Source organism: Mobula hypostoma, chromosome 8 (assembly GCF_963921235.1).
Source record: "Mobula hypostoma chromosome 8, sMobHyp1.1, whole genome shotgun sequence".
In the NCBI taxonomy this organism is placed as follows: Eukaryota; Metazoa; Chordata; class Chondrichthyes; order Myliobatiformes; family Myliobatidae; genus Mobula; species Mobula hypostoma.
In genome coordinates, this window is record NC_086104.1 from 139,049,458 (window position 1) to 139,193,636 (window position 144,179).

General features: G+C 44.9%; 1 protein-coding gene across 1 annotated transcript; it reads right to left on the reverse strand.

Moving 5' to 3' along the window:
* Positions 1 to 7,016: 7,016 nt before the first annotated feature.
* Positions 7,017 to 105,073, reverse strand: LOC134351004 (zinc metalloproteinase-disintegrin-like crotastatin). Its single transcript, XM_063056961.1, has 24 exons — positions 104,932 to 105,073; positions 83,266 to 83,354; positions 82,312 to 82,388; positions 81,338 to 81,416; positions 75,049 to 75,125; positions 72,768 to 72,951; positions 70,751 to 70,813; positions 65,293 to 65,361; positions 62,020 to 62,189; positions 56,635 to 56,716; positions 54,782 to 54,912; positions 52,992 to 53,169; positions 45,901 to 45,990; positions 44,571 to 44,766; positions 40,416 to 40,515; positions 37,827 to 37,989; positions 35,022 to 35,090; positions 32,389 to 32,461; positions 27,605 to 27,707; positions 26,191 to 26,284; positions 23,852 to 23,923; positions 15,276 to 15,326; positions 15,007 to 15,060; positions 7,017 to 12,210 (listed from the first exon to the last, which is right to left on the reverse strand). The coding sequence occupies exons 1-24, from the start codon at positions 104,990 to 104,992 to the stop codon at positions 12,178 to 12,180; spliced, it is 2,358 nt and encodes a 785-aa protein (XP_062913031.1). The 5' UTR covers positions 104,993 to 105,073; the 3' UTR covers positions 7,017 to 12,177.
* Positions 105,074 to 144,179: the final 39,106 nt, after the last annotated feature.

The following is a 144,179-nucleotide window of genomic DNA, read 5'->3' on the forward strand; positions in this document are numbered from 1 at the left end:
CGGACCCCTTGCTAAATGGCATTGTTCCATGGTTGGTAAACCCTGCCTAAAAGCTATGCTTACACATTTCAATTCCCCTGCCATGGGATAAAGGTTTTGACTTTCTTCCACATCTATTCCTCTCATAAGCTTATGCACTTTTGTCAGGTCGCCCCTCAGCTTCCTTCACTCCGGGGAAAACAACCCCAGCTTTTCCGGTCTCTTCCCATAAGTTCTACAATCCAGGCAAATCCTGGTGAACCCCCTCTGCACTGTCTCCATGGCAACCATATCCTTCTTATCAGGTGGTGACCAGAGCTCCTCACAGTACGAAAGCGTGGCCCAACCAGCGATTATTCATCTCTAACTTTGTCTAAAACTGGGAAACACATGAGAGTGCCGCTGCTGGAAGCTGAAGAAACAACCTGCAGGAGGGTCAGGCAGCATTCTGTACGAGGAAAGGCGTTGTCTAGCTGATTGTTTGGTTCCTTAAAATATTCAATTTGCTCAAATTTTCCCCCTGGTGGGATTCGAACTCCTTCTACTTGGACAGGTCCAGACCTAAGGACTGCTGCAAAGTTACTTCACTGAAGTTTGTGGAATCAAAGATCAACGTTCAAAGTAAATTTATTATCTAAGCACATATATGTCACCTTGTACAACTGTGAGATTTATTTTCTTGCGGGTATACATAGTAATTCACAGAAACACAATCAAATCAATGAAAGACTGCACCCCACAGGGAGGACGAACGACCAATATGCATAGGATAGCAAAATGGGCAGGCACGAAAGAGAAAAAATAACAATAAATATCGAGAACATGAGGTGAAGAGTCCTTGAAAGTGAGTCCATGGGTTGTGGGAACAGTTCAGTGATGGGGCAAATGAAATTGAGTGAAGTTATCCCCACTGGCCCAAGAGCCGCATGGTTGAGGGGTAATAACTGTTCCTGAACCTGGTGGTGTGAGTCCTGAGGCTCCTGCACCTTCTTCCTGTTGGCAGCAGAGAGAAGAGAGATGGCCTGGGTGGTGGGGCTCCTTGATGATGGCTGGTTCTTTCCTGTGACTGTGCTCTGTGCAGATGTGCTCAGTAGGGTGGAGGGCTTTAGCCATGATGGACTGAGCTGTTTCCACTACATTTTGTAGGATTTTCTGTTCAAGGGTAATTGGTGTTTCCATATCAGTCCATGATGCAACCAGTCAATTACCCATCCACCACACATCAATAGAAGTTTGTCAAAGTTTTGTACGTCATGCCAAATCATCGTAAACTTCTAAAGAAGTAGAGGCACTGCCGTGCTTTTTTCATAATTGCACTTATGTGGCTGGGCGCAGGACGAATCCTCTGAAATGATGACGCTGAAGAATTTAAAGTTACTAACCCTCTCCACCTCTGATGCCCCGATGAGGACTGGCTCATGGAGATCCCCCGTTTCCTCCTGCTGAGGTCAATAATCAGGCTCCTTAATCTTTCTGACATTGAATGAGAGGTTATTACTGTGACACCTCTCAGCCAGATATTCAATTTTCCTCCGATATGGTGATTTGTCACCACCTTTTATTCGAATAAGCAAAGAAGTGGCAAATGAAATACAATGTAGGAAAGTGTATGATCATGTACTTTGGTGGAAGAAGTAAACAGGCAGACTATTATTTAGATGGGGAGAGAATTCAAAATGCAGAGATGCAAAGGGACTTGGGAGTCCTTGTGCAGGATACCATAATGGCTAACCTCCAGGTTGAGTCGGTGGTGAAGAAGGCAAATGCAATGTTGGCATTCATTTCTAGAGGAATAGAGTATAAGAGCAGGAATGTGATGTTGAAGCTCTATAAGGCATTCATGAGACCACATTTGGAGCTTTGGGCTCCTTATTTTAGAAAGGATATACTGACATTGGAGAGGGTTCAGAGAAGATTCACGGGGATGATTCCAGGAATGAAAGGGTTACCATATGAGGAACGTCTGGTAGTTCTTGGGCTGTATTCCCTGGAGTTCAGGAGAATGAGCGGTGATCTCATAGAAACATTCCAAATCTTAAAAGGCTTGAACAGAGTAGATATGGCAAAGTTATTTCCCATGGTAGGAGAGTCCAGGACAAGAGGGCACAACTTCAGGATTGAAGGACGTCCATTTAGAACAGAGTTGCAGAGAAATTACTTTAGTCAGAGGGTGGTAAATCTGTGGAATTTGTTGCCACTAGCGGCTGTGGAGGCCAAGTCATTAGGTGCATTTGAGGCAGAGATAGATAGGTTCTTGATTAGCCAGGGCATCAAAGGGTATGGGGAGAAGGCAGGAGAGTGGGGGTGACTGGAAGAATTGGATCAGCCCATGATTGAAAGACGGAGCAGACTCGATGGGCCGAATGGCCTACTTCTGCTCTTATATCTTATGGTCTTATGGGCCAATGACAATAGTGGCATCAGCGAGCTTAAGTATGGCATTGGAGTTGTGCTTAGACTCATCAGCTCGAATCATTACGTTTAAAGGGCACTTAGACAGTTACATGAACAGGCAAGGTATAGATGTCTGCGGCTGTAGCGAGGGCAACTGGGATTAGTGCTGATGAGCGAAGAAAGTGAGCACGGACATAATGGACTGAAGATCCCATTTCTGTGTTGGTACACCTCTGCGTCTCTGACTCAGTGAACGTTATTTTAAATTCATGGATTGTTGTAAAGTTCCAACGGAAACTGCAAAACCTGTCTATGGAAGGGAAGATATTCTTGACTGATTCTCGGCCTGTATGTGACTCCGGCCCCACACAGTGGGTGACACCAGATACCCTACTGAGTGACCTGGTTCTAACTGTAAAGAACTCATCTTTGGCTTTCCCCAAAGTGCAACAATAAATCCAAAAGCAAACTTCTACTGTGGTTATGTGATAACGTGGATACACATGTGCTTTCTGAATATATGCTGTGAATTTCTTTGTCCTGGTAAATCTCCCAGGGATCAAACATGGACAGGAAGGGGGAGGCTACTCAGCCCTTTAATTCTGTTCAAGCTTTGAGATCAGGATTGATCTGCCACCTAACATCCAGTACAACATTGTGGACCAAAGGCCCTTTGTTTGAACTCTGTATCACCCTTACCCGGATCTTAATGCCTTTAGTTAATGAAAGTCTACCAGGATCACCTTTAAAATTAATAACTGGCCAGATATCAGCTGCTGCTTTTGCAAGGGAGTTCAGAATTTTCCCTGCTCTGTCGTAAAATTCATTTCAGCATCTTCCTGAGATCCCCACTGACACAGAAGCCAGTCATTGGCTAATTTAATTCACTTCATACGATATCAAGGAACAGCTGAGAACCTTGGATACAGCAAAGGCTACGGGAATCAGCAACATCCCGACTGTAACACTGAATACCTGTCTCTTTAGCCAAGATGAATATTGGAGTGGAGGTGATTGGTGAGCAAGTACTGAAGGTCTACTGTGCAGTGGTCCTTACCACCCTCCTTTACGCCAGCGAGACCTGGACTGCCTACAGCAGAGACGCCAAACAGCACAACCACTTTCACCTGAGCTGTCTCCGCAGACTCCTCCACATCAGGTGGCAGGACAAAGTCCCCGACACGGAAATCCTGGAACAAGCTGGGCTCTGCAGCGTCTACACCCTCCTGCTGAAAGCCCAAGCCAGGTGGGCTGGACATGTGGTCAGAATGCCAGACAGCCGATTGCCTGAGCAGCTGCTGTACGGAGAACTGTGTCAGGGCAAGCGCTCAGTTGGGGGGCAGAAGAAACGTTACAAAGACTGCCTGAAAGCGTCCCTCAAAGGCCTGGGTGTTGACATCAACACGTGGGAGACACTTGCCCTCGACCGTCCAGCTTTGCACAGCAAGATCACCACAGGAGCCCATGCAGCTGAAGTCAGGCGCATCATTGAGGTGCAACGAAAGCGTGCTGTGCGCAAGGCCCGAACAGCATCCACTGCCACAACAGCACCCACCCACTTGTGTCCCACATGTGGGCGAGCCTTCAGGGCCCGGACTGGCCTCATCAGTCACCTCCGGACCCACAGCCACCAGTCTCCCATTTGACTTTGAAGCCATGGTCATCTTCGACTATGAAGGACGAACAACAACAACTGCTCAATACTAATGCTGATGATGCTGTCTGTCACCATATTGATGATTGAGAGCAGCCTGATTGGATGTTAGTTGGCTTTATCTTTTCTGTGAGCAGGATGTACCTGGACAAGTTTCCACGTTGTCCAGCAGATGCCAGTGTTGTAACTGTACTGGAACAGCTTGGCTCAAGGCACACACGAGGAATTCTGCAGATGCTGGAATTTCAAGCAACACACATAAAAGTTGCTGGTGAATGCAGCAGGCCAGGCAGCATCTCTAGGAAGAGGTACAGTCGACATTTCGGGCCGGGACCCGTCGTCAGAATTAACTGAAGGAAGTGCTAGTAAGAGATTTGAAAGTGGGAGTGGGAGGGGGAGATCCAGAATGATAGGAGAAAACAGGAGGGGGAGGGATGGAGCCAAGAGCTGGACAGGTGATTGGCAAAAGGGATATGAGAGGATCATGGGACGGGAGGCCTAGGGAGAAAGAAAGGGGGAGGGGGGGAAACCCCAGAGGATGGGCAAGGGGTATAGTGAGAGGGACAGAAAGAGAAAAAGGAGAGAGAGAAAAAGAATGTGTGTATATAAATAAATAACAGATAGGGTACGAGGGGGTGGTGGGGCATTAGCGAAAGTTTGAGAAGTCAATGTTCATGCCATCAGGTTGGAGTCTACCTAGACGGAATATAAGGTGTTGTTCCTCCAACCTGAGTGTGGCTTCATCTTGGCAGTAGAGGAGTCCGTGGATAGACATATCAGAATGGGAATGGGATGTGGAATTAAAATGTGTGGCCACTGGGAGATGCTGCTTTCTCTGGCGGACAGAGCGTAGGTGTTCAGCAAAACGATCTCCCAGTCTGCGTCGGGCCTCGCCAATATATAGAAGGCCACATCTCAACAGCTCAAGGCATTGCTGGTTCTGGAGTGCAGATCTTTGGTACTGCAGCTGAAGAGCTTGGATAGAGCAAAGACACAGCCACGTCCCGGCTGTAACCCTGAATACCTACAGAACTACCTGCGTCTCTGTTCAAGATGGTCATTGGTGTGAAGATAAGTACAGCTTGATATTAATGTCGATGATGCTTCTGTAGCCTCTGTGCTTTCCCATACTCTTGGCCACTCCTTAATCTAATGTGGATACAACTGACTGGACCATTAGACCATAAAACATAGGGACAGAATTAGGCCATTCAGCCCATCGAGTCTGCTCGGCCATTCCATCATGGCTGATTTATTATCCCTCTTAACCCAATTCTCCTGCTCTCTGCCTGTAACCTTTACAACACGCTGGAGGAACTCAGCAGGTCGGGCAGCATCCATGGAAACGATCAGTCGATGTTCGGGCCGGAACCCTTCGTCAGGACTGTAGGGGGAAGGGGCAGAGGCCCCATAAAGAAGGTGGGGGGATGGTGCGAAGGAGAAGGCTGGTAGGTTCCAGGTGAAAAACCAGTAAGGGGAAAGATAAAGGGGTGGGGGAGGTGATAGGCAGGAAAGGTGAAGAAGGAATAGGGGAAAACACAATGGACAGTAGAAGGAGGTGGAACCATGAGGGAGGTGAAAAGCAGCTGAGGGAGGGGGCAGAGTGAAATAGGGACAGGGGAAGGGAGGGGGAGGGAAATACCGGAAGCTGGAGAATTCTATGTTCATACCAAGGGGCTGGAGACTACCTAGACGGTATATGAGGTGTTGCTCCTCCAACCTGAGTTTAGCCTCATCATGGCAGTAGGGGAGGCCATGTATGGACATATCCGAATGGGAATGGGAAGCAGAGTTGAAGTGGGTGGCAACCGGGAGATCCTGTCTGTTGTGGCGGATGGAGCGGAGGTGCTCGACGAAGCGATCCCCCAATCTGCGTCGGGTTTCACCGATTTAGAGGAGGCCGCACCGGGAGCACCGGATGCAATAGATGAAGTGTTGCCAGATTTCTTGCATCTACTGTCTCTCTTGTGTATCCATCTGGCTACTGTCTGTTGTTTTTTGCTGCTTAGCACCCATATAGAACAGTGTGGTAGCTAAACTACACTGACCGCTCATCATCTGCACGTCTGCCTCGGAGTCAGAGTCAGAATCAGGTTTATTATCACCAATGTACACTCAATGGCCTCTTTATTAGGTCAACCTGTACACCTGCTCATTATTGCAAATATCTAAACCAGGGGTGGCCAACCTTTTACATTCCATGCATCAATTTTTTCACTCATGAGTTCAGATGCACCATACAACTCTTGTACCCCCATTCAATTCTTGTAAAAATATGTTAATATAGAACTTGTGTGTGAAAAATTTGCATCTGAATTTGTGCATGAAAACATTGACGCATGGAATGTAAAAGATTGGCCATCCCTGGTCTGATCAGTCAATCACGCAGCAGCAACTCAATGTATAAAAGCATGCAGATGTGGTCAAGAGGTTCAGCTGTTGCTCAGACCAAACAACAGAATCAGGAGGAAATGTAAAGCTGCACACGCAACATGCTGGAGGATCCATGGAAAAGAGTAAACAGTTGACGTTTTGGGCCGAGACCCTGCTGTGAAATGTGATCTGCATGACTTAGACTGTGGAATGATTGTTGGTGCCAGACAGGGTGGTTTGAGTATCTTAGAAACTGCTGATCCCCTAAAATTTTCATGCACAACGGTCTGTAGAGTTTACAAAGAATATTGTATTAAACAAGAAGCAGCAGTTCTGTGGATTAACTGGTCACATGGCTGTAATTGGACAGCACAGGCTTGTTGGGCCAGAAGGACCTTTTACTGTGCTGTATCTCCAAAGCAAAAATAAATAAATAATCAATTAAACTTTCCCAGCCTGCCGCAGGGCCTCCTGGAGTGTAGCAGTGTGAGAACTCGGTGGTTCTGTGAATCAATCTGCTTGTATGTCTGCACTTCCAGAGTATCATTCAGAATATAGATCACTGGATATTCCAGCACAACCCAGGCCCTTCAGCCCATGATGCTATGCTGACCTTTTAACCCACTCCAATATCATTCTAACACTACCCTGCCACATTTCCACATTTTCCTTTCATCCATTTTTCTAACAGAGTCTTAAATGTCTCTAATGGATCTGCTTCTACCACCATCCACGCACTCACCACTCTCTGTACACGCAGTACGTCTGAAATCCTGCCTATACTTTCCTCAAATCACCTTACAAATTATGCCCTCTCATATTAGCCATTTCTGTCCTGGGAAAAGTCTCTGGTTGGCCACTCAATCTAAGACTCTCATCATCTGTCAAGTGACCTCTCATTCTCTCTCACTCCAAAAAGATAAGCCCATGCTCGCTCAACCTTTCCTCAGGAGACAAGCCCTGTAATTCAGTGTGGCAGGGGAATAAATGGAAAACCGGGATTTTATGGAATTATTTTTATTTGAGAATAAATGCTCATCACCTCCACCTTTGAATGCAAATTATCTATTGCAGCATTGGGTTGCACATGGGGGAGCACGATCTTGTAGCGATTGGGATGATGCTTTATAGTGCCGGTGATCGGAAGATCGAGCTCCAGCCCCTGCCGCTCTCTGTGAAGAGTCTGTACGCTCTCCCCGTGACTGCGTGGGCTTTCTTCAGCTGCTCTAGCTTCCTCACACATTCCAAAAGATGCAAGGGTTTTGGATTAGGAAGTTGTGAGCATGCCATGTTTGTGCCGGGAGCATGACGGTGCTTGTGGGCTGCCCACAGCGCATCTCGGACTCTGATGGTTATCGACGCAGACAATGCATTTCACTGCATGTTTCAATGTTTCGATGTGCATTAGACAAATAAAGCCAATCTTTAAATTTCTCTTTGAAAATGAGTCAGAAAACTCCTATGTAATTTTGCATCGATCAGAAGCAGAAAATGTTGATACTTCAAACGCTCACATGACCAAGGATAGGCTATCTCGTTTTTATTCGGATATATCTCCCTTTTCTAATAGATGTACTAATGGAGAAGCTTCACTAATTCATATGTTTTAGACATGTCCGAGTCTTAGGAAATACTGGAAGGAAGTATTTCAAACTTTCTCTGTACTTTTCAAAGTAAATTTTAAGCCTAACCCTTTGACTGCTTTATTCGGTATTGTTGGAGAAAAAGTTATTATTCTGGAGACACCTGATTTGCACGTTTTGGCTTTTATCTCTCTTATAACTTGGAGGACGCTCTTGCTTAAATGGAAGGATGTCGTTCTGTCTACTCACACCCAATTGTTACGTGATGTTATGTCATGTTTAAATTTAGAAAAGATCCGTTGTTCAATTTCTGAATCTATCCAAGACTTTCACACATTGTGGGGACCAGTTTTGAACTATTTTCAAAATCTTTGATTTGTTGTTAAAGTACATATGTTGGCTAATAACATATTTCACTATATGATAAGGATTTTTTTCCTTCTTTCTTTCTTTACCAAGCAGCTCCGATCTTGGTAGTGGGTTTAGATTTTTTTTCTGTATAATAATAAAATTATCATAATTCAATATTATGATTTAATTTAATTTACATGAATATAGAGTAATGAGATTGCAAGCGTGATTCAAATATATATTGGTATTATTTTATCTTTTTTTGACTTATGATATATATATTCTGTATTCTTTATGTAGAAATTAATAATAAAAATATTGAAAAAGAAAAAGATACTTCAAACACTCTCCTGCCCTTTCTTCCTCAAGATTGTGATTGAGCAGTTCTGTTGTTTATTACATTTAGTTATGTCAATGGAATAAATAGAGAGTAAACAGGCTTTGGGAGATTCACTTCTTCAATATATAGATAAATTGAGCAAATGATATTTGGGGCAGGTAACTGGGAGATCAGAGATGATAGCTCTCATCTGAGGTAACACAAAAAATGCTGAAGGAATTCAGCAGCAAGTCGGGCGGCATGTACGGAGAGGAATAAAGAGCTGAGGCTTCGGACCAAGACCCTTCTTCAGCACTGGAAGGGGAGGGGGAAGGAGCCAGAATAAGAAGGTGGGAGGTGGGGGTGGGGGAACATTGGAGGAGGGGAATGAGGGCAAGCTTGCAGGTGATAGGTGAGACCAGGTGAGGGGAACGGTGGGTGGGGGTTGGAGTGATGAAGTAAGAAGCCGGGAGTGGGTAGGGGAGAGAATAGGTGAAAGAGGTAAAGGTCTAAAGTGGAAGGAATCTGATAGAAGAGGACAACGGACCATGGAAGAAAGGGGAGGAGAAAGAGGCACCAGAGGGAGGTGATGCCAGGTGAGGAGAAGCAAGGGGTGAGACAGTCACCAGAATGGGAAATAAAAAAGAGAGAAGGGGGAGTGGGGAAAAATTACTGGAAGTCAGAGAAATTGATGTCCATGCCATGTGGTTGGAAGCTACCTGGATGGAATATGAGGTGTTGTTCCTTCAGCTTGAGTGTGGCCTCATCATGGCAGTAGAGGAGGTTACGGACAGACATGTCGGAATGGGAATTCAAATTGAAATGGGTGACCATCATGAAATCCCGCCTTTCATAGCAGAAGGAGAAAAAGTGCTCGATGAAGTGGTCCCCTAATCCATGTCGGGTCTCAATGATGTAGAGAAGATCGTACAGTACCTGGAGCTCCAGACACAGTAGATGACCCCGAAGGACTCACAGGTCTTCTCATATAAAGGACTGTTTGGGGCCCTGAATGGTGGAGAGGGAGGGGTTGTAGGGGCTGGAATGGCACTTAGCATGCTTGTTGGGATAAGTGCCAGAGGGAGATCAGTGGGGAGGAATGAGCGGACAAGATAGTCATGTGGAGACTGATCCCTGTAGAGAGCAGAGAGTGGGGAAGGAGGGGGAAAGATGTGCTTGGTAGCAGGATCCTGTTGTAGATGGCAGAAGTTAATGAAAATGATATGCTAGATACAGAGGTTAATGGGGTGATAGGTAAGGACACGGGGAACAATATCTCCGTAATAGTGGTGGGGGGAGGGGAGAAGAGAAGGATGGTGTGAGGGCAGTCGTGAGGAAAATGGAGAAGATGCAGATGAGAGCAGTATTGATGGCGGTGGAAGGCACCACTTATTGAAAAAGGAGGACATGCTCCAGATCTTCCAAACTGGAAAGCGTCATGCTGAGAACAGATGAGGTGGAGATGGAGGAACTGGGAAAAGGGGATAGCACTTTTACAATTGGCAGGGTCAGGAGAGAGATCGTCAAGATAACTGCGGGAGTCAGTAGGTTTACAAAAGATGTCGGTGGTCAGAAATGGAGACAGCGAGATCGAGAAAGGGGAGGGATGTGTAAGTAAATCTAAAGGCAGGGTGAAGTTTGGAGGCAAAGCTGATGAAATTGATGAACGCAGGATGGGTGCAGGAAGCAGTGCCAATGCAGCCGTCAATGTTGTGCAGAAAGAATTGAGGAGCGTTACCAGTGCAGGCTTGGAACATGGACTGTTCTGCATAGCCAACGAAAGGGCAGGCATAGCTGGGGCTCATGGGGGTGCCTGTGATTGCATTTGGGTTTGGAAAAAGCAGGAGGAGCCGAAAGGGAAATTGTTGAGGAAGAGAGTGGTGGTGGAAGGTAATTGGTTCGGTTTGTTTTCCAGAAAGAAGCAGAGAGCTTTAAGGCTTTCCTGATGGGGAAATACTAGTGTTTAGGGACTGGATGTTCAGAGTGAAATTGAGATTAGGGCCAGGGAACTTAAAGTGATTGAAGTGATCAAGAGCTTGTGAAGTGTCATAGATGTTGGCAGGAAGGGACTGAACCAAGGGGAACAAATCGGGTTGAGGTACGCGGACACGAGCTCAGTAGGGCGGGACCAGGCCTACCTGGGCAGTCAGGTTTGTAGATCTTGGGTAGGAGGTAGAAATGAGCAGGACGGGGTACAGGAACCTTGAGGTTGGTGAAAATGGATAGGAGATCTTCAGAGCTGATGAGATTAGTGATGATGAAGGAGACAGTAGCCTGATGGAAGGAACCTGTTCAAGGGGTAAGTAAGAGGAGGTGTCTGAGAGCTTCCACCTTGCTCAGCAAGGTAGAGGTCAGCCTGCCAGATTATAACTATGCCCCCCTTGTCTGCAGGTTTGGGATTGATGCTAAGAGAGCAGGGCAGTGTGCTCAGCAAAGGTAAGGTTCGAGAAGGAGAAGGAAGTGTTGAAACCAAAACTGTTGACATCTCCTCAATAGTTAGAGGTGAAGAGATCCAGAGCAAGTGGAAGATCAGAGCACTGTGTCCAAGAAGAGGAGGAGGACTGAAGACAGAAGAAGACGTCATTTGTTGGAGTTGGGGAATCCTTGGCAAAGAAGTGGGCTCAGAGATGGTGGTGACGGAGGAAGAACTCAGCATCGTGGAACTCACTGAGGTGTGGGGGACAGCCTCCGAGAGGAGGGGTTGGTGAACACATTGCAGGGATTAGAACTGGGGTCAGCAGAAGGTAGAGAGTTGGAGGGGTCAGAGGGGAAAGGAATGTTGGGAGTTTTGTGGAGATTGAGGAGAAAAGGATATGGCAGCTCAGAGGAATCAAGGGGGGGGGGACAAAGTGTAGAGGGGAGCCTGAGATCAGAGGTTTGAGGGGAGTATTGGCAGAAGACGAGCCATAGAATACAGCGGCAGAGAGACTCTCGGCCTGGACGTGGAGGCAGCCATGGTTGAAGCTGGAGCCAGAGCTGGAGGCTGTCATGGCTGAGGTGGGAGCTGGAGCTGCAGGTGGCAGGGCCCAGGGTCTGCAGGTGGATGATCTTTTGATACTTTCTGGAATCAAGGAAGGTGAAGAACCATCATCTGTAGGCGTGAATCCAGCAGAAGATGAAGCGTTGGAGAGGTCCATGCCAGGCAGTGTAGACTGAGACTCAGAGCTGTGGCAGATAGGGCTCACAGGTTTTTCTGCATGGCGGAGGGGGCTGTGTGTAGAATCCAGAGGGAGAAACGGTGGGAAAAATAGTCAATTGAAAGCAGGTACCCGGCATCTTCACTGCAACTAAGCAGGATGGCCTGGAAATGGAGCTGGAAACCATGTGGCACAAGATGGCAGCAGAGATAAGTTCCCAGGAAGGGACATGTGGTTGTGGTAGTGAGTCTGGGTGAGCACATGGTTGAGGAGTCAGAGAACAAAGATTTAAACTTCTTCAGAGTAGGCATTCTGCAGATGCTGGAGATCTTGAACAAAATACAGAAAAGGCTGGAAAAAATCCATGAGCCAGGCAGCATCTGATGGTTAGTTTCTTGGTTTGCTTGGAGGCATCAAGATCTGGAAAGAAGAAATTAATATTTTCAGTACATTTCTTGAAACAAATGTCTTATTACCTGTTCCTTTACCTATTAGCAGGTTCATGGGCATAGATGCTTCAAAGTTGCCACTTGAGTTGGTAGGATGGTTAAGGGGGTATGTGATCTGTTGGTCTTCATTAGTCGGGGGATTGAATTCAAGAGCCGCGAGGTAATATTGCAGCTCTATAAAACCCTGGTTAGCAAAGACTTGGAATATTCCTATAACGAACTGTTTATTATAGTTGACTGTATTTCCCTCCATAGATGCTGAGCTCTTCCTGCATTTTGTGTGTGTAGCAGGTGAATCATGAAGTGCTTTCCCTTCGTTTAATTTTCATTTACAGAAGCTGCTCTATCTGCTGAAACCTTTCAGCAATTTGGTTTTTGCTCCAGAATCCAGCATCTGCAGTTTGTTGTGTCTTGGTTTATTTCAAGTTTAAGAGGAAGTTAGATAAGGCCCTTGTGGCTAAAGGGATCAGGGGGTATGGGGGGAAGGCTGGTACAGGGTTCTGAGTTGGATGATCAGCCATGACCATACTGAATGGCAGTACAGGTTCGAAGGGCCGAATGGCACCTGCACCTATTTTCTATGTTTCTATGTTAAGTTCAAGTTCAAGTTTATTGTCACTTGACGGTACATATGTACAAACGACACAGCGTTCCTCTGGAACACGATACACCCAAAAAACATACGACACAAACAGCACATAAATCAAAATATTACCATAAATAAGTTAATACAGTGTAATTCAAAATGCATGGAACACAGGCAAACAGTAAACTGGACAGTATACGGTAAACAGCTCGCTGACCGAGTGACAACACCTCAGTGGAGGCAGGGTATTCATTAGTATCAAAGCCTGAGGTAAGATGCCGCTATCCAGTCTGGCGGTCCTAGTCCTGATGGTTCTGCACCTCCTTCCTGATGGTAATAGGTCAAAGAGATTGTGGGATGGGTGGTAGGGAGCCTCACAATGCTTTGGGCCCTTCATCTGCAACATCCCAGTAAGTGTCACAAACCGGGGGAAGGAAGACCACGGTGATCCTCTAGGTGGTGTTTTCTCTCCTCTGTCTTGCAGTCTGCTGCCCTGAAGCTGGCGCACCACATAATGATGCAGCCAGACAGGGCACTCCCAGCGGTGCTCCTGTAGTCAGACGTTAGAATGGGGGCGGGGAGCCTTGCACACCTCAATCTCCTCAGGAAGTGTCAATGCTTCTGTGCCTTCCTGACTAGTGAGGAGGTGTTGTGGGTCCAGGTTAGGGTGTCCTTTATGTGCGCGCCAAGGAACTTCTCTGTTCTTCACTCTCTCTACAGCAGAGCCATTGATGTGCAAAGGAGAGTGGTCGACCTGCACCTTCCTGAAGCCCACAGTCGACTCTTTTGTCTTGTCCACTCTGAGATTCAGGTTGTTGTTCCTGCACCATTTCACAAGCCTCTCAACCTCCTCTCCGTATGCCGATATATTGATAAGGCCAACCACTTGATGATGCGGTTTGAGTTAAATGTGGTAATGCAGTCGTGAGTCAGCAGTGTGAACAGCAGCGAGCTGAGCAGACAGCTCTGCGGTGCACTCGGGGAGCTGCAAACGCCATCTGCAGTGAACTCTCAGCGGGCTCTCACTACCGAGGTGTTCACACAGCAGTTCTCATGGGTGTAGACATGCAGACATCCTCCATGGCATTTGCCAGAAACCGCAACATTTCTGTCCACCCGAAAGGAGATTAGGCCTTCTAGTTGGGTGGCGAAGCCTGAAGTGGTGTCTTGAAGCCACGTTTCTGTCAGGACAAAGGTGCAACAATTCCCCATTTCTCCTTGCCTGGGATGCAGACATAGGCAATCAATCCCGTTTATTTTCTGGCGATCGGATGTTAGCGAGTAGAACCGACAGAGCGCGGGCTGGCTTGGATCCACTTTAAGACTTGCGTTAATACCGGCGAGGTTACTGAGCTTCTGCGTTTGAGCGCTCCGCTTCCCTCGAGTAGCTGTAATAGACCGCAGCACGGAGCGAGAGGCCGCTCCCCACATTGTCCATAACTGCGCGGCACCTTTGTTATTCTGCTCGTTAGTGAGATAGACTGGACAAGAAAGCTCACCGTTGGTTGGAGCCAGAGTGGCTAATGCGTCCATGCGCATCGCCATCTTCTTGACAAGACTAGTGTAATTCAGCTTCCTGCCCTCCTATTCATTTTCACCTACCAACATTGTTTTCTTCTTCAAAACCATCTCGATTCTCCCTGAGCTTCCTATTAAGTATATTCACGCCGTTTTTCTCAGTCACACTTGTGGCTGTGACTTCCACATTCTCAAGTTAAACTAACTTGCCCACTATCAGACATACACAAGAGATTCTGCAGATGCTGGAAATCCAGAGTAACGCACACAAAATGCCGGAGGAAATCAGCAGGTCAGGCAGCATCTATAGAGAAGAACAAAGAGCTGATGTCTCAGGTTGAGACCCTTCATAAGGACGTACCCTGACCACAGCGTCAGAGAATAAACAGTAACTTTATTTGTCACATATATATTGAAACTTTGATGCATATAGTGAAATGCATCTTTTTGCTTCAATGATCAACACAATCCGGGGATGTGATGGGGGCAGCTCACATTAGTGAACAAGAATAGTGAATAAAAGTAAGGGAGGAATAAAACTGAGACCCCAAAGGTGGATGATTATCTCCTACTGAACGATGGCTAACATCGCCACCAAAGTGCTAATCAATTCCGCACTCTTGTTACTACACCAATTTCATTGCTGAGTGTTCGTAACCTTACCTTGGGGGCTGGTGGATGCATTGGCTTGGATAGTGGAACCTGTGAGACAGGAGGCTGCAAGAAAGTCAAAGTCAAAGTAAAATTTATTATCAAAGTGCAGTAGTGAACAAAAGCGAAGGAGGAATAAAACTGAGATGCTGAAGGTATTGGATATCAGCCTGGGATGAATATCGCCCACTGAACTACGGCTAACATTGACACCAAGGTGCTAATCAATTCCGCACTCTTGTTACGACACCGATTTCATTGCTGAGCCTTCGTGACCTTACCTTGGGGGGTGGATGCATTGGCTTGGATGGTGGAACCTGTGGGACAGGATGCTGCAAGAAAGTTAAAGTAAATTTTATTATCAAAGTGCATATACTGTATGTACGATACCCTGCCTTGAAATTCATTTTCTTGAAGGCATTTACAGGAAAATAAATACCATAGACATGACTAAAAACTATATATAAACACAGACTGACAAATAACCAATGTGCCAAAAAAGATAACTTGTGCAAGTACATAAAAAATGTGATGACAAGAGTTGTAAGATTCCTTGAGAGTAAGTCTGCAGGTTGTAGAATTATTCAGGGTTGTGGACCCAGGTCCTTTGTTCATATTCATTCATGGAACTAGAGTTTGTGGTGGGGGGCGGGGTGTAGCATTTATTGCTCATTTCCAACCACCCCTGGGAAAGGGCTGGTGGATTACCTTCCTGACTCTGTGAGATTGAGAGACCAATGTTGCCTCTTCTATATTGTTCTGATGGTTTTCCAATCCCAGGGAATTCTGGCTCCTTGCCCCGAATTTCTGCACGTCTTTCAAATTATGTTGTAGCAGGTGCAAGGATTAATTTGAGAAAGAACAACATGAAAACATTCTGTTGATCTGAAAATAACCATGAAAATTACATTCATTGATCTGAAAGCAAGTCTGCCGGGAGGCTGGAGGAAATATACTCAGTGGCCAATTTATTAGATATACCTGTACTCTAGTTTGTTAATGCTAATATTTAATCAGCTAATCATGTGGCATCAACTCAATGCATAAAAATATGGAGGCATGGTCAAAAAGTTCAGTTGTTGCTCAGATCAAACCTCAGAATGGGGAAGATACGTGATCTAAGTCAGTGGTCCCCGACTTCTGGGCCGCGGACTGATACCGGGCCGCGAAACATGCAGGGGTGCAACGGTAGCCGGAGTGCACCCAGCACATCTTTAAGAAAATAAGCCGAAATAAACAAGCTAATTAATTAGGTGCCGCCCGGCACGTAAATGTCGGCTCAGATCAGAGGCGAACATTGCGTAGAGCAAGTGAAATTAGCATTCGCCTCTGATTTGGGCCGACATTTACGTGCCGGGCGGCACCTAATTAATTAGCTTGTTTATTTTGGCTTTTTTCTTAAAGATGTGCTGGGTGCGTTCCAGCTACCGCTGCACCCCTTTGCATGCTTCGCGGCCCAGAGGTTGGGGACCACTGATCTAGGTGACTTTAACCACGGAATGATTGCTGGTGCCAGACAGGGTGGTTTGAGTATCTCAGAACCTGCTGATCTCCTGGGATTTTAACGCACAACAGTCTTTAGAGTTTGCAGAGAATGGTTCAAAACAAAAATCCAGTGAGCAGCAGTTCTGCAGGTGAAAATGCTTTGTTAATGAGAGAGGTCATGGGGAATGGGCAGACTGGTTCAAGCTGACAGGAAGGTGAATAAACATACTTTACAACAGATGTGTGCAGAAGAGCATCTCTGAATGCACAACATGTTGAATCTTGAAGTGGATGGGTGGAGCAGCAGAAGATCATGATCAGGAGGTGCAGGAAGTACATAATAAATGTCGTCACAAAGTGTATTTTTACAGTATATGAAGAAATATCATGGGATATTCTGCATTAATTCAAGAAGCGAAACTTTGCATGGGTTTAAACTTCACCTCAATGAATGCGGATAGTTAATACTGGAAAATGGGTAATTTCACCATTTTTAACTATGGGGATACTGTAGCTTCCCTTCAGTAGCCTGAATGAGGAGCTTATCGTTTCCCTCACAAGAGAATTGATGAAGTACAGATATCCCAGCGACCACAAAATCTTGATAGCAGGCATTGAGGTCTGGACAGGCAGAAAGTGGAAGGCCCAGGAAGTAGGGGAAATGGGCGAGCCGTGTCTGAGACACAGGGATCTGTTAGAGACAGTGGTGGCTGGTTAGGCGGGCCTGGGCAGCTTCCCTTCAACCCTCTTTGACAGTACCCAAAGAGGGGTCGATGCAGTACGGTCCAGGAAGAGGTTGTGAGCAGCTGTTGCAGAAGTCTGCACCATCAGGATGGGAGGAATGGGGCAGCACGGTGCTCGAACAAAGTGGGAGGGTGCACTGAAGTGGAAGATCTCCTGGTCCAACATCTGGCAGGCAGAACCCCAGCACATCAAGTTTATCATCCAGGTTGCATACAACATCCTGCCCAGTCCGGTGAACTGTTTCACTTGGGGCAAAAGTGAGGCACCATCATGTCGTATCTGCCCTGGCAGAGCGACCCTGGAACAAATCTTCAGCAGCTGCCCAAAAGCCCTGGGAAAAGGCCACCTCTTCTGGCACCATGACCAGATGCTGAAGGCAGTGGCAGGAAGTATCTCCTTGGCCGTTTACAACAGGAAGCACCTCCGCCAACACAGAAAGCTCATAGCTTTTGTCAAAGATGGAGACCAACCACAGCCTCAGCCCAGATCACCAGCAGGGCTGTTTGCCAAGGCAGCTGACTGGCAACTGAAAGTTGATCTCGGCAAGCAATTAAAGTTCCCTGACTTTATTGCATCATCATCCCTGAGGCCTGACATGATCATTCTGTCAGAAACCTTGCTGCAGCTGGACATGGTAGAACTGACAGTGCCTTGGGAAGACTGGATTGAGAAGGCATTTGAGCGCAAGAAGGCCAAACACCAGGAGCTGGTCGAACAGTGCCAGAGACAAGGGTGTAGGGTTTGTTGGGAGCATATAGAAGTGGGGTGTAGAGGTTTCATTGGCAGCTCGCTCTGCAGAACCTACCCTCCTTCAGACGGGCTTAGAGAAAGATTGCGAGACCTTAGTTGAATATTTGAATTTTCAAGCCATTCATTTCGTCTGCACTTTTCTACTCTCTCCTTGCCATTACGGGGGGCTGTAAAGAGAAGAGCCACCTGGACTGTCACAGAGGCTGCTGAGCAAGCCTCCAGGTGACTATGGGTCAAAAGGTGTGACCCGTGGACCAATGCTGCTGGGACACATCAACCCTGGCTGGGTCTCTGGGGCGAAGGTGTTTGAGGTTGAAAGATCCGAAACACCTGATGACTCCAGGTTACATCACTGATGATGAGTCCCAGCTCATCCTAAGCAACCTCAGCATCATAATTTAGGTACTCAGTTTGGGATGGGTTCCTCATTTCATATGCCATTCCTTGCTCATAGTCCCCTCCTGCATCCTATTGACTACTTGGATCATCTCAGTAAATCACTTGGCGTTTCTAGTCGAAGCACCCAGCTCCTCCTGACTTTGCTGCAATGGTGCCTCTACCTCACCCCTCCAGTGATGCCAGTTCAATCCTGACCTCAGGTGCTATCTGCCTGGGGTTGGCACATTGTCCCTGTGACTATGCAGTTTCCTTTGGTTGTCAGAGACAGCCATAGATCCATGCAGCATGAAAATAGGCCAATCGACCCACTGTGTCTATGCTGACCAATTTCCTTCCACATCCCAAAGATATACGAGTTGGATAATTAGTTGCTGTAGATCACCTGTCAGTGTAGATGGGTTATTGAACCACAGAGCACCACAACACAGAAAATACCAGTTTCCTCTTCAGTCCAATCTACTTGCAACCAGACCATAACCCTCCATAGCTTTCTCATCCATGCAACTATCCAAACTTCTCTCAACTGTGACAATTGAATTCACATCTACCACTTCCACTGGCAGCTCATTTCACACTCGCACCATCCTCTAAGTGAAGTTGCTTCCCCCTCAGATGTCACCTTTCACCCTAAATCTATGACCTCTAGTTCTCATCTCAACCATTCTGGGAAGAAAAAGCGTGCGTGCACGCATTCACTCTATCTATACCCCTGATAATTTTGTGTATCTCTATTAAAATCCTCTCATTCTCCTGCGCTCCAGGGAATATCGTCCTGACCTTTTAAACCTTTCCCTGCTGTTCTCCAAGTCTCAGCAATGGCTGTGTAAATGTTCTCTTTCAGTCTTACCGATATTATAAATAATAAAAGCCAAGGATAACAGGTTTAGGGAAACGTGGCTTTTGAGAGATATTGAGGCCCTGGTTAAGGAAAAAAAAGAGGTGCATAACAGGTAAAGGCAAATAGGAACAAAGGAGTTACTTGAGGTGTATAAGAAATGCAAGACAACACTTCAGAAGGCGGGACTAAGTAGTTATGGCACCCAACGGCGACTTCTTTGCTTGCATCTTCGAAAACAGTTCTATTTCCATCTTTAATATCTCTATTTTTCCCTTTCAAGGTTCTTTTGAAGACTACAGTCTGACTACAGTCCTTTGCGGGAATGGGACCCACTCTTGGGGTTCCAGAATCGGCCACTATTCGGCATGCCAAAAGCTTGGCCTAAGATTTCGGCACGGATTCAGAAGCCTGCGATCTCGAGGAATTGGAGACGGGCGGATCAGGGTCGGTGTCAGGCACAGAGCTCGACAAAAGCGACGTAACGGACTTTTAACATCATAAACCAACGAGTTGTTTGTTATGTCTCCCTGCTCATTGGAAAATGGAGACACTTCTTTCTCCCTTATTGGGAGAGAGAGAGAGCCTGCAGCATGATGAGTTACCGGGTGAACAATGTAGTCTTTGAAGTAACTGCAAGTCTGTGTCTTTGCTATTGCTTTGCTCACGCTTGAGTGCTAGTAGGGGGTGTGTTTTATTTTTGCTGGTGGGGGAGGGGAGATTGTTGCTCACTGCTGCTTACACACAGGAGGGGGGAGCTGGGGGGGACTTTGGGGTTCTAACATCTAACTGTCATTCATTTTTCGGATACTCCTCTGTTTTCGTGGATGGTTGCGAAGAAAGAGCGTTTCAGGATGTATCTTGTATACCTTACTCTGACATTAAATTGTACCTTTGAACCTTTGAGGGGGAAATCAGGAGGGCTAAAAGAAGGCACGAGGTGGCTCTAGCAGACATGGTGAAGGGTTTCTGCAGATATGTTAAGAGCAAAAGGATTCCGGGGACAAAATTGGTCCTCTGGAAGATCAGAATGGCAATCTATGCACGGAAACAAAACAAATGAGGGGGATCTTAAATGGATTTTTTTGCATCTGTATTTACTCGGGGGATGGACACAGAGTCTATAGAAGTGAGACAAAGCAGTAGCAAGGTCATGGACCCTATACAGATTATAGAGGAGGAGGTGGTTGCTGTTGGACCAGGAGGTGTTTTACATAGTGGGCGAGGCCTCTGTTGGTCAGGGTCAACCATGGATGTTGTGTCCTAGCTGTCTAGAAACACAAAGCCGGGCAGTACAATATGGAAAGCAAGCTGCTACCTATATAGCAAGTTTCTCCTCTCCACACGTCTGATGAACCCAAATGGATAGCAGGGACCAAAACATTTTGGTACCAGAGGCATCGTAGAAGTTGCCAGTCAGCATTGAACTCAACGTAAGACTGTCTTAGGGACTCCAGCTCCGGATTTTTCCCTTGGGGTTTACTCCTGAACCCTATCCCATGTCTGGGAAATCAGCTGCAAGGCAGCAGAGTTTGAGATCGGAGTTTTCTTTTTCCTAGGTGAATGGCTGACAAGCCCCATCGGCCAAAAGCGACTGGTTTTAAGGCACCAGTGACCCACCTTTGCCCCTTCTCCTGTCAGGAATGGTTCTGCTGGGCTTAGTAGCTAAGCCACACATGAAGGTCAGGAGCTGGACTTGGGTGTCAGAGGCTATCTGAGGCGCACACCATTGGGAGCATTTACTAGGTAGTGGGAGCTTGTCCCCATTACCACTTCGGTTATAATAACCTTAAGGAACATATTTTTGGATATCAAGGGAAATAAGAGATATGGTGTCAATACATGAATTTTGGCTGAGATGAAACATCTGCCATGATCTTATTGAAAGGTCACTCAGGCATGAGGGTTGAATGGGTTAACTCCCGCATCCATTTAAATTCTGATGAGATAAAGCATTGGTCCCATTTTTACCATCTTTCCAGGTGTTCGATAGTTTATGCAATATAACATGAGATGTTGCACTTCAGTCAATTGTGGACCATTACTTCACCCAGAATGCAAACCTTATGAATATATGTCCATCCAACTGCTCCTCTACTCAAAGAACTGGGCAGATGGAGTTCAGATGAGTGTGAAGTGATTCACTTTGGAAGGTCAAATTTGAAAGCAGAATATAGAGTTAATAGCATTATTCTTGACAGGGTGGAGGAACAGAGGATCTTGGGATCCACGTCCATAGATTCCTCAAAGTTGCTGTGCAAGTTCAAGGGGTGGTTAATAAGGCACAGTTGTGTGTTGTGCTTTATTAGTTGGGGGTTGAGTTCAAGAGCCAAGAGGTAATTTTGCACATCTATAAAACTCTATTTGGACCACACTTGGAGTATTGTGTTCCGTTCTAGTTACTTATTATAGGAAGAATGAAGAAGCTTTAGAGAGGGTGTAGAGAAGATCTTACAGGACATTGCCTGGATTAGAGAGCTTGACTTATGCAGATAGGTTGAGTGAGCTAGGGCTTTTCTCTTTGAAGAGAAGGAGGATGAGAGATAACTTGATAGAGATGTACAAGAGGAAAAGAGACACAGATTGAGTTCACATTCTGGTTTTTTTTCCCAAGTGCAGGCATGAATAATATCAGGGGGCATAATTCTAAGGTGATTGGAGGAAAGTATAGGGGAAATTTCTTACACAAAGAATGATGAGTGTGTGAAATGCCCTGCTAGGGGTGGTGGTGGTAGAGGCAGATACATTAGGGGCATTTAAACTCTTAGATAGGCACATAGGGAAGATGATAGAAAAATTGAGGGTTATGTGGGAGGGAAAGGTCAGACTAATCTTAGAGTAGGTCTAAAGGTCGACATAACAGTTGGGGCCCGTACAGTATACTGTGCTGTAGTGTTCTATAGTCATAGTCATACTTTATTGATCCCGAGGGAAATTGGGTTTATTTACAGTTGTACCAACCAATATATTCTATATAACTCACACTCTTGCACTGTTTTCTATGCAAACTATTTTTGTGTAATATGGCTGATGGCAGAGTTAAAATTACTTATCTGCTAGAACTTGTGGAGGAAGTGCAACCGAAATTAAGATGAAAAATGCAAAAACCTGACAGCCCGTACCACAGGCTAAAGGGCTGCTTCTATCTCACTGTTATCAGACACTTTAATGGGCTTCTATACCATAAGATGAACTCTTGGCCTCACAATCTACCCGTTATGATCTTGCACTCGATCGTTTGCTTCCACAGCACTCTTCTGGTAGCTTTCATGCTTCACCTGCATTGTTATTGTCTTACCTTGCTCGAGCTCAGTGCAATGTGTAATGATCTGATCTGTATAAACAGTATACAAGACAAAGCTTTCACTGTATCTTGGACAACACACATCAAAGTTGCTGGTGAACACAGCAGGCCAGGCAGCATCTATAGGAAGAAGTACAGTTGACGTTTTGGGCCGACACCCTTCGTCAGGACTAACTGATAGAAGAGCTAGATTTGAAAGTGGGAGGGGGAGGGGAGATCCAAAATGATAGGAGAAGACAGGAGGGGTTTCCCCCCCTCCCCCTTTTCTTTCTCCCTAGGCCTCCTGTCCCATAATCCTCTCGTATCCTTTTTGCCAATCAACTGTCCAGCTCTTGGCTCCATCCTTCCCCCTCCTGTCTTCTCCTATGATTTTGGATCTCCCCCTCCCCCTCCCACTTTCAAATCTCTTACTAGCTCTTCTTTCAGTTAGTCCTGACGAAGGGTCTCGGCCCGAAAAGTCGACTGCACCTCTTCCTATAGATGCTGCCTGGCCTGCTGCGTTCACCGGCAACTTTTATGTGTGTTGCTTGAAATTCCAGCCTCTGCAGATTTCCTTGTGTTTATTGTATCTTGGTACATGTGAGGACAATAAACCAATTCCAATACCAGCTAACCTTCTAAACTGGCTGGTGCTTTAGTCTAAATTGCGATACGCAATAGCATCCGCGCAAGCAAATGAAACCAGAAGCAGCCTGTTGTGGGATGCCAACTTATCTTGGCATGAGTGTTGGGTGCGACTGACTTGGTATATGGAGGAGCGGGGTGAAACATTGAGATTTGATTAGTTTTACTTGTCACATGTACATTGAAACAGCGAAACATACAGTGAAAGGTGTTGCTTGCGCCAGTGACTAACACAGTCCAAGCAGGTGCAGGAGGGCAGCCTACAAGGGTCGCCGTGCTTCTGGCACCAACATAGCAAGCCCGCAACCTACTATTCCTGATCTGTACATCATTGGAATGTGGGGGGGAACTGGAGCATGTGGAGGAAACACACACTGTCAGGGGGAGAACGTACGAACTCCTTACAGACAGTGGTGGGAATTGAACACCCATCGCTGGTCGCTGGTGCTGTAAAGCACTGCGCTAACCGCTACGCTGCTGTACCGTTTGCTGCTCAGCCTTCATTGGACCCTGGAATATAATGGGAGAATGAGTGAGGCGGTGGTGGAGGAAAAACTGTCTTTGGGAACGGAGATTGGGGTGGAAATGGCTGAAAGTGAAGCAACAGAAATGGTATCAGCCGCCTGCTCAGGATGAGTAGCCGTACACATTGAATTCACAGCGTTCCTGCACGCAAGGGGACCCAGAAGCAGACTGCTGTTGGGATGTCCACTTACCTTGCTCGGAGGTTTGGACGCTGGCGGTGGCTTGGCGTACGGAACAGGAGGTGGAGCCCTCGGCATTGGACCCTGGAACATGATGTAGGGATTAGTGAGGTGAGATAACAGATCAGCAGGACAACCATCTTCCAGCTTCTTTCTCTACCTTCCACCTGGCTCTATCTTTCTCTGCCCAGTTTCAATTTCTTTATCTATTTCCACCAATCACCCACCAGGCCTTCGAATGCAAAGGAGCGACGGCTCTCCAGAGATAACCATCATGTACATGGAGGGCCCCACATCACAGCATAGACTACTTCCTTGGGTATCATCTTTTCTATTCTTTGGCTGTTCATGCAGGGTCAATAGAACCTAGTAGATGTGCACACAGTTGTGTAAGTCCACATGCTTTTTAGTTGAGACAATAAAACTGCTTGTCAGTAAATACAGATTCTCTTTTGTGCCTAACTGATCATTATTACTGAGGGGTAATCCTTGGGTGTCAAAATGGTTGTTGTGACGTGTCTAGTGTGGTTGTGTCGTAGGTAGTGCTTGCCTCTCTCACTTTCAGCTTCCACCGCTGGCGAGCAGTCTTGCGAGAAGGAGAGCTGAATGTGTAAGTCTTTCCCTGCCAGTAACAGCAAGCCTCACGTAGAGACTCCTCACTGGCGACACACGGAAACTGAGCTCCTTTCGGACTCAGGCTGAACTGCAGAGGGCGGGGAGGAGGTCTGGCCCCTGTACACGTAGCACGCAGGCCCACCGGTGTATGGATACGCCCTGGTGCTCGTGAACCAGATCCGCAGCTATGGGTAAATAGCCCCACTGCCTTGCGGGCAGCCTCGGGAGAGACGAAGGCTACGGGAGTAAACCCAGACAGCAAATCAAGAGGCAGCTGGATGTCATTGAACATCCCTCTGGCAGCTCCTGCAGCCAATCTGGTGCCAAACGCATTGCATCATAAGCTTTCCTTTGGACTACGCTGGTGAGTCTGAGAGGGGGATCTTGTCGACTGGGCATCTCAGGATCTCCATACCTTCTGCCCAGGCTTGTGATGAAGATCATCACCACCCATTGTCCTTCGAGACAGACGGATGCCAACCAATCCTTGTCCCACCATGCACATTGCTTCATTCACTCTTTTTTCTTCCCTGTTTTTGCATTACCTATTTAATTTAATTATATATGCTTTTATTTCTTGTTGTAATTTATAGTATTTTTATTATGTATTGCACTGCTGAAAAGCAACACATTTCACAACATATGCCAGTGATATTGAAACCTGATTCTGATTCCAAGTCCTCCAAACCAGAGTTCAGAGCAGAAATATCATGTAACATGTGTCAGAATATGGAATTCCACTGGATTAGAGAGATACATTCAGATTGGAGAGACCAGTTACGGAAACCACTCTTGCCGTTAAGGAAACTGTGAGTCAGAATTTAAAACCAAAGATCAGGTTTGGCTGGAAGGGATTGAGATTATAAACAATTCCCCCGGATACAGTAGAAGAAAGGCAGAATAAAGTAAGCAATTTTGCTTAGTTCTTCTTGGAATGGGGATTTCTCTGAATAAGATGCCCAAACCTGATTTAATGGGAAAGTTACCCATCTTCTCCCAAGTTTCAAATTTTAATCACTTTATAACCAAGTTGGTTGGGGGCTGGAAAGATATAAAATCCAATTGATTGTCGGCAGCTGGAATCCTTCTTGAAGAAGGCCCACTTCCAGGAGGAAGTGGGGTTTGTAGCCAGTGCAAAGAAGCTCCAGTATTCCATATCTAATCATTTAGAATTGCCAGTAGTTCAGAGCCTGGACCACTGGATTCTGTTTCTCAAACTCCATTTGAAATCCCCAAGATCAATTTCCCCACATTCCATTTAAATTCGCAAGGCCCCTATTTCCCGCAGTACTTTAAGTTCTTTAGGACCCTGTTTCCAAACTCCCTTTAAATTCCCCAAACTCTCCACAAATTCTCCAGGACCCTGTGCCCCACACTCTCTTTAAATCATTGCGGCATGTTTCCAATGCTTCATTTAAGCTTTCCAGATTCACCAGAAAATTTATTATATGTACAAAAATGTAAATCAAAAGGGAGTTGGAGTATTATCAGAGTGTGTCCAGAAAATCTGCTATTCTAGCATCATTAAAGTTGCAAGGGTGCTGGATTAAATTACTGGAGTTTTACTGTAATTGTGCAACTTTTAAAACTTTTTTTAGATTTGAAAAAGCTCAAATATAGATATTTGAATTCATTATTCCCACGTTATAATAATTTCCTAGAATATCAATTCATCAATGTGACCACTTCAGTATAAGGAACATTTTACATCAAAATGAAGAAGGGAAAGAACTTGCCTTAGGGTTGTGAATCCTTTGCATTTGTGGGGTTGAGGGGGCACTCTCGGCAAAGATTGGGTTTGTGACTCCAGCTGCCTGAGGTGGCTGGGTTCTAAGAGTGGAAACAAATGGTAACAAGCTACAGTCATCGCTTCACACTTCACATACCATTCTTGTCACAGCTCGCCAAGACGTTATGTATCAACTCTCATTTGCTGATAAAGTAGTGCAAAACAAGCAAGTTCTTGAAGCAAGCACAAGAGTAGCCACATTTCATGGGATTGTGGAAATAGCTGCTTTTCGGGGCAGTTTTCACATGTATCTTGGAAAAGGTGAAAATCAGGGAAGTATCATGAACAGAGGCATTGACACTCACACGGGATGGCTGGGACGGCTCTAAGTTATGCACAGCAACAGAAATCAGGAAGGAACTGGAAATGACTTGATGAAGGGCAGAAGCTTGTGACAGATTAGTGGGCAATTATATCAGTGGAAACAGCAGAGACTGTGGTCATCTTAAGCAGGGTAGAGTGAGTCACTCCTTCCTGGTTTTCCATAAATTATCACCATTCCATGCCATTCTCTTTGAAGTGGGGTGGGACTTGGGATCGGCATTTGATCCCACCAGCTCTCATCTCCAACTCTGCCATGGATGAGAAAGGAGGAGGGTTGAGCACGGAGCTAGCAACCCCATCCTATAAAATCCCAGTGCTACAGAAACACCAGCAGAAGCTTAAAGACCTCATTCCCGAGAGAGGAAGGATCTTCGCCCAGAAGACCTATGAAGTTTTCTGGTGAAAGCAGAAACCCCAGGGCCAATTAGCCTTCTGCTGGCCCAGGACAGAGGACTCCGGCAAGCTTCTGCTGATGGCCTGTGCCCCAGTAGGACTGATGGGCTGAGGAAGAAGATCTCTCATCTCCAACTACCTCAGGGGGCTGTACCCTGCACACTGAGAAGTGGAGAGGTGTAAGTGTGTGGTTAGGGTCCAACGAGGCTGTGGAAGATATAGCACCCCCAATCACGCATCAGATGCAGAATAAATCCTAAAGCTTGTAAAACATTCTGGCAGAGTGCTGAAGGTGTTGTCAGGGTAGGAAATATTGCCACCATGGTCATCCATTTTAGTGACATAGACTGAGGGATAAAAGTGGCCTTGGGTGGGAGAACCTCTCCTTTACATCCACCTGAGAAGGCAGAGGGGCCTCACCTTAAAAACAACTTCTCCAATGGTGTGGGACTCCCTCAATATTGGGGTGTCAGTGTGGATCTGGACCCAAGTCCTGAAGTGACACTTGAACCCATGAGGTCCTGAGTCAGAAGTGAGGAGGGGGCGACACCATGAGCCACAGCTGATTGCCTAAGTTTCCAAGTTCAATATCTGGTTGTGACCAAGGTGGACAAAGGTCATAACCCTTCTCGAATATCACTCACCGTGGTAGGGGTGTGCTCTTTCTTGTGCACTTCTTGTACATGAAGCATCCTACTCCAACTGCGACGAGGATTAACACCACAATCAAAATAATGGCGACTAATGCTGCAGAATTTGAAAGAAAAACAGATTAATTTCATGACACATGGCAGGTTAAAAGACAAGATGAGTTTAGATTGCCACACCAGATTAGATAATCACAGGGTTATTTCCTAGAGGCATGGGTTCATTACAGCTGAGTAATGCAAAGTAAGTCTCCAACAACTGGCTGGAGACTTCCAATGAGATTAGAGTACTAGTGAGCAAATAAAATCAAATAAGATCAATAGAAGAAAATTCAGGAAATGCTCAGCAGATCAGGCAGCACCTTTGGAGAGAAAAACAGAGGCAACGTCTCAGGTTGAAGAATCTTCGTTTGCTTCCCTTCCCACAGATGAAGCCTGCACTGTTGAGCATTTAAAAAGTTCCCGCATAAAACATAAAACACTGCAGCACGGTACAGGTCTTTTGGTCCATAATATTGTGCTGACCTTACAACCTACTCTAAGATTAATCTAACTCCTCCCTCCTACATAATCTTCCATTTTTCTGTTATCGACCATGTGCCTACCTAAGACTTTGTTTTTTTTACCAAAATATACTTTATTCAAAAATAAAATTATGTACAATAAACCATTCAATATCTGTCAATCCTTTACAGATGTTTCCATTATGGTCTATACATATCAACACTTTTGGCCACCCATGTGGCACTCTGTTGGTTCACCTTTCCACACCATTGTTGAGGGGTATACTCCCTGCCACCTGACCCCTCTCGCTCCCGTGGGAGAAGAAACTTAAACTGTGGTCCTTCCCCACCGGGCCCTTGCGGTGGCTGCACCGAGTTTCAGTGTGTCCCTCAGCACGTACTCCTGCAGCCGAGAACGTGCCAGTCGGCAGCATTCTCCCACGGACATCTCCATGTGCTGGTAGATCATCAGGTTTCGGGACGACCAAAGAGCCGCCTTTCACCCGAGTTGATGATCTGCCCGCAGCACCGGATGTTGGTCTCCGTGTGCGTCCCCGGGAACAGCCCGTAGATCAGAGAGTCCTCTGTTACGCAGCTGCTGGGGATGAAACGTGACACCAGCCCGTCCACCCTCCTCCACACCTTCTCTGCGAACTCGCAGTGTGCAAAGAAGTGGGTCACAGACTCCTCCTCACTTTGTTAAAGGTCCTTAGTGCAACTGCCTCTCCTTCCACCCCTGGCAGGGCATTCCATGCACCCACCACTCCTTGTACAAAGAACTTACCTCTGATATCCCCTGCTATACGTCCTCCAATCACCTCAAAATTATGCCCCCTCTTATTAGCTGTTTCTGTCATGGGAACAGCCTCTGGTTATTCTGAGGTCATGCCCAATCGTGATAACCAAAGGGCAATTCAAACAGAATGATGTCACTAAATATCATTACAGTTTGGGATTCAGGATAATTTACATATCGAGGAGATTTAAGTTACAGACAATTCGTTCTATTGGCCACAGTGAATTCCGCCTTGACAAATCACTTTCACTGGTTGTAGTGACCAAACCAAAACGATTTCCGCTTCCGGCGAACCTATGGATTTGTTATACTTGCACGACGTGCCCTCACTCCAATAATTATTGCTCCAAAAGTTGAGGATATGTATTCAATCCTTTACTGACAATTAGCAAACATACAATCTAGCAGCAATGAAACCCAAGTGTAAGCTAAGTGTTATTGAGCGGTCAGTAAAGGATATGACATCCGTCAATCCCCATTTACTATAATCTCTAGAACAAAGCATGAAGGTGTCACTTATTCCCTTCACTTTTACCAGCTACCCACTCATGAGACTAGTTACCATAATAACAGACGACAATGCAGGTAGAGAGCAGATGCATGGCTCCTGCACTGGTTATTCGCAATGTTTTTGACCTCTACTTACCTGAACTTGCTCTTACAGCATCTCAAAAACATGCATTAAATTACACTTCTTTAAACCTGTCAGAAGACTGTTGAACAGCGAATGTTTAAATACTGCTTGTGCTTTCAGAAAGTTCAGAGCAATTAACCTAACACTGCATGAAAGCTTTAGGGAGCGAGCTTCAAAGATTTATCTGGCTGCAAGGTTTTTCTGTTCTCAACATAAATACAAAAGGGCAGGATGTCTGTACTATGTCAGTTCAACGGGGGCTATTTAAATCATTCATACTTGAATGGGGGAATGCAAGCAGGGTGCCTTCCAGCTCTGTACTGAGATAACTGGTATAAGGAGGAGGAGAAGATGGCGGTGTGACGGTAGCGCGCACGACCAATTCGGTGATGATGTCTGTTGTCTGTCAGGTAGGGGACTGTGCACAATTCTAATTTGATGGAGACAGACGTGAGAGCACGGAGGAACATCTGGAAAACTTCTGAAATGCCCACTTCACTGCCGCTGCTACTGCGTAGTAACCAGAATCTCCGGAGCTGAAGGCCCCGAAATCCTCGGCTTTGCGTGTTTCAGCGGCCGGGGCAAGGTCGAAGGCGCTCGGCAGAGGATGGCGCTCGGGAGGCTGTATCGGAGAGGCTGGTCGGAAGCTCGAAGTTTTCGTACGGACAGACTCAGTGTCGGCTGTGGTCGGCTGCTTCCAAGGCCTCGGCAAGTTGACGGTGCCTGGAGGTTTATGGCAGGGAGTTTCTCCCTTTTGTCGCCTGCTATCGGGGACTCAGGAGTCGATCGACTCGGGGACTTTTGAGACGTTATTTACCGTGCCCATGGTTTGTTCTTCATCAAATTATGGTATTGCTTTGCACTGCTGTAACTATATGTTATAATTATGTGGTTCTGTCAGTGTTAGTCTTTGGTTTGTCCTGTTTTCTGTGATATCACTCAGGAGAAACATTGTATCATTTCTTAATGCATGTATGCATTTCTAAATGACAATAAAAAGAGGACTGAGTGTTCTCATAATCTAAATACAGTGGTCTATTGGTATTTCCTGTAATTTTAACATGCCAGACATCAATATTAATGTCACAATAATGCTTTAGACATGACTGCAGGGAAGCACCTTTCAAGCCAACAAGGAACAATCTGCTGGAGGAACTCAGCAGGTCAAGCAGCGTCTGTGAGGAAAGAAGCTGTTGACTTGACCTGCTGAGCTCCTCCAGAACACTGATCATTGCTGCAGGTTCCAGCACTTGCAGCCTATTGAGTCTCCATCTAACGGGTGTATCGGTTATATTGGTTGAGCCATCCTCGACTGCTGATAGAGCTGCAGTACAACCTTCCCACGTGGAACAGAGAGGCAATGCTCGGAGGGTGTGTTCGACAGCTGAATGAGGAACAAAATGTTTCCTGCAGCTGCATATCAAGCAGAACTCAAATCTGCACTGAGCTGTTTTGAGACCTCTTGATACTAACAGAGGATGAGAGTCACAGAGTGTTACAACATAGATATAGACTCCGGCAAATTTCAACAGGTGTACGATGGAGAACCTTCTGAAAGTTTGCATCACCACCTGCTATGGAGACTCCAATGCACAGGACTGAAAGAGGCTGCCTGGGGATGTAGACTCGGCTGGCAAAATCACGGGCACAGCCCTCCCTGTCACCGAGGACATCTCCGAGAGGCAGTGACGCAGGAAGGTGGCATGCATCATTACTGATGCTCACCACCCGGGACTTGCCCTGTACTTACTGCAGCTTCTTCCCGTCCAGCATCATATTCCTGAATCGTCCATGAATCCATGAATGCAACCTCACGAATCCCCCTCTGCACTATTTATTGTTATTGTATGTTAAAGTAATTTTCCATGGCTAGCTCTGTATTGCTGCCACAAAACAACAGATTTCGCAGCATACAGTACTGTGTAAAGGTCTTAGGCATGTACAGTACATCTAGCTAGGGTGCCTAAGACTTTTGCACAGTACTGTAAATAAGTGGTAATAAAACTAATTCTGATTCTAATTCAGCATTGCCAGTTATTGCGAGACTTTGCATCCTTTCGCACTTTATGGGCATTCTGCCACTGTTAACATAGAAGTTTAGCCTCTTTCTCACAGAAGTACCAGGATCTGGCTGGAATTATGGACTGAAGCTTACTAGCTGTGTCCAGGCGCTCCCTGGAGCTAATAAACGAGGAAAAAAGTCCATTGCTACAACCTGCTGTAATGCTGGACCTCGGGTGTCTTGGAATAGTGAATCACGTCAGCAGTAGATTACCTCGACTGCGTGACTGGACCCAGAAATTCATCCATGGCCCTCCTTGCCTGATGGCGCAGGATCCTGATTTTACTCGCGGCCCAACAACAACTTGGATTACCAACCTGCTGGAGGAATTCAGTGGGTCGACCGGCATCTTTTAGGGGGAGGGGCGTGGATGGAAAGGGACCGTCAATGTTGTGGGTTGAAATCCTGCCTCGCAGTCCTGACGCAGGAAACGTCAGCATTCCCTTCCCCCACAGATGCTTCTCGACCCACTAAGTTTCACCAGCAGATTTGTTGCTCCAAGTTTCAGAATCGGTAGTACCTTATGTCTCTAAGATCTATTGCACGTGGCCGGTTGGTAGAGCTCAGCTGTGATCCTACAGTTGAAGAACAACATTTAGAAATCGCTTTCAAAGTGACATTTAGAAAGACCTCTTGACTCCCACCATCTCCCCTCATTATTATCTTGGAAGTCACTGAGCATGCCTGCAGGAAGGGATGTGAATTACGAAACCCAGTGGGGTAACCAACCCTTTTGACCAATGACTGACTGATTCGGGGAGTCTTGTGGTGCTGTTATGGTCTTACCGGTTTTAGGGAAGATGTTATTCTGTGGCGCGTATCCCTCCTCAAACTGGCACTGGTCCAGGTGATTACAGTTCTGAGAGAATGAAGAGAAAGATGCAATGAGCAGTCAAATACTGAGTGACTGTCGAATGTTTCACGTAGAGGGTATTCCCGGAAACGGCGATGTTTCTCTCATCTCCATTTGACCCTTAAGTGCTATAGTGATAAAATGTTAAATTGGTTTATTATATAGTACTGCGCAAAAGTCTTAGGCACACCTTTGCACAGTACTGTGGGAATATTATGCTTTGCATTGTACTGCTTCCCCTCTCCCATCCTTTCCCCAAAGGCGTTCCTCTTGAAATTTCCTTGAGCACGTGTCGGGGGCCACAGCTAGTATTGGGGCTGCCTCAGCGTTGGAGATCTGCGTTCAGTCTTGACCTCTGGTGTTGCCCGTGTGTGGAGTTTGCTCACCCTTCCTGTGACTGCGTGGGCTTCCTCTGTGTGCCTCGAGTTCCCACACGGCAATGTCATGCAGACTGGCAGGCGAAATGGCTGCTGTAAACTTGCTCTCATGTGGGGGAGTGGTAGCATCTGAGGAGTGTTGATGTGGATGTGAGGATTATAAACAAGGGAGTTGAAAGTCAAATGCAAGTTTGTTCTCATGTGCACAAGTTTACAGTAGGCACGGTAATCATGGGTGCAATGCCTTGGTATGGCAACTGCTGTGCACATGAATGCAAAAAATAGCAGGAACCAGCCTCCACTCCATGGACCCTGTTTATACTTTTCTCTGCCTCAGTGAAGCAGCCGGCATAAGCAAAGGTGCAAGAAGAAATGCAGATGCTGGAAATCCAAGGCAACACACACCCATAATGCTGGAGGAAGTCAGCTGATCAGGCAGCATCTTTGGAAATGAATCCGAAGTGTCTCAGAAAGGCAGTGTCCATTATTAAGGACCTCCAGCACCCAGGGCAGCCCTTTTCTCACTGTCACCATCAGGTAGGAGGTACAGAAGCCTGAAGGCACACACTCAGCGATTCAGGAACAGCTTCTTCCCCTTTGCCATCTGATTCCTAAATGGACATTGAAGCTTTGGACACTACCTCACTTTTTTTTAATATACAGTATTTCTGTTTTTTGCACATTTTAAAAATTCTATTCAATACATGTAATTGATTTACTTGTTTATTATTATTGTGTTTTATTTTATTAATTATTATTATTATTATTTTTCTCTTTCTGCTAGATTATGTATTGCATTGAACTGCTGCTGCTAAGTTAACAAATTTCACGTCACATGCCGGTGATAATAAACTTGATTCTGATTCTGAATGAACAGTCAATGCTTCAGACCAACCTCCTTCATCAGGACTCTCTGCCTGAAAACGTTGACTGCTTATTCATTTCCATAGATGCTGCCTGACCTGCTGAGTTTCTCCAGCATTTTGTGAGCATAATTGAAGACTCCAACCAAACTGAACGTTCTCTCTTCTTCCCTCTCCCATTGGACAGAAGTGCAAGAGCCTGAAACCATGGAGCTCCAGGCTCAATCACAGCTTCTACTCCATTCTCATTAAACTATTGAATGATGATACCCATAGTCCAATATGACAAGATGATGGACTCTCGGCCTCATAGTCTACTGTATTATGGTCTTGCACTTTATTATTTAACTGCACTGCACTTTTTCAGTAACTTTTACACTTTGTTCTGCTTTTCTATTGTTTTACCTTGTTCTAGCTCAATGCAATGTGTAATGATTTGACCTGTATGCACCATACGCAAATCAAGTGTTTCACTGTACCTAGGTGTTTGTGACAATAATATCTTACTTGCAGCAGCATCACAGACACGTGGCATCAGGTACACAACAATCACAAGAAAAACATTAATTATACATAAATTATACATAATGATGATGTAAAAAAACCAAAGTACGTTATAGTGCAAAGTGGTTAAGGTGGTCATAAACACAAGAGATCCTGAAGATGCTGGAAGTTTTGAGAGCACACGCAAAGAACCAGAGGAACTCAACGAGTCTGGCTGCATCTATGGAGGGGAATAAAGAGTCGATGTTTCGGGCCGAGACCCTTCAACAGGACTGGAAGAGAAAAGAGAGGAAGCCACAATAAGAAAGTGGGGGCGGGGGGGAAGGTGCATAAGCTGGCAGATGATAGGTGAAATCAGGCAAGGGGTAGATGGGTTGAGGTAAGAAGCTGGGAGGTGATAGATAGAAGGGGTGAAGTATTGATAAGGAGACATTTGATAGGAGAGGACAGTGGATCTGTGGACATAGTCTTGCTAAGCTGAGATAATGATAAGGGATGTGCAAGTTGGTTCAAGAACTGAGTGGTTGAGTGGTGAGGGATGAGTGTAAACAGTTGAATTGTGGACATGACCTTTCTCCACCCTGTGTGACTCTATGATTTATATTTAGTTCCTTGAAACTCATGATCAGTCCTGGGGAGGAAGTGCAGACAAGTCAGAGTAGGGTACCACAGTCAAGTTGAGCTGAGGTGTTTAACACTGTGTTCATTGTTCATTGTTCAAAGGGAAGGTAAACTCTTGCCACTACTCTGAAATGCACAGAGCAAGGAGAACCTTGGAAGAAGGAGAGACGAGAGCAGGCACTGGTGAAGTGGTGACCTTACCGCGTGCGGGGGGCACTTGTTGGAGCAGTTGTTGACTTTGACTTCGACGCATTCTGCATTCAAACACATCTGCGGAGAGGGAGCAGAGTTACAGTCAGCATAAAAGGGCGTGAGCTGGCTCACCAATAACCTGAGTTCAATCGGAGTGAAAGTGGGTATGTGAAGCCTGGTAGAAGTGAACCGGATTGCCTATTTGTGGGTTCGCTCAATTAGTGCACAGAACAACTGGGTAAGTTGCCTAACACTATGCAGGTATTAATGCATATTTTATTCCATATCTGTACATTGAACATTAGATGTTAATGAGATCATAAGATATAGAAGCAGAATTAGACCATTTGGCCCATTGAACCTGCTCTGCCATTCCATCGTGGTTGATTCATATTGCCTCTCAAACCTATTCTCCTCCCTTCTCCTAGTAAACTTTGACACTCACATTAATCAAGAACCTATCAACTTCTGCTTGCAATATACCCAATGACTTGGCCTCCATAGCTGTCTGTCGCAATGAATTCCACAGATTCACCACCCTCTGGCTAAAGAGGTTCCGCCTCATCTCTGTCCTAAAGGGAGGTCCCTCTGTTCTGAGGCTGTTATTTCTTCTAACTGCTGAATGATGCTTTTATTTTGTTGCACATCACGTCATAAACACAACAGCAAATTCCTAACACATATATGTGCATATGGTGAATAAAGTTGATCCCTGACCTTTGTTCCTTAACACCAACAGCTGAGGCAGGAACAATAACAACACTTAAAGGATATTTGGATAGATAACATGAATAGAAATGGCATAGAGGGAAATGGGTCAAATGCCAGCAAATGGGGCGGACACAATGGTCAGCAGGAATGAGCTGGGCCTGACTTTCTTTATTACTCTACAATCATCTCCCCCATATCATGTGACCTGAACATACCTACGACGTGCTTTGTACATTCAAGCCACAAAAGAAAGCTTCTGTCTGGAAGTTATTATTTCTTACTGAACCAATGTCAACAATCAGTTCCAGAAGGCACTGTCCAAATTGTGAAACTTATCAGCTTCAGCTCCAAAGCTGTACAAGGCTCCCTGCTGGAGCAAGGCTCTGTTTCTCAGTCAGCGGATGTTAGGGGCTGGTGGCAATTTCCCTCACAGTCCCGGCCTTAGTGGGCAGTCGCCCCCTGTACAACCAGTACCAGTGCAGCAAATGGGGTGTTGATGGGGAGTGAGTACAGTGATGGGGCGTGGAGTTCTCCTGGACGGTAGGGGAACCAACGCAAGTTCTGACACAGGACATGGTTTCCTTTGGCATGGGTGACAGGAACATACCAGGCAAGGGCGTGAGTGCCCTCTACAAATGACAACGCTTTTGTGGCCTAAGCATAGCGCAGCCGTGCAGCTGGTAGAGCCACTACCCTGCAACACCAGAGACCCAGTTTTGATCCTGACCCTCGGGCGCTGTCTCTGCGGAGTTTGCACGGTCTCCCTGCGACGGGATGGATTTCCTTCAGGTTCTCCCGTTTCCTCCCACACCCCAGGTTGGTGGGTTAAGTGGCCACTGTAGCTGGCCTCCAGCCGAGGTGATGGGGGTGTAGGAAAGCGAGGCTTATGTCAGATTGTTGGAGGCTGAGTGAGCTAGGGCTTCTCTCTTTGCAGTGACAGAGGATGAGAAACAACTTGATAGAGTTCTATAAGATTTTGATTTGCACAAGTAAAAAAGGTGCTGCCTTTGAGACAGCACCTGTTTTTCACCAGGAGAACAATGGCCAATATCAGAGGACATCCATTTAAAGTGAGTGGGGGAAAGGTTCAGTGGGATGTCAGAGGTACGTATTTTACACAGAGAGTGGTGGATGCCTGGAGTGCACTGCTGGGGCTGGCAGTAGAGGTTGATACATTGGGGAAATTTTAAGCAACCCCTAGGTAGGTCCATGGACCCAAGGAAAGTGGAGTGCTATGAGCTGTGTAGGAGGGAAGGGGGAGATTGATTATATAGGTCAGTACAACATCCCGGGCCGTAGGGCCTGTGTTGTTCAGTGTTCTACAGTGTAGATGGGCGATTGATGGTTAGCACCGTGGGACGTTCCATCTTGTATCACTCTGGCATTCTACAGCAACTGATGGCTTTCCCAGCTGTAAAATGATAAATTGCTTTATTCCGACTTTGATGGTAGAGCTTTCCTTGGCTAACGCTGACCTGGCTCAGCCTAGCAGGGACAGTCCACGATGAGCTGAGGTTTCTGAGGAGGAAGTTGACCTGATTTGGTGCATCCATGAGCTTGTGCACGTTCCCAGACAGCATCAGGAAGCATAGCCCATGGGCTGAATGGTCCCTTCTTTGTCCTGCAAAGGTTCTGTGCACAAGAAACAAAAAGTAATAGCACCGCAAGGTAAAGCCACAGACCAGAAACTCAAACACTGTGGCTCCTGAGAAAGGAAAGGATCAAACATTGGGTCTGGATCCAAAATCGTAGCCCATCCTCCCAACCCTGCATTGCAGGTAGGGGGCAGCAATGGTAGTACGGTGGTTAGCACAATACTTTACAGTACCAACGGCCAGGGTTCATTTCGTACCGCTACCTGTAAGCAATTTGTACGTCCTCCCAGTGACCGCGTGGGTTTCCTCTGGGTGCTCTGGTTTCCTCGCACAGTCCAAACACGGGTCCGGTTGGCAGGCTAGTTGGTCTTTGTAAATAGTCCTGTGATTAGGCTCGTTTTAAGTTGGGGGACTACTAGGCAGTGTGGCTTGAAGGGGCTATTCTTCGCTGTATCTCAATAAATAAATAAATAACTCTTTGCAACTTATTTCACATTCATTTTAATACCTTGTTGGTTCCACACTTTATCCCATCTTGCACCAATCCTGGGTTAACTCCACCTCTGTCTATGAAGGAGTTGCAATTTTCTCTTCCTATGGTTTGAGTAATGTAGCCATAAGACAGCGTCATCTTCCCACCGACGCAGTGTAGCTGCCCACACATTATGTCCCTGTGGAAGGAGGAGAATGTGTTAGGTACAGCTGACAGAGATCATCCAACCATTGCCTCGCTTCTTCTCAAGTTCAAGTTTAATTGACATTCAACAAGTATACAGCTAAATGAAACAGTGTTCATTCTGGGCCAAAGCGGAAAACCAAGTACATATAGTCACACACAGCAGACAGACATATTGTTACGACTGCATGTACAGTCACAAAATAATATTAGCACAAGACACAAAATGCTGGAGGAACTCAGCAAGCCAGGCAGCATCTATGGAAAGGAAAAAATAGTCAATGTTTCGGACATAGATCCTGCATCAGGACCAGAAATGAAGGTGGAAGAAGCCAGAATAAGAAGGTGGGGGAAGGGGAAAGAGTACAAACTGGCAGGTGATAGGTGAAGCCAGTAGGGTGGGGGGAGGGGTTAAAGTGAGAAGCTGGGAGGTGATAGGTTGGAAAGATAAAGGGCTGAATAAGAAGGAATCTGATAGGAGAAGGGGTGGACCATGGGAGAAAGGGACACCAGGGGGAGGTGATAGCCAGGTGATGAGAAGAAAAGAGATAAGAGGGGAGCCAGAGTGGGGAATGAAAGAAGAGGGAAGAGAGAGGTGATTAGTGTTTTGACTTGATTCCAAAAGGGGGTATTTTTGGGTTTAAATTAGTAACTATAAAGCAATCTGTGAGGTCTATATTTGAAGGCAGGCGAGTGGGGATGACTGGAAGAATTGGATCAGACCATGATTGAATGGCAGAGCAGACTCGATGGGCTGAATGGCCTAATTCTGCTCCTATGTCCTAAGGTCTTATGGTTATAGAAGCTGGAGGAGGCCAAAGAGAGCCCCATGTCACCTTGAAGCGGTGGTGTCTCAAGAAGGTGGCATCCATCACTAAGAATCCCCACCATCTGGGACATAGCCTCTTCTCGTTACTACCATCAGGGAGAAGGTACAAGAACCTAAAGACTCACACTCAATAACTCAGGAATAGCTTCTACAGTCAGATTTATGAATGGTCCACGAACTCATGTACGCTGCCTTCTTATTTCTTTTGTTTTACATTTTTAAATTTATTGCTGCAAGTTATAGTAATTGTATGCAACAAACTTTACAACTGCTCCCTTGGAGGGTCAGACACCCTGAGCCAATAGGCTGGTCCTGGAGTTATTTCCTGGCATAATTTACATATTATTATTTAATTATTTATGGCTTTATATTGCTATATTTATACTCTATTCTTGGTTGGTGCAACTGTAACGAAACCCAATTTCCCTCGGGATCAGTGAAGTATGACTATGACTATGACTACGTCTTTGCACTGTACTGCTACCATCTTCTTCTTCATGTGCCTTGTGCATTACACGCTTGGACGATCATGGCTCTCCACATTGAACGATCCCTCGCAGTGTCAGTGATATCTCGCACACTTAGATCTGTTAGTTCTTTCACAGTGTCCATATATTTTCTTCTTTGCCTTCTTCTTCCGCGTTTCCCAGGCATACGGACTTGTAATGTAAGGCATTCTATTTCTCCCTTTCTGATGACATGGCCCAGGAATTTAAGTTTCCTCTCATTTAATGTTCTCATTAAAGATCTTTTTGTATGGGCACGTTGGAGTACTGTCTCATTAGTTACCCTATCTCTATATGATATTTTCAGCATTCTTCTAAGAAACCACATTTCTGTTGCTTCTAAGTTTCTTTGGAGTTCTGGTGTTATAGTCCATGTTTCGGAAGCATACAGCAGGATTGACCAGATGTAACATTTTAGTAGCCTAAGCCTCGTTGTCATAGAAATGTGTCTGCTAGCAAAAATGGGTTTCATTTTTTGGAAGTTGGTTTTGGCAATGGCAAGTCTGCTACCATAAAACAGAAACTTTCACTTCATTTCAATAAGTGAAATAAAATCTGATTCTGCATAGAATCAGCTCAACCTCCCTGCCTATCTAACTCCCAGAGACATTCCTCATCTTTGTCACTAAGCATACAAAGGAATTGATGGAAATGTGTAGTTCTCATTATCAATCTTGGATCTAATGCTAGATTGCAGGAAATCTACATACATCCCATAAACACAACAGACTGTTCAGTTCCAAAGCATCAGCCCTGTTTTCCCCACCACAGATCATCAATGGTGGAAAAATCACTGGGAAGTTGATGGACCTGTGGGAGGGACTAGATTACAGGGAAATAAGGGAGGGAAGTAGTATTTCTCCGAGGGATAGCATCAACATAATGGGCTGAAAGGTATCCTCCTATGGTATAATAAAATGTAAAATAATTAACATTTTGTCATCAACAATTCCAGTTCATGCACGTTGGTTATACAAAGGACTGGGGGAATTGTGTGGCATGCAGTATACTGAGCAGCCATCAAGTGTGTGTGGGGAGGGAGGGAGAGGAAATACTATATATGACTGTTTCACTATTAACACTCACTTAGGTTTGCAGCCTTGGTATGTGGTTGTCTTCTTGCAGTAACCGTGCTGATCACCCTGTCTATTTATTTCAAAACATCGACTGGATCCTAGCCGAGCACCTGATAGAAAAGAATAAAATACTTGTGGGAATAACCATGGCACAAAGTACATTGTCAAAATCAAGGTCAAACTTGAGTTTATTGACATGTGCCTGTGTACACACAGGTGAAATGAAAATCTTATTGCAGCAGCATTGATTCAGATATGGAGAATTAACAAGAAAAACATCAGTTATACACAAATTTTACAGGAAAGAACACAATTAGAATAAAAATGGTCCATTTTTATTGCAAAGTGATGTGGTAATAGTATTGCTACATTGTTGATCAAAGTGCAACTTGGACAAGAGTGGGGTTTCCATGTTATTCACCATCAGGATGAAGGTAGTGGTGGAAGAGGTGATTGGTTTAGGAGTCTGATAGTCTTCAAAACTACTAAAACTATTACCCTAGCAACTATTGTAGCACCAGTTACAGGAGCTTTTGCAGACAACTCGGTTGAGGCATCGTCCCTGAGCACACCTGTGACTATCCTGCAAAAGAACTTCACTGGTCACATGTTAATTTCAACAGGCAAACAAGTTTATTTCATCTTTTGCAAGTCCAACTGGATCTATCCATAACACGTAGGTATGTAGTATTCAACTCACCTCGTAAAGGACCTCTCACACCATCAACGTCTTAATTTCATAACACTGGGAACACAAAGAGCCTTGAATTCATTTGACCCTCACCATAGATGAGAAAAAAGAACACTGTAGCACAGTAATGTCTCTCGTTTCATTCAACCAGTATTTCGCTCTCTCAGGTGCGAGGATCATTTGATATGAACCAGAATAAATCAGCTGACTTTAGCAGAGTATTTGTAATATACTGTATATGTATATGCCATAGAGTCATACAACAGCTAAACTGAATCCTTTTGTCTGCAGTTCTCACCAGGGCTCATACACCAACTTGGTTCGTTAGCTGATTCTGCTAATAGCCACAAGACTCAGCAGTGAGCAGGCCACCTTACATAAGCAAGACATGTCTAGAGTCAGTATGATTTGGGGTTCAACCAGTCAGGAATGACGGGCTGTTTCGATTAAAGGAACCTTGATTTGAGCAAACGCTGTATAAATACTGCCCATACACAGATTTCGGTGGCCCAGAAAGGACAGATCGTACACCAGCATAAAATTATAAAAAAGGTATATTTACTAATTTTCAACTTTATCAAACAGTTAACAGAGAAAGATAAAAGGGCCCATTACAGTTAAACCAGTCTGAATGTGCACATAAACATTGGAGCTCATTTCTGTAGTAGCTGGGAGTAGCTTTGCTCATGACGCTGAATTCTCCTCACCAACCACAGGTAGAACTTTCCTTCTTGGAACCTCTGCCTCATGAAACACTCCTTGCAATAGGGTCTCACCTTTGGATGCGATCCTCCAGGTATCTTCCCTGCTCCTCTCCCACCTCCCACCAAAAGACCCCAAACCAGACTACAGTCCTTCAGAAAACTCTTCCCACCCAGCTCTTGAGAATGTGTTACACCATCCCACTCCTGATTCACCAACACAACATTCCTAAGTTGGACAACATGGCTCCTTACCTTTAGCTGAAGCAAAAACATTCTTACCAGCAGGATACACAGCTTTTACAGAAACTGCTGAACTAAAATATACAATAGCATAGCAGTAGAAATCTTAATCAGGGTATTACATGTCCAACTGGTCAATGTCAACCAAGTGTAATGCATTGACTCATATTTTTACTGTTATACTGTAAGTATTTCATTTTGACAGTTCTGTGAGAGCTGCTTGTTTTCTGTTTATATTTGAGTTATTGTTGAAAATAAGAGATGAGGAGAAATGTGTGCCATCCAATTAGGATGGTTGAATTGAAGGGGCTGTTTCTCTGGTGAGGGACACTAAGTTTGGGCTTGGGGATTTTTTTTTGTTTGAGTGGAGATGAAGAGGGAAGACGCCGGAGAGGAATGTTCGTAGGTTTTGACCTGGAGAGGGACCGTGATTCGACAAAGCCCAGGGTGAGATCGATGGAGTATCGGTGACTTGGGGAAACTGTGAGCTCCAACTTGTGCATGTGAGACTGTTTTATTAAAATGGGCCCCTTTTTTTTGTTCTTTTCTTTACTAGTCCTTTAGTCAAATTAAGAATTATAAAGATAAATCTTTTAATTGTATGCGGAGTACTATCTGTTATTTCCTGGCATTAATTTGTAACAGGGTAGCAAATTACATAGCATCCACACAAACAGGGGGTTTGGTGTGAGCTCGCGTCTCAAGCTCACAAGTTTGGCGGGGCCAGAGATGGTCTTCCCTCGACTTACGCAGCCGAGGAAACTAGAGTGTTTCACAAGATTCCCATCCAACCTTGTTCTATTTGCCCATGTTTGTCCCATATCCCTCCAGAGCTTTCCTATCCATGTACCTGACCAAGAATTCTTTAGCTGTTGTTAATGTACCCACTCAACCTTCTCTTCTGGCAGTTTATTACATATACAGCCCACCCTCTGGGTACAGAAGTTGCCCCTCAGGTTCTGATGAAATCAGTCTCTTCTCATCTTAAACCTACGTCCTTTAATTCTTGATTCCCTATCCTGGGAAAAAAGACTTTGTGCATTCACCCTATTCATGTCCTTTATGAATGAAGGATAACTGCTAAAGGTTAGCATGCTTTGCTTCCTTCCTCATTCTACGTTACTTCTTTGCCTGTTTCCTATTTAACATGATTTTTAAAACTACAATGTCTATATCATCATTTTTATGCAATGACTCAATTTTTGGTTAAGATTATTTCATTCCTTTCCCCATGAGCTCACCAGCTGGTGTTATAATGAATATCCTCATTGGAGGAATGAACAGGATTCTTCTGAATTTGGAGTGTGTTGCCTGAAGGGACCGTGGAATCTGATTCAATAGGAATGGCCAAGAAGTTATGGAATAAAAAACAAAGTTAAAACAGACACACACACACAAAACATATATATGTTTGTGTGTGTGTGTATATGAGAGCTTGTAACACACACAAAATAATAGAGGGACTCAGCAGGTCATGCAGCATCTAAGGAAGTAAGAGACAATGTTTCAGGCTGAGACCCTTAAGATATTGCTTCCATATTATGCCTGGACTGTATTGTTTAAGGTAATAGACTGATGTAGAATATACTTAACTACCTTCTAATGTATAGTGGGCCACCTAATGTTGTTTGGGATATCCCTATAAAAATCAAGATTCTAAATTGCAGGATTCACTGGGCAGGTTTCTCCAGTAACATTGAGTTGTACCATTTGCACTGTGGCATACTCTACTGCTTCATTTCAAGTTCGTGCAGCTGTAATCACGCAGAAATTTATTGGTACTGCACTATGAGCAGCACTCTGCCAGCTACAGGAGAGTGCTGCCACATAATGAATTGAAGTTGCAATGAGGTGAGGGTGGGAAGAGGTCAAATTGGCAGGTGATTGTCTTTACCAGCAATGAGTTGAAGATTGTAGAGGAGGTGTGTGATGGATCTCAGTGAGGATAGAGAATGCAGTTCAAGTTTTAGCCTTATATATAGCACCATCTTGGAGGATACAGGGTGAGTGTAACATGGCTGTTCTTTGAGCCAAACAATTAATTTTCATATTAGTGATGTCAAAGTGATAAGAAATACATTCTGAGATATAGTCTGAGATGGAGGAGTGGAGAGGAGGATTTCAGGGTTGGAAAAGTTTATGAAGATGAGAGGACTGGATAGCAAATTTTAAACATTACTTTATTGGGAGTTACTTTAGAGGAGAGAGCACAGGGACTGAGTTGAGAGACAGGCAGTGGAGGTTTGGTAGAGAGTATTTATAGAAGTATATATATGGGCCGGCTGGTGGTGTAGTGGCATCAGCACGGGACTTCAAGGCAGATGGTTCTGAGTTCAAACCCAGCTGGGTCCCAACCTGGGCAGCAGCAGTTTCTGCGCGGAAGAAAGGCCTGGCAATCTTCTTCTGTATCTTTCCATGAAAACCGTATGGACCCTATGGTCTCGAAGAGTCGGATTCGTCTAAGCGACCGAACAACAACATTTACATTTACCGACGTGCTTATTGTTAGAAATGAAGAACATCAACCAACCTGGGCCCCACAGGGACACACACTGGTCCTGGTGGGTAGGGCACTTTCCATTGTAACAGAAGCCCATCCCTCCCTTGCAAGGGGTTCCGTTCTGGCGGAATGCATCTGGCGGGCATTTGTTGGACTTGCCATCGCAATTCTCTGAAAGATCACATTCATGTTTCACACTCCTGCACCGCGAGCCTGCCGCTTTGATCTGAGAACGATAGATAAAGAGCATTTAGTCTCTTCCTGCTTGGCCACCCACGTTTCTGCACAGAGTGTGTTCAGGCAAAGAGGAACATGAGGCACCCCCAAGTGAAAACACGCCTAACAGTGTGTGTAGTAGACAGAGAAAGGAAATGTGTGGGAAGTGAGAAAAAGAGGCACAGAGAGAGAAGGGAGATAAGGGGAGAGTGATGGAGAGGTGGACAGAAATATATAAAGAACCAACATGAGAAAGAGACCGTTACAAAGAAAGAATAGAGTGTGGGAGAGAGAATGAAGAGAGAAAATGAGAGGGGGAGAAAGAGAGGGTTAGAAAATGACGGGGAGAAAGAGCGAGATAGAAAGAGAGCAAAAGAAAGAGAAGGAGAGAAAGTGAGAGGGAAAATAGAGACAGGAAGTGACAGGGAAAGAGGAAGGGAAAGACAGAAACATAGCTAAAGAGATGAGAATGCAGGGAAATGGGTTGGCACAGTGGCGATGTAACAGAGCTCACAGCTCCAGTGACCCATATTCAATCCTGACCGTTGGATGCTGTCTATGTGGAGTTTTCGTGTTCTCCCTGTGACTGTGTGGATTTTCCTGGCCTCTCCACTTTCCTCCCATATTCTAAAGACATGCAGTTGGCCACTGTAAGTTGTCCCTGGCTTGTAGGCGAGCGGTAGAGTCTTGGAGATATGGGCTGCTGCTGCGAATGTGGGGAGAATAGAATGAGTTGGGGAATTTAGTATAAAAATGGGCGCGTGATTGTCAGGGAGGAATCACTGGGTGGAAGGGCCTCTTTTGTGCTGTAGCTATCTACGAGTCTGGGAAAACAGAGGGAGAAAAACCATGAGAGAGGAAAAGAGACAAAAATAATCAAGGTTAAGTGAGAGAGAAAGAGAGGGGTGGGGAGAGGTTGAGAGAGTGGGAGAGAGAAAAAGAGAAAAATACGAGGAGAAAGGGAGAAAGAGATTGGAAAAAGATACACGTGTAGAGAGAGAGACATACACACAGACAGAGGGAGAGAGAATACATGGATTGAGGAGATGCACAGAGATGCAAGGAGATACAGTGAATGGAAGAGCAAGCTTCTAGAGGCACGTTTGCTGAAGAAAGGTAGAGGTGACAGATGTGTTGGAAATACCTTGCAATCTTGGCAGCATTCCCCATCAGCACACTGTGCTTCCTCTTTCATTTTGCATGTCTTGGGCTCGCAGCAGGGGTTTTTACATTCCTGTGGGTAACACGACACAATGAGGGGAGACCACCTTCACACTTATCTATACAGACATAGACAGAAGGAACGTCTCGAGAAAATATACATCCAGTGACCCATATCCAATCCGGACCCTTGATATACTTTCTGACACTTCCGGAGCTGGCTGGAAGAGCAGTGGAAGCCAAACCCCACACCACATTAAAAAACACATAAAAGTGTCCTTGGAGACCTGAGACCTGCACCAAGATTTGGAAATTGGGATTAAATAGTTCTTTGTGGATAAGCATGGAAATGATGGACTAATGATGGAAAGGAGGCTATTTAGTCCATCAAATGTTTCCCAAGGGACAACTCGTATCTCCTCCAGATATTGCAGTTATCTTTTCCAGGGATAGTCCATCATCAACTGGCAGCCCTTTCTGAGGATTGTGGATGATGTACAGGCTGAAAGATCAGGAAAAGAATGCTCTAAAATATTGAAATACGCTCAGTGGTCACCTTATTAGGTACACTGCACACCAGCTCGTTAATGCAAACATCTAGTAAGCCAATCGAGTGGCAGCAACTCAATGAAAAAAAAGCATACAAACATTGTCTAGAGGTTCAGATGTTGTTTAGGTCAAACATCAGAATGAGAAGGAAATATGGTCTAAGTGACTTTGATATGGAAAGATTATTGGTGCCAGATGGGGTGGGATTTTCATGCACAACAGTCTCTGGAGATTACAGAGAACAGTATGAAAAACAAGAAACATCCAGTTAGTGTCAGTTCTGTGGGGTAAAATAAAAAAAAACCTTGTTAATGAGACAGGTCAGAGGAGGATTGTCAGACTGGTTTAAGCTAATAGGAAGGCAAAAGCAACTCAAATAACCACATGTTGCAACAGTGGTGTGCAGAAGAGCATATCTAAGTGCACAACACATCAAATCTTGAAGTGGATGGGCTACAGCAAGAGAAGATTATGAATGGGACACTCAGTGGTCAGTTGATCTGGAATCTAATCTTCAAACACTGCACTGCATCAGGGAGCGGAAAAGTTACCTGAACACTATGTTTAAGAAGGCAGTCTCACCTATAAGAAGGACTACTTCGGATTCAGTCCGTGGCCAGAGACAAGAGGGTATAATTGCAATTAAGGCAGGTAGGGTGCTCCAACAGGTAGTGCTGGAGGAACTCAATTATTTAAGCTTGTCCAAGAATATCGGTGCTCTCTGTGAGGATGAGAATTGGGGCTGTAGGAAGGATGAACAACTGAATTGTGGCACCATGGATCAGGAAGCTTTTCGGTGGGGGGGGGGGAAGAGAAATGTACTTGTAATTGGGGATAGCATAGTCAGGTGAGTAGGCACAATTAGCTGTTATCAGGATCAAGAGTCCCGAAGGCTGTATTCTCTGCCTGGTGCCCAGGTCCAGGACATCTCATTTGAGCTGCAGAATAATTGGAGCAGGAGAGGAAAGATCCAGATTTGATTAGGGAGCTTAAGGTAAAGGAGCTCTTAGGAGACGAATGGTACAGCAGTAATGCCTGGAGTTTCTGAGAGTAATTCAAGAGACGTAGGAGGCACATGATAAAACAGGCCGAAGTTAACATAGTTTCCTTAAGGGGGACTCTTGCCTGATAAATCAATTGAAATTCTTAGAGGAAATAACACAAAGGCTAGTCAATGGAGAGCTGGTAGATGTTGTTTACTTGGATTTTCATAATGTCTTTGATAAGATGCCGCACATGAAGCTCACAAAATAGGTAAGAGCCCATGGTATTACAGGAAGGATACTCGTAACAGTGAAATACAACACCCAACAAGTCACATTAGGCTTGTATGTGGTAAAAACAGGAGAGCCAGCATTGTGGGGTTGTGATTGGCTGAGTCAACTACAACTTGATTGGAGATCCATTAACCATTTGCATGCTACATCCCCTGCAATAGAGTCAAATGAAAAGCAAATTGAGAAAGGTACTGGATGATGCCAAAGCAGTGCTCAAGGATGGCACTGGAAAACTCAAACATATCAAGAGTAAAATGATGTTAAATGGAAATGCCACACACAAGTTTTATAAAGCCCATCTGGTTCCTTATACTATCCGTAATAAAGTAACCAGTGAGCTAGATTGCATGGAGGCTGAGGGAATACTTCTCAAGTTTGAGAGGAGCCTATGGGCAATGTCAGCAGTCCCAGTAGACAAGAAGGATGGGTCTGATGGTTTCTGTGGTGATTTTAAGGTAACCATCAACCCAGTACTAAAAGTAGATCAATGCCCTTTGTGCAGGATAGAGGATATCTTTGCAAATCTTTCCGAAGGGCAACTCTTCGGTAAAGTGGACTTAGCTGAGGCCTACCTACAGATGGAGATGGAAGAAGAGTCCAAAATGTTTCTTCCCACAAACACTCGCAAAGGGCTTTGTCACTACAATAAGCTTATTTTTGGAGTAGCATCTGCACCTGCTCTCCCAGCAGAAAGCTATGGACCAGGTGCTGCAAGGTTCCCCAGGCATCTCAGTCTTACCTGGATGACATCATTGTTACTGGTGAGGATGACAAGGAACATCTCCAAAATCTTAAAACAGTGTTAAAAAGATTAGATGATTATGGTCTCAAAGCAAGATGGAAAAGTGTGAATTCTGTAAACCAACCATCACTACTGTGATAACACCATTGACACACAAGATTTACATAAGGGTGCTGAGAAAATTCATGCAGTGATCAATGCCCAAGGCCAAAAGACGTGTCACAGTTGCAGTCCTTTTTCTGAATTGTCAATTGGTATATCAAGTTCCTGCCAAACCTGGGTACTGTGATCCAACCCTTGAACATATTACTGCAGATTGGGAAGACATGGCAATTGACAAAACAGTGTGAGGTGGCTTTCCAAAAGGCAAAAGAAATGTTGATGTCAGATTCTGTACTCACATATTATGATCCACATCATCCAGTGCAGTTTGCCTGCAATGCCTCACCTTATGGCATAGGGGCAGGCATGTCTCATGTTATGAGTGATGACAGCCATTGCTGCAGAGAAAAATTATGCACAGATTGACAGGGAGGTCTTGAATCTGGTTTGGGGTGTAAAACGTTTCATCCAGTACTTTTATAGGAGAAGGTTTACCCTCATTACTGATCATCAACTACTAGTGTCCATTTTCAATCCACAGAAGGGCATTCCACCATCAGCAGACCCATGAATGCAGAGATGGGCTCTGTTTCTTGGAGGACACAATTACAAGATCGAATTCAGGAGGACGACTAATCTTGGAAATGACGATGGATTGCACTGTTTACCCTTGGAAAAGGAAATACCTGAAAATTTACAAAAGAGTACGCTTCTCTTGATGTATTCTCCCTAATAAAAATCGAGAAAGATGATCCAAAGAGAAACCAGAAAAGACCGCACACTGTCTTAGGTCTACATGGCAAACCAAAATGGCTGGAATGTTTAGCAGAAATTCCAGTTACGCCATTTTTACTAGTGCCGGGATGAACTTCCCCTTGATGGGGGTTGCCTAATATGGCGATTGAGAGTTATTGTTGTTCCTTTCCATGCCCTGTGGCGCATCGGATGACAACTTTGCCATTTCTTTAGCATTTTTGTCTGTTTTTACGAGGCCGAGTTACTAGCTCGATGCTCAGCCCAGCTCAGACGGAAAGCAAGGAGCTGGCTGGATTCGAACCTGGGACCACTTGCCTTGAACGTCCAGTGCAGATGCCACTACGCCACCAGCTGTCCCCAACCTTTTTTGCACTGCGGACCGGTTTAATATTGACAATATTCTTGCGGACCGGCCAACCGGGGCGGGGTGTTCAGGTAGGGTTAAACACACCTCACATGTCTTTCACAGTTAGGGTCGCCAACTTTCTCACTCCCAAGTAAGGGACAACAGTAGCACTCAAATCCTGGGACGCTTTACCCCAGGAAGGACTACCATGACCATGAAGCCTTGCGCGGGCACCTGTGTGCGCTTGCGTGACGTGCGCATGTGATGTGCGCATGCGCGTATATGCCGATTTTTTTTTCTCACAAATCCATTTTGCCTTCTTCTTCCTGACTGTACTGTACATACATTATTTCTACTTTATATAGGCTGTGTATTTATCATATCATTCCTGCTTTTACTAAATGTTAGTGTTATTCATTTTCGGTTTTATGTGTTATTTGGTATGCTTTGTTAGGTTATTTTTTGGGTCTGGGAACACTCAAAAAATTTTCCCATATAAATTAATGGTAATTGCTTCTTCGCTTTACGCCATTTCGGCACGAAAGGTTTCATAGGAGCGCTCTACCTTAGTGGGGGAAATACGGGACAAGGGGTGTCCCGAATGGGACAAACTAATTTAGCCCAATATACGGGATGTCCCGGAAAATACGGGACAGTTGGCAACCCTATGTTCAAGTTCAACAGTGCGTGACAGGGAATGAGGAAAGGTGCAGCTAACTCATATCGTTTCCTCATGGCCTGGTAGCACATGCTTAGTGGCCCAGTACCAGTCCGCGGCCCGGTGGTTGGGGACCGCAGCACTACGTCACCAGCTGTCCATGTACCATCCAGGCTGAGAGCTAAAGTGTTGGAGCAGCTACATGCCGGTCATCTAGGCATGGTCAAAATGAAAGCATTGACTTTAAGCTTTATCTGGTGGCTTCAGAATGTTTCACAGCCACAAGTCCCACCCGCCAAGCAGAGCGAATGTACATATAGATGATTAGAGAAAGGTATGTTACATATTTGAGTTGGGATGCACTCTATGCCATAGGGATCGGTCCTAGGTTTGTTGATGTTTATCATCTGGATGATAATGTAGTTAAATGGATCAGCAAATTACTGGATGACACCAAGACTGGGAGTGTAGTGGATAGTGGGGATCTGGACCAGCTGGAAAATGGGCTGAAAAATGGCGGATGGAATTTAATGCAGACAAAGTGCAAAGTGATGCAGTTTGGTAGGACCAGTCAGGGTAGGTCTTACACAGGGGAAGCTACGGCACTGAAGAGTGTGGTAGAACAAAGGGATCTGGGAATATAGGTCCATAATTCATTGAAAGTGGCAACACAGTTAGGTAGGGACGTAAAGAAAGCTTTTGGCACATTGACCTTCATAAATAAAGAATTGAGCACAGGAGATGGGATGTTATGTTGAAGTGGTATAAGATGATGGTGAGGCCTATTTTGGAGTATTGTGTGTAGCTTTGGTCACCCACCTACAAGAAAGATGTACGTACAGTAAGGTTGAAAGAATTCAGAGAAAATTGACAAGGATGTTGCCAGGACTGGAGGACCTGAGTTATAAGGAAAGATTAAATAGGTTATTACTTGGAAGATAGAAGGCTGAGGGGAGATTCGATAGAGGTATACAAAACTATGAGGGGTGTAGATAGGGGTATACAAACTATGTAAATGGCATACATTATTATGACACCACATTATATATGAGCACCTCACTAAAAGCAAAACAAAGTACACCAGTTATCCCTGACTCCCGTATTTTTCTTTTGATTCATTTTTTGATATGACAAAACATAAGAAAATGCAAAATAGATCAGCCACGAGCGAATGGCAGAGCAGACTCCATGGACCTAATTCTTCTGCGCCTTATGGCCTTATGACCTAAGAGAAGATGAGAGTGGAGATGTTGTGAAGATGTTTCCTACCTTGAGAGAACTAAGAATTAAGTTATAGTCCACAGAAAAAAGATTCTTTAAGATTTAAGATGTGGTCCGGCAGATTTCTCTCTCCCAGAGCTTTGTGGACTCTGATTCATTGCACCCTAATCTATATGATATTTAACTGATTCTGGGCTGAGAGTTACACTTCACTCAAGCAGCTAAACAGATGTGGAACAAGAGGTGGGTCATCCTTAATGGAAGATTTTTTAAAAAAAACTGCAGATGTAGGGAATCGGAAATAAAACTGGTTTCGCTTTGCACAGTGATGGTGCAAAGTGAAACAGATAATGTTTCAGGTAGAACACCCTTTGTCAAAAGTCCAGCCTACTTTTGTTCCTCTTTATTTTGTTCTGACATCCATACATAGAGTATAGCACAGTCCAGCCCCTTAAGCCTAGGATGTAGTGCCGACTTTCTAATCTACTCCAAGATCAATCTAACCCTTCCCTCCCACGTATATCCCTTCAGCTACATGCCTATCTAGGAATCTCCTCAATATCCTTAATTTGTCGGCCTTCACCACCAGCTCAGCATTCCACGCACCTACCACTCTCTGTGTAAAAATGTACCTGTGACATCCCCCCTATACTTTCTTCATTCACCTTAAAAGTAAGTCTTCTCACTTGTACATCAGAGAGACCCGACACCGATTGGGAGACCACTTCGCCGAGCACCTACGCTCCATCCGCTAGAGAACCTCCCCGTGGCCACCCATTTTAATTCCACTTTCCATTCCCATTCCGATGTCAATCGATTGGCCTCCTCCACTGTCGTGATGAAACCACACTCGAGTTGGAGGAACAACACCATCTGGGTAGCCTCCAACCTAATGGCACGAACATGGATTTCTCGAACTTCTGGTAATGCCCCCCTTCCTTCACCACTCCCAATCCCCTTTCCCCTCACTCACCATATCTCCTTGCCTGTCCGTCACCTCCCTCTGGTTCTCCTCCCCCTTTTCTTTCTCCCTAACACACCACCTGCCTTCTTAACCACCCTATTAATGTGCACAGTATCCTTGAGGGATCTATGGACTTGGACACCAATATCTCTCTCCACACTGCTAAGAATCCTACCGTTAGCTTTGTACTCTGCCTTCAAGTTCAACCATCCAAAGTGTATCACTTCACATGTTTCCAAACTGAACGCCATCTGCCTCTTCTCAGCCCAGCTCTGCATCCTAACTACGTCCTGCCTTTACCCTATCCACAGCACCACCGACCTTAAAGTAATCCTCAAACTTACTAACCCATGTTTCCACTTCCTCATCTAAGTCATTTGTAAAGAGCAGTCAGGTGAATTGCTTTGCCGGCGGTACTTTCTTCACGCTGAGGGAGTTAAGGAGTGAATCCACGCTTACTTCTGGGCTGCCACAGTCACAGTCTTCCCCCTTTTCCACAAAGTGGTTGCCGCAGACGGGCGCTGCCTTAATGTCATCCAAGTTGGGAACATCCCGCACACAGGAAGCGCCTTTGTTTAGAACAAAGTTCTGGAATTTCTGGTGACTGCAGGAACTGAACTCCATTGGTAACTGTGTGCTGTAGAAAAGAAGAAGAGGAGAAATGACATTAGCGTGGCCTCAAAGCCCGTCAGTGCCGGTATTATGGAACGACAGAAGGTGAATTGTTCAATCTGGTGGGCAATTCACATTCAGGAGAGATGGGCAAGGACATTCGGAGGACTTAATGACATAGAACTCTTCCCTGGTTAACATAGTACATAGAACAGTGCAGCATTGAACAGGCCACTCATGTCCGTGCAGATAATGTCTCATAGAACATGGAAATCTACAGCACATTACAGGCCCTTTGGCCCACAATGTTGTGCTGACCGTGCAACTTACTCTAGAATCTGCCCAGAATTACCCTGTTGAATAGCCTTCTATTTTTCTAAGCTCCATGCACTTATCTAAGAGACCCTATTGTATCCACCTCCACCACCGGCAGTGCACCGGCAGCCCATTCCACGCACCCACCACCCTCTGTGTGAAAAACTTACCTCTGACATCCCCTCTGTACCTACTTCCAAGCACCTTAAACCTACGCCCCCTCATGTTAACCATTTCAGCCCCGGGAAAAAGCCTCTGGCTATCCACACGATCAATGCCTCTCATCATCTTATACACCTCTATCAGGTCACCTTTCATTCTCTGTCGCTCCAAGGAGAAAAGGTCAAGTTCACTCAACCTATTCTCATAAGGCACGCTCTCCAATCTAGACAATAAATATCCAGCCTTATCTTCATCAAACACCTTTGTCACCTCCTCAAAAAACTTGATCAAGTTTGTCAGTCATGAGCTACCCTGCACAAAACCATCCTGACTATCCCTAAGCAAGCATGCCTCTCTGAACATACTGTATATAATGCTATCCCTCAATATCTTCTCCAACAGCTTGGAGATTGAGGATCACTGGATTGTCCCCAGTTCCTACCTTGAACAAAGGCGCAACATTTGCGACTCTCTGAGCCTGTTGCTAGTGAGGACAGACAGATCTTTGTCAAAGTCCAAATATACTCATCACTTGCTTCTTTTAATATTCTGGGATGTACGGAATCCCATCAGGCACTGTGAGCTTGTCCACCTTAATGCCATTCAGAAGAACATTGCCATGCTCAGCTCTATTTTCACTATCAGGATTTATGTAAAGAATTTGTATGTTCCCCTCGTGATCGCGTTGGTTTCCTCCGGGTGCTCTGGTTTCCTCCCTTATTCCAAAGATATGTGGGCTAGGTTAATTGGTTGCATGGGGGTAATTGGGCAGCGCAGAATCCCTGGGCTGGAAGGGCCCGTTACTGAGTTGTATCTCGAAATAAATACAAATCGAACACAATAAGTATGTTAGGCAATGGAAGCAGGAGGTCAGCATAATGTGTTAAGACCAGATGCAGGGTCTCAACACAAAATGTGGACAGTCAATTTTCCTTCAAGATGCCTCCTGACCCATTTAGTTCCTCCAGCCTATTTATTATTCTTCTGTTGCTGGGTCAGTTTAATGTGTGCATTAATTCGTCCACCTCTTGGTTCTTATCAGTGGAGAATGAAGGCAGAATTACTCTGGTTATGAGTGCAGCCATTGTCTCCCAGTTCTTTGATTTTCTACCACAGGGCAAGTCCATGTGTCAAGGGCAGAGGGGATGAATCACACTTACCTTAAGGAAGGAGACATGATGCAATTACCAGTTCTGCAAATGCAAGTAGTATCGTCATGTTCCATCCACAGGTTGTGTCCCATCTCATGCGCCATGGTTGAGGCAAGCCCATGGACATTATCTGCGTGATCCTGAGAATGACACCATTTCAAAGTTACGCACCACATCCAGTCTGACAACACTTCCCTGACACCCAACTCCTACTACCAAGAAGTTATAGGGTAGTACACACAGAGCAACCCCTGTCCATCGCTGGTTCCCTCCAATTTGCAGACCAAGCTGACTTTAAAATGTTCCTCAAGTAAACCCAGAAATTGCAGGAAGATCTGCACGTGAAAACAACAATTCTATATTCTCTTCTCTCAGATGCTGCTTGGCCTGTTGGGTGTCCCTGGCATTTTCTGCTTTTGCTTCAAATTTCCTGCAGCTGCTTTGGATTTCCACTTACTGTTGGAAACATGTCACTGTTCCCTCAATATCTCCACCCCTAAACCCTGGACTTAATTTCCTGCAAACAGAGGGGAGAACTTTCACCTGAAGTACTGCAGTGCTTCAAAGTCAAGTCAAAGTCAAGATGAATTTACGACCATAAAACCATAAGACCATAAGAGACAGGAGCAGAGTTAGGCTATCTGTGGCTGCCCCACCGTTCCATCATGGCTGATTTATTATCCCTCTCAATCCCATTCTCCTGCCATCTCCCCATAACCTTTGACACCTTCATACATTAAGAACCTATCGACCTCCACTTTAAGTATACCCAATGATTTGGGCTACACAGCACCTGTGGCAATGAATTCCACAGATTCGTCACCCTCTGGCTATATATAAAAAAATTCCTCCTCACCTCTGTTCTAAAGGGATGCCCTTTCATCCTGAGGCTGTGACCTCTGGTCGTAGACTCCCCCACTATAGCAAACACCCTATCCATGTCCACTCTATTTCGACCTTTCGATAGGTTTCCATGAGATTCTCCCACATTCTTCTTATCTCCAACAAGGACAGACCCAGAGCCATCAGACATTCCTCATACGCCAACGCTTTCATTCCTGGATTCATTCTCGTATCTCATGAATCTCCTCAAATGCCAGCACATCCTTTCTTAGGTAAGGAGCTCGAAACAATTCACAATACTCCAAGTGGGGTTTGACCATGCCTTATAAAGCCTTAGCTTTATTTATTTATACATTATTACCAAAGTGCATATATGTAACCATGTACTACCTTGAAATTGATTTATTGCAGACATTTAGAGGAAAATAAAGACTTGCAATTTAATTTGTGAAGAACTGTAAATAACAAAGACTTACGAGGAACCAATGTGCAAAAGAAGTCAAATCATGCAAATAAATAAAACTAGTAAATAAGTAATAAAATGAGTCTATAGTGAAGTGACTTCGGTTATCCACGTTGGTTCAGGAGCCGAATGGTTGTAAGGTATTAACTGTTCCTGAACCTAGCAGTGTGGGACCTAAGGCTCCCTGTACCTTCCGCAATTAAGTTTGGTGTCACCTGGAATTAAATCACCATATCTTCTAGTTTTGCCTCCACTGATTTGCTGCTGACACCCACATCCATCGATCTCCAGGTACTCCAATCTTCTCCTACTTGTTGACCAGTGGTCTACAAGCTCATCTGAACCGCTGCAGCCTAACAGATGATGAGGCCCACTCATTGAGCACCCAACTGGGGCCAACTGCGAGAACTACGTAGGCCATTCAGCCCATCAAAGGACTGCTTGCATGATGCATGGCAGGATCCATGATGATGGCATGCAAACAGCTTTTCACAGTTACTTGGTACAGTTGACAACAATAAGCCATTACCGACTTTGATCTGAAAATGAAGCATACCTGATTAATTGCTCCAGATTCAGAAGTGCACATTGCATGCATTGGAGCCAGACCGATGGTACTTCCATCGAAATCCACGTAACTGAGAAAAGGAAGTGACATTTTGTATTTAGACATCTTTCTTCACCTGGTCCATCCTGAGACTTTACAGCTGTACCATCATATTTGACTTTCTGAAATGGTTAGGCCTCTTTAGGTGAGAATGATGTAAAGGGTTTCCATAGCAACCATACAAAATGCTGGAGGAACTCAGCAGTTCAGGCAGCATCTATGGAAATGAATAAACAGTCGACTTTTTGTCTGAGACCCTTTTTCAGGACTGGAAAGGAAAGGGAAAGATGCCAGAATAAAAAGGTAGGGGGAGGGGAAAGGAGGACAAGCTAGAAGATGATTGGTGAAGCCAGGTGGTTGAGAAAAGTAAAGGGCCGGAGAAGAAGGAATTTGATAGGAGGGCAGAGTGGACTATGGGAGAAAGGGAAGAAGGAGAGGCACCAGGGGAAGGTGATAGGCAGGTGAGGAGAAGAGATAAGAGATCAGAATGGGGAATAGAAGAGGGAAGGAGAAATTGATGTTCATGCCATCAAGTGGGAGGCTATAAAGACAGTGGTCTCATTGCGGCAAAAGAGGAGACCATGGACCGACATATCAGAACAGGAATGGGGATAGGAATTAAAATGGCTGGCCATTGGGAAATCCCGCTTTTGGCAGATGGAGGGGAGGTGACTGACAAAGCGGTCCCCAAATTTACGTCGGGTCTCATTAGTGTAGAGGAGGCTGCATCGGTAGCACCGGATGCAGTAGATAATCCCAACAAATTCGCAGGTGAAATGTTGCCTTACCCAGAAGGACTGTTTGGAGCCCTGAATAGAGTAAGGGAGGAACTAAATAGGCAGGTGTAGCATTTATCTCACTTGCATGGATATGTGCCAGGAGGCAGATGAGTGGGGGGGGGGGGGTGAATGAATGGACAAAGGAATCATAGAGAGAGTGATTCCTATGGAAAGTGGAAAATGGGTGTGGGGGGGGGAGGTGGAGGAAAAGATGTGTTTGGCAGTAGGATCCCATTAGAGATGACTGAATGATATGTTGGATGCAGAGGCTCAAGGGATGGTAGGTGAGGACAAAAGGAACTCTATCCCTGTTAAAGCAGCAGGGAGATAGGGTGAGCGTGGATGTCCAGGAAATGGTGGAGATGCAGTTGAGGGCAGCATCAATGGTGGAGGAAGGGAAATCCTGCTCATTGAAGAAGGAGGACATCTCTAATGTCCTGGAAAGGAAACAAAGCCTCATCCTAGGAAGAGATGCAGAAGAGATAAAAGAACTGAGAAAGGGGAATAGCATTTTTACCCACGGATGCTGCCCGACCTGCTGAGTTCCTCCAGCGCGTTGTGAGTGTAGCATTTTTACAGGAGACATGGTGAGAAGAGGTAACCATGGAATCCGGTAGGTTTATAAAAGTGTTGGTAGACAGTTTGTCTCCAGAGATGGAGACATAGAGGTTGAGAAAGGGGAGGGCGGTGTCAGAAATAGACCAACTGAATTTAAGGGCATGGTGAAAGTTGGAGGCAAAGTTGATGAAATTGATGATCTCAATATGGGTGAAGGAAGCAGCACCAATGAAGTCATCAATGTATTGCAGGAAGAGTTGCGGAGCACTACCATGAAAGGCTTGGAACATGGACTGTTCGATGTAACTAACAAAAAGGTGGGCAAAGCTGGAGTTCATGCAGGTGCCCATGGCTATCCCTTGAGTCTGGAGAAAGTGGGAGGAACCAAAGGAGAAATTTTTTGCGGTTGAAGACCTGTTCTGCCAGGTGGAGGAGGGGAACTGTTTGGGTCTTCTGTTGAGAAAGAAGTGAGGTGCTTTACGGCCTTCTTGATAGGGGACTGAAGTGTGTAGGGACTGGACATCCATGGTAAACTGAGGTGGTCAGGACCATGGAATTGAAAGATGTTGAGGAGATTGAGAGCATGTGAAGAGCTGTGGATATAGTTGGGAAGGGGCTGAATTAAGTGGGAAAGAATGGAATCCAGGTATGCAGACACAAGTTCAGTAGGGCAGGAGCAGGCAGATACCATGGGCCTACCCAGACAGTCAGGTTTGTGGAGCTTGGATAGGAGGTAGAAATGAGCAGTGCAGTGTAAGGGAATTATGAGTTTAGTGGCAGAGAGTGGGAGTTTGCAGACTTGATGAGGTTAGCGATGGTTTCAGAGACAATGTTCTGATGATCTGGAGTGGAGTCCTTTTCAAGTGGTAGGTAAGATGAGGTGTCTGAGAGTTGCTGTCTGGCCTCAGCAAGGTAGAAGTCAGTCTGCCACACTACAACACCACCCCCCTTTGTCTGCAGGTCTGATGGCAAGATTGGGATTGGTGCAGAGAGAGTGGACTGCAGTGCATTCAGAGAGAGTAAGGATCGATATTTGAGAGGGGAATGCTAAAGTTGAGCCGATTGATGTCTTGTCGGCAATTAGAGATGAAAAGGTCTAGAGCGGGTGCCCGAGAAGAGGAGAAGGGTTGGAGATGGAAGAAGGGGTCATCGTGTGGGGTGGGGGATTCTTGCCATAGAAGTGGCCTCAGAGACGGAGGCAACGGAAGAAGCGCTCAGGGTTGTAGCAGGTGCGGAACTCACTAGGTGTGGGTGACCGGGGACAAGGGTAAGGCCCTTGTCGAGGACAGAACATCTGCCTCAGAGAGAAGAAGATCAGAGGGAGAGGAGAAAACATGGCAGTGGTTACAGCTGGGATCAGAGGGAGGAGAGTTGGTGGTGTCAGAGAAGGGGTAGGGTTGACATATTCATTCTCGTTTTAGAGTCAGAAAATCATAGAGCTTGGAAGTAGGCCTTTCAGTCCATTAAGGTTGTGCTGTTCATCAAGCATGCACATGCACTCATCCCACTCTCGTCAACTCCCCCCTCCCCCCCATGACCGTGCACAATTTAAAGTGGCCAGCTCACACATCTTTGGGATATGCGAGGAAACCAGAGGACACCAGAAGACTGACAAAACCTATGAGGCTACTAATATCATGTGGGGAAACCAGGGGACAGATGAAACCTTGAAACCTATGAGGCTACTAATATCAGGCGTGGTTAAATGCCAGTGAACAAACGTTGGACAGTTCATTCCCTCTCACATCTGTACTGAACACCAGTGCTTCCAATATGACTTCTGCAACTAAATTGCCACCATGATTGATCTCATCTCTTCCAAGTCTCACGATTTGGGACTTCCTCCCTCCCTCCTTGAAGAAGGTCAGTAAAGCAGATGTGCACTTAATGATAACCCAGTAGTCTGCGGTTCTCATGACTGAGTCTAAGGTTTCAAACCTCAGCAGGAAGACGGTGGGTGGTGGGGGCTGGTGGGTGGGGAGAGGTGTCAAGACAGGATGCAGATCGCCAGGAAGCTTATTTATGCTACATTTTAAGGCATATTCAGGAAGTTAGTGGTGATAATTAGCCATTCTTTACATTACCTCTCCCCAACTGAGTGCTATTTTTAGTAAATGCTATAATTTTTCCTCCTGTTCCCGAGTAACTAACGCAGAACGGTTGAACCGATGCAAGATGTTCCTGCAGATCGCTGCTTCCCGTGGCTCGGTCGTCTAAGTTGTCCAGCCTGATGCTTTATATATTGCACTCAGCTGGTGAAAACCCCTTAAGCGATCTGTCCCACAGTGAAGTTAACTTTTTTCACCAATGCAATCCTTGACCTGAGACTATTGTCCTTGTGTGTGACGTAGATGGATGGAGTAGTGTATAGTATAGTATAGGCATCCGTTAGTCTCGTGAGACCTGGGCAAGGTTGTATGGAAGACCGGCAGTTGCCCATACTGCAAGTCTCCCCTCTCCACGCCACCAATGTTGCCTAAGGGAAGGGCGCTAGGACCCATACAACTTGGCACCGATGTCGTCGCAGAGCAATGTGTGGTTAAGTGCCTTGCTCAAGGACACAACACGCTGCCTCAGCCAAGGCTCGAACTAGCAACCTTCTGATCACTAGACGAACACCTTAACCACTTGGCCACGGGTGTGCTTATAGACAAATGTATGGTGTGAGGAAGTAGACGTGAAGCACAATTGTGAGTGTTAACAAGGACTAGCTGGTTTGCCTCTGTGTCCAGTTACTAAGTCACTACCCCTGTGTTTTGGACTCGGTCTCTGGAGTTTACAGGGAACGGTGTGCCAAACAGAAAACATCCAGTAAGCAGCAGTTCTGTGGGCAAAAAGTACTGTGTTAATGAGAGAGGTCAGAGAAGAATTGCCAGACTGGTTCAAGCTGACAAGAAGGTGACGGTTACTCAAATAAACACATGTTGTAACAGAGGTGTGCAGAAAAGCATCTCTGAATGCACAACTTGTCAAACCTTCAAGTGGACGGGCTACAGCAGCAGAAGAGCATGAACGGACACACAGCGGCCCAAATGCGAGAAAATCTGCAGAAGCTGGAAAGCCAAAGCAACGCACACAAGATGCCGGAGGAACTCAGCAGGCCAGGCCAGCATCGATGGAGAAGTGTAAACAGCTGATGTTTCGGGTCGAGACCCTTCATCAGGACTGGAGAAAAAGATGAGAAGTCAGAGCAAGAAGGTGGGGTGGAGGGGAAGAAGTAGTACAAGATGGTAAGCAACAGGTGAAACCAGGAGGGGAGAGGTGTGAAGTAGAAAGCTAGAAATTTATATGCCCAATGACCACTGTAATAGATGCAGCAGATAACTAATAAAGTTGCCACTCCATGTATGTTCATGCATTCTACACAGAATTTAGCACAGGAACAGGCTTTTCGGCCTACGCTTTTGTACCTAATTAATTAAGATAGTGATGCTGGATTAAACTAATTCTTCCTGCTTGCACACGGTCCATATCCCTTCATTCTCTACATGTTCATGTACCTACCAAAGAACTTTTTAAACACCTCTGTTGTATCTACTCCTACCACCTGTAATGGCACCAGTTTGCAGGCACCCTCCATTCTCTGTGTAAAAATAACCTGCCCCACATATCTCCTTCGAACTTTCCTCCTCTAACCTTAAGTACATGCCCCCTGGCATTCGACATTTTAACCCTGGGAAAAAAGTTGCCAGTTGTCACCTAAACTTAAGTCCTTCACAATCTCACAAACTTCCATCAGCCCCCTCTGCTCCAACTTGGTGACTGAGCATGTGTTTTCTTGAATGTGCGTGTGTGTATATGAGGCCGTGCACCATATCCATGTTCTCCGTACTTGTCTATGTGGAGGTTAAATGTACAAAAGGCAAAGGATTTTGCATTCAGAGTCAGAACGGATATTGGTTTCTCTTCCGACCTCGGTGATCGTGTGGGCCTCTTGCAGAAGGAGGTGAAACAGCAAGTGAAAGGAAGATGTTGTCGCGGTGGCTCCAGTACTTACGTGATGAATTGGATGTTGTCATGTTCCTTAACCGGTAGCAGCTTTGTTTTACGCCACGTCAACATGTCTCTCAGAGTTCTGTTGGGATCGGTTACAACGGTTATTTTATCTCCTTTGGACCAGATATCCAGGCCAATCAAAGCCACGTGTGTTCTTAGTGGCCTGTACAACTGTGGAAAAAGAGATGCAAGTTTCTGTATTTTCTGCAGTTCATTATGATACAGTGTAACCCTCTCTTATATCCAATCCCTCCTGAGCTGGTGTGGTGAGTTCCTTTGTCCCGCCGCACAAAATGACATCGTTAGACTATCTCTGCCATTTCTAGATGAGAAAGGATGCGATACCATTTAAAGTCTGTGTAATCTTCCAAATACATATGAATCTTCTCAACTTCACTGTACACCAGATGGTACAACCCTGCCCAATATCACATGCAGCTGCTGCCAGCACTCCTCCCAACACCACTGAGCGCAGGGTAGTATGCTCGGCCAATACCAGGTACACTAGATGTGTGCCCATCGTTACATAGTAGACATGGCTTTGAGGTCCTGTGCCAACTGCAATGGTGCTTGGAAGATCTGTGATCAGTTTTTAGACAGTGTGAGCCATGGGCACTCTGCCAGTCAGTCAACAACTGAAAAGGGAAGTGTAGAGTGAAATGATAGTCCCTCAGAACTGAACGTCATTTGCAGAGTGAGTGTAATCACCAAACAGATTTCAATGCTTCCAGAGTTCCTGTTTACGTCAGCAAGAAGTGGCCTGCACTGAGAAAATAACCAGCAAAGGGATAATGTGTATTAGTCATAGAGTCATAGTTATAGAAATCTATAGTGCAGAAACAGGCCCTTTGGCCCATCTAATAGTGCCAAACCATTCTTCTGCCTAGTCCCATTGACCAGCACCGGGATCATAGCTGTCCAATCACCTTTTGGTTTGGGTTGGGTTGGAATTCATCTGCACAGTTTGTCAATGGCTTCTCTAAAGCTGAACGTTAGGATTGTGTATGAGCAGATGGGGTTTCAAAGGATGATCAGTGAAGCTTGTCAAAATGCGCAGTAATCTTGTGGTGCTTTACGGGTGGATGTCATAGAGTCATAGAAAAGTACTACACAACAGGCCCTCCAGTAAATCTAGTCCATACTGAACTAGTTAAACTGCCCACTCCCACTGACCTGCACCGGGACCACAGCCCTCGTTACCGCTGCCATCCATGTACCTATCCAAACTTCTCTCAAATGTCAAAATTGGGCTTGCATGCACCATTTGCTCTGGCAGCTCATTCCACACTCTCATGACCCTCTGAATGAAGAAGTTTTCCCTCATGCTCCCCTTAAACTTTTTACCTTTCACACTTAACCCATGACCACTAGTTGTAGTCCCACGCAACCTCGGTGGAAAAAGCCTGCTTGCACTTACCCTATCTGTATCCCTCACAATTTTGTATACCTCTGTCAAATCTCTTCTCAATCTTCAATGTTCCAAGGAATACAATCCTAACCTATTCAATCCGGGTCCTCCAGACCCAGCAACATCCTTGTAAATTTTCTCCGTACTCTTTCAACCTTATTTACATCTTTTCTGTAGGTAGGTGAGCAAAACTGCACACAGTGTTGTTCCGACTGGCTGGAGTGCTTAGGAACCAGGAGCACACTGTGAAGATAAATGGTCAGCCATTCAGCAATGAGGTGAGAGGAAAAACCTTCACCAAGAAGGTGGTAACCCTTTGGAATTCCCCACCCAAGAGGACTATGGATGCTGAGATGTTGAATATCTTCAAAGCTGAGTTGGGACATTAAGTTAATCAAGGATGTAGGATAAACGCAGCTTCCACTCTATTGACACCGTCTATAATTCCCACTGCCTTGGGTAAGCAGCCAGCATAATCAAGGATCCCTAGTATTCTGGATATTCTCTCTTCTTCTCTGTCCCATTGGACAGAAGATTCAAAAGTTTGAGTGTATGTACCAGAAGGTGCAAAGACTGTGTCCATTCCACTGTTCTAAGACACTTGAATAGACCTCAATATATATTGAAGGTGAACTCCTGATCACCCAATCTACCCTGTGGAGGCCCTAACACGTTATTTGCCTACCTGCCCTACCCTTTTTCTGCAACTGTAACACAATATTCTGCATTCCATGTTATTTCCCTTCTGTGCTTACATGGGAATGACCTACCTGAATGGAATCCAAACAAAATCTTTCCACTCTAACTCCGTACAAGTGGCGATTATGAACCAATGATAACTATGGTGGAAGAAAGTGAGGCTGAAGTCTGCTGTGACTTGATATAGTGAGCAGGGATATGAGAGGCCGAATGGCCTCTTCTGTTTCTGTTTCTTATGTGTTTATGCTCTGGGTGAATATCGGGACAAAGACACCACGTGGAGTGGATGCAGATTTGATTGCATCAATGAAGAGACGTCTGGATAAGTACATAGATGAGAGGGGTATGGTTTGAATGCTGGTCGATGGGACTAGGCAGAATAATAGTGGCATGAGTTGGAAGGACCAAGGGGTCTTTGTAGTGCTCTATGACTCTACGACTCTATCCTTGCAGACTATACTCAGGAGCTCAGATAACTGCACTCCCATCTCTGGTATTCCTGTCCCACTCCAGAGACCTGCGTTCAACACCTGGGCCTACAGTCTCAGGGCAAAGCTGATGGAGTGCTGCACTAAGAGATTCACATCCTTCAGCTATGAGGCATTGACAATGTTCTCTCCCAGCTGGATTTCAAAAGAAAAATCTGAGAGAAGTGGGGTTAACTTGCGACAAGAATCAAACAGATTTCCATGAAGGTGTTGTGGGAGATGCTGTGTGCAAGTCCAATGCTGTGTTTCCATTACCACAACAAAAGGTATTCTTAATCTTGACTGCTAGGACTGTCTATATGGCACCTCCTTTTATTAATATTCAAAACATAGCATCAATAAGCAACAAAGAAGTCCATGATTGTCACTGCCTAGTCTCGGATGGAAGGAGTGAGTAACACAGAAGCAGCTATTTAACAGAGAGGTCACCAGGACAAAACCGCGGTCAGAGATGACATAGCTTCCAGTGAGACAACTGGACATAGCAAGCACAATTGGATGTGTTGCTTTACTCCTGAAATCCCATAAGAATGAAGAAAACATAACAAACATGATGTAGAAAGGGATAAAAATAGCAATTGAAGTGGTGCAAGAGAGCCCTGTGCAGTTCAAAGTGTTTCTGTCCAACTAGTCAGCAGGAACATTTTCACAGAAGCTAGAGGTTATAAGAGTTACCAACCAGGTTGATGTGATTGACTGCCTCAAACACTCTGTTCCTCACTGCTTCAACAGAACCAAACTTCCGGAACTGTGAAATAGAAAGAAGAGGAGTTATTAGTCTTTAGTCCATCAAGATTAACTGAAGCAAACAGCTGAACATACAGAGTGTCGTCTCTGTGTCCACTGAAGTGGAAATTTTGCATTTCCTTTCATGTGAAATATTAAGCAGAGGTCTGTCCAAAGACCTTATGATGCTAGCTCCACTATAACCTTACAAACAGTACCTGTCAATTATCCCCAGACAATACTCTCAATGTATGTCGTATCAGAGGTTCCTGCGGCATTGGTCTTGTGCCAGCTCTCTGAGCAGTCACATTCCCATTCCCTGTCTCTCTCTATCTACCCCTCACTCTCCTCTCACTCTTCCCCTCTCTTTCTCTCTCTTACCTCTCATGCTCTCTCTCATTAACTCACCGAGCCACTCAACTTTCCTGCCACCAACCTATACTAAGGGGTGATCGGCAGCAGTTCCAAATTAACCCACCTACATGCACTTTATTAGGATATGGGAGGAAAGTGGAACACCCAAGGGAAACTCACGTGGTCACAGGGAGATCGTGCAACCTCCACACCGACTGCATCTGAGTTTGGGATTGAACCAGGGTCACTGGAGCAACGAGGCAGCTCTACAATCTGCTGCACTACCTGAGGCAATTTGGTTATTGCATGATAAATAAGTGTGGGGGCTAGCTGAACACAATTAGGTTTGCTTCATTTGAACAATTCTACAATTGAACTTCAAGTTCAGCCATTGCAGTATTAATTAAGCTGATTAATCAATCAATGTCCCTAAAGGTACATTTCTCATATTTCCTTAAGGAGTACAACAAAGCCTGTCAGCCCATTGAGTCTATATTAGCTTTCAGACGATTTACCAAACCCATTCCACCACTATTTTCAAAGTCATGGCATTATTAGGGAGCTTAAGGTAAAGGAGGCAATGATCATAAATTTACCTGCAATTTGAGAAGGAGAGGCTAAAGTCAGATGTATCAGTATTAGAGCAGAGTAAAGGGAATTTCAGAGGCATGAGAGAGGACCTGGTCAAAGTTGATTTGAAGGGGACACTATCAGGTGAATGGCAGAGTAGCAATGGCTGCAGTTCCTGGGAGCAATTAGGAAGGCACAGGCTGGATACATCCCAAAGAAGAAGTATTCTAAAAGCAAGTTACACAATCATGGCTACAAAGTCAACATAAAAGCAAATGAAACCACCTTGGTTTCCTTGGCTACGTAAGTCTAGGGAAGGCAACCTCTGGCCCTGCCAAACTTGTGAGATTGAGCTGCGCTTGATTCCATCCCAAAACTCGGTCCTAAACCTGTTACAAATTAATGCCACGAAATGACAGACAGTGCACTGCATACGATTAAAGGAATTATATTTATGAATCTTAACTGAAGAGTTAGTAAAGAGTAACAAAAAGAAAAGGGCCCATTCTAATTAAACAGTCAAAAGTGCGGAAGTTGGTGCTCATCTTGAACTTCTCTATCACTCATGTGCTGGGCCTGGTCAACGTGAAAGCACACACCGCCTTCTGAATGATGGACCTCACCCAGGGTTCTGAAAGAGGTAGTTGAAGGACTTGTGGAGGTATTAGTAAAGATCTTTCAAGAATTGCGAGACTCTGGCATAGTTCTGCAGGTATGGAAAATTGCAAATGTCACACTACTCTTCTAGAATGGAAGGAGGCAGAAGAAAGGAAATTATAGGCCAGTTAGTCCAACTTCAATGGCTGGGACAATGTTAGAGTTGGTTGTAGAGGATGAGGTCTCAGGGTAAATGGAAGCACATGATGAAATAGTCCAAAATCAGCATGGTTTCCTTAAGGGAAAATCTTGCCTGACAAATCTGTTAGAATTCTTTGAGAAAATAACAAGTAGGATAGACAAGGAAGAATCTATGAATGTTGTGTACTTGGATTTTCAGAAGGTGCCACATATGAAGTTTCTTAGCAAGATAAGAGCCCGTAGTATTACAGGAAAGATACTAACTTGAGGAAAGAAAGGGAGCCATTTCTGATTGGCTGCCATTGACTAGTGATGTTCAGCAGGGGTCGATGTTGGGACCTCTTCTTTTTACGTTGTATGTCAATGATTTGGATGACAGAATTGATGGTTTTGTGGCCAAGTATGCAGATGATATGAAGAGAGGTGGATGGGCAGGTACTGTTGAGGAAGAAGGGAGGCTTCAAAAGGACTTTAACAGATTAGGAGAATGGGCAAAGAAGTAGCAAGTGGATGCATTTCTGGGAAGTGTATGGTCATGCACTTTGGTAGAAGTTATAAAAGTATAGACTATTTTCTAATCAAGGAGAAAATTCTAAAATCCAAAGTCCAAAGGGACTTGGGATTCCTTATACAGGATTTTCTAAAGGTTCATTTGTAGGTTGAGTTGGTGGTAAGAAAGGCAAATGCAATGTTAGCATTCATATTGTGATGGCTAGAATATAAAAGCAAGGATGTAATGCTGAGGCTTTATCAGGCACTGGAGAGTCCTCACCTGGGCAGTTCTGGGCACCTAATTTAAGAAAGGATATGCTGACATTGGAGAAGGTTCAGAGGATATCCTTGAGAATGACTCCTGGATAGACAGGCTTGTCATATCAAAAGCATTTGAAGGTTCTGGGCTTTTACTTGTTGGAATTTAGAAGAATGAGAGGAATTTCATTGAAACCTATCGAATGTTGAAAGGCCTTGATAGAGTGGATATGGAGATGATCTTTTCTATTTTCCTATCTGGAATAGAGGGTCATCTATTAAGAATGGAGATGAGGAGGAATTTCTTTAGGCAGCTGGGGAGGCCAGGTCATTGGGTGTATTTAAGGCGGACTTTGACAGGTTCTTGATTTGTCAGAGCATGAAAGGTTACTAGGAGAAGACGGGAAAATGGGACAGGAAATGGATCAGTCTTGATGAAATGGCGGTGCAGACTCAACGGGCCGAATGGCCTAATTCTGCTCCTATGCCCCGCGGTCTTATGGCCTTTTCATGGAGGCATACAACACTACATCTATGCCATTAAAGGCATCCGTTACTCTTGTGAGACCATGGATCTGCACCTGGAAAGTCTTCACTTCATTGCGCAGGCCTGGGCAAGGTTGTATGGAAGACGGGTAGTTGCCCATGCTGCAAGTCTCTACTCTCCATGACACCAATGTTGTCCAAAGGAAGGGCATTAAGACCCATACAGCTTGGCACCAGTGTCGTCGCAGAGCAATGTGTGGTTAAGTGCCTTGCTCAAAGACACAACAGGCTGCTTCGGCTGGGGCTCGAACTCATGACCTTCAGGTCGCTAGTCGAATGCCTTAACCACTTGGCCACGTGCCATTAGCTCCATCACATTCTATGCACTGGGAATTTAGGTGCATGTCTAATCACAAACAAGAGAAAATCTACAGATGCTAGAAAGCCAAGCAACATAAACGAAATGCTGGAGGAACTCAGCAGGCCAGGCAGCATCTATGGAAAAGAGTAAACTGTTGAAGTTTTTGGCTGAGACCCTTCGGCAGGACTAGAGAAAGAGCTGAGCATTCAGAGCAAGAAGGTGGGGGTAGGGGAAGAATAAACAGAAGGTAGTAGATGATAGGTGAAATCAGGATTGGGGGACCCCGGGGGGGGGTGAGTAAAGATCTGGGAAGTTGATTGGTGAAAGGGTTAAAGGGCTGGAGAAGAGGGAATCTGATAGGAGAGAAGATAAGGCTGTGGAAGGAGAGGAAGAGGGAGGAGCACGAGAGGGAGGTGATGGGCAGGTAAGGAGATAGTTGAGAGAGGAAAATAGGAATGGGAAATGGTGAATCCTTCACCAATTGACTTCCCAGCTCTGGCCTGCTGAGTTCCTCCAGCATTTTACGTGTGATGCTTAGGTGCATGTCTAGATGCTTCCTAAATTCATTGTGAGTATCTACCTCCCCACCTCCCCAAGCAGCACGTGTCCCTGGAATCTACTTTTTCTAACATGTCATTTCACACCCTCCCTGGCCGTTTCATCATCTGCCTACACTCAGTGCAGTTTACAATGGACAGTTAACACAACAGCTCGTTCCTATTTGGGATGTTTTTAAGGGTATGGAACTGGGGCATCCAGAGGAAACCCAGTGATTATTGGGAGAATGGGGGTGCAATTCTCCCTTTCTTGGAAAGGAAGAAAGTGTGAATTTGAGTGTGACAGCAAACATTGCAAGGAATTAACAGAGAAAAAGTGGAGCACCTCGATGCATAAATGTCAACATTTCCTAGAGATACTTCTGTAGAATTTCCAGCAGGACGGTAACGAGTATGCAGGAATACTTCAAGATGCAAGATGCAAGATTGTTTAGTACTTGAGTGTAAAGGAGATCTGATGCAGCACAATAAACATAAAGAATACCACTTAGAAAAACAAAAGCAATAAATATAAATACAGTATAAAAGAAATCCTGTAAAAAACAATCCTCCAAGAGGGCCAAACCCTTGTCGTAGGGTTTGGAGGCTTGCATATCTCAATGAGCCAGAGAGCTACAACGGCTGGAGTCAGGGCTTTATGCTTTGGCTCTTGGTAGGGTCACTGGTGCCAGACAAGTCAAAGGGTAGGGGCCAGACTAAGAGTGGTCCACTGGTCTTCCAGGTCCAGGGGTTCAGCTCAGGGCTAACAATCCTGACTGGTGAAAAAGCAATTGGGTACAGAAACAGCAATGTGGATTACAGGAGGAACAGAGACAGGCTCGGTCCTATTGACATTAGTGGATTTGGGGCTGAGAGGGCGAGTAGCTTCAAGTTCCTTGGTATACACATCACTGAGGATCTCAATTGATCTGTACATACCAGCTGGGTGATGAGAAAAGCACAACAGCCCAGCACATCTGTAGATGTGAACTTCCCACTATTCAGGACATTTACAGTGACAGGTGTATTAAACGGCCCAAAGGATCACCCCAACCACAAACTGTTCCAGCTGCTACCATCTGAGAAATGGTCCCACAGCATTAAAGCCAGGACCATCAGGCTCCAGGACAGCTTCTTCCATCAGGTCATCAGACTGTCTAATTCACACTAACACAATTGTATTTCTAAGTTATATTGACTGCTCTGTTGTATATCTTACTATACATACTATTTATTACAGATTACTATAATTTGCACATTGCACATTCAGATGGAGAGGTAACATAAAGATTTTTACTCCTCATGTATGTCAATTCAATTGAATTCTATACAGACAGAGATGGAGGACGGGCAGTAAGTAAGTTTGAGACATAAAATACAAAGTTCTTTTCTACATGGACTAATACTATGTACTCAAAATAATAAGTATGTATTGTATTTAAATTCTTGAACTGTGTGTGGTCAACAAGCCACCCTAAACTGTACTGAACTGAGAAGCCCCATCAACAGTGCCATTAACAGCTTTGACCACCCGGTTTAGCAGGAGCTTCTCTCACCTCTGAGTAATCTGCCACCACATACATTTCAATGTATTTCTTTGCTTTCAGGAACGCATTCCTCTGAAATAGAAAGGTACAGTAAATACAGCGTGACCCCGGTGGTTCTCATGATTGACATTGTTCCCACTGCTAACCAACAAAATGTGCAAACAAATAATCCGAGACTGTAGATCAACACTGATGTGAACAAATTGCTGCTAGAACATACAGGTATTTGACAGGCACAATGCCGACTGTAAATGAAGATTAAAAAAAAATCCAAATGCCGGAATTCTGAAATAAAAACAGGAAACACTCAACAGGTCAGATAGAACCTGCGGAGAGAAAAATAGAACATCCAACATTCAAAGTTCAAAGTTGAAAGTTGTGTACATACATCTATTGATGCTTCTGGACACATCTTCAGTGATGTTCCTGGAATCATCGGGTGTTTCGGGTCTTTCAACATCATACAACCTCCTCCAGGTGACCCAGCCGGGGCTGATCAGACCCCAGCTTGTGTCCAGATGGCTAGCTACTTATGATTCCATGGCTCCCCTCCTTTGAGCCACAGCCATCTTGAGACCCTCTCTGCCACATCGGTGGTACTGCGGATGGCTCTCCTCTTCCTCTCTCCCTCGATGCCCAAAATGCTGAAGGCTCTAACTAAAGAATGGGCTACGAATCCCCTACAACCAGCCTCTACTGGGAGACACCTCGCTCTCCATCCAGCCTGCTGACAGTTGCTGACCAGTCCTGCGTACTTGGAGAGCTTCCTTTCAAAGGCCTCCTCCAAGCTATCTTCCCATGGGACTGTCGGCTCCAGCAGCACCACTTGCTTAGTAGACTCAGACACTAGGACAATGTCTGGTCGCAGGGTGGTGGCTGCGATATGGTTGGGGAACTTCAGCTGCCCTTTGAGGTCCACCAACAGCTGCCAGTCCCTTGCAGAGGTCAGAATGCCTGCAGATGTTCTTTTGGCAGGTATTGGCTGCTCCCCAGCTCTGACAAAGGCAATGGTCCGCTTGGCGGGTCGGGACCGCTTCGCCCACTCAAATCCTGCGCTGACGGCTTCAGCGATGGTCTTCAGGACCTGATCATGCCTCCACCTGTACCGCCCCTCACCAAGTGCCCTTGCACAGCCGCTGAGGATGTGCTCCAGGGTTCCTCGCTTGGAGCACAGTGGGCACGCAGATGACTCTGCCTTGCCCCATGTGTGCAGGTTTGATGGGCTTGGAAGCACATCATACACTGCCTGGATGAGAAATTGGATGCGGTGTGGTTCGGCTTTCCAAAAATCAGCCCAGGTCACTTTCCTCTCAACATCATTCTCCCATCTTGTCCAAGCTCCCTGTTGTAAGTGTATTATCTAAGTACATCTATGTCACAATAATGTACCCTGAGATTCACTTTCTTGCAGGCATTTACAGTAGGATAAGAAATACAATAGAATCGATGAAGAACTGCACACACAGGCCGTGCACATAAAACAAATACGTAAAAGAAGACATATTGTGCAAGCTCAGAAAGAACAAAAAGTAAATAAATAAGTGATAAACAAACAGACAGATAGATAATAAGTAAATAACGCAGAGAACATAAGTTGTACAGTCCTTGAAAATGAGTTGCTAGGTTGTGTTCAGTCATGAGTTCAGCAATGAGGTGAGTTATCCATGCTGGGACATAGAACAGTCCATCACAGGAACAGACCCTGTGCTGAATTCATGAAACATTGAGCTGAGCAAATCCCTTCGGCCTGCACAATGTCCAATTCACTCCATTGCTTTCTCATTCTCCTCCTACGTCTTATTAATCTAAGAATCCTTTAAACATCTTCATTGTATTTGCTTCCATTGTCTCCCCTAGAGTGCATCCCAGACACCCTCCACTTACTATCCGCAGATGCCATCCCACCTGCTTTTTCTATTATCGTTGCAGAATGGAATCTAGTCAAGGGGTTGGGGAATTTACCTTGCTTTCCATAAGTTGATGCCCAGTACTGTTGCTGATGAAGCGCTGACTTGGTTTAACGTACCTCACTTGGAGAATTAAAGGTCTCTTCCACTTCTGGCTCTGGACTGTCCCACGAAGTGTTCACCACACCACAAGTCTTCAGTGGCAGCACGAGCTCCTCATATCTATAGAGCACGTGTTCATTGCTGACCGATTCCTTTAGAGGTTCTATTAGATACCGTTGGCCATCGGTGCGGATATAACCACTACAGAAAGAAAGACCGAAAGAGAATGTTGGACTTTCTAGCTGTGGTCAGAACCTTAAGCAAACAAGGAAGCCCAAGCCAAAAGCAGCAATATCATTGCAAATTGTCCTGTTTTTTTTTTCAGGTTCGAGTTAAATCAGGGATGTTGGAATTTGCTGGGGCAGTGCTGCTCGAAGGGCTGAAAGACCCTACTCCTCGCTAAACCACTAAATAAACAATAAATAAAATAGGCCAAAGTCAGCATGGTTTCCATCTTCCCTTACAATCTATCCGACCTCTTTGAGGAAATTACAGATGGCATAGACAAAGGAGAATCAGTGGATGTTGTTTACTTGGATTTTCTGAAGGACTTTGACAAGGAGCTGCACATGACGTTGCTTAGCAAGCCAACTGCTCATAGTATTACAGGAAAGACGCTAGCATGAATAGAAGATTGGCTGACTGGCAAGAGGCAAAGAGTGGGATAAAGGGGCTGCCAGTTACTAGTGGCATTCCGCAGGGGACAGTGTTGATACTGTTCCTTTTCATCTTACACGTCACTGACTTGGAATTGATGGCTTCGTGTCCAAGTTTGTGGACAATATGAAGATAGGTTGAGGAAGCAGAGAGGCTCTAGAAGGACTTAGACAGATTAGGAGAATGGGCAAAGAAGTGGCAGATGGAATATATAGTGTAAGGAAGTATATGGTCATGCACTTTGGTAGAAGGAATAAAGGTGTAGACTTCAATATTCAAAAATCAGAGGTGCAATGGGACTTGGAAGTTCTTGCACAGGATTGCCTGAAGGCTAAGTTTCAGGTCGAGTCAGTGGTAAAGAAGGCAAATGCAATGCTAGCATTAATTTCGAGAGGACTAGAATAAGAGAGCAAGAATGTAAGCAGTCAGCAGTCCTGACGAAGGGTTCCGGCCCGAAACGTCGACTCATCGTTTCCACAGATGCTGCCCGACCTGCTGAGTTCCTCCAGCGTGTCGTGAGTGTTGCTTTGACCCCACCATCTGCAGAGTATTTTGTGCTTGTGAGCAAGAATGTAATGTCTTTATAAGGCATTGGTCAGACTGCACTTGGAGTACTGTGAGTAGCTTTGGGCCCCTTATCTAAGACAAGATGTACTGGCATTGGAAAGGATCCAGAGGAGGTTCACGAGAACGACTGCAGGAATGAAAGGTTAATGCATGAAGAGCGTTTGATGGCTCTGGGCCTGTGCTCATGGGAGAGAAAAATGAGAGGGGATGTCACTGAAACCTATCCAATATTAAAAAGCCAAGCTAGAGAGAGGATGTTTTCTATAGTGGGAAGGAACTGCCTCAGAATAGAGGGACGCCCATTTAGAACAGAGATAAGGAGGAATTTCTTTAGCCAGAGGATGGAGAATCTGTGGAATTCATTGCCGTAGACAGCTGTGCACGTCAAGTCATTGGATATATTTGAGGCAGAGGTTGATAGGGTCTTGATTAGTTAAAGGAGAAGGTAGGAGAATGGGGTTGACAGGGATAATAAAGCAGCCATGATGGAATAGTGGTGCAGACTCAATGGGCCAAATAGACTAAAACTGCTCCTATGCTTTGTGGTCTTATCGTCTATTCAAACCAACAAATTAAGGACTCCTGCACAGGAACAGGCCATCTGATCCATCTAGTCCATGACAAACTGTTGTTCTGCCCAGTCCCATCAACCACGGTGCATTGCTTGTTAAAAGTTCGGGGCATAGACAGCAGATCGGCTGCCACGCATCAACAATCCTGTTCAATCCGAACCCCCAGTGCTGTCAGTATACCGTTAGCTTGTTCTCTTTGTAACTGGGTGGGTTTCCCCACATGTGCTCCAGCTTTCTTTCACATCCCAAAGGCGATCCCATAGAGTCAATGAATGGGTTGGTAGGTTAACTGGCTACTCTAGCACGCAGGAGAGTGATAGAATCTTTGAGGAATTAATGAGAACGTGAGGAGAATAAAAATGAAGGATGAGTGAGAATAGGAGGCTGGTGCTCAGCATGGCCTCAAAGGGCTGAAGGGCCTGCTTCCATGCCATTGTCTCTGTGACTATCTGAATGGCTTTGTCAGTACTGAAATGACCTGGGCAGAGGGACGTTACCTTACCTGAGTCCGTCACAAGTGCTGAAGCTGGCCGCGGAGTCGTTGTCCCCCTTTATGTAACCATGGTAATAGCAATGATCCTAAATGTGGCAGAGAAATGGGCATGGGATAGTTAGCAAATCATTTCACACAGTGGCATCCATTTCAAAAAGAGTTTGATGACAAGGAGCTTGACAGAACATGTGGTTTAACAGAGACATTGCGTTTTTTTTCTCTCAGTTGACCAGGCCTGAGCTAGATGAAGCTTGGATCTGTCTCCACTTCCCACATGTAGGTCAGGATAGAAGAGCAGGGAATTTCCTCTAGGGGTCTGCAAAATACTAATCCTTAACCCAACGATTAAGACAAGTGATCTTAAGCTGATTGTTGGAGCTTACAGTGCCCAAGCTCTCAGCTACATTGTCTCTTATTGTAGCAGTCTATATACAGTGTTGTGAATGTAATATTGGAGTAATCTTTTATATATATTGGTTAATTCAGCATTCTTGTTCATTTAAATAAATTATTACAGGTTATATGCATAAATACGTGAATTGCATACGTCATCATGTTATATGGCGTGCCTTGCTTGAAGTAAACTCAATGTGACATCAGAATCAGAATCAGGTTCAATATCACCAGCATGTGCCATGAAATTTGTTATCTTAGTTGCCGCAGTACAATGCAATACATGATAATATAGAAAGAAAACAAAAAATAAGTAAATCAATTACAGTAAGTACATAAAATGAAATGAAAATAAAATAAAAGGCATCCGTTAGTCTTGCGAGACCATAGATCTGCGCCTGGAAAGTCTTCAGTCTCCAGAGCGCAGGCCTGGGCAAGGTTGTATGGAAGACCAGCAGTTGCCCATGCTGCAAGTCTCCCCTCTCCACGACACCAATGTTGTCCAAGGGAAGGGCATTAGGACCCATACAGCTTGGCACCAGTGTCGTTGCAGAGCAACGTGTGATTAAGTGCCTTGCTCAAGGACACAACAGGCCCTGGCTGGGGCTTGAACTCACGACCTTCAGGTCACTAGTCCAATGCCTTAACCACTTGGCCACGTGCCCACACGATTAAGTACATACAAGTATATTAAATAGTTAAATTAAAAATAGTGCAAAACAGAAATAATATAGAAAAGTGAGTTAGTGTTCAGGTATTCAATGTCCATTTGGGAAATGGGTGGCCGAGGAGAAGTTACATTCACATTTGGGACTCCTGTGTCTTCCTTTGAATTAGATTAATGTTTTGAAGTTACAAAACTTAGAATGCAGCATTGATGTAGAGTGCATTAACTTTCTGGGAATGCTGATAATGTGACACACTACTGCCTCTCAGCTCCAGCAGCCTGACCTCCATGGTGTTTTAAGCACGAGGAGATCTGTGGATGCTGGAAATCCAAGCAACATATACAAAACGCTGGAGGAGCTCAGCAGGCCAGGCAGCGTCTATGGACGAGAGTGAATAGTCCTGACGTAGGGTCTCTGCCTGAAGTGTCGGCTGCTTACTCTTTTCCATAGACGCTGCCTGGCCTGCTGAGTTCCTCCAGCTCTTTCTGTGTGTTGCTCAATAGAGTGTGCACGCTCTCCCTCTGATCACATAGATCTCCTCTGATTCTCTAGTCCCCCCGCCACATCTCAAAAGACTTGCAAGTTGGTAGGTTACTTAGCCACTGGATGGTGGATGAGTGGGAGAGTCTGCGGGGAGAATCAATGTGGGGAGAATGAAATAGGCTAGCAAAGGGTTAGTGTAAAAATGAGTGGCTGATAGTCGGAATGGACTCAGGGACCTGTTTCCTGAGCTGCATCTGTGACTTCATGACAAGCTTGTAGTTAAGAATCGAAGTGAATGCACGGCACTGCTGAGAAACATTGCGTTGCTCTGAGAAAAGTAGCCTGAGATTGTCAGTGACCACTTAGAACGCAGCAGGTAGTGCTGCTGTCACACGGTGGGCCTGATCCTGCTGTCAAGTGATTTCAGACACTGACCACAGGAATGCCCACTGGCCAAGTGTTACACTTGCCTGAATCGCCAGAACATGAGCATTATCACCACTGTTTACTAAGGCACGGTTACAACGCACCCTTTCTTCTGAAGAATTTCCTTGGTGTCCAGATGCAGGAGCTGCACTTATATTTACGGAGGGTTAAACGAGCATGATTGGAATGACAGATACCGCCAGCACTTGGAACATTTTGTTTACAGGTGAGCTGTGATTGTCTCTGCTGGTGATGGTGCATTCCAAGACACGTTGCAACCTGCTGCAGAAACCTGCTTTAGAGTAGATAATTAACTCAGTAACTATTCTTGCCCTGGGCTAATCAGCACACACATTCTGTAGGCTCCCAAGGGTACCATCTAAATGGTTTGTAAACCAGATGGGAATGGGGACTCTAAAATCAACACAGCGCGGCCTGGGGCAAGGGGTGCCAGTCGCACACTTCTACCCTCCCACTGTCGACAAGAAGACACACACTCAGTATTGTAGGAACAGCTTCTTCCCCTCCGCCATCAGGTTTCTGAATGGTCTATGAACCCATGAACACTGCCTCACTGTTTCGCTCTTTTTGCACCATTTATTTATTTTTTAAACTATTAGTAATTTTTTTATGCACTGCACTGTATTGCTCCCACAAAACAACAAATTTCATGATGTTTGTCAGTGATAATAAACCTGATTCTGATTCTGAAGGAGGCTATTCAGCCCATCAACCCCCTGCTTGCTGCTGCGTAATACTCACAACACGCTGGAGAAACTCAGCAGGTCGGGCAGCCTCCGTGGAAACGATCAGTCCACATTTCGGGACGGAACCCTTCGTCAGGACTCATAATAATTGCATCAGTTCCAATCTTTCCCTTGTTTCTCTTTACCCCTGAAACTTATTTTCTCCTTCAACTTTTCTGCCACTCACTGACACACTGGGGACAAAATACAGTGCCCAATTCACTGCACGTCTTTGGGATGTGGGAAGAGGAATCCCGAGTGGAGGAAACGCACACATTCTCATAGAGGGATCAGAAGTGGAGGGAGTGAGCAAATTCAAGTTCCTGGGTGCTCTTATCTCTGTGGACCTAACCTAGGCACAACATATTGATGCAGCTACAAAAAGGCAAGACCGTGGCTGTATTCCATTAGGAGTTTGAGGAGATTTGGTTTGTCTCCTAAAACACAAAATTAAGATGTTTGCTGGCCTGGGCTAGCATCAGTGGCATCAGCAGTTGGTCTGCCACCTGCCCTCAGGGGAAGGAGAGATAAGGAACAATGGAGCAGCGTCTGGAGATGTGTAATGAAGGGACGTGGGAGAAAGAGAGCTGTCTGGAGCGGCTCCCCCTTTGAACCCTGAACTGTTTGAAGTGGTGGACAGGCGATGCCCCAGCAGGGGGATAAAAAGGGACAGGTTCGCTAAGACAGACACACACGCCACCCGAGGTAACGAGACCCTGGAAGCGGTGCGCCTCTCACGAGTGGGTGAGAAGTATCAGACAACGACCAGGGTGGAAAGGTACGATCAGCGGGAACCCGGTGTGTGTCCGCCCTTGCCTGGGTGCCGGGTTCACTGCAGAGGATCGACCACATCTGGAGGAGGGGTCACAGTCGGTGACCTCAGGTGACATCACAAAGGACCCGCCCAAAAGTTGCTTGTGAGCAATCTCGCCGGTCTGTGAGTGAAGCCGTTCTGAATGATCAGTTGTTCCTGTTCTATCTCTCTCTTCCCCCACGTTGTCCATCGCCATGGCAACGATTACTGCGAACTGAACTGGACTGAACTTTGAGTCATTTTGAAATTTGGTCATTTACCCCTAGACAACGATAGAGCTTGATTGATGCGGTTATCTTAATTCTGTGCACATGTGTGTTTATCATCGCTGAACTGTTGCATTTATTATCCTTTCGATTACTGTGTTGCTTGTTTCTTTAATAAAACTTTCTTAGTTTTAGTACTCCAGACTCCAACTGAGTGATCCATTTCTGCTGGTTTGGCAACCCAGTTACGGGGTACGTAACATAAGGTAGAGAGTATACTGACTGGCTGCTCACCGTCTGGTATAGAGGTGGAGGGTGGGTGAGGGGCAACTGTACGAGGTCGAAGTAAGTTGCAGAAAGTTGCAAAATTAGTCAGCTCCATCATAGGTACGAGCCTTTGTAGAATCCAAGTCATCTTTAAGGAGTGGTGCATCAAAAAGGCAGCATCAATCATTAAGGATCCCCCACCACCCAGGAGATGCCCTCTTAGGGTCATAAGACCATAAGACAAAGGAGCAGAATTAGGCCATCTGGCCCATTTAGTCTGCTCCGTCTTTCAATCATGGCTGATCCTCTTTTTCTACCTCCTCCTCAACCCCAGTTCCCGGCCTTCTCCCTGTAACCTCTGATACCATGTCCAATCAAGAACCTATCAATCTCTGCCTTAAATGTGCCCAACGACCTGGACTTCACAGCTGCATGTGGCAACAAATTCCACAAGTTCTCCACCCTTTGAGTAAAGAAATTTCTCTGCGTCTCTATTTTGAAAGGGTGCCCCTCTATCCTGAGGCTGTGCCTTTTTGTCCTGGACTCTCCCACCATGGGAAACATACTTTCCACATTTACTCTGTCTTCACCTTTCAATGTTCAAAAGGTTTCAATGAGATCCCTCCTCATCCTTCTGAATTCCAGCGAGTACAGACCCAGAGCAATCAAACGTTCCTCGTATGATAACCGTTTTGTTCCTGGAATCATCCTTGTGAACCTCCTCTGGACCCTCTCCAATGCCAGCACATTTTTTCTAAGATGAGGAGCCCAAAACTGTTCACAATACTCAAGGTGAGGCCTCACCAGCACCTTATAAAGCCTCAGCATCACATCCTTGCTCTTATATTCTAGACCTCGAAATGAATGCTAACATGGCATTTGCCTTCCTCACCACCGACTCAACCTGCAAGTTAACCTTCAGGTGTTCTGCACTCGGTCTCCCAAGTCCCTCTGCATCTCAGATTCCTGAATTTTCTCCCCGTTTAGAAAATAGTCCGCACATTTATTTCTACTATCAAAGTGCTTGACCGTGCATTTTCTCTTCTTTGGGATGTGAAAGGACAACTCTCTTCTCAATGTTCTTATCAGGAAGGAGGTACAGAAGCTCGAAGGCGCACACTCAACAATTCTGGAACAGTTTGTTCCTGTCTGCCATCGATTTCTAAATGAAGACTGATTCCACGAACACTTCCTCCCTACTATACTTACTGTAATTCAGTTTTTTTTCTATATTTATCCAGTATTGCATTACAATGCTGCTGCAAAGTTAATGGATTTCATGCTGTGCGCCGGTGGTATTAAACCTCATTCTGATTCTGATTCACAGAAAGAGCATGCAAACCCCACACAGACTGCACCCGAGGTCAGAATGGAACCCAAGCAGCTGGAACTGTGAAACAGCAGCTCTACTGAAGACCAAAACACACAGGAGCACAGAATGGCTCATCGAGTCTATTCCACCAACACACATCAAAGTTGCTGGTGAATGCAGCATCTCTAGGAAGAGGTGCAGTCGACGTTTCGGGCCGAGGCCCTTCGTCAGGACTAACTGAAGGAAGAGTGAGTAAGAGATTTGAAAGTGGGAGGGGGAGGGGGAGATCCGAAATGATAGGAGAAGACAGGAGGGGGAGGGATGGAGCCAAGAGCTGGACAGGTGATTGGCAAAAGGGATACGAGAGGATCATGGGACAGGAGGCCTAGGGAGAAGGAAAAGTGGGAGGAGGGGAAAACCCAGAGGATGGGCAAGTGGTATAGTCAGAGGGACAGAGGGAGAAAAAGGAGAGAGAGAGAGAAAGAATGTGTGATACCTCGTGTGTGAGTCTATTTCACCATTCGATTCATTATTCTTTCAACCCTATTCTCCAGCCTTCTCCATTATTCTTTCAAGCTCATTCTCCAAACTGCTTCCTAAACTGCTGTGCTCCCCTTGCCTGGCCAATAAGCATATTCAAGACTCAGCTTGCTTTTAGAATCAAAGATCACATGACCTGCCTAATGATCACGTCAGTCATTGAATGGTGATAAGCTCAAGCAGAGTGTGGTTTATATTTCAATCATCTCAAGTACTAAAGCCTTGTGAAAATAGAGAGTGGAGATTTAGTAACGGATTGTAAAACAGGCCAGTATTTCATGGGCTGGCAATAATTTTGACACTTCCTGAGCCTTCAAGAGGCATAACTGAAAGACAAGTCTGATTAATGGAAGGAATTAAACAAAATCATTCAGCAGAGACATTCTGTGCCCTGTAATGTGGTTATTTTTCCTTAGATATAGAGCAGTTTGTGCTATACTCACCAGATAGACCGGGGTGTCTTGCACTTCAGTCCCATTCTCCAATGTGTAGGTTTCTGAGTAGTTCTTGGCAAATAGACCCCTGTAAGGTGAAGAGATAGGAAATGGCGTCGTGGAATTTAGACATAAGAATCTGCTTTAATCTGCTTTGGTTAGCTATTAATATGACTGGTGGTAGCAGAAACTAATGCAATGCGCAGATCTGTCACCTTGACTGGGGACAGAAGTCACAATATGATTTGGCCGAACAGTATGGTTGTGTAGTGACCTCTCACCTAAGGATATAACCAGGCTGGTTGCTGGGTTCCAGCATGGGGCTTCAGGCAGGAGGGTGATTGTCTGCCTAGATATTCTTACATATTCGCCTAGGGTATTGAGCACCCTACCATCCCAGGTATTTGAAGGTTGGGTCCTGAGGTAATGGTGTAGTGATTGATGCAGAAGGAGGGAGGACAGTGATTTTGAAGTGACATGGACCAATTCTCCTCTGTCATCACTGGCTGTGGTCTTCACCTGATTTTATGTCCCTCATTCTGTTCTCTTCATTATGGGGTGACGGCCACTCAGCATTCACACAGCCAATGCCTCCAAATTACTTAGTGCAGGGTTTCAGAGTTGGGCATAAGGAGGATTACCAATGGTATAAAGACAAGTTCAAACATTGCATTGATTAGGATGAAGAGTAGGACCCTCATTGCCCTGTGTTTTCACACTGTGATCTGCACCCTTTCTCTGAAGTTCCCATCCCTTCATTCCAACCCCTTGGGAGCAGTGGATGTTGGTGCACTGCCTACAGCTATTCCTGATTTCTCTGGAATCTTTGGGGAATCCTGGTCAGAAACAAAGGGCAGACTATTCTGTGGCACGGCAGGTCCGGAGCAACCCAAACCTGGGGAGAAAAATAGGGAAAATCGCCAACCCCTCTGAAGGCTCTTATGTAACCGTCCTGGTATAATTCTTGGAATAAAGACACCTACTCATTCTTCTCGAGGTGTATGACAACCTCTTTGCCTTCCACAGGTACTCCATACTGAACAACGGATGGATAAAGACCCTGCAACAGAAAAGACCTCAATTGAAGCAAATTTTAAGAAAGATGAACTTAGAATTTGTTGTATATCTAAAGACCTAGTTGGCAACTCTGCTCCCACTCAGATCCGGATCACCAGCTTTCAGTTTTTCTGCCTGTTATCCTCTGGCTAAATTACTGACTAAAGCCAACACTGCATTGCTACGCCATTAGAAACCTCCATCACCATTACTCCTCTAGATTTCCCTCTCTCTGTCCATTCTGGAGTGCAGTACATTCAGACCTTGCTATTTACTGATTTGCTATTCCCAGGTCCATCAACTCACAAGTTAGTCCCAAGTCCAATGTGAATTATTTTCCAACAAATATATATCTATACAAACATTAAGGAATTATTCACTATCTCTGTAAAGAGTTTCCATAACTCTTGGGTCAAGTGGGTCTCCACTGTGTACTTTTCTGAGAGACAGATTTTTGTTTCCAAAGCTGCACTGTGTCTTTTCATAAAAAACCACTGCTTGCAAGTTTCAATCGAGGTAGATTGTTCGCTAATATCATTTGATTTTTAGGAATTTAGGAGTTTTAATGTGTTTATTAATGCATATTAATACTATTAGACTATTCCAGGATAAGTTCTTGATTATTTGGAGTCTGTACTGAGGACAAAGAAGAGTCTCACAGTAGTATCCACATTTTTTTTTATACCTTGGGAAGTCCATCCTCATATCTCCCTGATGAGCAACAAGGACTTTCAAGGTCTTGTTTCATTTGGAAACTTTATCTCTCTGTATGCCAATGTAACAGCAGGACCCGTGTTCCACACCACGAACCCTTTGACTGAAGTGCCCAGATGCTGAGGTGCTATTGCGAGCCTGACACTGGGCTTTGCACCATACAGTACCTCGCTCTCTCGTTTCTGCTTGACGTGGAGCCTGCACGGTTTCACCACCTGGTAATTCCGTATCCCGGGGAGCTTGGAGGTGGAGCTCACTGCAAGCAAACAAAACAGATCGGTCAGAACCAAAACGTCCGGTGGAAGGCAGTTCCCTTCTCCCTTCTGGGATAAGGTACGGGAGCTTGAAAGCCCAGACAACCAGACTCAAGAACAGCTTCTTCCCCACTGCTATAAGACCTTCCCATTCCTCTCCCAGTCGTGCTGCCGTATTTTCAAAACTTTAGTTCTTGTATTGTTGTCACTTTTGTATTTCTTTCAGCACAATATCAGTTTGTACCTCTTTAATTATAACCTTCTGTTGCACTTGTTTCTGCAGTGATTGTGTAATTAATTATTTCCATGTGTACTGTTTACTCTGTCAGTGTCATGGGAGGCAGGAATATCATTCTACCCCAGTGTGTATGTATATATATATATAATCTGAATCTGAATCTGAATTCAGACAAGGCTATGCGCTTAGCGCTCTGCTCTACTTGCTTTGCAAGTAATGTGAGGCTAAATACAGCTCCAATGCCAAATTCAAGTTTACTGAAGACACCACTGTTTTTGGCTGAGTCAGAGCTGGTGATGAATTGGCGTATAGGAGGGAGACTGAAACCCTGGCTGAATGGTGCCACAGCAACAACCTCTCACTCAATGTCAGCAAGACCAAACAGCAGATTATTGACTGCAGGAGAGGAAGGCAGGGATACAGGAACCAGTCCTCACCTGGGGATTGGAGGTGGACAGGGTCAGTAACTTTAAATTCCTTTGTGTTATTTCAGAGTAATGCACTATCAAAAACTCCAAAAGACTGGAAGCAGAGTAAATACTGAAAGGCTTTTATTAGCAGTAAAATGTGACCTCCAGCATGCTGAGTATCTGCCCCTGGACTGAGAGGAGGAGCAATGGCGCAATCACCTTTATTCAGGGGTCTGTGGGAGGAGCCAGAGGAGCAGTCAGCAGAGGGGCATGTCCAGACAGGTATCCCAGTTACAACATATCTATATAGTTTACCACAAGAGGATCTGCCCTGGGACTAGCATGTAAATGCCATTACAAAGAAGGCATGGCAGTGCCTCTATTTTCTTTGGCATGCCATCTAAAACTTTGATGAACTTCTATAGACACACAGTAAAGAGTATCATGATTCCTTGCGTCGTAAACTGGTGTGCAAACACCAGCACCCATGAATGGAAAAGCCAACAAAATTAGGGAATACAACTCAGTCCATTAGGAAGGAAAAACCCTGGCAACACACACAAAATGCTGGCAGAGCTCTGTGGGCCAAACAGTATCTCATAGATGCTGCCTGGCCTGCTGAGATCCTCCAGCATTTTGGGTACGTTGCTTGGAATTCCGGCATCTGCAGATTTTCTCTTGCTTGCGAGAGGAAAAGCCCTGTTACCATTGAGCACACCTACAAGGAACACTGCCACAAGAAAGCAGCATCCATCATCAAGGACCCCCACCATCCAGGTCATGCTCTCTTCTCACTCCTGCCGTCAGGAAGGAAGTACAGCAGCCTTTGGCCCCACACCACCAAGTTCAGGAATAGTTACTAACCTTCAACCACCATGCCCCTGAGCCATCGTGAATAATTTCACTCACGCCAACTATTCCACAACCTATGGACTCACTTTCAAGGACTCCTCATGTTCTCTATATATTATATATTACTTACTTATCAATACTATTTTGTTTCTTCCTTTTTGTCTTCTTATGTTCATTGGCTGCTTGTCTGTCTTTGTATGTGTAATGTTTTTCATTAATTCTATTGAATTTCTTTGTTCTACAGTGAGGGCCTGCAAGAAGCTAAATGGCAGGGTAGTATATGATGACATATATGTACTTTTATAATAAATTCACTTTGAACTTTGGATTTGAATTTGAATATCTGCAGTTCTGGACTAATCCGGTGAACTTGAATTCAATCCTCACTATGGCATCTAAGAAATTTATTGTAGAATAAAATCTAGTCCAAAATAAGTTCCTATAGCAGTATACAAAATTATGAGGGGTATAGTTAGGGTGAACACATACAGGCTTTTACTCCTGATGGTGGGTGAGACAAGATCTGGAGGTCATGGACACAGGGTGAAAAGTGAAACTATTAAGAGGAATCTGAGAGGGAACTTCTTTACCCAGAGGCAATGAGAGTGTGGAATGAAATGAGCTGCCAGTGGAAGTAGTAGGTATGGGTCATTTGTAACATTTAAGACCATAAGACATTGAAGTAGAATTAGGCTGTTCAAACCATAGATTCTGCTTTGCTATTCTATCATGGCTGATTTATTATTCCTCTCACCCCATTCTCCTGCCTTCTCTCCATTACCTTCGATGTCCTTACTAATTAAAAACCTATCAACCTCTGCTTTAAATGTACCCAATGATTTGCCCCTTCACCCAACAGCCATCTGTGGCAATGAATTCCAGATTCACCACCCTCTGGCTAAAGTAATTCCCCCTCATTACTGTTAAAAAGGAGAGTCCCTCTATTTTGACGATGTGCACTTTGGTCTTAAGCTCCCCCACTGTAGGAAATATCCTCTCCATATCCACTCTGTCTAGGTCTTTCAATATTCGGTAGGGTTCAATGAGATTCCACTTCAGTTCTAAACTCCAGTGAGTACAGGCCCAGAGCCATCAAATGCTCCTCATATGTTATTCCTTTCATTCCTCAATTCATTCCTATGAGCCTCCTCTGGACCATAAGACAAAGGAGCAGAAGTTGGCCATTTGGCCTATCGAGTCTGCTCCTCCATTTCATCGAGAGCTGATCCATTCTCCCATTTAGTTCCACTCCCCCGCCTTCTCATCATAACCTTTGATGCCCTGGCTACTCAGATACCTATCAATCTCTGCCTTAAATACACCCAATGACTTGGCCTCCACTGCTGCCCGTGGCAACAAATTCCATAGACTCACCACCCTTTGGCTAAAAAAATTTCTTTGCATCTCTGTTGTGAATGGGCGCCCTACAACCCTTAAGTCATGCCCTCTCGTACTAGACTCCCCCATCATGGGAAACAACTTTGCCACATCCACTCTGTCCATGCCTTTCAACATTCGAAAAGTTTCTATGAGGTCTCCCCTCATTCTTCTAAACTCCAAGGAATACAGTCCAAGAGCGGACAAACGTTCCTCATATGCTAACCCTCTCATTCCCGGAATCATTCTAGTGAATCTTCTCTGTACCCTCTCCAACATCAGCACATCCTTTCTTAAATAAGGAGACCAAAACTGCAATAAGGAGATCAAAATTGGACCCTCTCCAATGCCAGCATATCTTTTCTTAGATAAGCGGTCCAAAACTGCTTACGGTATGCCAAGTGTGGTCTGACCAATGCCTTATAAAGCTTTGGCATTACAGCCTCAGATTCACATTCTATTCCTCTCAAAGTCAATGCTAACATTGCATTTACCTTCCTTATCATTGACTCAACCTGCAAATTAACCTTTAGGGAATCCTACATAAGGATTTACAAGTCTTTTACACTTCTGATTTCTGAGTTTAGAAGATAGTATCCACTTGTAAATCTTCTACCAAAATGCATGACCATACACTTTCCTACATTATATTCCATCTGCCATTTCTTTGCCCATTCTCCTAATCTGTCTAAGTCCTTCTGCAGACTGCCTGCTTTCTCAAAGCTACCTGCCCCTCCAGCTGTCTTCATATCATCTGCAAACTTGGACACAAAGCCATCAATTCCATCAACCAAATCAATGACATACGACATGTTAAGAAGCAATCAAAACTTCGACCCCTGCGACACACCACCAGTCACTGGCAGCCAACCAGAAAGGGCATACTTTATTCCTACTCTTTACCTCCTGCCAGTCAGCCAATCTTCTATCCACACTGCTATCCTTCCTGTAATGCCATGGACTCTTATCTTGATTTGTAGCCTCATGTGTGGTGCTTGTCAAAGGCCTTGTGAATATCCATGTAAGCCACATCCACTGACTCTCCTTTGTCTCTCCTGCCTGTTACTTCCTCAAAGAATTTCAACAGATTTGTCAGGTAAGATTTCCCCTTAAGGAAACCATGCTGATTGGCCTATTTTATCATGAGCCTCCAAGCACCCTGAATAGTCATCCTTTATAAAGGACTCCGACATTTTCCCAACCACTGATTTCAGGTTAACCAGCCTAAAATTTCTTTTCTTTTCCCTCCCTCCCTTCTTGGAGAGTGGAGTGATATTTGCAATTTTCCAGTCCACTGGAACCATAGTGATCCTTGAAAGATCACTACAAATGCCTCCATAATCTCTTCAGCTACCTCCTTCTGAAACTTATGGTGTAGTCCATCTGGTCCAGGTGATTTATCAAACTTCAGACCTTTCATCTTACCTAGCACCTTCTCCTTAGTATTAGCAACTGCTCTTACTTCTCCCTTCTGACGCTCTTGAATTTCTGGCATACTACTGATGCAAAATTTTACTAAATTTATCCGCCATTACTACCGCTCGAGCAGCATTTTCTTGTATCTGCTCTCGCCTCTCTTTTATTCTTTGTATATCTGAAAAAAATTTTTGGTAAGCTCTTATATATTATTGGCTAATTTAAGAGAAGTCTAGATTGGTACATAGATGAGATGGGTGCTATGATCTGGGTGCAAGTAGATGGAATTAGGCAGTAAAGCAGGCTAACAGAGCCCAGATGGGCCAAAGGGCCTGTTTCTGTGCCATAATGCTCTATGACTCTATGAGGAAGGCTGCAGAAGGACTTAGACAGATTAGGAGAATAGGCAAAGAAGTGGCAGATGGAATAGTGTCAGGAATTGTATGGTCATGCACTGTGGTAGAAGAAATAAAAGCACAGATTATTTTCTAAATGGAGAGAAAATGCAAACATCTGAGATGCAAAGGGATTTAGGAGTCCTCCCTGAAGGTTAATTTGCAGGTTGAGTTGGTGGGGAGGAAGGCTAATGCAATGTTAGCATTTATTTCAAGAGTACTAGAATATAAAAGCAAGGATGTAATGTTGAGACTTTATGGGGCATTGGTAAGACCTCACTTGGAGTATTGTGAGTAGTTTTGGGCCTCTTGTCTAAGAAAGGATGTGCTGACATTGGAGAGAGTTCAGAGGAGGTTCATGAGAATGGTGCTATGAATGAAAAGATTACTATATGAGGACTGATTGATTTCTCTGGGCCTGTACTCACTGGAATTCAAAAGAATGACGGGGGAACTCATTGAAATCTATTGAATGTTGAAAGGGCTAGATACAGTGGATGTGGTGAAGTTGTTTCTTATAGTGGGGGAATCTAGGATTAGAGGGCACTGCTTCAGAATAGAAGGATGTCCATTCAGAACGGGGATGAGAAGGAATTTATTTTGCCAGAGAGTGGTGAATCTATGGAATTCATTGCCACAGGTGCCTGTGGAGGTCAAGTCATCAGCTATATTTAAGGAAGAGGTTGATAGATTCTTGATTAGTCAGGGCATGCATTGGTTAAGGGAAGAAGGCAGGAGATTGGGGCTGAGAGGGGAATGGATCAGTCGTGATGAAATGGCAGAGCAGACTTGATGGGCCAAATGGTCTAATTCTGCTCCAGCTACCTTATGGTCTTATGACTCTATATCCCCTGAAAAATATGTCAAGAAAGAAAAGAATCAGTGCTGGAGGAAGAATTCTTCCACCTAATCTATTCAGCGACAGGCATAGGAGAGAACTGGGGATGATAAAATCTGGAGTAATAAACAATCTGCTGGGAGATCTCAAGCTGTATCTGTGGGAGGAAAGGAATGGTTCTTGATGTCCTGATACAGGATTCTGACCTGGCACTTTGACAATTCCTTTTCCCTCACAAATGCCACTTGATCTGCTGAGTTCCTTCAGCTGAATGTTTGTAGCTTCAGGTACACAAATAGCTTGGTCCAAATCAGATTCACAAAGCTACAGCTTTAATTTTGAGGAAGTAATGGAGTTAATCCTCCAAGAGGACCACAGCCTTGTCGTAGGGTTTGGAGGCTTGTGTACCTCAGTGACCCAGAGAGCTATATTGGCTGGAGTCAGGTCTTTATGCTTTGGCTCTTGGTTGGGGTCACCCATGCCAAAAGGTCAAAGGGTAGAGGACAGACTAAGAGTGATCCGCCAGCCCTCTAGGTTCGGGGGTTCAGGTCAGGGCTAACAACCCTGACTGATAAATCAAAATTGTTACAGAGACAGCAATGAAGATTCCTTTTACATCTGAGTGTGATGGTATCTCTGAGCCTTCACTCAGGACTTCCATGATTGACATTAATGAAGAGAGCGAGGAAGCTACTGACACGATGAAGGAAGCCCTGAACACCGCCAGAGATGGAGGACCTTCGTTGCTGTCCTAAACGCCCCCAGTGTAGCAGGCATGGAGTTAATGGAAAAGTTGTTCAATGCAAGATGGTATAGAGCCAGATGGTGGAGGTTGGTTGTTTGAGCCTCTGCTCAAGCAAAAATTGAAAGTCACTCAGAAATGTAGCCTAACGAAAAATGTTACAAATACTTCAAATAATTCATTTAAATTTTGTCACAGTTTTTCTCCCCTCACACACTGCCTGACTTGCTGAGTATTTCCAACATATTCTGATTTGATTTCATGGATCCATACAACGGGGAGTCAGGCCATTCATCCTAGTTTGTCCATGCTTTCCAGTGGATTCCCATTTGAATGAATCCCATTTTCTAGCACTCAGCCCATCACCTTCAATGTCTAGATGAGTCAAGTAATGCCTAGGCGCTTAACTGATGTCAGTAACTTTTCCTCCACCATTCTCTCAGGCCGTGCATTCCAGGTACTCACCAATATCTGTGTGAAAAACGCCCCATCTGATCCTCTCTAGCTCTGAAGTTCTTACTTCTTATTCTAAATCCTCTAATTTTATCGATATTTGATATCAGGAGAAGGTTCTTGCAATCTACCCTATCAATTCCACTTTTATAAAATCTTAACCTCCTCCACACCATTAAAAACAAAATTTCAGACTCTGAAAGAGCCTTTCCTCTCTGGCATCCAGGACACTATATGAGTTCTCAGCTCACACAGAGACATTTGAAACATTCCAACTGACTCGAAGGGAATGGTAAACACAAGAGTTTCTGAAGGTGCTGGAAATTTTGAGCAACACACACAACACACAGTGCAGAGGCCAGTGGAACCAGAGTCTCACAGTTTGATGAACTGGGCAGGGCTGGCAACATCTAAAGAGTGGAATAAACAGTCAGCATTTTGGGCTGAGAGGGCTCTTGGCAAAAGTTGGCTTCATATCACACAAAAGTGGGCAAGGTGCAGAATAATAAACCTTGAGCAAAGTGCTGTGGTCTTCAGGAGACAATAACATGATCTCTTTACCCTGAGTCCACCCACAGATTGCCTTCCCTCCGTTCAATGTTTGTCCTGTGTTTGACAATGCAGGTTGGTGTGTTTAGCTGCGATGGAATTACAGTGGGCAGGCTGGGAGCCAGCTGCCATCCGCCCATCTTCAACCCCATGAGCTCTCAAGCTAAGACAGGGTGTACTCCATTTATCACCATAGAGAGATACAGCATTGCAACAGACCCTTCAGCCCACCGAGACTGTTCCAACCACTCACACATATCCTACATCCATGCGTATTTACACTAATCCCATCTGCCTGCGTTAGGTCCATCTCCTTTTTATGCATTTTCTATACAAGTGCCTGTCAAAACATATTTTGAATTTTGTAATTATATCTGTTTCCATTAGCTCCTCAGGCAGTTCATTCCAGATAATTGCCGATTTTAGTATCTATTCACCTTGTATTTTCACAAGTCTTTATAAGATCAGCTCTCACCTCCTACATTCCAGCTTACCTAATATCTCCTTATACCTCATTTCCAGGCAACATCCCAGCGAATCTCTTCGGCACTCTGTTGCCAACACATCCGTCCTGTTGCGTGTTGTTCAGAGCTGTGCAGAAGTGCAGTCTAGCAAAGTCTTTGTACAACTGCAAAATGTTGTCCCAACTCATACACAATGAATTATCCAATGAATGTAAGCATAGCAATTATCCATCACCAAGGACCCCTTCCATTTAGGCCAGGCATTCTTCTCACTGCTGCCATCGTGAAGGAGATACAGGAGCCTTTAAGTCCTATGCCACTAGGTTCAGGAACAGTTATTACCCGGCAAACATCAGACTCCTGAGCCAGCATGGATAACTGCGCTCAGTTTAACACTAAACTGATTTCACAACCTACGCAGTCACTTTCAAAGACTCTAAAACTCATGTCCTGAGTATTATTTATTTATTTATTATATTTTTACTTTTTCTCAATTCAAGCGGATAAAACCTGAGATAAGGGCATAGCCAAGCACACACATTTCTCAATTGCTAGGAACTTCCAGACTATTCTAGTGGTGTTTAGTATTGTGGCTTACTGAAGATTTACATAAATATTACTGTGTAGCCTGAGCTGCTTAACGCTATTGTGTCGTGGCTTTGGAATGATACCACCTGTAGATATTACTATTGGGATAATGTATACTCTGTTCATGTTCCATAGTTCTTCAGTTTCCTCTTTTAATTCAGCATATTTCTGGTGATTCACTTACTGATTTCTGAACATTGTGAGTGTTTGGAATGGCTATATCTATTAAGTAAGTTGTTCTTTCTTGTTTATCCTGTTATATTACATTCAGATGATTATTATGGATTGTCCTATCTGTTATACTGAATTGGTCGTAATATAATTTGTAGGATCTGACACTAAAATTGGATCAGGATTGTATTTATAGTAAGAAGTGGTGTCTGATGAGTTTATATTTTAAAGCAAGATTATGGTGAATGATGTTTTCCACTTGATTGTGCCCGTGTTAATAATCAGATTGAGTTAAACTGCTACCGGATCCTGTAATGTGTTGGATTGTTTTCTGGTTTCTGACAGGCTGCATCACTGTCTGGTATGGGGGGGTGGGGGATATTGTATCTGTATGGGAGGCTACTGCACAGGACCGAAAGAAGCTGCAGAGGGTTGTAAATTTAGTCAGCTCCATCTTGGGTACTAGCCTACAAAGTATCCAGGACATCTGTCTCAGAAAACAACGTCCATTATTAAGGACCTCTAGCACCCAAGGCATGTCCTTTTCTCACTGTTGCCATCAGGTAGGAGGTACAAAAGCCAGAAGGTACACACTGAGTGATTCAGGAACAGTTTCTTCCTTTCTACCATCCGATTCCTAAATGGACATTGAACCCTTGAACGTTACCTCATTTTTTAAATACATATTATTTCTGTTTTTTTTAATGCTTTTTAATCTATTCAATGTACGCATGCTGTAATTGATTTACTTATTAATTAATTTATTATTATCATTTTATAATTTTTCCTCTTCTTCTGTTACGTATTGCATTGAGCTGCTGCTGCTGTTAACAAATTTCACATGCCAGAGATAATAAACCTGATTCTGATTCTGACATGTGCATACTTAGAGAATAAATTTACTTTAAACTTTGAACTTGTATTTTTCATCAACTTTTCTACTGTGATGGATATTTACTCCTAGCCAGTGGGCCTCTTGGTTGTTTGCTAATTTGCTTTCTAAATACAGAATCTATAAGCAAGATTACAAGCAAAAGTAAGTAAACTTCCAACTGACAGTTGTTTGACCTCTGGTCATAAATGGATGTATGTCTTCATTTCTTAAAATGAAAATGGAAAAGAGTAATCAGCTTGAAGTTAAAATAAGTACTGTCTATGGAACAGTTCTGCAAACAAGCTCTGTAGATAGTGCACTCTGTGAGAAGTAAGATTTAGCTCACTACATCTGGCTTATTGATGCTTGAGATTCAGTATAAGGCAATGGATTGTTTACTTTGGTTTGTTTCAAACAGACAAGTTGCTTAGTTCAAGAAAGCTTGCAGATACAGTTGGATAATATTACTTAGCATATCAAATAACTATTTATAGTTGGAAGATTTATGTACTCAAGGAAGTTAGCTTCATGGCATTAATAGTGAATTGTAAACATCAAGTTGAGATCCTATGTCTCCAAAATGCTTTCAAACAATTTGTGTATCTGGGGAAATACACCATACATGTGAAGTCAACGAGGTGGTAGAAAGGGGGTTTACATAAGTATAGAGAGCAGTTCAGGCTTATTAGGCGTGGTTGAAGAACATCAAGAAGAATGATAGGAAGATGGGGTGACTAGAATCCATTCCACTTGCTTCAGTTCCTTTCACCTGCATTATTAGTATGTCTTTTTACAGGAAGCAGTGTGCATGTGGCAAAACCTGCAAGAACGATCGCGGCTTGAAGATCCACCAAGCGAGGATGAAGTGTTTGGCGGGAGCAGGAGCAGCACAATGCGCAGGTGTCCAACCTGGTGAGACGAAGGAGGGGCCAGGCCCGGAGTCACCCCATAGTGCCCAGAACCTCCAAGTGTTGCAAACTAATCCCTCGAACATGAAGTCTAACAGGACGCGGATCAAATGGCCTGCAGCTAACATGACTTCACTGTGGAAACAGTTTGATGACGATGTTAACCAAATTCTGGAGGCAACGGCGAAGGGAGGGGTTGATAGGAAGCTGAAAGCCATGACAACAATTATTGTTAGTATCACAACTGAACAGTTCGGAGAAGAGGAGAAGGAAGGCTCTAAAACATCTTACTCAAAGAACCAAAGAGCACTGAGGATCCACAACATCAGGCAGGAGATGAAAGCGCTGAAGTCCCAATACAAGGAGGCAGGAGAAGAGGAGCACATTGGCATGGCCCAGCTGATGTGCATACTACAAAAGAAGATCAGGGTCCTCCACCGGGCAGAGTGACATTGGAGGCGGCGTCGTGAAAGGGCCCGAAAACGTGCTGCCTTTATCACCAACCCCTTCAAGTTCACCAAGGAGTTGCTGGGGGAGAAGCGCAGTGGGAAGCTGGCTTGTTCGCAGGAAGACATAGACCAACATCTGAAGAAGATATATAATGATCCTAAAAGAGAGCAGGAGTTGGGAGAGTGCGACATCCTAATAGACCCACCTGAACCGGATGTGCAGTTCGACATGTCAGAGCTGCAACTAAAGGAAGTCAGCGAGGTCGTCAGCAAAGCAAGGGCAAGCTCGGCTCCAGGACCAAGAAACACCTCGTACAAAGTGTACAAGAACTGCCCCAAACTCCTGCTGCGTCTGTGGAAGATCCTGAGAATCTTCTGGAGAAGGGGGAAGATCCCAGAACAGCGAAGAGTGGCTGAAGGGGTGAGGATCCCGAAGGAGGAAAATGCCACCCAGATAGATCAGTTTCGCATCATCTCCCTGCTGTGTGTCGAGGCGAAGATCTTCTTCAGTGCAGTTTCCAACCGGTTGTACACCTACCTAGCAAAGAACACCTATATTGATACAACAGTCCAGAAGGGTGGCATTTCAGGGATGCCGGGCTGTCTGGAGCACATCGGTGTGGTGACACAGCTCATCAGGGAGGCCAGAGAGAACAAGAGCAACCTGTCAGTGTTGTGGCTCGACCTGGCAAATGCATATGGCTCCATTCCGCACAAGCTGGTGCAGATCACACTGACCAAATATCACAAACCCAGCAGGATCAGAGACCTTATTGCTGATTATTACAGCAACTTCAGGATGAGGATCACTTCAGGAGTAATTACATCAACCTGGCACAAGGTGGAGATCGACATCATCACAGGGTGCACTATCTCAGTGACACTGTTCTCCCTAGCCATGAACATGCTCACTAAGTCTGCTGAACCAGAGTGCAGACGGCCCAGAATGAATTCTGCTCAACGGCAACCACCTATCAGGGCATTCATGGATGACCTCACAGTCACCACAGAATCAGTCCCAGGCTGCCGATGGATACTGCAAGGGCTTGAAAAGCTGGTGGAGTGGGCCCGGATGCGTTTCAAACCTGCCAAATCAAGATCGATGGTGCTGAGGAAAGGGAAGGTGGAGAACAAGTTCCGGTTCAGCATCGCAGGCACAGCCATCCCAACCATCACAGAAAAGCCAGTAAAGAGCTTAGGCAAAGGTTTTGACAGCTCTTTAAGGGACACAACATCCATTCAGGCAACCTGCACCGAGTTGGATGGCTGGTTGAAATTTGTGGACAAGTCTGGCTTACCTGGGAAGTTTAAAGCCTGGGTGTATCAGCATGGCATTCTTCCCAGAATCCTGTGGCCCCTCCTCGTCTATGCAGTTCCGATCTCGACAGTCGAAACCTTAGAGAGGAGGGTTAGCAACCACCTCAGGAGATGGCTGGGGCTGCCAAAGAGCCTGAGCAGCATCGCACTCTATGGACACCACAACAAACTGCAACTGCCCTTCAAATCCTTGGAGGAAGAATTCAAGGTAACAAGAGCCAGAGAAGTGCTACAGTATAGGGACTCAAGTGACCTGAAGGTGGCGAGAGCAGGGATCCAAGTAAGTACTGGCAGGAAGTGCAGAGCAGAGGAAGCTGTTCAGAGGCAGAGGCGAGGCTGCATCACAGGAGGCTGGTGGGAGTGGTCACACAAGGCCGAGCTGGGCTAGGATCCTTTCCAACTCCCCAAATGGACACCAGAGGGAAGGAAAGGTGTCATCTAGTTCAGAAGGAGGTGAGGGCAGTAGTGGAGGAGATGAGAGCCTGCAAGGCGGTGGGAATGAAGCAACAGGCAGCTTGGACAAGATGGGAGAATGCGGTTGAAAGGAAAGTGACCTGGGCTGATCTTTGGAAAGCTGAACCACACCGCATCCAATTTCTCATCCAGGCAGTGTACGATGTGCTTCCAAGCCCATAAAACCTGCACACATGGGGCAAGGCAGAGTCATCTGCGTGCCCACTGTGCTCCAAGCGAGGAACCCTGGAGCACATCCTCAGCGGCTGTGCAAAGGCACTTGGTGAGGGACGGTACAGGTGGAGGCATGATCAGGTCCTGAAGACTATCGCTGAAGCCGTCAGCGCAGGAGTTGAGTGGGCGAAGCGGTCCCGACCCTCCAAGCAGACCACTGCCTTTGTCAGAGCTGGGGAGCAGCCAATACCTGCCAAAAGGACTTCGGCAGACATTCTGACCTCTGCAAGGGACTGGCAGCTGTTGGTGGACCTCGAAGGGCAGCTGAAGTTCCCCAACCATATTGCAGCCACCACCCTGCGACCAGACATTGTCCTAGTGTCTGAGTCTACTAAGCAAGTGGTGCTGCTGGAGCTGACAGTCCCATGGGAAGATAGCTTGGAGGAGGCCTTTGAAAGGAAGCTCTCCAAGTACGCAGGACTGGTCAGCAACTGTCAGCAGGCTGGATGGAGAGCGAGGTGTCTCCCAGTGGAGGTTGGTTGTAGGGGATTCGTAGCCCGTTCTTTAGTTAGAGCCTTCAGCAATTTGGGCATCGAGGGAGAGAGGAAGAGGAGAGCCATCCGCAGTACAATCGATGCGGCAGAGAGGGCCTCAAGGTGGCTGTGGCTCAAAAGAGGGCAGCCATGGAGTCATAAGTAGCTAGCCATCTGGACACAAGCTGGGGTCTGATCAGCCCCGACTGGGTCACCTGGAGGAGGTTGTATGATGTTGAAAGACCCGAAACACCGGATGATTCCAGGAACATCACTGAAGACGCGTCCAGAAGCATCAATAGATGTATGTACATGGCAAAGTATAAATTGTATCTGTGTTTTGGAAATTCTTTGTGTTTTAGGGGTGGTTTGTAATTTGGAAATATTTTATCAGTTAGAAATCCTCCGTGAGTTTTAAATGTGTTTTAAGAATGTTGTTTAGATTTAAACATGTATCACTGAAAATAAATGAATTGTGTTTAAATTACTTTATTAGCTGGAAGTATCTTCATGGTAGGGAGGGAGGACCCACCACTCAAACTCAAACATTGGGGAATAAACAGGGAAGAAAAATAATCTTTAATAATTTGGTAGTTATAGTATATTCTCTCTTTAGTGAGAGTACTTGTGGGCTTAAAGTCTTTGGTTGAGTTTAGAGCGTTACAACCTGCAAACCCAATATCATCCACCATCTGTGTTGTCATATCCTGGGGTTAGTGTACAGTACGTGCACTCAAGTTCTCTTGGTATATCAACGCTCCTAAGGCCTTGACCACTTAGTCTAACTATGTCTAACCAAAATTCTTGGAACAATATCGAATGTTTTAACTTCATGGAAGTAAGGAGGCTCAATTATTAAACCAATAGCTAAGTCTGAGGCCTAATCTCTCCATCATAACCAGCAGGGTCCTTAGTTACTCACACCAGCACTAAATTAATCATGAGGTTGCATTATCAATTCCTCATCTCCTTGCAGTGTTTCTGTAACTGACTGCTGTAACTTGCCTCCAGTGTGTAGGTGTGGTGGAATCGGGTGGGTGGGGGGGGGGTGTGTGTTGGGAATATGAGAAAATAAAATGAAATTGATGTAAATGGTTGCTTGATGGCCAGGATAGATTCGACAGGCTGGAATACTTGCTTCTGTGCTATTTGAGTCTATGACACTGTGGATGAGGGGGATAATGACCTGCAGAAGGACCTCTTCAGAATAACTCCTCACCCAAGACTACACCTTGACCCTGTCCTAAAACCCATAACCAACCACATTCTTGGTTCTTTTCCAGCTCAGCAGGAGAGTAAGACTGGAGACAAGAAGGTTTCCAGTTTCAGAATGTATCTCCGTCGAGGATCTGAAGCACGTCGAAGAAGCATGCCAGCTGCACATACATGGTTTTATCTCCCTCTCCTGTATCCCAGTTAATCTGCGATCCATCATAATCATGACTGGCTTCAGTGATTAGTCTGATAGTGATTATCACACAGGGGTCCCCCTGTTGTCTACCACAAGGATCTTCCTCAACTGCCCACTCCCTGCGACAAAAGAGCTCTTCCCATTGTCACAATGCAAACCCCTCCTCAAATCCAAGGAAGGGCATCACCAACCATTGATCCTGGTTTTATTTAATCGCACAAAAGCCTTCAACTCCACCAGCTGAAAGGGGTTATGGAGAATGCTTCTCAGAAACGTGTCACCATTCCAGCCAATGAAGTAGAAGCCACAATCCGAGCCAATGCATTAACCACAGACCCAGAAACATGACAGGGTCAGCCCTCATCCTACAAACCCTCACCTTAGCCTTCCTCAACACCATACTGTTTCACTCAACCCCTCCTCCCAAAATGCTGTCGCTGTATGGAACGAACGGGGATGGCCAAGTGTAAGGGAAAAGTTTAGAGTAAATGGCAAGACCCTTAAGAGCATTTATACTAGGAGGGGTATTGAGCTTCAAGTCTACTGACCCTTGAAAGTGGCAACACATGTAGACAGAGTGGTAAAGAAGATGCATGGCATACTTGCCTTCCGTGGTTGTGAGGGTTGAGAGAGAAAGTAGGGAAGTCATGTTGCAGCTGCACAAAACTTTGGTTAGGCCACATTTGGAGGATAGAGTGCAGCTGTTGTTGCTACAATATAGAAAGGCTGTACGGTAGAGGCTTTGGAGAGCACCATCACGCTGCTTGAATTAGAAAGTGTTAGCTATAAGGAGAGATTAGAGAAAGCTGGATTGTCTTTTCTGAAACCTTGGAGGCACAGCAGAGACCTGATGGAGGTTTATAAATTAATGAGAGGGTATAGGTAGTCACATTCATTTTCCTAGGGTGGGAATGTCCAATACTGGATGGTTTTAGCTTTAAGTTGAGAGGGGAAAAGTTTACAGAAGATTTGGAAGGCAAGATTTTTTTTACACAGAGAGTAGGAGGTACCAGGAACGTACTGCCAGGGAAGGTTGTGGAAGCAGATACCATGATAACGTCTAAAATGCATTTGCCCAGCAGGGAATGGAGGGACATGGCCCTTCTGCAGGTAAATGGGATTAATTCGATTGCTATGGTCATCACTGACGTTGTGGCTGAAGGGCCTGTTCCTGTGCTGTACTGCTCCACGTCAATAGAAGGCAAATGCAATGCTGGCATTCATTTTAAGAAGGACTAGAAAATAAAAGCAAGGATGTAATACTGAAGCTTTATAAGGCATCGGTCAGACCACATTTGGAGGATTATGAGCAGTTTCGGGCCCTTTCTCGAAGATAGGATATGGAGAGGGTTTCAGAGGAGGTTCATGAGAATGATCCCGGGAATGAAAGGGTTAATATATGAGGAGGGTTTGATGGCTCTGGGCCTTTACTCACCGCAGTTTAGAAGAATGAGGGGTCGGGGGTGGGGTGGGGGGGGGCGGAATCTATCGAACACTGAAAGGCTCAGATAGAGTGGACGTGAGAGGATGTTTCCTATAGTGGGTGAGTTGAGGACCAGAGGGCACAGCCCCAGGACAGAAGGACATCTCTTTAGGACAGAGACGAGGAGGAATTTGTTTAACCCGAGGGTGGTGAATCTGTGGAATTCATTACCATGGTCGGCTGTGGAGACCAAGTCATTAGGTATATTTAAAGTAGAGTTCATGATTAGTTAGGGTGTCAAAAGTTATGGGGAGAAGGCAGGAGAATGGGGTTGAGGGGGATAATAAACCAGTCGCGAAGGAACAGTGGAGCACTTGATGGGCCAAATGGCCTAATTCTTCTCCTATGTCTTATGACCTTAATCATTTCCATTCCAGTACAACGATAATTTCAAAACATGCAGAGTAAATGCAGTACAAACAATGACATACTCGGAAGCTGAGTCACTGTTAATTTCATCATTGGAGGTCTTAACATAAACCTCAGGAAGAAATTGGTTCACTAAATATCCACCCTCACAGCTATCAACCATGATGATCTCCAGCAAGATCCATGTTTCAAGTGCCATCTCTCAGTGAATGCTGGCATCAGTGACAGATTTCACCAGTATAGAGTGAATGCAGCCCAGGGTTCGTGGTCTACTGGGCAGCAGCGACCCTGGCCCTCCTGAATGCTTTTTTGTCACGAATAGCAAAACTCCTCATAATGTTGGGCCAATACAGCCGATGTGTCACAATTCAAGATTCAAAATTGTCCTGGTCTCAGATTCCTGAAAAGGATACTCTAAGGGGAGTTTCAAAGGAGCACGGCATCTACAGGAGGCATGAGAGAAATGTGCAAGAATGTTCTCATGTCTCTGGATATGAATCGCCAAAGTGTAGAACAGTGGGGATGAAGTGCTTGTAGATGGGATTTCTGTGGTTGGATGCTTAATAATCAGCATTGACAGGCTGGGCTTCTGTGCTGAGTGACTCTATCCTCTTGAGAAATGTTACCACGTTCATCTTTCTCTTCACCATTTACACCTCGGACTTCAACTACTGCACAGAGTCTTGTCATCTTCAGAAGTTTTCCGATGACTCTGCCATAGTTGGGTGCATCAGCAAGGGAGATGAGGCTGAGTACAGGGCTACGGTAGGAAACTTTGTCACATGGTTTGAGCAGACTTATCTGCAGCTTAATGTGAGAAAGACTAAGGAGCTGGTGGTAGACCTGAAGAGAGCAAAGTTACCGGTGACTTCTGTTTCCATCCAGGGGGTCAGTGTGGACATGGTGGAGGATTACAAATACCTGGGGATACGAATTGACAATAAACTGGACTGGTCAAAGAACACTGAGGCTGTCTACAAGAAGGGTCAGAGCCGTCTCTATTTCCTGAGGAGACTGAGGTCCTTTAACATCTGCCGGACGATGCTGAGGATGTTCTACGAGTCTGTGGTGGCCAGTGCTATCATGTTTGCTGTTGTGTGCTGGGGCAGCAGGCTGAGGGTAGCAGACACCAACAGAATCAACAAACTCATTGGTAAGGCCAGTGATGTTGTGGGGATGGAACTGGACTCTCTCACGGTGGTGTCTGAAAAGAGGATGCTGTCTAAGTTGCATGCCATCTTGGACAATGTCTCCCATCCACTACATAATGTACTGGGTGGGCACAGGAGTACATTCAGCCAGAGACTCATTCCACCGAGATGCAACACAGAGCGTCATAGGAAGTCATTCCTGCCTGTGGCCATCAAACTTTACAAATCCACCCTTGGAGGGTGAGACACCCTGAGTCAATAGGCTGGTCCTGGACTTATTTCATAATTACTGGCATAATTTACACATTACTATTTAACTATTTATGGTTTTATTACTATTTATTATTTATGGTGCAACTGTAACGAAAACCAATTTCCCCCGGGATCAATAAAGTATGACTATGACTATGACTTCACACTCTCATCAGCATCCTCGCCAGGACCAGCAGACTCAAAAAAGTTAGTCTTGCATGCACTAAGGCTGATCAACTCCTCCGCTCGCTACAGCACCCGACAACAACCCTGCCTTATCTCCACTAATTTATCATTTTTTGTCAGTCACCTTATTTACAGACACTTCTGTGCCTTGCGGTACTTTACAAACAGACAATCAGTCTATGTACATAATCTATCTTAGGTATTTATGTTTACTGATGCTTCTTCGGCCACTTGACTTCAGCAAATGGGGAAGGAAGTGGGTTTCTTAAGTCTCAAGTAGGAGTAAGTAGTTCAGCTTATCAAACATATTTAGCGCAATTCTGTCAGTCCTATCCCCACTTATCCCACTCCCTCACATGCCTTCTAACACCTCACCCCTCCTGCGATTCCCATACCTTCCACTTACACTTGGGGTTCACTTGGAAACCAGTTTACCTCGGCTGTGTTTGGTCCTTTTCTCATTATTCGTTCAAGAGTTTTGGATATCATGGGCCGAACCCGTACTTCATTGTCCATCCCTGACAAATAGGTGGTGAGCTGCCTTTTTGAGCTGCTGCAGTCCTCGGGGTATGGATATCAGCACAATGGTGTTCGGGAAGCAGCTCCAGGCTGTTGAGCCAGTAATGGTGGAGGAACAGCGATATATGGGCATGCTACATCAGCCGTAAGACCACACGGTCATAATCAGGCCATTCGGTCCATCGAGTCTGCTCCACCGTTCCATCATGGCTGATTTATTATCCCACTCAACCCCATTCTCCTGCCTTCTCCCCATAACCTTTCATCCGTTTACTAATCAAGAGCCTATCAACCTTTGCTTTAAATAAACACAATTATTTTGTCTCCAAAGCCACTTGTAGCAATGAATTCCACAGGTTCACCACTCCGTGGCTTAAGAAATTCCTTCTCATCTCTGTTCTAAAGGGACTTCCTTCTTTGCTGACACTGTGCCCTCTGGTACCTGAATACGTGGGACTCTTGCAGGCTGCCCCGGCACACCCTGAGGTTGTGTTGGTCGTTAATGGAAAAGACACATTTCACTGTATGTTCGATGTACATTTGATAAATGAATGAATCTGACTCTGAAAGTCAGGATTGTATGTGGCGGGAGGCAAATTTCAGTTAAGAGTTCCCATTCTTTTACTGCCTGTGTCCTAGATGATAGAGTTGTGGGTTTAGAAGATGCTTCATAGAGCAGTACAGCACAGAAACAGTGCTTTCAGCCCACAGTGTTGTGCTGAGCTAATTAATCTAATAATTAGACACCTAACTAAACTAAACCCTTCTGCCTAGACAATGTCCATATGTCTCCACTTTTTGCATGTTCATGAGTCGATCTAAGAGACTTTTATATAGGTCTTCCACATTTGCCTACACTGTCACCCCACACAGTGCATTTCAGGCACTGAAAAAACTTACTCTGCACATTGCCTTTGAACTTGGCTCCCTCTCACCTTAAATGCATGCCATCTAGTGTTAGGCATCTAGTTTTGACCCTGAGACAAAGATTCTGGCTGTTTAGCCTGTCTATGTCTCTCATAATCTTAGAAACATAGAAAACCTACAGCACAATATAGGCCCTTCGACCCACAAAGCTTTGCCGAACATGTCCTTACCTTAGAAATGCTATAAATTTCCCACCACCACCTCCCAGCCTCCTCTGCTCAAAGAACCCATATTTGTCCAGCCTCTCTTTATAGCACACACCGACTAACCTAGGTAGCATCACACAATCATTCCTACAGTTCTGATCAATAAGCTCCAAAATCTGGGCCTCTATACCTCCGTCTGCAACTGGATCCTTGACTTTCTCACTGGAAGACCACAGTCTGTGCAGATTGGCAATAACATCTCGACCTCGCTGATATCAACATTAGTGCACCTCAGCGATGTGTGGTTAGCTCACTGCTCTACTCTCTGTACACCCATATGATCGTGGGGCTAGGCACAACTCAAATGCCATCTATAAAGTTGCTGGCGACATTACCATTGTTGGCAGAATTTCAGATGAAGGCAAGAAGGCGTACAGGAGCGAGATAGATCAGCTGGTTGAGCGGGTTCACAGCAAGATCCTTGCACTCAGCTTCAGTAAGGCCAAAGAATTGATTGTGGACTTCAGAAAGAGTAAGACGAGGGAACACACACCAGTACTCCTCAAGGGATCGGAAGTGGAAAGGGTGAGCAATTTCAAGTTCCCGGGTGTCAACATCTCTGAGGATCTATCCTGGGCCCAACATATCGATGCAGTTACAGAGAAGACACAACAGTGGCTATATCTTATAAGGAGTTTGAGGAGATTTGGTATGTCACCAAAGACACTCGCAAATTTCTACCGATGTGCTGAGGAGAGCATTCTAACTGGCTGCATCACCGTCTGCTACGGTGGGTGAGGCCACTGCACAGGAGTGAAATAAACTTCAGGAAGTTGTGAAATCAGTCAGCTCCATCAAGGACTCCAGCCTCTGTGGCATCCAGGACATCTTCAAGGAGCGATGCCTCAAAAAGGCAGCATCCATCATTAAGTACCTCCATCTCCAGGACATGCTCTCTTCTCATTGCTACCGTCGGAGAGGAGGTACAGGAGCCTGAAGGCACACACTCAGTGATTCAGGAACAGCTTCTTCCCCTCTGCCATCTGATTCCTGAACGGACACTGGATCTATCAATACTGCCTGACTACTTCTATTTCTCTATTTGCACTAGTTATTTAATTTAGATTATCTATAATTTAACGATATATATCTCACTGTAATTCACAGCTTTTATTATTATATATTGCATTATACTGTTGCCACATAACAACAAATTTCATGACATATGCCAGTGATACTAAACCTGATTCTGATCTGGCAAACATCTTCAGCATCCTCTCCAAAGCCTCCACATCCCTCTTATAATGGGGCAACCAGAATGGAATATATTAAACTATCCTCCACCATTCCAACTACAGAGAGCCTTTCACGCTCCAGGGAAACAAACAGGTCAGACTTTCCAGGGATTTATATTCCCAGCGAAGTATGCTGGGTCCACTCAAATATAGACACGCATAGGAGATGGGACCAGGCTTTCTGCAGTGCCCGTTAACCCAAGGACCTACACGTACATCTCTTAGACTCACACACGATATGTACAGTACACTGTTGTGGGTATATTTCAAGATCTGTGCTACCCCACAGCTCCAGTTCAATCCTGATCTTCGGCACGGTCACTGCATGGAGTTTGCAGATACTCCCGCTGACCGTGCGGCTAGTTCACTTACCTTGCTGTGGGTGGGTGTAGGAACATGGAGGGGGGAGTGGATGGGAAAGGTGGGGAGAATAGGTTAGAGCAAACATCATTGGGAGAATGGGATTGTGAGCCTGTGGAGACTCATTGGTCCAAAAGGCCTCTTTCTAAATTATTAGGAGAGATTGTATTCAATCACGAGGATGATAAATTCAGGACTCAGCAAAAATACTCAGAGAATTGCCATCAAATAATTCAGATGAAAGCTACATGACTTGGTAATAAAGAATACCAAACTTACCAAACTGTGGACCAAGGTAACAGAAGAAGAGAGAACACACGAGGTACCAGGTATTAACCATGTTTTCGACACTTCACTTGCGCAGGAAGCAGCTGGCAACTCAGCTAGAACACTCGTGGAAAGGACTTTAAGGTGGCTTGCTCTTGAGCTCCTCATCTGCAACCGAGTCTCACTTCCTCATTCGGTGTGTGTGTGTTACAACTTGTAAGAGGAGGGATTTCATCAGAGGACGGTGGTTGGACATGCAGATTAGTAATCATATTTCCAAAGCACAGTCCCCTCGCATGGACAATTTATTTCACAGGAAACACTGAAAGTTAGCGTGTCAAAAAAATTAAAGCCAAGTGCAAGACATCGTGGTTTAATGTAATAGATTGAGGTAATCTATTTCAGGATTTCCCCAACTTCCAATAACGTCCGTGCGCACTGATCCTTGCAACACAGGTGGCAGAGTGCCAAGACACTGTAACCTCCATATCCTGTGAGCCAATCACAGGCTGCACCTTTCCGGGGTGGGTTTTAGCCTTGTCTGCCTTCACCAGCAGTAACTGCTTCCATCGTCAAGGACCACCTCTCGATCATCAAGGACCTTTCCACCATACTCTCTTCTTGCTTCCATTATCAGACAGGAAGCCTAACGTCCCATGCCACCAGGTTCAGGAACTGTTATTATCCTAGAACCATTCTGAAGTAGCGTGGACAACTTTAAAAGATAACAAATTCATATTCTCAGTATTATTTATTTATTTAAAATTTTAATTTGCGGTATTGTTTTTTTTGCACATTGTCTGTGCCTTTGTTTATGAATTGTTTTTAGAACATAGAACATCGAACATAGACTAGTACAGCACATTACAGGCCCTTTGGCCCACAATGTTGTGCCGACCCTCAAACTCTGCCTCCCATATAACCCCCCACCTTAAATTCCTCCGTATACCTGTCTAGTTGTCTCTTAAACTTCACGAGTGTATCTGCCTCCACCACAGACTCAGGCAGTGCATTCCACGCACCAACCACTCTATGAGTAAAAAACCTTCCTCTAATATCCCCCTTGAACTTCCCACCCCTTACCTTAAAGCCATATCCTCTTGTATTGAGCAATGGTGCCCTGAGGAAGAGGTGCTGGCTATCCACTCTATCTATTCCTCTTATTATCTTGTACACATCTATCATGTCTCCTCTCATCCTCCTTCTCTCCAAAGAGTAAAGCCCTAGCTTCCTTAATCTCTGATCATAATGCACACTCTCTAAACCAGGCAGCATCCTGGTAAATCTCCTCTGTACCTTTTCCAATGCTTCCACATCCTTCCTATAGTGAGGTGACCAGAACTGGACACAGTACTCCAAGTGTGGCCTAACCAGAGTTTTATAGAGCTGCATCATTACATCGCGACTCTTAAACTCTATCCCTGGACTTATGAAAGCTAACACCCCATTAGCTTTCTTAACTACTGTATCTAACTGTGAGGCAACTTTCAGGGATCTGTGGGCATGTACCCCAGATCCCTCTGCTCCTCCACACTACCAAGTATTCTGCCATTTACTTTGTACTCTGCCTTGGAGTTTGTCCTTCCAAAGTGTACTACCTCACACTTCTCCGGGTTGAACTCCATCTGCCACTTCTCAGCTCACTTATGCATCCTATCAATGTCTCTCTGCAATCTTTGACAATCCTCTACACTATCTACAACACCACCAACCTTTGTGCCGTCTGCAAACTTGCCAACCCACCCTTCTACCTCCACATTCAGGTCGTTAATAAAAATTAGGAAAAGTAGGGGTCCCAGAACAGATCCTTGTGGGACACTGCTAATCACAATCCTCCAATCTGAATGTACTCTCTCCACCACAGCACTCTGCCTTCTGCAGGCAAGCCAATTCTGAATCTACCTGGCCAAACTTCCCTGGATCCCGTGCCTTCTAACTTTCTGAATAAGCCTACCATGTGGAACCTTATCAAATGCCTTACTAAAATCCATATAGATCACATCCACTGCACTACCCTCATCTATATGCCTGGTCACCTCCTCAAAGAACTCTATCAGGCTTGTTAGACACAATCTGCCCTTCACAAAGCCATGCTGGCTGTCCATGATCAGACCATGATTCTCTAATTGCCCATCGATCCTATCTCTAAGAATCTTTTCCAACTGCTTTCCCACCACAGACGTAAGGCTCACTGGTCTATAATTACCCGGACTATCCCTACTACATCTTTTGAACAAGGGGACAACGTTCGCCTCCCTCAAATCCTCTGGTACCATTCCCATGGACAGCGAGGACATAAAGATCGTAGCCAGAGGCTCAGCAATCTCTTTCCTCACCTCAAGGAGCAGCCTGGGGAATATTCCATCAGGCCCCGGGGACTTATCCGTCCTAATGTATTTTAACAACTCCAACACCTCCTCTCCCTTAATATCAACATGTTCCAGAACATCAACCTCATTCATATTGTACTCACCATCATCAAGTTCTCTCTCATTGGTGAATACTGAAGAGAAGTATTCATTGAGGACCTCGCTCACTTCTACAGCCTCCAGGCACATCTTCACACCTTTATCTCTAATCGGTCCTACCTTCACTCCTGTCATCCTTTTGTTCTTTACATAATTGAAGAATGCCTTGGGGTTTTCCTTTACCCTCCTCGCCAAGGTCTTCTCATGCCCCCTTCTTGCTCTTCTCAGTCCCTTCTTAAGCTCCTTTCTTGCTTCCCTATATTCCTCAATAGACCCATCTGATCCTTGCTTCCTAAATCTCATGTATGCTGCCTTCTTCCACCTGACTAGATTTTCCACCTCACTTGTCACCCATTGCTCCTTCACCCTACCATTCTCTATCTTCCTCACCGGGACAAATTTATCCCTAACCTCCTGCAAGAGATCTCTAAACATCGACCACATGTCCATAGTACATTTCCCTGCAAAAACATCATCCCAAATCACACCCACAAGTTCTAGCCTTATAGCCTCATAATTTGCCCTTCCCCAATTAAAAACTTTCCTGTCCTCTCTGATTCTATCCTTTTCCATGATAATACTAAAGGCCGGGGAGTGGTGATCACTGTCCCCCAGATGCTCACCCACTAAGAGACCTGAGACCTGACCCGGTTCATTACCTAGTACTAGATCTAGTATGGCATTCCCCCTAGTCGGCCTGTCCACATACTATGACAGGAATCCATCCTGGACACACTTAACAAACTCTGCCCCAGCTAAACCCTTGGAACTAATCAGGTGCCAATCAATATTAGGGAAGTTAAAGTCACCCATGATAACAACCCTGTTATTTTTGCACCTTTCCAAAATCTGCCTCCCAATCTGCTCCTCTGTATCTCTGCTGCTACCAGGGGGCCTATAGAATACCCCCAGTAGAGTAACTGATCCCTTCCGGTTCCTGACTTCCACCCATACTGACTCCAAAGAGGATCCTGCTACATTACCCACCCTTTCTGTAGCTGTAATAGTATGGTGCCAGTCAAGTCTCTGTAATGGCCACTCACAATGCGCTGGAGGAATTCAGCAGGTCAGTCAGCATCAGTTGAAAAGATTAGTCGACGCTTCGGGCCGAAACCCTTCCTTCTTCTATCCCTATTTCACATCACCTCCCTCATAGTTCCACCTCCTTCTACTACTGCGCATTGTTGTCCTGCCAATCACCTCCCTGCTTCCCCTCCCCCACCCCTTTGTCTTTCAAATTACTGTTTTTTTCAACTACCAGCATTCTTCAAACCCTCCCCAAAGTTCTTCCTTCAGTCCTGATGAAGGGTTTCGGCCCAAAGCGTCGACTAATCTTTTCAACTGATGCTGACTGACCTGCTGAGTTCCTCCAGCGCATTGTGAGTGTTCCTTTGACAACAGCATCTGCAGATTATTTTGTGTCTCTGTAATGGCCACTACATCATAATTCCATGTATGTATCCAATCTCTCAGTTCATCACCTTTGTTCCTGATGCTTCTTGCATTGAGGTACACACATTTCAGCCCTTTTACCTTACTACCTTTACACCGTTTATTCTGCTTCTCTTTCCTCAAAGCCTCAAAGAAAAAAGAATTTTTTTCATAAATTCTGTTGTGTTTCTTTACTTTCCTGTAAATTCCTGCAATAAAATTGATCTTATGGTGACATATAAGACCATAAAAGCATTACACCATAAGACATTGGAGCAGAATTAGTCATTGGTCCCTTTGCGTCTACTCTGCCATTTCATCATGGCTGATTTATTATCCCTGTCAACCCCATTCTTCTGCCTTCTCCCCATAATCTTTGACACCCTTACTAATCACAAACCTATCAACCTCCACTTTAAACATACTCAATGACTTGACTTCCACCGCTGTCTGTGGCAATGAATTCCACAGATTCACCACCCTCTAGCTAAAGGAATCCTTCCTCATCTCTGTTCTAAGGGGACGTCTCTCTATTCTGAGGCTGTGCCCTCTGGTCCTAGACTCACCCACGATAGCAAACATTCTCTCCACATTCACCCTATTTAGGGCTTTCAATATTCTATAGGTTTCAATGAAACCCCCACATTCTTCTAATCCCCAGTGAGTACAGGCCCAGAGCCGTTAAACACTCTTCACACGCTGACACTTCCATTCCTGAAATTAACTCTTTCATTCATATTCACTTTGATAATAAACTTTGACATTAACTTCGACTTTGACAAACTGGAATCTAGCTATGTTTTTGCTGGCATCCAAATAAATCACAGACACATATATCAGTCCAGGCATAGCTCAAATACCATCTATAAATTATAAATCTATAAATTTGCTGATGATACGACGATTGTTAGTGGAATCTCAGGTGGTGACGAGAGGGCGTACAGGAGCGAGGTAAGCCAACTAGTGGAGTGGTTTCGCAGCAGCAACCTTGCACGCAACATCAGTAAGATGAAAGAGCTGTTTGTGGACTTAAGGATGGGTAAGACAAAGGAACACATACCAATCCTCATAGAGGGATCAGAAGTGGAGAGAGTGAGCAGCTTCAAGTTCCTGGGTGTCAAGGTCTCTGAGGATCTAACCTGGCCCCAACATATCGATGCAGTTATAAAGAAGGCAAGACAGTGGCTATATTTCATTAGGAGTTTGAAGAGATTTGGTATGTCAACAAATACCTTCAAAAACTTCTATAGATGTGCCATGGTGAGCATTCTGACAGGTTGCATCACTGTCTGGTATATGGGGCGACAGGGGGCGGGGGGGGGTGGTTGGTGGTAATGTACAGGACCGAAAGAAGCTGCAGGAGGTTGTAAATTTAGTCGGCTCCATCTTGGGTACTAGCCTACGTAGTACCCAGCACATTTTCAAAGAGCAGTGTCTCAGAAAGGCAGTGTCCATTATCAAGGACCCCCAGCACCCAGGGCATGCCCTTTTCTCACTGTTACCATCAGGTAGGAGGTACAGAAGCCTGAAGGCATGCACTCAGCGATTCAGGAACAGCTTCTTTCCCTCTGCCATCCATTTCCTAAATGGACATTGAACCCGTGAACACTACCTCACTTTTTTAATATACAATTATTTCTGTTTTTCTGCACGATTTTAATCTATTCAATATAATTATACTGTAAATTTATTTATTTATTTATTTTAATTTTTCTTCTTCTATATTATGTATTGCATTGAACTGCTGAAGCTAAGTTGACAAATTTCACGACATCTGATTCTGAGTCTGACGTTCTGTCACGTTGATGCATCACATCAGGAGTGTGCTGGAATACTCTCCACTTCCTTGGATGAGCATAGCTTCAATAACATGCAAAAAGCTCTGTGCCATACAGGACATGGGTACCCCAACCACAACCATAAAGCTCACTCCACCACCAATGCAGTGGCAGTTTGTACCACCTTCAAGATACACTCCAGCAACACAAGTCAAGTCATGTTGAGTTTATCATCACCTGTGCAAATACAGTGAGGTACATCTGTCATTATGTGGGTACATAATAAAGAACTTCAATTCCCAATATGCAATGCGGGCAGTTCACCCGGAACTGGAAGTGATGTTGGTGAATGACACACAGACACTCTCTTGGCGGGCTGAAGGTCCTGAGTAAAATGTGGTTGAGCTGAAACCATTCTATAAATTTGTGAAGAAAATAGTTCTCGCGTTTTAACCTGTGCAAGTTTGTCTTTGTTAAAGAACAAGCATAACAGTAAGGGTGCAATGAAAATCTTGCATTCAGCAGCATCACAGGCACAGAGATTCAGACAGCACACAGAACATAAATTATACAAGACCGTGAACCAGGTCTCCTTGGACAATATCGTCCAAGCCCACGACCTCACCTGGCTAAAAAGACAAGGACAGCAGAAGTTTGGGAACAGCATCTTCCAGCTAGCACCTTTCCCCTCACCCCACCTTTTTATTCCGGCATCTTCCCCCTTCCCTCTCAGTCCGGAAAAAGGGTCTCGGCCCAAAACATCAACTACCCATTCATTTCCCTAGACGCTGCCTGACCTGCTGAGTTCCTCCAGCATTTTTTGTGCACTGCCTGGGAAAAAGCACCAACTGGAAGTTGCCCTCCAAGTCGCGTAACATCCTGGTTTGGAAACATGTCACTGTCCCTTCACCGTCACTGGGTCAAAATCCTGGAACGTCCTCCCTGACAGCACTGTGGCTATCCCCACACTTGAAGGTCTGCGCTGGTTCAGGAAGGCAGGTCACCACCAATTTCCCAAGGGCAACTAGGGGTGGACAATTAAACACTGGACCAGTCTGCAAAGCCCGCATCCCATGGATGAATTTTTAAAAAATCTAATCCTTAACATCTGAATCCCAAAATACTTGCACATAACTGAGATTCCCAAATCAGTCTTTTTTTTTAAACACTATGGGATACCAGAAGGAAAGAGATGATTGGAGAGGATGCAGTGGAGATTTGTCAGGCTGCTGTTTGCTGTGAAGCATTTGAGTTGTAAGGAGAGATTGGACAGGCTGGCTTTGTTCTCCCTTGGTCTGAGGTAAACAAAATTATGAGAGGGATAGATAAACTAGACTTTTCTTTTCCCTTACATGTGCATCGAAAATAAAAGGGCTTAACAATAGGGTGAGAACTATTTGGGGGGGGGCGGGCTGTCTGTGGGGTGATTTTTGCACACAGGGAGTGATTGGAATGTGGAACACACCGGCTAATGAGGTGGTAAAAATGCGTCCAGACAAGGTGTAGAAGACGACAGATCAGATACAGGTAAATGGGACTGGGATTGAGCAGCACAATGGTTGCCATGGACACCTTTCACTGAAGGGCCTACTTCTGTGCTGTACAGCTCTAGGCTAAATAGAACCTCTCCCTTCACCCTCGCCATCTGTGGGTCACTGGTTCGTATGTGCAGGGTAAAGTGAGGGTGGAGAGAAGCTGTCATTGCTATAATATTGAGACAGACCAAGATAGAAGTAGGGCAGAGGGATATAGATGTGGGGGTAAAACCTTGGGTTGAATTGGGTGAAAGGGTGGACGTGAGGGTGGGATGTTTGGAAGTCATTGGACAGAGATCATCAGGGGAAGGGACAAACACCAAGAAGGGGAAATTACAAGGGGAGGGTTGAAATGTCTTCCGCTTTAGGAGGTACAGACTGAGGAAGCTTTCCTAGCAACACACACAAAATGCTGGAGGAACTCAGCAGGCCAGGCAGCATCTACGTAAAAAAGTACAGTCAACATTTTGGCCCGAAACCCATGTTTGTTTTTGCCTTGAGGCAGACTAAACGTAGGCAGATGTTCACTTTGAAAAAGAAAGTTGAGAATAACGTCTGTGGAAAGACAAACTGAAGCTGTAGCATGCAAGTTGCCCATCAGCTTAAACCCTAATCGTGCTCTCCTGCCTGCCCAAGCCCACAAATGGGCCTCTGTTGTCACATGAACTAAATACCTCCAACCTCTTTCCAATTCATTGTCCAGAGTGTTGATTTTTAATTATATTCACTCACTGCATCGTCGTTAGAAAGACCGGTATTTATTGCCCATCACTAAATGCTCATAAATTGTTACTTATAACTTACAGGTTAACTGCATTGCCAAATTTGCTTGACCAGAGCAAATTTCCTACAGAGGCGCTTGTAATAGCCTAATGATTCTCGGTTGCCATCATCATTGCTGACACTTTAATTCAGATTACTCGATAAACCGAAATTAAATACCCCAGTTGCACACCACGGGTGGGTTGGATCTATTGCCTTTCATTATAGAGCTGACAAATGTGAATGAAAGGTTGGTGCAGACTTGCTGGGGGGGAACGGTGGTTGGTTGAGGGGATGATAAGGAAAGTAATAAGAGAGGAGGTGGAGAGGCAGATTCAGAAGAAAAGGTCAGAAACTCGAAGAATAATTGTAACTTGTTATGTTGTAATAAAAAGAAACAGATCAAACGATTATTCCTTGCCATTGGTTATTTTTATGAGAGGGCGGAGTGACGTACATTACAACACTGGCTCTCTGGTGCTCTTGTCATACGTTATAAAACTGCGATGACCTGTGATAAGAAAGGGAAACTTCAATATCTGGAGGTGGTCAAATTATTCCACAGATATTATATTAATTAGAAATGCACTGCTAAAACTAGCCCTAATATTTTTTGAGTTTGCCTGTGTCAAAGCAATTGCATATTTAGACTTTCATTAAATCTTTAATAAAGATGCAAGAGATAGAAACCTTTTGTTCTGTTTCCTTAATATCTCTGCCTTCCCAGCTACCAAACAACCACCATAAAAGGAAGGCCAGTAGGAAAAGCATTTTACAGCCAAATGAGTATTAGGCCACAAGATGATAAGACACAGGAGCAGAATTAGGTCATTCAGCTCATCAAGTTTGCACTGCCATTTCATCATGGCTGATTTATTATCCCTCTCAGCCCTGTTATCTTGCCTTCTCCCCATAAACTTTGATGACTTTACTAATCAAGAACCTATCAATAATCACTTTGAATATACCCAGTGACTTGGCCTCCACAGCCGTCTGTGGCAGTAAATTCCAGGGATGCACCATCCTCTGGCTAAAGAAATTCCTGCTCATCTCTGTTCGAAGAGGACATCCCTATATTTCAAGGTTGTGCCCTTTGGTTCCAGACTCCTCCTCATTATGAAACATCCTCTCCATATCCATTCTATCTAGGCCTTTCAATATTCGATAGGTTTCAATGAGATCCCCTCCCACACCTTCATTCTTCTAAACTCCAATGAGTACAGTCCCAGAGCCAACAACCACGCCTCATAAATTAACCCTCTCATTCCAGGGAGCATTCTTTGGACCCTTTCCAATGCCAGGACATCCTTTCTTAGATAAGGGGCCCAAAACTGCTCACAATACTCCATGTGTAGTCTGACCAATGTCTTGTAAAGCCTCAGTTCAGTTATTGAAATGTATTATGCTTACAAAATTGTGCACAGCACAGCAAGATTCCACAGTGAACAATTTGATCAGGCCGAAAAACTCCCATTTTATGAATGTAGGTTGGTGGATAGCAGGGGGTCAGGCTGCCACTTCATTGAATTGGGATCTTGCGTGACCCTCTTAGACCTTGTTTTAAGACATCCCATTTTGAAGACATTGCCCACCAAGACTGAGGTTAGTTAGCCAAATGGTGATATCTGGTGACTGGTGTGTTACAATGGAAGATGGTACAACACAAGGAGTCAGATTTAGTTTGCAGTTGGGTCAGGAGATTTGGATCAATAACATAATCAGGCACTCTCAACAAATAGGGGCACCACCCCTATCCACAAGTTGTAAAAGGCATTGAGGAAGCCGTATTGTGTTAGAATATTGTGTTAGTTTTGTTTATTTTGCTATAGGAAAGATACTATCAAGTTGGGAAACATGGAGAGATGATTTACTAGGTTGTTGCTGGGAGTTTGGGGATTTGTTGCAGGGAGTTGGAGGATTTGTTGCAGAGTGTTGAGGGACATTGCTGGGAGTTGAGGGACTTGTTGCTGGGAGTTGATGGACTTGTTGCTGGGCATTGTGGATCTGATTTATGGAGGGAGATACAGCAGGTTTGGGGCTTTTCCCATTGGAGGGTAGGAGTTTCGTATTTTGTACCTTTTCCTTTGACACTTAATGAGGCCATTCAAGTTTATGCAACCCCAGCTGAAACATTTCCCAATTGTTTCCCTGTGAAATGCCACGATCCTTTTTCTACACACTAATAATTTAAGCAGCAAACTCATCTCTCAACTGGCATGTCATTCAGAAACCAGAGCACTGGGGGCAACCCATGCAGTCACAGGGAGAACGTACAAACTCCACGTGGACAGAACTGGAGGTCAGGATTGAACTGGGTTACTGGGACTACACAGTAGCAGAACTAACTTCTGCATCACTGACCTGCCACTTCGACAGGAGCAGGAGGTAGTAGTGATCGACAACAATTTCACTCAGTTAATGAAGTCCAAACAAAACTTATCAGCAAATTACATTTCAAAAGGGGCTTGGAATTGCAAAGCAGAGTTTTAAACCAATTGAGCCAAATTTACAGGAATGTAAATGTCGCAACTTTTGCTGACATGTTTAATCCTCTCCCGTCTCATCAAAGACTCATGTCTGACAAACTTCCCTCTCATATTATCCCCCCACGCCAATTCAAAATAGAACTCGATCAGGTCAAAAATTGAGGTTTATTGAATCTTACTTCGGGCAACCTTTCAACCTGTTACTACATTCCACTGGCAAGGCACGAAAGGTTGCCGTGTACCGATAGTGTCTCCCTCAGGCTCTAATCTTAAACAGATCAGTTGGTGGAAATCCTGCCAGAACCCATCTCCTTTCTCTGTATGAAGGCGGCAAGTATTTGAAGGAAGGATTCCAGAGAATGCAAACTCACACAAGTGGAACAAAGCATGACTGGGGCCCCCTCAAAGCCTTTTCTAATCTGGTCGTCTTAAATTGCTTCAGTCTTTGAACACAAGGCTGCAGACAGAAGCCATTCAGACTTCAGTCTATATGGGCTGAAATAGTACTGCTTGTCTGCACTTTAATCTGTCAAATAATATAGAACATAGAACTGTATAGCACAGTGCAGGTTCTTCGGCCCATGATGCTATTCAAACCTTTTAACCTACTCCAACTTCAATCCAACCACTCCCTCCCACATAGTCCCCCATTTTCTTTCATCCAAGTACCTATATCTGATTCCTCTATGAGGATTGGTTCATACACAAACCAGTCCTCATAGAGGGATCAGAGGTGGAAAGAGTGAGCAATTTCAAGTTTCTGGGTGTCAAGATCTCTGAGAATCTAACCTGGTCCCAAAGTATTGATGCAGCTACAAAGGAGGCAAGAGAGCAGCTATATTTCTTTAGGAGCTGGAGGAGATTTGGTTTGTGACCTACAACACCGGGAAACCTTCTACCGATGTGCTGCGGAAAGCATTTTGACAGGCTGCATCACTGAATGGTATAGGGGCAACCACTGCCCAGGATCGAAAAGAGCTGCAGGAGGTTGTAAAATTAGTCAGCTCCATCTTGGGTACTAGCCTCCATAGTATCCAAGACATCTTCAAGGAGCTGTGCCTCAGAAATGCAACATCCATTATTAAGGACCCCCCCCCCCGCCGCCCCATCACCCAGGGCATTCCATCTTCTCGTTGCTACTGTCAGGAAGGAGGTACAGAAGTCTGAAGACACATATTCAGTGATTCAGGAACAGTTTCTTCCCCTCTGCCATCCGATTCCTAAATTAACTTCGAACCCAAGAACACTACCTCACTTTTTTCTATTATTTCTGTTTTTGTACTATTTTTAATTAACTATTTAATATACATTTGTACATATATATACCTACTGTAACTGATTTATTTTTTTTTCTATAGTATCATGTATTGCATTGTACTGCTGCTAAGTTAACAAATTTCACGATATACAGTATACAATGTTACCAAACCTGATTCTGATGTCAGAGTCTCTTAACTGTCCCTAAAGTATCTGCCTCTACCACCACCCACTACCCCCCGCAGCAGTGTATTCCACACACTTACCACTCTCTGTGTAAAAGAAACATCTCTGATATCAGCCCCCCATACTTTCCTCTAGTCACTTTATGATTGCTGCCATTATATTGGCCATTGCTGCCCTGGGATAAACACGTTGGCTACTGACCCTGTCTATGCCTCTTATCATTTTACACCTCTATTCACCTCTCATTCTCCTTCGCTTCAAAGACAAAAGTCCTAACTTGCTCAACCTTTCTTCATAAACATCATCTCTAATCCAGGCAATAACCTGTTAAATCTCCTCTGCACCCTCTCTAAAACTTCTACATCCTTCCCATAATGAAGTGACCAGAACTGAACGCAGTACAGGATCCAAGATCTATAGAGCTGCAATATTACCTTGTAGCTCTTAAACTCAATCCCCCAACAAATGGAGAATATGGAGAAGGGAAGATGGCTGCGCGATGCAGCTCGCAGCGGCCACTCCGGTGGTGATGTCTGTTATTTGTCAAGTATGGTGCCGTGCACAATCCTGATTTGATGGAGACGGACGTGAGAGCACGGAGGAACATCTGGTGAAACTTCTGAAATGTCTGCTTCACTGCTGCTGCTACTGTGTGGTCCAGAATCTCCGGAGGAGAAGGCCCCGAGTCCTTGGCTTTGCTTGTTGCTCAGTGGCCAGGGCGGGGTCGAAGCGCTCGGCAGAGGATTGGTGCTCGGAGAGGCTGTGTCGGAGGCACAAAGTTTTCGGACAGACTCAGAGTCCGCTGCAGTCGGGTGCTTCCAACGGTGCTGCACCGGCAAGTTGGCGGCGCTTGGAGGTTCATGGCGAGGAGAGTCCCTCCCTTCTGCCGCCTGCGTGAGATGATGAGTCTATCGGGACTTTGAGACTTTTTTACCGTGCCCATGGTCTGCTCTTTATCAAATTATGGTATTGCTTTGCACTGTTGTAACTCTATGTTATAATTATGTGGTTTTGTCAGTTTTAGTCTTGGTTTGTCCTGTATTTTCTTGTGATATCATTCTGGAGGAACGTTGTATCATTTTTTAATGCATGCATTTCTAAGTGACAATAAACGAGGACTAAGTGTCCTCATAATCTAAAGAAAATGAAGGCCAACACACCATATGCCTTCTTAAACTCTCTCTCAACTTGCACGACAACTTTGAGGGATCTGTGAATGTTGGTCCTCTGTTTGTCCACACTGCAAAGAATTCTGCCATTAAGCATGTACTCTGCCTTCAAGTTCAACCTTCCAGAGAGTATCACTTCACACTTTTCAGGATTTGCTACTTCTCAGATCAAAGCTGCATCTATTCATGTTTCATTCATTGTAACCAATGGCAACATTCTGCACTATCCAAAACACCACCAGCCTTTGCGTCATCTTGCAAACTTACTAACCTATCCTTCCCCTTCCTCATCTAAATCATCTATAAAAATTTCAAGGGGTATGGGTCCAAGATCAGATCCCTGCGGGACATCACTGGCCATAGATCTCCAGGAAGAATACTCTCCATCTACAACTTGTGCAGGCAGGACAATTCTGAAACCATGCAGCCAAAGTTCTGTGCCTCCTGACCTTCTGAATGAACCTACTATGGGGAACTTGTTGAACACCTTGCTACACCACATCCACTGCTCTACCTTTGCAACTTCAGGTTTTCACACCATTAGAGCGTCTGTTTTCAGAAACATTTTAAACAACTTCTGTTTGAGGTTATCCATCTGTAATTTTTTTTTGGGCAATATGTTATGTCACTTTTCCTGACTTACCAGCCAGGTTAGAGAGGAAGAACACATTTGTATGTGGTCTTCTAATGTACTTAATAGAGAGAACAGAGGGCTGTCATTCATGGTGGTGCAGTGGTGTAACTGGTAGAGTTGCCACTTCATTGCTCCAGAGCTGTGGGCTCAATCTTGACCTCTATGTGGAGTTTGCATGCTTTTCATGAAGGCATGGGTTCCCTCCAGTTGCTCTGATCTCCTTCCTCTGGCATGCAGGTTCGTAGATTAACGGGTGAACGTAGACTGCGCCCAGTGTATAGGCGAGTGGGTGAATCTCAAGTTGAACTTTTTGTCATGTGGGGTAAGGGTACAGGGAAAACATTCTTGCAGTAGCATCACAGGCATGAAGATTCAGACACCCTACAGAATATAATTTATACATAAATTATACAAGAGAAAAGATGGTAAAATAATACATGACTGCAAAAACAACAGAATCAGAAGCGGGCCCATAGGAGTGTAGAGGCTGGTCAATAGTGCTCATTGCTGAGGTTGGATTATCATTGCGCACGCTGGTTCAAGAACAGAATGACTGAAAGGAAGCAACTGTTCCCAAGACACAAGCGACTCGGCAGATAATGGAAATCTTGAGCAACATGCACAAAATGCTGGAGGAATTCAGCAGGTCAGGCAGCATCTATAGAGAGAAATGTACAGTCAACAAATCGGGCCAAGACCTGATGCTAGGTCTTGGCCTGAAATATTGACCGTTCATTTCTCTCTATAGAACTGCTGAGCTCCTCCAGCATTTTGGGCCTGTAGCTATTCCCGACCCTGGTGGAGAGGGACTTCAGGATGGTAATGAAACGTCTGCAAGCTAATTGCCAAGCTTAGTGAACATTGTAACATCAATCACCTCAATCCGAGCTACCAATATTCACCACCATCCGAAACTTCAGGATTCTGTATCTCCTGCTTGACAGTAGCGGCAAAAAGCAGATCTTTGATGATAGATGTCAGCCTCTTGAGCCAACACCTTATGTAGATGCTTTTAATGATGTGAAGGGCTGTGCCCACTAATTTTTTTCAGCCTCTTACATTCCTGTGCATTGGTTTTACATACATAACAAATCGTGATGCAATTAGTCAGGTTTGGTATGTCACCAACACACCTAACAAATGTCTACAGTAGAGTATTTGGTGATATACCTAACATCCTTAAACATCCAAGAATGTAGAAGCCCTGATATGTTTTTTTTGTAATTGTATCTATTTAATGGGCCGAGGGCATGTCATCCAAGATGAGAACACTCAGGAATTCAAAGTTGCTAACTCTCTTCATCACTGACCCACCAAAGATAATGGCATATTGTTTCCCGACTTCTCCTTTGTGAAGTCAATGATATGTTCCTCAGTCTTGGAGGAAGTTGATGGAAACGCAAGGAGAAATAATTAGGAGTACTACAAAAGGATACCCAAATGATCTGTGCGGACTCAATGCATCAAGTCACATGTTTCCCTGCTGTATTTCTCAATGGGTTCATGGCTCTTGACCTTTAACCCAGTGCAATAACATGCAGCGTATGGAAATGGAATCTCTATTTATAAGATAATGATTCATAGACAAGCTCAGATCTTACTGAGTAACTGGATAATCATGTATCTGGATGACAATTACTTATATCTTGCCTAACAACTTCGTCATCAGTAATAAAAATGGAAAAATGCTGAGGATATTAAACAGGTCAGGCAGCAGCTATGGAGAGAAAAACAGAGCTCATGTCTGAGGTCATCGATCCTTTTTGATGCTGCTTTACCTGTTGCGTTTCCAGAATTTTCCTTTCTTATTTCAGTTTTCCAGCACCTCCAGATGTTCAGCTGATTAATTGGGATCAGTATGATTTCTCAAGAAATGTATGTGTAGCCCCCCAGCCAGCCTCAGGGTCGCTCGACTCGCTGTTGTCTAGGGAAACAGCCCTTGGCCCTGCCAAACTGGGGGATCAGTTTGTGTGGATATTGTGTGATGTACCCCACCCCACCCAAATAACAGACAATACACTATATACGATTAAATGATATACAGTTTATAGATATTACTGGAACTATATAATTAATAGAGAATAAAATATAAAAGGAAAATAAAAGGTGCCACACTTATCAAAGTTCAATCTCTTCGTGCACAAACAGTTGGCGCTCAGGACCCTTCTCCTTCACCCTGCGACCCCTTGGACCACCTCGACCGGCCGCCTGGGACCAACAACGGTGATCGACCAGACGCTCCACACGAGTCCGTCTCCGTCTCCTCTCCTCGCCGAACACCCCATTAGCGGACTCACAGCACCTGGTCCATCCTCTGTCTCTATCTCCTGCCTTCTGCCCCAAAACCCCCGCGCATACAATATCTTACAGACACACCAAAAACATAACAACTATCCCAATTGGTTCGTAACATCTTCTTATCAGTAACATGATCCAAACAAACTGCTAGCGGGAGGACTTTCTCAGCAGTTAACATAACAAAGAAGCCCTTTCAATTATAACATAACAAAGAAGCCATTTTTATTAGATTACGCATTAACATAAAAAAAAATCCCTTACATATGTGTGGTGTTTTCATGGAGTTTCCAGGTTCTCCCAGTAATCCTGCAAGTTTCTCCTGGTGCTCCAATTTCCATCTGCTCCATCTTTATCACTTGTTCCACTTCCATCCACTGCCAGCACTGTGGAAACCAGAGCACAAGGGGGATAATCCTTAGGGAAAGGGCAAGGTGCATCTTTATAAAATTCATTCTCTTTAATTTTGCAAATAACTTGCCAATTTCTAGAGGGATTGTGCAGCCACTCAGCAATGACTTGTGTGGAGAGAGGCCCTCCATTGTTCTGGGTCAACCATGGATGTTGCGTCCCAGCTGTCGACAGCCAAGCCAGGGCAGTATGATGTGGGAAGCAAGCTGTTGCTGATGCAGCAGGCTTCCCCTCTCCACACTGCTGGTGAATCCATAAGAACGGCAGAGACTGACACAGTTTAGTACCAGCAGCGTTGCAGGAGTTGCCAGTCAATGTTTGAAGTCAACGAAGGACTGCCTTAGAGACCCTAGCTAAGGAATCCAGGATTTTTCCTCGGTGTTCACTCCTGAACACTTCCCCATGAGTGGGTTTCACCTCAAGGTTTGCGATCCAAGTTTTCCTTCTCTGATGTGAGCTGTCAGCAAGCCCCATCTGCCTAAAGCGACTAGTTTTAAGGCGCCGGTAACCTGCTTTTGCCCCCTTCTCCTGCCAGTAGAAACCATTCCACTAGGCTTAGCAGCTAAGCCACATGTGAAGGCCAGGAGCTGGACTTGATTGTCCGCGGCTACTTGAGGTGCACACCATTGAGAGCACTTGATAGGTCCAATTATCAGCTCTGCTCACCCTCACCCTCCCTCCAGGCTATGACAAAATTAAGGTACCTAGTGTAGTGTGAAAAAGTAGCAACGGTTATAGGATAATAACCCGGAGACACAAGTTCCCTTTTTTGGGATTAGAAATCTGCTATATTTATCCATTTTGAGTTGAATCAGAATCCGAATCAGATTTAATATTACCGGCATATGCCATGAAATATGTTGTTCATGACATAGGCCAGTGATACTAAAGCTCCAGATCTAGAGCAATGTACTTCAAAGTTGAAAGCTCAAAGTAAACCTACTATCAAAGTACATTTATGTCAACAAATACTACCCTGAAATTCACTTTCTTGCAGGCATTTACAGTAGAACTAAGAAATACAGTACAACTGTGCACTTGATGTGCATTTTGAATTATATTTTATTAACTAATTTGTGGTAGTATTTCCTTTTAGGTGCTGTGTGTGATATATGCCTCGTAGGGGCAACGTGGTCCAGAAGAATGTTGTTTCATTTGGTTGTATATATGTACAGTTGGATGATAATAAACTTGGAATTTGAATCAATGAAATACTACACACACACACACCAGAACTAACAACCAACCTAGTGAAAAAGTCTCAGAACTTGTCTTAGAATTTCCTTTCAAAATGACCCAACAAGTCACTCAGTTCCTGGGCTGCTGGGGAGAGACAAGAAATGCTGGCCTTGTCTGTGATGCCCATATCCTATGGATATATAAGGTATAAACGGAAGGTTTCATACCCAGTGGAATTGAACCCTCTGAGCTGCCGCTCTCAGGAGCATCAAGCTGGCAAACTAAAGTTGTCCACGAAAGCTGTCTTCTTCTGAAACCCTGGTGTCAGTTCACATTAAGTAAGGTACTATTCTTCAGTATGTAACTCAATAGAGGTCGACAAGTAACCTAAGATTCATCAGATTAACTTACAGCTTAGATGATTACATTTTGACCAAAAAATTACACCCCCCAGGCTTCTATTCTTCTTCTTGGGCAGTCACTCTGGATTGAGGATGGTAAATTTCCATAGGATTTGTGAGTTCTGAGGTGGTTAAAGGGTGTTCTGCCGACACTGCCGCCGGTGGGGCAATGGTCAGCTAATGAATCGGGGTGGTGGATAGTCTACGAAGTGGCTTGCACCTCGTGTTGCTTACACAGGGCTTCTGTGAGTGCCCAATGCATGGTCTTAGCTTCTCAATTCTTCACTTTTCATTCTTCACTCTGCATGGTTGTGGGCTAGAGATTTCCTGGATTCAGTGAAGAATTCTTCAAGGGGAGTTGGAAGAAATCATGATTCACTTCCTCCCTTCGTGAATCACTTCCTTTTTCCACCTGGCAGTCTCTTCCTGAGACCGAGCTTGCTTCGGGAGAACGTAGGGCAGTATGGCACAAGAACAGGCCCTTCGGCCCACAATGCCTGTGCTGTTCATCATGCCAAATTAAGCTAAAGCTGTCTGTGTGCATGTGGTCCATGTACCTCCATTCTCAGGCCGTTCATATGTCCTTCTACATGTCTCTTCTCTTGAAAGTATGTTCCAGCACCTTTCACACTTTGCATAAAAAATTTGTATTGCAAATCTTCTTTAAACATTCCTCCTCTCAACTTTAACCGATGTCAATAAGTCCATTTTCAGAGATTAAGGGAGCTAGGGCTTTACTCTTTGGAGAGAAGGAGGATGAGAGGAGACATGATAGAGGTGTACAAGATATTAAGAGGAATAGATAGAGTGGATAGCCAGCGCCTCTTCCTCAGGGCACCACTGCTCAATACAAGAGGACATGGGTTTAAGGTAAGGGATGGGAAGTTCAAGGGGGATATTAGAGGAAGGTTTTTTACTCAGAGAGTGGTTGGTATGTGGAATGCACTGCCTGAGTCAGTGGTGGAGGCAGATACACTAGTGAAGTTTAAGAGACTACTAGACAGGTATATGGAGGAATCTAAGGTGGGGGCTTATATGGGAGGCAGGGTTTGAGGGTTGGCACAACATAGTGGGCCGAAGGGCCTGTACTGTGCTGTACTATTCTATGTTCTATGTTCCATGAACTTGTGATTTCTGTCTCTGATGGCAATGTCAGAGCATCCCTAAAAATGGTGAGCCCTCACAAGACGTCAGGCTCCCAACGGCGTACCTGGTTGGGTGCTGAAAATTGGGTTGACCAACCTTCTGGAATGTTTAAGGACAACTACAATGTCTCAGTGCTGTGGTCTGATGTCGTCACCTGCTTTAAAATGGCAGCCATCATAGCTGTACCCCAGGAAGAGCAGGATTAGCTGCCTCAACAACTACTGCTCGTTCACAGTCATATCTACAGTGATGAAGTACTTCAGGAAGCCATGCCCGAGCAAGGACCTAAACCCATCACAATTCACCTTCCCCTGCGTCAGGTCTATGGTGGATGCGATCACACCAGCAATTCACTCTGCTTTGCAGCGCCAGAACTACCACAAAACATAAGGCAGGCTGCTGCTAATTGGTTACAGCTTGGCGTTCAATACCTTAGTCGCCTCAGTACTCACTACCAAGCTTCAAATCCTGGGCCTCTGTACCACCCTCTGCAACTGAATCCTCGATATCCTTGTTGAGGAACCACAGTCAGTGTAGTCAGTAGTAACATCTCCTCCTTGCTGACATCAACACAGGTGCATTGCGAAGGTGAGTGCTTAGCCCTCTGCTCTACTCTCTCTACACTCGTGACTGTGTGGCTAAGCACATGTTAATTATAAATGTGCAGATAACATCACTGTTGTTGGTAAAATGTCCGACAGTGACAAAGAGGAGTACAGGGAATGAGATAGATCAGCTATTTGAGTGGTGTCACAAAAATATAGAGTCATAGGAAAGTACTGCATGGAATACAGGCCTTTCGGCCCATCTAGTGGTAGTCCTTTGGACTCGAAGAAGACACGCTGTTGTGCAGTTCATCTGTGGACACGGAGGTGGCTCTGCAGTCCCAGACTGGGAGCGCTGTGTCTGGCACAATGGGAGCATTGGAAGTCTGTTGTTGTAATAATTGTGGCTGCTGTTCTGGGATTTCCATCAGTTTTTGGCAGCGCCTGTCTTCAAAGCTGGTTGTAGGCTTCATAGCACGGGGCTCGCCAGCAGGTTCTGTCAGCAGCTGCAGCTTCTAGTTCCCTTGGCTGGATGTCACAGTAGCGTAGGGTTTCCTTCACAGCGTCTTTGTAGCCCTTGCGTGGACGAGCTTGAGGTCTCCTTCCGGTCTCCAGTTCACCACAGAGCAGCTGGCGAGGCAAACGGTGGTCGTCCATTCTGATGACATGTCCCACCCACCACTTCTAGGCTCTGATGATCAGGGACTCAATGCTGGTGGACTCCGCGCGATCCAAGACCTCCAGGCTGGAGACACGGTCTTGCCAACGAATGCCAAGGATGGAGTGGAGGGCGCGCATGTGAAATTTCTCCAGTTGTTTGACGTGTCCTCGGTACAGAGTCCACGTCTCACATCCATATAGGAGAGGAGGGATGACCACAGGTCTGTAGATTCTCAGCTTTGTGGAGAAGCGGACATTGTGTTGACTGAGCACTCTGGTACGCAGCCTCCCCAGAGCCTGGCTGGCCTTGCTGATCCTGGAGTTAATTTCTTTGTCCAAAGACCCATCACTTGAGATGATGCATCCCAAGTATTTGAAGCTGTTTACACGTGTCAGCTGGGTGTCGTCAACAGTGATTTTTGGTTCTATGGGGTTGGTGTTTGGCATGGGCAGGTTAAGTACTTCAGTCTTGTTCAGGCTGATAGTCAGGCCAAAGGGCGTAACAACGTCTGAGAATTTGTTCAGCATCAACTGTAGATCACTGTCTTTGTGCGCCAGGAGCACACAGTCATCAGTAAAGAGGGTTTCTTGAATGACTGTATGGAGGCAATTCGTCCATGCGTTCAAGCGGCGAAGGTCAAAGAGAGAGCCGTCCGATCAGTACCTGATGTACACTCCCTCCTTCAGACCTTAGACAGCACGTGACAACGTGTAAGTGAAGAACAGATTGAACAGGGCTGGCACTAGTACACAGCCCTGCTTCACCCCACTGGAAATGGCAAATGCAGGGGACGTATCACCACTGCAAAGGACCTATCCTGTCATTCTGTCGTGGAGCAGCTGAATCATCTTCACGAATTTCCTCGGACATCTGTAATGTCTCAGGATGATCCAGAGAGCCTCCCTGTTACAGCGTCAAATGCCTTTGTTAGGTCAATGAAGACAGAGTAAAGAGGCTTGTTCTGCTCGATGCACTTCTCCTGGACTTGCTCATGGTAAATATCATGTCTACTGTACTCCGTTCTGGCTGAAAACCACACTGCGCCTCCGAGAGGTTCCTTTCCGAGACAGTGACAAGTCTGTTCAGGAGAATGCGGGCAAAAATCTTGCCTGCGATGGACAGCAGTGAGATACCCCTGTAGTTTCTGCAGTCTGATTTGCTTCCCTTGTTTTTGAAGTGAGCCACGATGAGGGCATCGCGGAAGTCGACAGGCATCCCCTCTGTGATCCAGATGTCTTCCAGGATGTCTTGGAATGCCTGTAAGACGCTTGGGCCTAATGCTTTGTAGATCTCAGCAGGAATGCCATCCTGCCCTGTTGCTTTATTTGAGTTCATCTGCGAGATTGCTTTCTTGATCTCATCAGTGGAGGGCGGCAGGTCTAGGTCATCCAGGACTGGCTGCTGAGGGATCTGCTGTAAGACATCAGGATCAACTGTGGTCGGCCTGTTGAGTAGGTTGGAAGAGTTTCAGTCCAGCTGTTTTTCAATCCTTCCTGGTCTTTGATTGGGCTTGACCCGTCAGATGACAGCAAGGGGGAGCATCCTGATTTAGAAGGACCACAAGCTGACATTATGGCGCTGAAGAACTCTCTGGTGGTATGTATGTCTGCATAGCGTTCCACCTGCTCAGCCTTTCTCTGCCACCACTCGTCCTGCATTTCTCGCAGTTCCACCTGTACTTTGGACTGCAGGTGTTTAAACTTGTCTTTCTTTGAGACAGATGATGGGTCATCCTACCAGTCTGCATAGGCCTTGTTCTTGGCCTGAGCGGCTGCTGAGATGGTCTCGTGGTTTTCATCAAACCAGTCTTGATGCACTCGGGTTTTCAGTCCGAGTACAGTTGTTGCAGTCTGCGTGATGACATCTTTGAACTGCATCCACTTTTCAGAACAGGTTCCCACAAGAGGTGAATTGCCGGAGAGTTTTTGATTAAGTACACCTTGAAAACATTGGACTTGACCTGGGTCTTGCAGTCTGCCGACGTTGAATGACATTCTGACAGTCTTTAGTTGCTTACGATGCAAAGGAGCTATGTGCAGGTTGAGGACTGACCGAACCAGCCTGTGATCTGTCCAACACTCAGGACCTCGCATGGCCCTGGTGATGGCAACGTCTTGAAGGTCACGCTGGCATACTATGACATAGTCAAGTAGGTGCCAGTGTTTGGACCTGGGATGCATCCAAGTTGTTTTGTACTTGTTTGCAAGTCTGAACATCGTGTTAGTGATGCACAGGTTGTGTTGGGCACACTTGGTCAGAAGCAGTAGGCCATTATTGTTTAGTTTTCCCACCCCATGTCTCCTAAGGACTCCGTCCCAGTTGTCGCTGTCTGTTCCCACCCTAGTGTCGAAGTCGCCCAAGATGACGAGTTTGTTGCTGGCAGGGGTTGTCCGAATAGTCTGGTCCAGGTCCTCGTAGAAACTTTACTTGTCTTCATCTGGACTCACGAGAGTTGATGCATAGTCACTGACAATGACGATATACAGGGACCTGCTGAGAGGAAAGCGGAACTTCATGATGCGTTCATTAATTCCAGTGGGTAGAGTAGGGATGTTCTTCAGCAGAGCAGTTTTGATTGCAAAACCTACTCCGTGGATCCTGTCGTCAGTCTGTGGTTTCCCTTTCCAAAAGAACATATATCCGCTCATTGCTTCCTGTAATGAACCCTCGTGTGCAAGCCTGGTCTCACTGAGTGCAGTGATGTCAATGCGATAATGGCGAAGTTCGGCTGCTATGAGTGCTGTTCATCTTTCAGGCCTTGCCACCTGGTCTCTGTCCAGCAAGGTGTGGGCGTTCCAGGCTCCAAAGATGAGCTTTCTTTGATTTGTTTTTCTTGATGCATGTCGACCGCTAAGGAGATGATCCGCCAGCCGCGGTTAGCTAGCCAGATGTTGTGGGGCAGGCAATGTTTAGGGTGTGGTGATATCACATGTCACGTGTAAGAACGTGATTGGACAGAGTTCGGGGCATGTACAGAAATGACAGAATGATCTAGAAACTGTATGGTGCAAACGTGGTTCTGTTTGCTGTCGTAAATAAAAGTTCTAGTTTTAATTCTTCCAGAGTATGGTTTGTTCTTAGTAACCCACAGTACGTATAAGAACAGAACATGGTGTCAGAAGTTGGTTTGGAAGAATAATACGTCCGCTAACACGGGAGAAGCGAAGATAATCGAAAAAATAGAGCACAAACTTTTTCGTTGTTTGCTAACAGCTTTAAAAATGGAAGTTTTGCAACTCCCATCGACGTTATGCTGACTGGAAACGTAGCTGAAAACTGAAAAAGATTTAAACAGCGTTTTGAAATTTATTTATCGGTGATCAGAGCAGATAATAAAACGGCAAAAACGAAAGCTGCAATGCTACTCCACATAATATGGGACGACACAACTGAGGTATATAACCATTTTACTTTTGAAAATGGAGATAATTTGAATGTAAAAATGATAATCGACAAATTTGACGCATTTTGTATACCGAAGCGTAATGTGACGTATGAGCGCTATAAGTTTTTCAAATGTCGGCAGCGACCTGGTCCGTCTGGGTAGCCTCCAACCTGATGGCATGAACATCGACTTCCCTAACTTCCGCTAATGCCCCACCTCCCCCTTGTACCCCATCCGTTACTTATTTTTATACACACATTCATTCTCCTTTTTCTCCCTCTGTCCCTCTGAATATACCTCTTGCCCATCCTCTGTGTCCCCCCCACTTGTCTTTCTTCCCGGACCTCCTGTCCCATGATCCTCTCGTATCCCTTTTGCCTATCACCTGTCCAGCTCTTAGCTCCATCCCTCCCCCTCCTGTCTTCTCCTATCATTTTGGATCTCCCCCTCCCCCTCCAACTTTCAAATCCCTTACTCATTCTTCCTTCAGTTAGTCTCGGCCTGAAACGTCGACTGCACCTCTTCCTAGAGATGCTGCCTGGCCTGCTGCATTCACCAGCAACTTTTATGTGTGTTGCTTGAATTTCCAGCATCTGCAGAATTCCTCTTGTTTGCGTCATTAAAGACAGAATTGTTTGCGGCATTCTGGGTATGGTCTGAAAGAAAGACTGTTAGAACAAGATTAGAATTTGGAAAAAGCTGTGGCACTCTGCAGAGCTTCTGCGACCATGATGTCGCAGGCTAAAGAATGGCTGTGTAGACGCTGTAAAGTGCGAACATATTGGAAAAAATAATGCAGCGACGACAAAACCGACAGAGAGCAAGACATCATCTGAAAGAAAAAGAACTTTGTGATCGCTGTGGGTGGCAACACCATCTAAAAAAGTGTCCAGCATATCAGAAAATGTGCAACACCTGCAGTAAGAGTAATCATTTTTCAGGCTGTTGCAGAAGTAGAAAGGAAATAAAACACATAAATGCAGTGCTTGAAAATGAACGCAAGGAGTTTTATATAGATGTGCTTTGTGAAAACAAACAAAGTAAGAATGACTAGACTATGCCATTGCAAGTGAACCAAAACATTATTCTATTTAAATTGGATACTGGAGCACAAGTAAATATTCTTGCAGAATCTGAGTTTAATGCATTAAAGCCTAGTCCAAAGTTACATCAGACAAATATAGAAATGACTGGGTATTCAGGTGCAGACATTCCAGTTAAAGGAACATGTGTGGCAAAAGTATCACACAAAAATATGATGCACGCGCTTTCATTTGTGGTTCTGCCAAAGAATGTACAGTCAATACTGGGTTTATCTGCCTGTGAGAGACTGAATTTGGTGAAAAGAGTATTAGTCCTGGACAGTGACACAGAGTCAGAATACAGTGACTTGATGAAAGAGTATGAGGACTTGTTCAAAGGGCTTGGTTGTCTTTCAGGAGAGCACACGATTAAAATTGACAACACAGTGCCAGCCGTAGTACATCCATGTAGAAAAGTACCTTTTGCATTATGTGATCAACTGAAGATAGAGCTTGACAGAATGGAACGGTTAGGAGTCACACAAAAAATTGACGAACCGACTGAATGGGTCAATTCACTTGTTATTGTTGATAAGGAAAATGAAAAACTGAGGATTTGCTTAGATCCAAGAGACTTGAATCGAGTTATTAAAAGAGAGCATTTCAAATTGCCTACTTGTGAAGAAATTATGTCATAGTTTGCTAATGCAAAGTATTTCAGTAAGTTGGATGCATCCTCTGGATTCTGGCAACTTAAACTAGATGAACCGAGTTCAAAGTTGTGTACCTTTAACACTCCTTTTGCCAGATACTGTTTTCATAGGCTTCCATTTGGAATTGCATCAGCTCCTGAAGTGTACCATAAAACCATTCACATGCTATATGAGCACATTGAGGGCGTGGATACATCCATGGATGATATTATTGTTTGGGGATCACCTAAACAAGAGCGTGACGCCAGACTTAGACAAGCCTTAGAGGCAACACGCAAGGCAAACCTGAAGTTGAATAAAGACAAATATCAGCAAGGGGTGACTGAACTTACCTTTGTGGGTGATATCATCAGCAACGAGGGTGTGTGTCCTGATCCATTGAAGGTTTCTGCTATTGAGAACATGCGAAGACCGCAATGTAAAAAGGATGTTCAAAGGTTTATGGGAATGGTCAACTACATGGGAAAATTCATGCCCAGTCTTTCGGAACAGCTTGCTCCACTGAGGAAGCTAACAGAAAAGAAAAACAAATGGAGCTGGAATCATGAACAGGAGAAGGCATGGCAAAATCTCAAGAAAGTGCTCACCAAAGAATCTGTGTTGAAATTCTATGATGCTGAGAGACCCATCAGAATCTCATGTGATGCATCTCAAGCAGGCTTAGAGGCAGTATTACTCCAAAAACATGATCAGGAATGGCTATCAGTGACATCTGCATCTTGTGCATTATCCAATCCAGAAAAAAGGTATGACCAAATTGAAAAAGAATTGCTCAGCGTTACGTTTGCTTGTGAGAGATTTCACCAGTTTGTGTCAGGGCAACCTACTGACGTTGAAACCGATCATAAGCCTATGATTGCATTATTTCGTAAACCTCTAAGCAACTGTCCTTTGCGAATTCAGCGAATAATGATTATGAAATTGCAAAGATATACGTTGAATGTGTCATACACACCTGGAAAATTCATGTACACGGTTGACACACTTTCCAGAGCTGTGGATCCAACAACAAAAGACAGTCACAAGGACGCTGTTGATGTTCAAGCATTTGTTGATATGATCATAAAGACTGTACCTGTTGCTCCCAAAAAGTTGGACCTGCTGCGTCTTGAGACAGAGAAGGACAAAATTCTCAGTCAAGTAATACAAGTGGTGATGGATGGGTGGCCAGATAATAGGCATGGTTGTACCTCGGTAGTACAAGATTATTGGAATCACAGGTCAGAACTGTCTGTTGTGGATGGGATATTGTACAAAGGTAGTAGAATCATGATACCAAAAAGTCTCCAAAAAGAAATTTAAACGCAAACAACAGGAATTCTGCAGATGCTGGAAATTCAAGCAACACACATCAAAGTTGCTGGTGAACGCAGCAGGCCAGGCAGCATCTCTAGGAAGAGGTACAGTCGACGTTTCAGGCCGAGACCCTTCGTCAGTACTAACTGAAGGAAGAGTGAGTAAGGGATTTGAAAGTTGGAGGGGGAGAAGGAGATCCAAAATGATAGGAGAAGACAGGAATGGGAGGGATGGAGCCAAGAGCTGGACAGGTGATAGGCAAAGGGGATACGAGAGGATCATGGGACAGGAGGTCCGGGAAGAAAGACAGGAGGTGGGGGCGGGGGACCCAGAGGATGGGCAAGGGGTATATTCAGAGGGACAGAGGGAGAAAAAGGAGAGTGAGAGAAAGAATGTGTGTATAAAAATAAGTAACAGATGGGGTACGAGGGGGAGGTGGAGCATTAGCGGAAGTTAGAGAAGTCGATGTTCATGCCATCAGGTTGGAGGCTACCCAGCCTCCTACTCAGCCCCTACTTTCACCCTACCCTCAAGTTTACCTGGTCCATTTCCGACACCTCCCTCCCCTTTCTAGATCTTTCTGTCTCTGTCTCTGGAGACAGCTTATCCACTGATGTCTACTATAAGCCTACTGACTCTCACAGCTATCTGGATTATTCCTCTTCTCACCCTGTCTCTTGCAAAAACGCCATCCCCTTCTCGCAATTCCTCCGTCTCCGCCGCATCTGCTCTCAGGATGAGGCTTTTCATTCTAGGACGAGGGAGATGTCTTCCTTTTTTAAAGAAAGGGGCTTCCCTTCCTCCACTATCAACTCTGCTCTTAAACGCATCTCCCCCATTTCACGTACATCTGCTCTCACTCCATCCTCCCGCCACCCCACTAGGAATAGGGTTCCCCTGGTCCTCACCTACCACCCCACCAGCCTCCGGGTCCAACATATTATTCTCCGTAACTTCCGCCACCTCCAACGGGATCCCACCACTAAGCACATCTTTCCCTCCCCCCCTCTCTCTGCATTCCGCAGGGATCGCTCCCTACACAACTCCATTGTCCATTCGTCCCCCCCATCCCTCCCCACTGATCCCCCTCCTGGCACTTATCCGTGTAAGCGGAACAAGTGCTACACATGCCCTTACACTTCCTCCCTTACCACCATTCAGGGCCCCAAACAGTCCTTCCAGGTGAGGCAACACTTCACCTGTGAGTCGGCTGGGGTGATATACTGCGTCCGGTGCTCCCGATGTGGCCTTTTATATATTGGCGAGACCCGACGCAGACTGGGAGACCGCTTTGCTGAACATCTACGCTCTGTCCGCCAGAGAAAGCAGGATCTCCCAGTGGCCACACATTTTAATTCCACATCCCATTCCCATTCTGACATGTCTATCCACCGCCTCCTCTACTGTAAAGATGAAGCCACACTCAGGTTGGAGGAACAACACCTTACATTCCGTCTGGGTAGCCTCCAACCTGATGGCATGAACATCGACTTCTCTAACTTCCGCTAATGCCCCACCGCCCCCTTGTACCCCATCTGTTACTTATTTTTATACACACATTCTTTCTCTCACTCTCCTTTTTCTCCCTCTGTCCCTCTGAATATACCCCTTGCCCATCCTCTGGGTCCCCCCCCACCTCCTTGTCTTTCTTCCCGGACCTCCTGTCCCATGATCCTCTCGTATCCCTTTTGCCTATCACCTGTCCAGCTCTTGGCTCCATCCTTCCCCCTCCTGTCTTCTCCTATCATTTTAGATCTCCCCCTCCCCCTCCAACTTTCAAATCCCTTACTCATTCTTCCTTCAGTTTGTCCTGACAAAGGGTCTCGGCCTGAAACGTCGACTGCACCTCTTCCTAGAGACGCTGCCTGGCCTGCTGCGTTCACCAGCAACTTTCATGTGTGTTGCTCCAAAAAGAAATGCTTGGGAAAATTCATGAAGGCCACCTAGGTATTGAAAAGTGTAAGAGAAGGGCACGGGAAGTGATGTTCTGGCCCAGGATGAATCAAGAAATTGCAGAGTTGGTGTCTTCCTGTCAAATATACTTTAAATACCAACCTAGCAACCCTAAGGAGCACTGCATCCACATCCTAGTCCTCAGAGACCTTATCAGAAGGTAGGCATTGATCTTTTTGTAACTGACAACAAAGATTATATATTAATATCAGATTACTACTCATTGTATCCTGAAGTGTGTGGTTTGAGCAGAACAACAGCAGAGAAAGTAATTACACGCATGAAATCAGTTTTTTCCAGACATGGTGTGCCTGATGAAGTTTTCATAGACAATGGTCCACAATTCAATGGTGAATGTATGAGACATTTTGCTCATGAATGGGGCTTTGTTCATACAACATCCAGTCCATTTTTCTCTCAGTCCAATGGATTGGTTGAGAAGTTGGTAGGAATTATCAAGAAACCGATGCACAAAGCAAAAGGTAGTGGAGGTGATTTTTATAAAGCTTTGTTAGCCTACCATAGTAGTCCGCTTGAATGTGGATTTTCACCTGCTCAGCGCTTAATGGGACACCGTTTGAGATCCAAACTGCCAATAGGTGAGAGCCTTCTGAGAACAGAGGGAGGTGAACAAGTGAAAAGATGGAAAGATGAACACAAAGCAAAGCAGAAAACATACTTTGACAGATGTTCTCATCCATTACCTGAACTGCACCAAGGGGATGAAGTGAGGATACAAGACAAAATGAACACATGGACACAGAAAGCTACAGTACTTGAAGAAGTCCGACCCAGATCATACATGGTCCAAACAGAAGAAGGAGCAGTGTTAAGAAGAAATCGCAAAGACCTCAAGAACAAGCCAACTTCAGAGTTTCAATTAACTGATGCAGACCAGACAACACAGGAAAATACCAACGAAACACAGGAACTGTGTCAACCACTTAGAAGGTCTATTCGCATTTGTAAACCCCCAGAGAGACTGATAGACACATGGTAAATTATGCATTTGTTTTGATTAATGTTGCTAAGTGTTTTTCTTTTTACGGAAAGGAAGATGTGGTGATATCACATGTCACGTGTAAGAACGTGATTGGACAGAGTTCGGAGCATGCGCAGAAATGACAGAATGATCTAGAAACTGTATGGTGAAAACATGGTTGCTGTTTGCTATTGTAAATAAAAGTTCTAGTTATAATTTTTCCAGAATATGGTTTGTTCTTAGTAACCCACGGTACGTATAAGAACACAAAATAAGGTACTTTTTCTAACCCCCTCCCTCATGCGAGGGTGGGCAGTGCTGTTCTAAAAAGGGCTGCCCAGTCACCCTGGATGCTGCTGGACATCTCTGCTGCCCCGGGTACGGAGACAAACAACCACTGGTCCAAAGGCCACCTACGTGCGGGTTGTTATCTCCAGCTGTTGCTTCGCCACTCCCCCATCGTCGCAGGGCTTGACAAGTTGAGTTTGGACTGAGATGAATCACACAACAGAAACCTGTGCATGATGGAGTTTTCAGTGGAACAGCCGCTGCACAGGCACAATCCCACTCTCCCGGCAGAAGAGACCTTGAGCCAGTGGCATGGGGAACCGTTACCGCTGGCACCTCTCTTGCTGCAGTGGATGGCCAGGACGTCTAAGTATCTTGTCATGCTCTTAGCGCTCCACAATGCCTGCTGGGCCTACCTTCTTGACCGTTGGACAATGAATCGGCCTCCTCCGCTCAATCTGCCAGGGCCAGACTTCATACGCTGGGATAGACAGCAGCCCATCTAGTCCATGCCAAACCCTTTAAACTGCCTACTCCCATCGACCTTTACCCAGGGCACACCCTTCATACCCTGATTATCCATGTACATATCCAAACTTCTCTAAAATGTTGAAATAGTGCTCACATGCACCATTTGTACTGGCAGCACATTCCACACTCTCACAGCTCTCTGCGTGAAGAAGTTTGTCCCCATATTTCCCTTAAGCTTTTCACCTTTCACACTTAACCCATGACCTCTAATTGTAGTCCCACCCAACCTCAGTGGAAAAAAGCCTGCTTGCATTTGACCTATCTATACCCCTCATAACTTCTATCAAATTTCCCCTCAATCTTCCATGTTCCAAGGAATAAAGTCCTAACCTATTTAATCTTTCCTTATAAATCAGGTCCTCCAGTCCCAGCAGCATACTTGTAAATTTTCTCTGTACTCATTCAACCTATGTACGTCTTTCCTGTAGGTAGGTGACCAAAGCTGCACACAATACTCCAAATTAGGCCTCACCAATGTCTTATACAACTACAACATAATATCCCATCTCCTGTATTCAGTACTTTATTTTGTGAAGGCCAATGTGCCAAAAGCTTTCTTTACAAACCTATCTACCTGTGCCACCACTTTTAATGAATTATGGATCTGTATTCCCAAATCCCTTTGTTCTACCACGTTCCTCATTTTTCTGCCATTCACTGGTTGGTCCTACAGAAGTGCAACACCTCGCACTTGTTTGCATTACATTCCATCTGCCACTTTTCAGCCCATTTTTCCAACTGGTTCAGATCCTGTAGCATATTCTGATAGTCTTCTCATGATCTTCCGCTATACCCCTAATCTTGGTGTAATCCGCAAATTTGTGGATTCAGTTAACTACATTATCATCCAGATCGTTGATATAAATGACAAACAACAACGGACCTTGCACCGATTCCTGCGGCATCCACTTGTCACAGGCCTTCAGTCAGAGAGGTAACCATCTGCTACCACTCCCTGGCCTCTCCCATAAGGCCAATTTCCAATCCAATTTACTATCTCATCTTGAATGCTGAATGGCTGAACCTTCTTGACCAACTTCCCATATGGGACCTTTTTAAGTGCTTTGCTAAAGTCCGTGCAGACAACAACTGCTGCCTTGACCTCATCAACTTCCCTGGTAACCTCCTCGAAAAACTCTGTAAGATTTGTTAGACATGACCTACCATGCACAAAGCCATGCTGACTATCCCCAATCAATCCATGTCTATGTTTAGAATACCTTCCAATATCTTTCTCACTGCAGATGTCAGGCTCACTGGCTTATAATTTCTTGGTTTATTTTTGGAGCCTTTCTTAAGCAGCAGAACAATATTAGCTATCCTTCAATCTTCCAGTACCTCACCAGTCACCGAGGATAATTTAAATATCTCCGTTCAGACCCCAGCAATGTCTGCACTTGCCTTCCACTGGGTTTGAGGGAACACCCTGGGGATTTATCCACCCCAATTCGCCTCAAGACAGTAAACTCCTCTTCCTCTGTATTCTGTAAAAGGCCCATGACCTTGCTGCTGCTTTGCCTCAGTTTTATAGACTCAATATCCATCTCCCAAGTACATACAGATGCAAAAATCCATTTAAGATCCCCCCACCCATCTATTTTGGCTCCATGAATAGTTTACAATTCTAACCTTCCACGTGACCAATATTGTCCCTTGCAATCCTTTTGCTCTTAGGATTCTCCTTCACCTTGTCTGCTAAGGCAACCTCAAGCCTTCTTTTAGCCCTCCCTATTTCTTTCTTAAGTGTTCTTTTGCATTTCTTACACTTCATAAGTACCTCATTTGTTCCTACCTGCCTATACTTTGTGTGCCTCCCTTTTTTTCCTAACCAGGACCTCAATATCTCCTGAAAACTAAGGTTCCATAAACCTGTTATTCTGACAGGCACGTACAGCTTTGTACTCTCAAAATTTCACTTCTGAAGGCCTCCCTCTTGCCAAGTACACATTTGCTAGAAAACAATCTGTCCCAATCTACACTTGCCAGATCCTTTCTGATACCATCAAAACTGGCCCTTCTCCAATGTAGAATCTCAACCCACAGACCAGACCTATATTTTTGCATATTTATCTTGAAAGTATTGGCATTACGATCGCTAGATGCAAAGTGTTCCCCTACACAAACTTCTGCCACTTGTCCTGTGTCATTCCCTAATAGCAGATCAAGTATTTCACACTCTCTCCTTGGAACTTCTATGTGCTGATTAAGGAAACTTTCCTGAACACATTTGACAAACTCTACCCCATTTAGTTCTTTTTACAGTATGGGAGTCCCAGTCAATATGTGCTAAGTTAAAGTCACCTACTTGTTATGTACCCCTAGGGGTCATATTTTTTATGGACTAAAAAGAGAGAGAGTTGTTATTAAGAGAGAGAGAGAGAGAGAGAGAGAGAGAGAGAGAGATGAAGACTGCTTTGAGATGGTATTATGGTTTCTCTGCAGCATGTTTACACTTTTGCAAGGACACTGCCAGCTTCTGTGTTCCTACAGAGAGAGAAGGGGGGAGCTACTTGATGGACAGCTGGTGTTCAGCATGGTGAATAAAAGAGAAGGTCAGCTGATAGATGTGCAGACACATGGTTTTGGACATTGGATGAGCTTTGTTGTGCCCGCAGAAAGGTGGATGTTTGGAGGATCGGTCAGGTGAATCGATCAGTGCCTCTCGCAGAGTGGAAAAAGTGAGACCGGTGAGAAGCTATTTGTGTGACCAATCCTCGCCTGGGTTGATAACTCACCCACAGAAGATGGTCTCCTTTTTTGTGGTCACATTCGGTGACTTTAAAGGAAGAGAAGAGGGGAGAGGAAGGTTTGAAACAGAAGAAACAAAGAGGTCGCTGTTTGGACTCTCTCTTCTGTAGCCCATAAGGGTGAGATTGAGTTCCATTCGAATACGAAGGTGTGACTGTCACGTAGTTAATCCACAAGAGTGGGTTCTCTGGTGAGGGGAGTACCACTTGTGTGTTACCCTTGTTTGGGGTGTGGTAGTTCCCTGAAGAAAGGCACCCCTGTGGCAGATCACTGTTGGAGTTATTTTGTATGTCGTGGAACTGGATAAGTGGCTATCACGCCGTGTGTTTGGGGTTGGTACCCTTGAAGGGGGTCCCCTTAGTGATAAGCTACTGTTGGTGATAATCCATATGTGGATTCTGTTTGAGTATCCTGTGGCCACCACTTTGGAATGACCCGTAGCTGACTTCGGGTATGGCACCACTTGTGTTGAAAGGATATTCGTTGAAGATCACTGTCGGTGATACTTCGTGTGTGGAGTGGAACAACTTTGGAGATAAAACCTACTACTATTGTTATTTTGTATTGCTGTCGTGGAATCTGCGGAATATCGACGTAATTGCCTTCTCTCGACATCTACCCTGGATTACAAATATCTCTCTCTCTCCATCACTACTCAACTGACTACCACGAACTGAACTGAACTTTACTCATCACTGTAAGACTGTATCTATTTACCCCTAGACTTGAAGAAGCTTGGTTTTTATATTTCCACACTTATATATATATATATATAAAATCATTGCTAACCTGTTTGATATATCTGAATTTATATTACTGTATTGAGTAGTTACTAATAAATAGTATTAGATAAAAACAATACCAGACTCCAGAGTGTTTCCTATTTCTGCTGGTTCTTTAACCCATCATGGGGTACGTGACATACTATAACAACCTTGTGTTTCTTGCAACATCTTCACACTCAAATGCCAACAAGACAAAGAGCAGATTGTGGACTTCAGGAAGCAGAAGTTAGTAGAACTTACACCATCCCTCATTGAGGGCTCAGCTGTGGAAAAGGTGAGCTCCTTCAAGTTCCTTGGTGTCAACATCTTGGAAGATTTAACCTGGGCCCAGCACATTGATGAAATCATGAAGAAGGCACACCTGCATCTCTGCTTTATCAGGAATTTGTGGAAATTTGTGTTTTCAAGGAGTCTTATAAATTTCTATATTTGTATGGTAGAGAGCATTCTGACTGGTTGCATCACACCCTCCAATAAAAAGGATCACAAGAAGGTGCAGAGCATTTTTGACCTGGCCAGTATAACCTTCCCCAGCATCAAGGACATCTTCAGGGGACAGTTCCTCAAGAAGGTGACACCCATTGTTAAGGACTCTCGCCATCCGGGACATACCCACTTCTTGTTACCACCATCCTGGAGGAGGAATTGGAGCCTGAAGACCCACACTCAATGATTCAGAAACAGCTTCTTACCTTCCACCATCAGATACCTAAATGGTCCAAGAATCCATTAAGACGATCTGTTTTTCCCCTTTTTTTTTGCACTATTTATTTATTGTTATAATTTTTAGAAACTTTTAGATCTTTGCACTGTGCTACATTTGCCAAATAATAAATTTCATAACATATACAGTAAGTCTGTGATAACAACCCTGCTTCTGATTCTCTTTTTTTGACATTTCTGTCCTGGGAAAAAGATTCTGACTACCTATCCTATCTCCATCTCTCATGGAGTTTCTCTATATACTTCAATCGGATCACCCTTCAGCATCTGGCGCAGTCCAAGCTTATAACTAATACACTCTAATCCATGATGAGCATCTTCGGCACTCTTTCCAAAGCCTTCTCAACCTTCAGGACGAATTAGACCGCATCTGTGGAAAGAGAAGCTAAGTTAATGCCTGCTTCGCTGCTGCTGCTGCTACTGTGTGGTCCGAAATATCTGGAGGAGAAGGCCCCGAGTCCTCAGTTTTGCTTGTTGCTCGGCGGCCGGCGTGGGGTGGAAGCGCTCAGCAGAAGATGGTACTCAGAGAGGCTGCGTCGGAGGGGCTGGTCAGAGGCTCGAAGTTTTCGGATGGACTCAGAGTCCACTGCAGTCGGGTGCTTCCAGTGGTGCTGCATCGGCAAGTTGGCGGTGCTTGGAGGTTCGTGGCGAGGAGAGTCCCTCCCTTCTGCCGCCTGCGTGAGATGACGAGTCTATCAGGACTTTGAGACTTTTCTTTACTTTGCACACGGTCTGCTCTTTATCAAGTTGTGGTATTGCTTTGCACTGTTATAACTATATGTCATAATTATGCGGTTTTGTCAGTTTTAGTCTTGGTTTGTCCCATGTTTTCTTGTGATATCATTCTGTAGGAACGTTGTATCATTTTTTAATGCATGCATTTGTAAATGACAATAAACGAGGACTGAGTGTCCTCATAATCTAATTATTTTACTATTGTTGCATGAACTGAGATATGGTCCATTCTGATCAACTTACTCTTCTAACCCAGGCCCATTTGCGCATCTTTCGCCCATTAATGTACCTGCCTCAGCCACTTCCTCCGTCAGCTCATTCCATATACCAAACATCCCCTGGGTGAAAAGCTTGCCCTTCAGGTCCCTGTTAAGTCTCTTCCCTCTCACCTTAAGCATTCTAGTTCTTGATTTCTCTAATCCTGGGAAGGAGTTTTGTGCATTCACCCTAATTACGACCCTCATTTTAGTTCTACTTAACACCTGGATTTTCTCATTGCTTTTCAGGTAAGAAGCAGTTTATTGGGAGGGATGAAAGGTCATGAAGCTGTGTCTATGGATACAGCTCCCCACCAAACCTGCCAAGAAAAAGTACCACTGTACTGTATGGCCTACAGTATAATACGGGACTACTTTATGTTGTAGGGACACGTCGTTGCATGTGCTATTAGGCACGTATTGATCTGTACGTGTGTGCTGAGTTTGGTTTCTGCCAGTAAAGAAAACTTATCTCCCATCTCCAGCATTTTTATTAATAGCATTGTTGTGTAACCAGGCCACATACACAACAAATTGTCGATGAGGTTAATGAACCTACATCATATCGGAACACCATGTTTTAATTGATGATGACACTCGGAAGAAGAGCGCAAGGAAGGAGCCAAGGAGCAGGAGAAGGAGGCAGAGCGAGGCCGCGAGTCCGAAAGGAAGTGGGAGCACAGCCGGGGTCGGGAACTTCAGGAGACCAAGAGACACAGTCGGAACTGCAGCACGTCCAGGCGAGACCACAGCTGGCACTGACCCCAGGGGCTGAGGGTCTGCCAGCCCCAGAAGGGAGATAAAAAGGAGCGACACACACATCTAAACGGAGTGCTAGCAACGTGGCGCTAGCAAAAAGGACATGTGAGTCAAAAAGAAAACAAGGGGAAAACAGGGCTAAATTAACATAACAAAGATGGTGATGATTGGAACCATTACAGCATTTGATAGTGGCATTGAAGATTGGGCAACTTATATTGAAAGAGTGGAGTTATATTGTGAGGCTAACGGTGTTAATGATGAAAAGAAAGCCAACGTTTTACTCAGTATTATGGGAACAAAAACATACGGCCTGCTACGGAGGTTGTTAACCCCAAAAAGCCAGCTGACAAAACGTTCAAGCAAATAGTAGACACTCTCCAACAGCATTTAAACCGCAAACTGCTGGTCATTGCTGAAAGATTTAAATTTCATAAACGGAATCAGAGCAAAAATAAAAGCATTTCTGAATATTGTGCTGAATTACGCAAATTATCAGAATATTGTCAATTTGGAGCTGGTCTATTGGATGCATTGAGGGACAATTTAGTGTGCGACGTGCACTGTGAAACCACACAGAGGAAGCTACTGGGTGAAAAATACTTTACATTCGAGAAGGTGCTGAACATTGCAATATCAACGGAAACAGCAGCACGGGGTGCTTCAGAGATACAGCAAAAATCTCTGGAATATGCTACGAATATGTTATGTCACTGAACAGAAATGAAGGAAAGAAATGTTACTGTTGTGGGAACATGTCACATGACCCTGATGATTGTTGTTTTAAGGACAAAGAATGCAGAAACTGTGGCAAACAGAGCCACATTGGCAGAGTATGCAAAGCTAGTAAACAGCAGAAAAAGGACAAAATACAAAGAAACAAGAAATCCCAGAAAGGAAAACACAACAATGTACACAAAATGGAAGAAAGCAGTTCTGATGAAAATGACTCAGACAAAAATGAATTGTCTAGTCTGCAACTTCACAGTGTGAAAGAGACAGATGATCGAAGAGTAATATGGATCACTCCACAAATGGCAGGCATGAGATTGAAAATGGAGTTAGACACAGGCTCAGCTTTAACAATGATCTCTATACACGACTACAAATGACTGTTTTCTTACATACCTCTGAAACAAACTAAACTACTACTCACAGGACAGAAAGTGCAACCCAAAGGTAAAATTAAGGTGACAGTGACCTACTGAGACAAAATGCAGCAACTGAACCTCTATGTACTGAAAAATGGAGGACCACCGTTGCTGGGATGTGAATGGCTCAGGAAAATCCAGTTGGATTGACACACCATCAAGGCACTAGATGTGTCAACAAAGGAGGGCAGCTTGGCAGGGAAGATGTCTGCAGCTCTCCTCTCACCCATTGTCGACTATTACAATGACGAGGAGGAGCTAGACAGTGTTGACGATGAGGATGAACGCAGTATCCGTGGCCGCCACTCGGATGAAGATACAAAGGATGCAAGGGAGGTAGATATTGCCAATAAGCAGGATGATGAAGACTATCTGGAAGTAAAAGAGCAGATGTACCAGGAGAAATTGACATCTCTCAAAAGACAGTTACAGCAGTTACAGGAAGGCATTTTGCAGGAGTATCAGAAAAGGATGAAGAAACTAGATCAACAGTACAAGGAAAGAATACAAAATGCAGAGCTTTTTCTGCAACTGGAGACAGAACAAGTGGAAAAGAATTATATTGAAGAGAAGAAAGCAGCAGTGAAGGAATTTGAAGATAAAAAAATTGAGTTAGAAGAAAAGAAAAAGATGATTGAGAATGAGAGGCTAACAATGGAACTCACAAGAGATTCTATGGAGATAAAGTGAATAACTACTAGGAAACTAAGGAGGAGACCTAATGACCTTGTTCCAATTCCCAACAAAAGACAAAAACCTGCACCTGCGCAGTTAAGTTACTTATTAACAGATGAACAGATAATGGAAGATCTGTGAACTCTCAATAAGCTTAAATCTCTGAAAAGACCAGCAACTCCATTCAAACAGAACAGCTTTCGCACAAGGTAAATCTCGAACCAATCATTCCCTCCATTGAGAATCATACACTTAATCCTTTGCAGGAAAGTTTCTTTTGCCCGTACATATTTTGAATCCTCAGCCAATGTGTCTTGTTTTTCACAAAGAAGTTGGGAAACAGCATCAAAACAGAAGCGAATTCTGGCAACAAACTGTAAGGTTTCAATTGTTGTATTTTCACACTTGTGCTGAATGTGCATCTGAAGGACTTCTCCCTCTTGAGCCAGACAGATAGCACTGCAGGTAATCCTTAATATCAGCAAAACTGTACTTTAATAGCAGCCTAAGAACAATGGAATGAACAACAGGATTTCGATCAAATGCTTCATCAAATGGTGAACGATTACTGGTAAAGTACTGATCTTTCTGTGAGTCATTGGATTGCGGCGACTTTCGAATAACTAGCAGAGACAGCAGATCAACAACCACTTCTTTGTTGGTGGTAAGTCATTTTTGAAGCAGACCATGGGAACCGAAGCTGCGAAAAATGCATCACACCTTTTGCGAAATATGACTATTTTTGCTACAGCTTCACTTATTTCTTCTGTTACCGCTAGTAAATAATCATCGTCTAGAGAAGAGGGCAGAGTCGTTGTCCTGATTCAAGCCACCGCTTTATACATTTTAAACAGTAAAAATGATCACATGGAAGCAGAATAGGATTGTTGAGTTCTACAAAGCAAATTGTATA

Coding starts and splice junctions, on each gene's coding strand:
- LOC134351004 (XM_063056961.1), bottom strand. CDS start 104,992: ATGGTTAATACCTGGTACCTCGTGTGTTCTCTCTTCTTCTGTTACCTT. Junction 65,362..70,750: donor TGGTGGCAGATTACTCAGAG/GTGAGAGAAGCT, acceptor TCTATTTCACAG/TTCCGGAAGTTTGGTTCTGT. Junction 35,091..37,826: donor TAAAGTGTGGAACCAACAAG/GTATTAAAATGA, acceptor CCCTCTCCGCAG/ATGTGTTTGAATGCAGAATG.